Source organism: Apodemus sylvaticus, chromosome 7 (genome assembly GCF_947179515.1).
Source record: "Apodemus sylvaticus chromosome 7, mApoSyl1.1, whole genome shotgun sequence".
Lineage (NCBI taxonomy): Eukaryota > Metazoa > Chordata > Mammalia > Rodentia > Muridae > Apodemus > Apodemus sylvaticus.
In genome coordinates this window covers 50,451,915-50,592,701 of record NC_067478.1, presented here as the reverse complement: position 1 = coordinate 50,592,701, position 140,787 = coordinate 50,451,915, and the positions used below count along the sequence as shown (strand labels likewise).

The window sequence follows — 140,787 nt, the reverse complement described above, 5'->3', positions numbered from 1 at the left end:
TTACAGGAGTGGCAGAGGTGATACACGGCTGCCCAGTGCCTAGAATGCTCATGAATTCCAAAGCCTAGCCAGTCACTCAGCAGAGGCTGGTGAATCCTAACAGCTGAGGAATGAGCTACAAGGCTGGAGTGGGCGGCCTTCTTCTCTGGTGACCACCACTCTGCCTGCCTCCTTTCCAGGCGTCCCCACCTTTCCAGTACTGGCTCTGCCTCTCCCTCCCTAACCTGTGCACTCCAGTCCATTCTCCACTAATGCACCATGTGTTTACTGTTAGAGCAGACATCCTTTAGGTGCAGCTTTCTCTCTCTCTCTCTCTCTCTCTCTCTCTCTCTCTCTCAGAAATCAGCCACACACCCTTCAGCCATTCCTTCTGGATAGAGAGGTGATAAAGTTTGCTATTCTTTGGTGTGTCTGTTGTCTCCCCATCCCAGCAGCATGGAGCAAGCCCAGCCCCCTTGGTACCTAGGTCAAGATCAGCTTTGTGATGGCACAGTGAAGGTTGTCCACTTGTCTGTGTCTGGAATGAACTAAAACACAGGGGAGGGGTACCCCTGTGAGAGTTCTTTCCTTAATTAAATCATTTGAAGTGGGAAGGCCCACTTTAAATTCAGATCTCCTGAAGTGGTGACATCTACCTTGAATGTGGGCCATACCTTCTGCTGGCAGCCTACATAAAGGCCAGGACAGAAAGAACCTTGCTCTCTTTGCCTGCTTGTTCTCTTCCTGCTAGCAAGTCCATTCCTTCATCATACACTGAAGATCAGCTGAGACATCCATCCTCCTTCACTGAGGACTGGATTCTTGGACAATCTATTAGTAAACAGTCATTGTTGGACTAGCTGGTTCATAGCCTGGGAGCCATTTTCCTGATAGATAGATAGATAGATAGATAGAGAAATAGCTAAATAATTAGATAGATTTAATCTATAATTTCTGCTCCTCTAGAGAACTCTGACTAATACAACCATGAAATAGAACCTTAAAACCTTTTATCAGAGCCTTGACTCCTAGGCTGCATAGAAGGTCACATGGTTTGGAGCCTGACCACATGCTCTGGAAATCTAGAGAGTCAGAAACCACCTTTGTGCTACTTAACACATAGGGTCTGCATCCCTTCAGGGTCTCATCATGTCTGCATATGGCCATACTGGGTACCTGTAGGAACACAGTCTCAGAATGGAGTCTGTGAGAATTCTGAGTACTCGTGAGAAAAGTCCAAGAAAACCAGATAAGAATCTTGACATCTGCTCGGCAGTGGTGGCACACGCCTTTAATCCAAACACTTGGGAGGCTGAGGCAGGTGGATTTCTGAGTTTGAGGCCAGCCTGGTCTACAGAATGAGTTCCAGGACAGCCAAGGCTACATAGAGAAACCCTGTCTTGAAAAAAACAAAACAAAACAAAAAACAAACAAACAAAAGAAACTTGACATCTCAGTTTCTCCAAAGACACTAAATTGCTCTTGCAATGTGCTTTCGAGGCCCTCCAAGGGACAGGAGTCAGTTTACTTCAGCAGTTGTTATTCATGTACCAGCTTTCCAGAGTGCCACAGCCAGTCTGGGGGAAAGCCACATCTGCACAGCATTGGACATCCCAGTAGCTGCTCTGACATGGATGACCAGGGACATCTCCATGTTTTCTGGTGATAATAGGAGCCAGGCACACCAGACAGACCCCTGCAGCTGCTGCATAGCCAAGGACCCAAATGTGGCCCTCAGTGACAGCTCAGGCTGGGACCTCACTGTGACCCCAAGTGACAGGGCTAGCCACTCACAACAGACTAGACTCCACCTTGGAGTCTCTGTGTCCATCTCTCTTCATAATACTCAAGCTGCTCCACTGCTCTTTCTCTCCCATCTGATCACCACATCCCTGCACACTGCACAGTCTGGCCATGCAGCTGGTGGCCCCGACTGCAGGGCAGGTCTGTGACGGGCAGGGCAGTCCACAGGTCTCTGTCTATCTTCCTCCTCCTGTGCTCCACATGGTAGTAGTAGACAGCGTTCTGTGTGTCTGCTGTCCCGTGTCATGGGATGGAGAACTGTCTATGGGCGTCTTTTCCTTCCGAGTGCTCTGAGCAAAGCAGAATCCAGATCTCTGTCTGCTTCCATACTGCATTGCCTGGATTTGATTTGATTTGATTTTGATGTGTCCTTGGCACAATACAGCTTTGGCCACCAAGCCAGACACCAATCTAGGAGGGACAAAGGATTGCTATCTGCTCTGTCCCTCACTGATATCAGAGCAATAGCAACAATATGTCTCGTTGCCCATTGCCAGGGGAAAGCTGATCCACTCAACTGATCTGTGTGTTTTGATTGGGTTGTTTTTTGGGGGGGTGGGGAGCGGTGTTTCTGGTTCTTTTGGTTTTGGGGTTTTTTTTTGGTTGGTTGGTTGGTTTTGGTTTTTGCTGCTGCTGTTTGTGTCTTTGTCCTTTTTTAAAATTTCAATTCCTAACAGCTTTGTTTTTCCCCTGTGATCTTTTTGCTATGGTCTCTTTTCTCTTCTTTCTGGAATTGTTCCAGGATTCTCTGTAAGCCTGATTTGCTGGGCATGAACTTTAATTTTTTTAAAAAAATATTTTATTATTATTTGATAATTTCATACATGAGTAGTTTTGGTTTGGTTTGGTTGTTTTTGGGGGGGATGGGGTTTTTGGGGGTTTTTTGTTTGTTTATTGTTGTTGTTGTTGTTACTGTTTTTGTTTTCTTGGTTTTTGGAGACAGGGTTTTTCTGTGTTGACTTGACTGTCCTGGAACTCACCAGGCTGGCCTCGAACTCTGAAATCCGCCTGCCTCTGCCTCCCAAGTGCTGGGATTAAAGGTGTGCACCACCACTGCCCAGCTTATGAGTACTGTATTTACATCATTTTTCATTCACTCTTTCCCTGCCTCCAACTCCTTCCATGCCTCGCAACAACTCTCTTTCAAATTCATGACCCCTTCCTATTTAATTGGACATGAATCCCTTTAAGCCTGTTTATATTATGGACATTTTTTCTTCCTCCCTAAACTTTGGCAGACAGTTTATCTGGGTAACATATTAATCTGGGTTGGCATCTTCTGTCTCTTAGGACTTGGAGTATACTATGTCAAGCTAACACAGTTTTTTTTTTTTTAAAGATTTATTTATTATCATATGTAAGTACACTGTAGCTGTCCTCAGACACACCAGAAGAGGGTCTCAGATCTCATTACGGATGGTTGTGAGCCACCATGTGGGTGCTGGGATTTGAACTCAGGACCTTCAGAAGAGCAGTCGGTGCTTTTAACCGCTAAGCCACCTCACCAGCCCGCTAACACAGTTTTTAAGGTTCCCGCTGAGGAGCCGGTGTCACACTGCTGGGTTTGCCCTGAAATGTAAATTTGTGACTTTACTCTTGCAGCTTTCAGTACCCTTTGTTTTTATCTATTTGGTGTTTAACTGTAGTACAGAATAGGGAGTTTCCTTTCTGTTTCTATCTCTTTGGTGTTCTACATACCTCTTGTACCTGAATTGGCATGTTTTTCCTTTGTTTGGGGAAGTTTTCTTCTATGATCTTGTTGAAGATCTGGCCTATGCCATTGACCTTGGATTTTTCTTTTTCTACACCTATAATTTATAGATTTGGTCTTCTCATGGTACTACAAAGTTCCTGGGTATTCTGTGTGTGTGTGTGTGTGTGTGTGTGTTTGTCAATTTCTTTCTTTCACTGAATTGTCAAATTCCTCTACTCTGTCTTCATGTTCATATTTCTTCTTGGTCCACTCCACTGGTAACACTTTCTCCTGAGGTTTTGAATTTCTCTAGGTCTTTGAATTTTTTTCTTTCTTTTTTTTTTTTTTTTTTTTTTTTTTTTTTTTGTGGTTTTTCAAGATAGGGTTTCTCTGTATAGCCCTGGATGTCCTGGAACTCACTCTGTAGACCAGGCTGGCCTCAGACTCAGAAATCCGCCTGCCTCTGCCTCCCAGAGTGCTGGGATTACAGGCGTGTGCCACCACCGCTAGGCCAAATTTTTTAATTCCATTTCAGTTTTGATATCTTCTGTATTTCTATCTCCTTATTAATTTAAATTATCAAGTCCTGAATTACCTTCAGTTTTTGACCCAGTCATTTGTATTCTGTTGGAGTCTTCTTATGAGTTTATTTCTGTCTCTTTTAAGTTCATTAGGATGTTGACTTATGTCCTCTCTGAAAATTCTTTGAACCTATTTCTAATTTCTCTTTGAAATTCTGTGTCCTAAGATTCATCTGAATATTTACCACTGGCAAACATTTTTGTAGGACTGGTGGTCTTTAGAGAGGTGATGTGGCATAATTTTTTGTAGCTTTTTAAGGGGACCTGGGCATATGGATTTACTTTCTTAGTTGGTTGTCTTGACTATGAGATTTGACCCTGAATATATGGATTGAAAGTATGGTTCTGTTTTGCTGTTGCCCAGGCTTGCTTAATTTCAGGTGTGGTAGGAGTAAACAGGTCATTTCTTTAAATAATCTGTGTTGGTTACTAGGGAGACTACTAGATCTCAATTCAGTGGTAACCAGTGTGACATGGGAATCTTTGGGGTAATGTGAGACTGCATGAGTTAAGTCCAGGAAAGTCTCCTAGTGTGGTTTCCAATGGGAGTTGATATGAAAATGCCACACAGAAAAGGGGATTAAACAGACTTGTTGAAAAAGCAGCTAACTGTGCTCTCAGCAATGCCTGGGCTGGTATGGAGGAGCAGCATGGAAGGACGAGACTGAGTCTGACTCACCAAGAGAGCTCAGGGATTTATCTTACATCTAGGCATGAAGAAGATAAATGGAGGGGTGGTCAGGGTCATTGATACTGGTCAATATAGCAAGATGCTGCTGCTCTGCCCTGGGCCTGTCTGGGCAAAGTTAGGTGAGGGTCCCAGTCAGACCCAGCAAAGGAGTTAGCTGATGGTACTCATGCCAGGGCCTGGGCCACAAGGGCATTGTGGATTAAAGGAACTGAAACAGACACACCAAAAGAATCCATGAATCTGGCTTCAGCCTGGGTTGAAGGGGCAGCATGGAGAGGCAACTCAATGTTAGAGGGTCAAACTAGGCAAGGCAATTCAAGCATATAGCTCCCACAGAGGCCTGAGCATTGGGCTAGAGGAATAGAGCAGCTGGGGGCAAAGGGTGAGAATCTGGGTAGAATCAGGAGGAGAGAGTGAAGAACTAATTCCTGTCTGGTCGACCTGGAGGAAATATTGAAGGAGGGAGGGAACATAATGTGAGTTACCAAGACAGCTCTTAGATGCAGGACCTTCAAAGATAGACAGGCAGTACTGCTTAAAATCCGAAGTTGGATTGTAAGCATAATGCCAGATTGAGGCTCCCTCCTGGATCTGAGCCTAAAGGAGCATCCTTGTTGGATGCCTTGGGATGGGGTTGCTGCTCAGACTAGCTTTCTTTTCCTTGAAAGAATTTTAGTTTGCCCTCCTCTTAAGATGAAACACCAGGAATCCCATATCACACTTCAAATAACAATTACATTGAGTATTTCTTCATGTTTATATTTTCAAAATGCCCAGGATCAACAATTGCTCCTCCTTTTTACAAAGCATCAGAGACTGGAATACAAGCAATTGGTCACTGTGGCTTCACTAAAACTTGAAAATCTTCCTTGCTTCTTCGATTTGCTTTGTATCCATGGGAAGCTTTCTCTGGCTGCCAGGCTGTAGAAACTTCTTTACATTGGGGAGGCTGCTGATTCTGCTCTTGAAAGCCTGTAATCCAGAAACCACAGCTTGAGAGTCAGAACTGTTCCTGTGCACAGCCCAGACAGTCTAAGCCCCTCCCAGAACATCACCAACTACATCTGTGCGACAGCTCCAGTGTAGACATGAGAAGCATGAAAAACCTTGAGCCAGAAACCAGAGCTCAGCATTGGTTTCTTAAGACCTGCATTGACATCCAATTACCATCTCCTCTAGACACACCCTGTAGATCTCTCTCTCTCTGTGACACTGTCTCTCAGGTGTGAAAAGAAAGAAAACCAAAGAAAAAGGAAGACATGAAAAACTGATTTACAAATGGAGACAGGAAATGTCCAAGTCTGTCCAATAACAACTTGGCCAGTTTTCACACGGGGAGACAAAGATGGGGTCACTGAGGTGGGGATGGGAATAGCATGGTGCAGACTGTGGAGAAGAAAGCACAGAGAGCAGAAGACAGAGCTGAGGGCAGGGGATCACATGACAGAGGCCTGACCAGACTGAATGACCAAAGTCAAGACATAAAATCACACACGATTGTAGATAAAAGATAGGGCAGAAGCATCCTGCCAGGAACAGGGGTCTAAGGAGCCCTGCATCTTTCTCATTACAGAAGACAAAATGTCCTTCCTGGGATACCATCCTCAAACTTCCACACAGAGAAAGATTATTTTCTGGCCTCAACCTGAGAGTCTAGTACCTGGGATCTAGTACCTAGTACCTAGTACCTAGTACCTAGTACCTAGTACCTAGTACCTAGGCTGGGACTTCAGGCAATGTGCCCACCATTGCAATGTCAGAGGCATGTGTGTGACTGCCTCTCTCAAGTGGTCTCACCTTCAGCAGAGGGAAAGGGGTCAGAAGGCTGGCATCAAGCTCTTCAACATAGAGGAGAAGTTCCAGCAGGTGGATGTCCACTCTGGTCAGCCTCTTGCCTACAAGGTAGTCTTGTCCGTGACTCTTCAACACCTCCAAATATAAAGGAGACCGATTATGAACACAAAGTGTTGGGCTGTCGCACTCACTCTCCCCAGCCTCTCAAAGCTACACTGCCTCTACTCAGATTCAAATACAGATCCATTGAAAGGCTTTTACATTGTCCATGTCCACAGAGAAAATAATTGTAATGACCACATTCAAAAACAAAAGGAAGCATCAAGTGTTCTTCAGCACATGGCTCATTGTGCACATGGAGTTCATGAGTCTCACAGAGTTCATCCATGATGGCTGGACAGAGTGTCCTAGGAGACAGGCTCTTGACTGTCAGCACCACAGGCTTCAGGGGACTGTGTGAGGACCCGATGGCTCCTAAAGCCTTCCCCTTCTCCACAGAGCAGAGGCAGCAGTGAGTGAACTTTCAGTGATGAATGAAAAATAAGATGATTATTTATAAAATGGGTTTCCAAGTCAGGTTCTGTTGGAACTCAGTCCAAGGATGAAGTCATGTGAGGAGATTTCTGAGTGCTTATGGGAAAAACTGTAACAAACCAAGACAAGAGTCTTGTGACCTCAGTTCCTTCAAAAACATGGAATTGTTCTTGGATTATGCTTTTCTACCCCTCCCAGCTGTAGTGGATAAAAGTGAGTTTAAGTCAGAGTATTCATTACAACTGGCTATTATGATATACTTATATGCCTATATGAAAAAACATATTTTTGTCATTTGCAACTTGGCTAGTACATTAGGCTGGCTCTAATGATACTCTACTCATGTGACTCATCTTAACCATCAGAGTAAAAATTGTCTGATGCTCTGAATAAACTTATCTATTGCATGAGACTTTGGTTCCCCTCATTCATGGAATCCATACTCTCAGGTCCCACCTCATCTAGAGCAGAAAACAAGGTCTCTCAGGAATTTGTAAGATGCCCTTATCCCCTAGGTTTGTAGTTTTGACTCTTATCTTTTATTTGGCAGAAGTTTAAGTACTTCTGCACTGTTCTTGGTTTACCTCCAAGGAGAAGCCCAGGCTGTGAGACATATGTATCCACCTGTGCATTGACCTTCATTTACTGAGTGGGTGTGGGTTTTCACTTAAGGGGAGACTCCAAGTTCTGCAGGTCAGTTTCCCTTAACATGTCTTCATCAGCCTCCTCCTCTCCACCCTCCATCACTCTCCTTGTTCAGATATTTCCCCTCTGTCTTTGAAGCCCTGTCATATTCTCCTGACAGGCAGCTGCTCTCGGGCCTCCCTGTGTAACTTGACAGAATGGTTTCCCCATCTGTTGTTTTCTGCAGATTTCTCTGGAAGGGAAGCCCACTGTGTTCTGTAGGATCCAGATCCTTCTCTGGGGTGGCTCAGCCTTCCACAGGCCCAGTGATGGTTGTGGCCATGAGCCTGTTGAACACTGGATGCTAGATTGGCATGAGCATGCAGTGGTCCTTCCCAGGCCATTTTACACAGTGCCCTGTGGGGCAGGAGCTGCACAGCAGGCTCATGGAAGTGAAGGCCAGTAGAGCAGTAGCCTTTGTCTCCCATCCCCTGCCTTTCTCTTGTCCCTGAAACTCAAGGTCCCCAGACTTCAAGGGGCCTACTTACCTTTTCAAAGGCAGGCAAGTAACGGTTTTTGGTCCTGTCTTTTGCCAAAGAAGTCTTGGCTTCTCTTTGGTCAGGGGGACATATTACCAGTTGCAAGATCATTTCAGTCAGATCAAAAATACCTTCTGTATACATGTCAATCCTAAAAGACAAGATTATCCAAATTGTCAAGAGTTTCCTATTTTACATTTAATTTTAAAAGATGAGAAATATACACTGAAAGGTGGTTGCAAAGTTGTCTGCCTATAGTGGGCCATCATCTCTTATATTAAACAGATGTATTAACTTCCCCCTTGGACATGCTGTGGGTGTTGATTCACTTTTATTTGGGGTTGTTTGTTTGTTTGTTTGTTTGTTTGTTTGTTTTGTTTTGTTGGATTTGGTTTTTTCGAGACAGGGTTTCTCTGTATAGCCCTGGCTGTTCTGGAACTCACTCTGTAGACCAGGATGGCCTCGAACTCAGAAATCCGCCTGCCTTTGCCTCCCAGAGTGCTGGGATTACAGGCGTGTACCACCACTGCCTGGCCTCTGATTCACTTTTAGAATTTTAAAAAATTCTTCTCTTTTACATTATAGGCAGACCACTGTTTCCACTCCTCCCTCCACTCCTCCCAGTTAAAAAAAATTGTTACACACATACACACATATGGCCCAACTCAAGCACTAAGAATCACTGACCCCTCTGGATAGGCAGCTGTAAGAAGCTACTTGGTGGCATCTCAGAAGATAACCAGCAACTCTTCAATGAACATTCTCTATCTATCTATCTATCTATCTATCTATCTATCTATCTATCTATCTATCTCTCTGTTTGTTCTCAACAAGCATGCTGAGATTCTCAGAGCTAACAAGCTACTCCACTATAAACTCAAGCAGAGTGTCTGGTTCAGCCTCAAAAACATCTCTTCTTGTCTCTCAATGTGCTGCACAGCCTAGAGTCATTCTTCGTCAGTGTTAGAAGTTCTCCAGCTATTTCTCATGAAGCTCATCTGTATAACCTCACATGCTGCTGCCAGATTCTGGGCTTCTTAACATTTGTCAAGACTTGTCTGTTTTATTTTATCGGGGTTTCACTATGTAGCCCTGACTGTACTGGAACTCATTCTAGAGATCAGGCTACCCTTGAACTCATAGACCTCTGCTTGCCGCTGCCTCCTGAATGTGTGGCTTGGATTAAAGGTGGTCATCCCACCACCAAGTGGTTATTTCTTTATCCTATTAATCCATAACATAATACCGGACATATGTTTTCACTTGCTCTAAACTGTATTTTATACAATTCTTTTTTCTGGAAAAGAGTCATCATCACACTTCACACCATAGCATTTTTGGCCCCTTGAAAGATGGTATTCCGTGGTTCAGTACACCTGTAGCAGTCTAACAATGCTACCATAGTGCAATGTTAGAAGAGGTTGATCCCCATTCCCCTCCACTTCCTTCTTAGCCATGCTAAGAACAGGTACGTCTCCCATGAAATGAACCATGGGCCATGTGACCAGTGTCTGCTTCCTTTACATAATACAATGCTCAATCTTTATCTCTTCCTGCTTCCCTCACCACACCATCTATTTTCATGGCTAAAATTATAACCTTTGCTCCTCTTTCATCAATTACTAAATATCTTGAGTGATTCCACCAGTAGAAAATTATAAATAATGCTGCTAGAAATACTTCTGTACAAGCACTGTTAAAGCCAAGTCTCTATTTCCCATAGACATGTCTCCCCCCATTAGTGTTTCTGGCTAATACCACATTTAGCTCTTGATGCAACTGTGATACTCCCACACATGTTTTATGAATGAAGGATTCTGCCACAGCAGAGTGGGTTCCAGTGTGGGTGCTACCATCAGTCTGGGTGCTTTAGTCTTGAATTAAAAGCTTCAAGTGACCCTGAACCAGTCACTGAAACTTGAGCAGTTGATGTCATGATTCCACCATGCTCAGGAGCCATGCCCCCCCTCATTTTGCAGCTGGGTCCCTGTGCTGGGGGCAGCATCCTCTGCTGCATCACACTCTCCTGAACCCAGCCCATCTGCTCTTCCCTCCCTCCACAGGCTCTGCCATACTTGACCTAAGTGTTTATGCCCAGAACCAGCCTGCTGCTGGACACAAACCCTGCCACTCTCTTGCTCCCTGAAAGAGGATCCCTAATCCTTCCCTTGTTTCCCCCTGGGGTAATAACAGGAAATACATCATACAGGGTTCTCTCCTTTGTGTCCTTCCCATAGAGGTCATATTTGGTGGCAATGTAGTTGAGAATGGCTCTGGTCTGTACCAGCTTCATCCCATCAATCTCCACCATGGGCACTTGCTCAAACATCAAATTCCCATCTGTGAAAGGATAAAGGGAAATGGTCATTCAAGTGTCCAAGTCTCACTTCTCTGCAGCAGAGAAGTAGTGACATGTCTGAACATGTAGAGGAAAGGTGAGGAGTGGATGCCCATCTTTCAAGTGGAATCTTGTTTGTTTCAGCCCATTTCCTCTCTGTCTCCCCCATCTCATCCTCTTTTGAGCATCTCTCACTCATCTTTATTTCCTATCCAGATACATGTTAAATCTCTCATGCAGGTTTTTATGTTCATGTCCTTGGGTACATTCAGGAGGTGAGGAGGGACAGCCAAGGGCCGGCCACCGTGCAACAGAGCTAAGCAGAGAGTCTGACAGTCTCATTCTGTTATAGCATTTGGGTTGTAAGACAGTTTGCTATGTAGTGAGCCTCCTATGGTCCTCCAGTCTGTATCTGTATAGTAACTCATCAGCAGCTATAGTAAAAATACTCAAGAAAACCATCCCAAGTGTTTCTCCATCCATGATTTAATCCCTGGTCACTTGTCTATGTGGTTGATGAGCAGCGAGGATAAAACCCAGAGGAAGTGAGTGAGAGTGAGGGAACTAGCTTACTCTGATGCAGAAATAATGAGAAAACATTCACAAGTCACCAGACAAATCCTTGGGACATCTGACCCTGCCCGAGTTCCCATTTCAGGCCACTCAGGGAGCCTTACCACCGACATTGTGTCACTCTGCCATCCCAGTCATTCTCACCCACTGCCCCCCAACATCCCCTCAGACAGGCCTTTCCTGAGGCTCCTCACTGAGGTCATACAGATACCCAGTGTTACCTTTTTTTAGCTTTTCCAAATCGTCTGGACTCTGTATAAACTTCTCTTCAAACTGAAAGCAGAAAAATAAAAGCATGCTCATTAGCTCATTCTGTGTTATTGTAGACCTTTGAATTTCAGTGATCCCCGTCGGGGACTTCATCTGCAGAAGTTAAAACCTCCAGTAGATACAAGGGAGTGTATTCACAGCCTCTAGGAAATTCAGAATAGATCCATCAACAGAAGGGCATTGTGCAAAGCCAAACTGCTCCTTCTTGGTGGCCTCTCCACCCTGAACGCATGATAACCACACTTAGGTCCTAAGAAGAGAGCGAGTTCACTGACAGGCAAGCACTGGGACTTTGTTGAGTTTTTGAGCTCTCAGGAAAGTCTGATAACTCCAGTCAGAACAGGATAGAACTTTCCAAATCTCCATCCTGGTGTACGGCATAGACCTATAACCACTTGGGTTTTGTTTCTTCAGGATTTAGTTTTACTAATTTTCATTGTGCATGCATGCAAACATGTTTGTGTGTGTGTGTGTGTGTGTGTGTCTTGTACATGTGAATACATCTCTCTAGGTCAAGATCATGGAGGCCAGGCGTTAGAGATTCCCTTGGGGCTGGAATAACAGGCAGTTATTAAAGTGTCTTATCTGGGTGCTTCTAACCACAGTAGATTGTCTGCGTGCGCGGTAAGAACGCTAAACAGCTAAGCCATTACACCAGGCCCTTGTTAGAGTTGCTTACATGTAAAGGCCATTGTTGTATTTCTCAAATATTTATGTGTTCTATGTATAAGGATTAAATGTTTTCATATGCACATAACCCAATGCCATCCCACCATGGCCTTTTACATATGTTACTGGGATCTGAACCCATGTTTAATATTAAGGCCCACCCATCTCTCTAGCCCTCTAGAGTGATCAACCACTCTTTTTCCTTCATATTTTAAAGATATTTTTAGCCTTACAAGGTTGAAAATCTGCTTCCTGCTTGCTTGGCAAGACAGTTTGCGATAACCCCATAGATTAGATTGATAGGCAACGTAAGAATAAGTGTCAGCAACTTGCATAGCCTTCGGAGAGGTACAGGAAGAGCAGGCTGTGTGTCATCACAGACAGGGTGGGGGCTGAATTGTGATGGGTTGGTGGGGGTGATGAGACCGATGTCAATAGCTGGCCTGCAGGCACATCTCATCGGCAAGGTTTGAGTCAGGTCTTCAATCACCCTGCCCACTGCCTTTTTTCAGTCACTATGGGACTCAGTGAGGAAGGCTTCTGGGCAGACTACACTCCCCCGCCCCATAAACACACACACACACTTTCCTCTCGTGCTGAACTCAACAGCCCAGTGGCTTAGCACATATCCCTGAGCCACAAAGCTGGCATATAGACTCTCGACCCATTTACGTCTTTATTTAAAGCATTCTCCCCTCCCCACCCCCCGGACTGCACCCGAGCGTCTCAGTTCATATGCGCTCCTTCATTCTGAAAGGATCCAGCCCAAGCCCCCTGTTCCTTTAGGAATACGCGTTGCCATGACACTGAGGGAGGACACCAGCAGCCTTCACAGGATGCCACTCCATCCTTTATGCTTTCCATCTGCTCCCATCTGAGGGCAATTACTTCATCCCCAGGCATTCCCAACTGCTGAGCTCCCTGGGTGTGAAGGGAGGTGTTTTTCCTCAGTGCTGCCTGTAGAGGGCAGCACTAAAGCCTACCAAAGTATTCTGCACAGTTGCTTGAAAGGAAAACAGTTAACTGCTGAAGCTGCTGTCACTCCTCGCTTGGGCCACTCACACCGAAAGCTGAAGCTCATAGACATGGAGGCCTCCTGAGGATGCGAGTCTTTCTTATTCACCACTCCCCACAGCCCTGTGCCTGGTATTTGTCATGAGAAACTGATTACTGAGTATTACTCTGTTTCAACAGGCCGTTTGTTACAACCTTCGGTGTCAGGCCTCTCATTTGTGGTGGGGGTTTTAAATTTAACTCTACTTAGCTTTTCTGGTATAGTTTATCCATTTTAATGCTTTTTATTCTATATGTGGAAAGATCTCTCTCTCTCTCTCTCTCTCTCTCTCTCGTGTGTGTGTGTGTGTGTGTGTGTGTGTGTGTGTGCCCATGATTATGAAAGGCATGGGAACCCTCTGGGTTAGAGTGACAGGTGTTTGTGAGCAGCCTGTAGCAGTCCTCTACAAGAACAGTCTGGGATTTCAACCACTGAGCCATCACTTCAGCCCCTGTCCCTTTAAACCGTTTTTATCATGGAAACTTCAGGTTCTCTGTTGTAAAACTATAAGATACAAATATCTCCATCTGTCAATCCCCAGCTGCAGTCAGTCCACCCTGTTCATCTCTGAGACCAACTGTAAAGTCACATAGACCCATGGGCTGGAGAGATGGCTCAGTGGTTAAGAACACTGACTGCTCTTCCAGAGGTACTGAGTTCAAATCCCAGCAACCACATGGTGGCTCACAACCATCTGTAATGAGATCTGATGCCCCCTTCTGGAGTGTCTGAAGACAGCTACAGTGTACTCACATATAATAAATAAATAAATCTTTAAAAAATAAAAAGTCACATAGACCTGTGGTGTCACATGTCCCCATCACAAACACCTTGTATAACATATGTACTCCAAACATATGTACCCATTTTGAAAGAACAGTGGCATCCTAAAATCACAATATCATACCATAAATCTGTAACAATTAGCATTGCGTAATAACCAATATTCAAGTTCCTGTTTCCATGTTTCATTATGTAATTTGATTAATCTCAAATAAGCAATTAATCAAGTAAGTATTTGATTTTTTTCCCCTGAAAAGGTCTTTTAAATGTGAATGCATGCTTCATGGAAAGCACGGTAAAATTTCACTATGTCAAATCCATCCATCTCCTTTTTAGTCCAAGACAGTTACCACTGAAGGCAAACGTCCCACGCTTCTCCTGGCGCGGTGTCTCTCGGCTTAGGGAAGTCCTTTGAACTGGATCTGAGGTCCAGCTGCAGAACGCTGCACAACCTACCTCCACGCCGGCTGCAGCCAGCAGCCACCTGATGCACTCCATTCTGCCCCGGGCGTTGAAGTAGTGTAGCACTGGCTTCCCGGCCATAGCGGCAACTGTGCTTCACGGTCTGGGAGTGAAAAGCAGAGAGATCAGCCTGGGAGTCTCTGTGTGGGATGTGTTTAGGAAAGCACACTGGAGAAGGACAGCCTGCCTCCCCATGACTGGCATGCAGGAAGCTGAGGGAGAGCTTCGGAACTTAATTTCTCATGCACTGGTGACCACCAACCTGCAGTGGCACCAAACCAGTCTCAGCTGGCCATAGGCCTTCACCTGGAGGACATAAGATTAAAACCTGGAAGCCTGTCGAGCCTTGGGATGCAGAGCTGTCCCAGAAGGGGTGAGGCACAGTCCCTCCCTGGTTCTTTGGCTCCTGGACTACTCTGTTCAGAAGCTTCCGGTGGCTTTATGTCACCCTGGCTGCGCCAATGCCCAGTTCTCCCTGCCGGAGAAGGGTCATCTCTTGCTGCTGTTCTGCTTCCCACTGTGAGCCTGATCAGAGTTTCATGGTGCAGAAGGAGAGTAGCTGATATACCCGTTTCACGTCCAGTGTGCACCACATCAAGGGCAGGTGCTCACAAAGTGCCCTGGTGAGGAGCTGTCACTCTTGCAAGGAGCAGAGTTTGATGTCCTCCAGCCCCATGAGGAGCAAACCCTGGTGATTACACCTGAGTTCCTGCATGGTGGGCAGGCGTGCTTGGTTCCTGCTGCTCAGTGACATAAGTCAACATCATGGGCCGTGGCTACAGTCTTTAACTTGTCACACGATAGGAAATTTCAATCTGTCCTTTAAAAAGGATTCTATTTTTTTCATATTTGTTTGTTTGTTTATTATATATAAGTAGACTGTAGCTGTCTTCAGACATTCCAAAAGAGGGCATCAGTATCAGATCTCATTACAGATGGTTGTGAGCCACCATGTGGTTGCTGGGAATTGAACTCAGGACCTCTGGAAGAACAGTCAGTGCTCTTAACCACTGAGCCATCTCTCCAGCCCAAGGATTCTGTGTGTGTGTGTGTGTGTGTGTGTGTGTGTGTGTGTGTATGTGTGTGTGTGTGTGTGCAAGGAAGTACACATGGGCATGGGTGCTGTGGCTATAAAGGCTAGAAGACATCATATCCTCTAGAGCTGGACTTATCCTGTTGAAAGCCACTGATATGGGTGTTGGGAACTGAACTCTGTCCATTAGAAGAGCAATGTGTGCTCCTAACCGCTGAGTCAACTCTACAGCTCTCTGTGGGGGTTTCTTGTGTGGAAACTGTAAGTAATTCTGAGTATGACCTTAATATTAGTTACATTACACTCATTATTAGTGCATATGACTGTGCACTCTGGGCAGACATAAGATATAAGAAGTGGGTGTTACTGGGAGTCACTGTAAAAGTCCCATAATTCTCAGTTGCTGTTTCAAGGCTATTTGGCACTGCTGGTTTAGACCAGATGATGATTCTTTGGTTCTTTGGCACTATCCTGGGCAATGTAGTTCATTAACTAAGCAGCCACCAAGAGCCTGTTTGTCCCCCAGTCAAGCACCCTTACTTACCTTCAGCTTTCTTGCTGACCTTTTTCATTTTTAGGGCTTTTATTTTTTAAGAGTTGAGACTTAAAAAATACCTTTGGTCACAACATTAACATTTGTAGGCAATAAAGAATCTAAACTGTTTGAGATGCATAAGCAAGGAGTCAGAAGGAAAGTTCCACCAAGAAGGAAAGTTGTCACATCTGTCCCACCTTCAGCTCCTCACCTCTACGTAGGGAATGGTCCGTGCACGGTGCACCCGCTGCCCAGGATCCATGCACACTGTTCAGGTACTGTCTGTGGTGGTTTTAACCTGAGTGTATTTTTCCTCTTACTGTATTTATGTGTCAAAGCCAGTGTGGCTGGATTCTTTGTACATAAAACAGTTTATCTGTGCCAGCTCAATTTACAATGTCCTCTCCCCTTTTATGGTTTATACACAAATGTATTTCTATTTTGAAGGAATGCCGTAGAAGCTTTAAAATCACCGGCACTGAGCAGTTTCCAAGGCCAAAGAATGATAAAGGCTGGAAGAGAACAGGATAACGGCCTCATTTGGGCTTTGCTTTATGGGCTAGAACCCTATCCAAACCCCAGACTTACAAACTCCTAACCCAACAGCAGGCCCTGCTCTTAGAATTCCACCCAAGCACCACCATTTCCTCAGACAGTTTAAGCTCAGGCCTGAGGGAGAGGCCTTCCAGACCGAGAAGGCCTGACTGTTTCACTCGTTCGCCCTGTGCCTCCTGGGCCGGTGTCACCCAGCCTCAGCCCAGACATCAGCCTTCCTACCCTCAGGCTGCAGCTGCTCCTCATGGTCCGCTAACAGCTGCCTGCAGCACATTATAGAGCGCTGTTCTTTGTGTCTTTTTGCTTTTCTTTGTTTTTCCCCATCAGTGCTACTTTGCCCTGGACAGCTTCAGTCCAGGGGGGTGTCACATGGACTCTGAGATGCTGACGCTCTCAGGGGAGTCCTTCACTCCATCCTCCCCACGCTGCAGCCATTGCACAGCATTGATCAGGCTATTGCCTTGCAGCCTTCTTGGTGACATGTGCCTTATACATGACACCGTGCTGAGCTCTGTGGCTCTCTGTAACCTCCCAGATTTAGAGATGCATGCTACCTAAGAGTGTTCTAGCCTTCTCCATATTTGTGGGTTCGTTGAACCTCACAGCACAGGATTGGCCACGTAACTGCTAAGTGTCAGAGCTTGTATTCAACCTCGTTCTACAGACAGATTTTATTCCTGCTGTATTTATTCACATACTCTTTAGTTTCCAAAGGAAATAAGTAGACAGCCTTTTTCCTGGTATATGATGGTACATTCAGTCCAGGATCCTCAGATAGTTCAAGATTCACACCTTTTTTTTTCCCACTTGCTTTCTCAGGCTCACCATTTAAAAACACAAATGATGGGAGCTAAAGAGATGGCTCAGTGGTTAAGAACACTGACTGCTCTTCCAGAGGTCCTGAGTTCAAATCCCAGCAACCACAGGGTGACTCACAACCATCTGTAATGGGATTTGATGCCCTCTTCTGGTGTGTCTGAAGACAGTGACAGTGTATTCACATATATAAAATAAATTTTTAAAAATCCTTTTAAAAAATTGTGTTGGGTATTTAAATAATAAACTAGTAATAAAGTAAGAAATCATAAGTATTAAACCTGCTACTATGTTCTTTCAACAAAATTACCAAAGCAAAAGGAATCCACATGACAGAAACAAATAATCTAGAAAAGCAAACTGGGAACGTGTTTTGGGAGGGTGGCCTGGGAGAGAGTCTGGGGTGAATTTAAGTTCTTAAGTGAGAGGAATCTGCAAGTTCTCTGTGGAATGAGCATTATTGATCTTCATTTTGTCTGAGAGGACAGGACAGGCCCACTCGTCACCATCCTAAATCCCATGCACTTAGATCCCATTGCAAATATGTTAAACCCCACCCTTTCGCTCAGTGACACTGAAGGAGGAGCAGGAAGGAGGGGACAGACAGAGAAGCAGAAGGAGAAAAAAGAGGAGCAGGAGAGGAAGGGAAGAAGGGAAGAATAAAGGACAGGAGAGGAGGAAGGGAGAAAGATGGAAGGAGCGAGGGAGGGAGGGAGGGAAGGAGGGGGAGGGGAAAGAGGGGAAGGAGGGAGGAGGAGCCATAGGTTGCTACTGGATGTTCAGTCTCAAAGCAATTCACACAAGCCATAGCCAAATGCAGGTAAATCAGTGGTAATGGGCATTGAATATGATCAAAGCCTATTAAATACAGGAGTGAAAATTACATAATAAATGCAGTTACTTCATACAATGGTGCATGCTAACTGAATAAAACAATGGAAAACACTTCTGCAGCGATGCAGACCTGAGAACAGTTTACGCAGTGTAACAGAGAGTACTGACCTCGTGAGAGTCCTGGCTTCTCCACTCAGCTCCAACTCCAGCTCCTGAGTGCACGGTGCTTTAATAAGGTGACAGTTCTTACCCAGGGTGTGGGGACCAATAGGGAACAGCCCCTCCCACAGGCACACAAAGTCCAAGATTCCAGAGCTTCATGATAGACTAGAAAGGTGACAAATCAGGGGGAGGGACTCATGAGTCCCCACCCTTTCTTGAAAATCTAGAGTCCTCTAATATAGGTTCCTCCAATCCTGTAAATAACCCTCGTACATGCTTCTATAAACAGCTCTATAGAAACCCATTGTCATCATCATCATCTCTCTCTCTCTCTCTCTCTCTCTCTCTCTCACACACACACACACACACACACACACACACACACACACACACACACGGGTGAAGAGAAAGGAAGGAAAGGAAAGAAGGGGAAACAGCAAACAGCATGAGAGTCTTAGACAGTATGACCTTTCTTACCGGAGTCAACCCACAGGACCAACAGCTTTCATAACAAAGTGTGACTTTAAATTGCTGAATCTGGAGGATGTACTCTAAGGAGCCTTAAATTACAGAATTAATGCATTGTCTCAAATTCAAGGCTCAGGTGAAGTCATGGTCACACTGCCTCCTGCTTATTTTGTCTGATGAAAGGTGTTAAAATCCTTGTTTGTTTTTGTTTTTTTGTTTTTTGGATTTGGTTTTTTCGAGACAGGGTTTCTCTGTCTAGCCCTGGCTGTCCTGGAACTAACTCTGTAGACCAGGATGGCCTTGAACTCAGAAATTTGCCTGCCTCTGCCTCCCAGAGTGCTGGGATTACAGGCCTGCGCCACCACCACCCGGCAAGGTGTTAAATTGGTAAAATCCTTCAATAGCATGATATCTGTTTTAATCTTTGTCCTGTTTTAACCAAGCGCCCAATGGCAGAAAGGAATTCCACAACTCATACTTAACTTTGTCTGGATGACCATCCACACTCTGTCCAGCCTGCTCAAGGCAGCCTGTGAGTCCCTGCAGTTACTCCTGTAGGAAAATTGCTTTGTCACCATTAGCAATGCCATTTCCAAGCTAGTGAGAATTACTGGTCCTTCCTGCCAAGTTCAGACACATAGCTCTTATCCACAACAAGGTCAGCACTGCTGACTTCACTCACACACCCACAAGCTGATCTGTGCTTTGAGTTACAATGGTTGGTTCATGGGCCTTGGTTCATTAATCATTACCTGATGATCTGGCTGGCCTCAGGGATGCATGTCACAGGCCTGAGGTTGTATACCCTACCAGTGAGCAGGGCTGGCCTCTTTTTATCTTGATGTCCACTGCTAATTTCTCTTCAGCTATAGAACGTCACTCTTCAAGGGCTCTTGACTTTGCGAAAAACAGATGACAACCTAGCCACTCTACATGTCAGAGTGACACACATGTGCACCTCAGTCACAGGGATGACTTGTGCTGGAGCACTGCTCGTGAAAGAGTCCATGTCACAGCCTGATAGCCTCTGTCAGAGGAGGGAACTAAACCTGCAGTGACAGGAGACCCGTGGTGACAGGAGACCTGCAGTGACAGGAGGGTGTCCCAGGAGAGCACTGTCAGGACCCAGCAGAGAGAACTGGGAGATCTAAGGTGCACAGCACGGGCTGAGTCAGGAGTCCTGCTGAGGACTGCTGTTGCCTCAGAGCTGAGTGTATTGTCCCAGCCTGGAAAGGAAGGAAGCGCTCAGCTGCCTGCCTGGCCTGTGCCATTTGCCCGTGGTCATGTTGAGTCCCTGTTCTTCAAGGCTGGCTGCACTTTAGCCTTTCTCTGCAGTCCAGGCTCTGCACTCATGTTTCTTCAGCTGGACCTCCTTCTCTCCATCCTCTTCAGCCTATTCCTCTCCATCCTCTTCAGCCTATTCCTCTCCATCCTCTTCAGCCTTTTCCTCTCCATCCTCAGGGCACGCTGAACTGTCCCCAGCAGGTCCCTGTCCAGGTGGTGTGATGCCCTGAGGGAGGAGTTTCCCAGGGCTTGGTTCTAAGTTCCCATGGCTGGCCAGGTGTGCACACAGAGAGAGGCCATGATGGACATGTGACCAACTACCCTTTACTGTTGGAGATGTGTTCCTGTGCGAGGGTCTAGGAAGGACAGTCTGGTCATTTGTCATGTGCCCACCACCAAACTTACAAATGTCCAGGTTCTTTGGTGCATCTCCTGGACTTTATTTGCAATAAAAAACTTAATGTGCCCTTCAAATGTGTTCTTTTAAATGACTTAGGCTCTAGAAAAGTTTCACAGGGCTGAGAGTGCCCCTTGGTGGTTTAGCTTGTTCTGCCATGCTCCCAAGAGTCTGGTGTAGAGCCCATCATGGAAAAGACAAATTCAAAGTATAGAATCCCCAAATACTACCCCCTAGTCTGAAGGTTAATGTAGACCCTAAGACCCCCTTGTCACACCACTCTGAAGCTGTTTCTCTGTCTCTTAAGTGTTTGTGCAAAAAAGAAAAAAGAAAAAGAAAAGAAAAGAAAAAAAAAGTTTGCACTTTTGAAGAATGCTAGTCTCGTTTTAGAATATGTTTTGGGCCTTGTTGAGTGTAGACCAATCTTAGGCTTTCTCAGAGGCCCCAGTGAGAGGATGAAAAATAATCTAGTTCTGTGTCCTTGCTAAGGAGTGGACTTGTCAAGGCCAGTTTGGAGATGAAGACTTGGCCTTGAAGGAATTAAAGTTTTGGTTCCTGGGAATTTGGCTTTTCTCAGGAAGAGATGGGAGTTATCAGTCCCAAGGCCTCTGTGTGCTTCAGAGCTCCATCTGAACTGCTCTGAGACACCCCATCTGGTTCCTTTGTGACTTGTGAGATTAGTCCCCTGCTGACTTTGTCCCTTTGTAGGATAGCTTCTCCTGTCCTTGTCTGCTTTCTCCCCTAAACAGAATCAATAACACGGATGCACTTCTTTTCCTTAATTTTCTTTTATTATTTACATCCCTAATGTTGCCCCCAACTGCCCCCTCCCCTTCACCTCTGAGAGGGTGCCCCCTCCACAGTGGGTGCACTTCTTTAATAAGCTGTTTTAGAATAAGAAATAGCTGTGTAAGACTTCCCCAATTCAAATGTATGAGTCTCCTTGCCTTTTGATCCCCGTATCTGCTCTCTCAAAGGACCCTGTGACTGAACACTGAAGACTGACCAAATGGGCCAAGTCAGGCCCTCTTTGTTATTTTTGGATAACGTGATTGAAGGTGTGTGTGTGTGTGTGTGTGTGTTATATGTGTGTGTGTATGCAAAATAAGGTAAATTAATGCAGTTTCTCCTTCAACATATGCTTTCCCAGCATCGTATGCAATAAGAAGTATTTTGAGTTTTCCTAGAGACTTTCTATAGTAAAGCTATTCTGGGTTTATATTTACTTATTATTCTGGATCCAAGACTTCTTCCTGCCTTTCTTTCTTTTTTTTTTTTTTAAAGATTTGTTTATTGTTGTATGTAAGTATACTGTAGTTGTCTTCAGACACACCAGAAGAGGGCGTCAAATCTCATTATAGATAGTTGTGAGCCACCATGTGGTTGCTGGGACTTGAACTCAGAACCTCTAGAAGAGTACTCAATGCTCTTACCCACTGAGCCATCTCTTCAGTCTTCTCTCTCTCTCTCTCTCTCTCTCTCTCTCTCTCTCTCTCTCTCTCTCTCTCTTCTGTGTTTTAATTCATATAAAACTACTTCAAAACTAGTGGTTTGCCTGCATGTACACATGCACACCAATGTGTGCCTGGTGCACACAGAAGTCAGATACCTGGCACTGCAGTTACACCACGTGGATGCTGGGAAATGGACCTGAGTCCTCTGCTAGGCCAAGTGCCCTTCACTCGGTCCAGATGGAAGGAAACTGCTGCACAACCACCGCACAACCACCGCACATACCTGCAATCTTGGCACTGGGGAAGCAGAAGCAGGAGGGGCCAATTCAACGCCAACTGATCTACAGAAGGAGCTCCAGGACATCGACAAATGCACAGCAAAACCCTGTCCCCAGAGTGAAAATACATCAGCAAATAGTTTTAAAATGAGGGCCAGAGAGAGATTTCTGCTCTAGAGGAGGATGAGAGGTGGATTCCCAGGAGGCTCACAACTGTCTATAATTCCAGCTCCAGGAGATCTAATGCCCTCTTCTGCCTCTATGAGAACCCATGTATACAAGCAGCATAAATACACACACACACACACACACACACTAATTATAGTAATAATAATAATAAGCTAAGGTTGAAACAGAGAGCTAGTGACAGAGCTGTGTGAGACTGTAAGACGATAACTTCATCTGCCTGTACCACAAAATCAATTGAAAAGAAGAGGCAGTGTGGAGCAGGATTAGCTTTGCTGTGCACCAATTCAACTGCCTCGGTGTCTCGCGCTGCTACAGTCCGTAATTGCACATGAAGAACCTGGAACTCTGAGTTCGTTCACCGTCTCAAGCGCTCACTAACTTTTGCTCACTCCCTTATCTCTGAGCCCAGGGCTTCAGAGGTAAAGTAGAGCTCAGGACGCTGCTAGTGTGAGACGTAAATGCGTGTGACAGGGCACTCAAGTCCCCCGGGCCGCTATGGGTGGGATACTTTGTGTGTGTGATGTGCACGAGGAGAGAGGAGTTGGGCGAGTCCAGAGACGGCAGGAATCTCAGCCCCTGAGCCTCTAGAGTGGGAGTCAGCAGGTCATGGGGTCAAGGGAGTCCTTAAAGTTCTGGAAGAGTCTCTCTTCCAGACAGAGGCATGTCATCAAAAAGAAATAGTTGAGTCTAGATAAATATTTATTAGTCAATGCAATCCAAAGCAAACAGTGTGTCAAATTTAAAAAGTCATGAAAAGTCAAAGTCCAGGTGATTAGCATCTGGGGTCCTTCAATAACTAAACCAAGTGAAGAATGGACAGTACCATGAAGCAAGAGGTCAAAGTACCAAAGTTAATGTTGGGGCCTTAAAGGGCCAGGCTGAAGCCAGGCTTGGAAAACACCTGATGTTCGCTGGAATGTGGTCTTAGAAACTGGGCTGTTTTACAGCACGTCTAACAAATTAGAGAATCTTTGCACTTTTGTGACTTTTATTTTTGAGATGGGGTCTTACTATGTAGCCCTGTCTTTCATAGCTGTAACTTTCATTCTTTATCAAAGTCACTAAATGTCACCAAAAGACAGATGCAGTGTCTATGACTGTCCCAAGCAATCTGTGGACAGTGTATTTGTAAAAGAATGACAGACACACAGATCTCAGAGTTAAAAGAGTAAATTCTGGGCTTGCTGTAGGAGGGGACGGGGAAAGGCTAGCGGAAGTTCAGGGTTTCTCTCATTACAGCCTCTTCAGTGGTCTCCTGTGATCATAGCTATGTCTCTTCTTCTCCCAAAGGACTGTCACAGGTCCGACATGTGCGAACCAACAGGTCAAGGAACCATTCCTGAAGTTACAGGTCAATGATTTCAAGCCTGAAATAGTTCATGGACCATGGGCACTATGTGAAGATAGCACCGTCTTGACTCAGCCTGGTATGAGCCTCAGAAGGCATTTGGGATCCTAGAGCCACCAGACTGGTGGGTCTTGTCATTCTTTTTTTTTTTTTTTTTTTTTTTTTTTTTTTTGGTTTTTTTGGATTTGGTTTTTTCGAGACAGAGTTTCTCTGTATAGCCCTGGCTGTCCTGGAGCTCACTCTGTAGACCAGGCTGACCTCGAACTCAGAAATCTGCCTGCCTCTGCCTCCCAGAGTGCTGGGATTACAGGCATGTGCCACCACGGCCTGCTTGGGTCTTGCCATTCTTTCGCTCTGACTCCCATCTTTGTCCTTCAGAAGCTGGGTGAGTGGCTCCACCTCTAACCCATCTTCCAGCAGTTTTAAAGGCCAGTCTTTGTAGTTACCAAAAGAATTAGCATCTAAAAGTAAGAAAACTGATTTCAGAGGAGTGTCTCTGCCCACTACCCACCTCCTCTACCCACAGATACCAGCCCGTGGCTCTGGTCACACCTCATGTCTAGCCAGCTTCTGCAGATGCACAGGTTGACATGGCTCTGCTACAGTCTATGAATAGATCCACCTCTGCAAAAGGTGGAGGGTTCAGCACTGGGCACTTGGATCTCAACGGTAGCTGTGCCGCAGGCATGCACGCACTCACTCACTCAAGAGCATGCACACGTGTATACACAGTCCAGGAATGAGTATATCCTCGGATCTTATCTTATCAAAAATCCAGTTATAAAAACAAACAAACAAACAAAAAAAAAAAAAAGCTGGGCAGTGGTGGCACACGCCTTTAATCCCAGCACCTGGGAGGCAGAGGCAGGCAGATTTCTGAGTTCGAGGCCAAGCCTGGTTGACAGAGTGAGTTCCAGGACAGTCAGGGCTACACAGAGAAATCCTGTCTCAAAAGAAAAAACAACAAAATCCAGTTGTAGGCTCCCATCCAACCCAATTGAACTACTTTAACATGACACCTAGGTCTTTTTTGTTGGGATTAGAGTTTGAGACTGCTTCTTTACTATCCAATTTCCCAAATAACTACACAATGTTAGCACTCCGAGGTCAGGATCAACATCTCCAGATGTGCAAATGTTCTACCCTCTAATCCCCTGTTTCTGTCTTTACCCTAGGAACTTCTCCTATCTCTGCCCACTCAGGTCTGAAACCCTTACTTGGTCCCGTGGGTGGTGATGTCCATCATGTTCAAACGCCCAGGATCAATTATGTTTTAGTCCTTCCTTCCAATCTGATGATAGCTACATAGGAGACGACATTCTTCTCAGCAGTCCACAGACATTTCTCGTTGGCCACATGCTAAGACACCATCTCAACAAATGTCACAAATTGAGATAACCTCTGTATTCTATCTGATCAGGATAGAATAAAACTAGACATCAACAGTAATAGAAACTGACTGAAGTACACAAACCAAACTCACGGAGACTGAGAAACCTTGTCTCAGGAAAAAAAATGTGATATGGTTTGGTTTGGTTTGGTTTGGTTGAGAGAGTTTCTCTGTGTACCAGCTGTCCTGGAACTCACTTTATAGACCAGGCTGGCCTTAAACGCAGAGATCCACCTGCCTGTGCCTCCCTGGTGCTGGGATTAAAGACACAAACCATCACTGCCAGGTGAAATAAAGTATTTAAACCAATCCATCGCCAGTGTGGTAGCTTGAAAAGGCTTGGCCAGGCAGTGGGACTGTTAGGCTGTGTGGCCTTGTTAGAGGAAGTGTGTCAGTGTCGAGGTGGGCTTTGAGACCCTCCACCTAGCTGCCTGGAACAGTCTGCTCCCGGCTTCCTTTGGATGAAGATTTAGAACTCTCAGCACCTCTAGCGCCATGTCTGCCTGGATGCTGCCATGCTTCCTGCCATGATGACATTGGACTGAACATCAGAATCTGTAAACCAGACCCAATTAAATGTTGTCTTTTGTAAGAATCGCCTTGGTCGAGCCGGGCGGTGGTGGCGCACGCCTGTAATCCCAGCACTCTGGGAGGCAGAGGTAGGCGGATTTCTGAGTTCGAGGCCAGTCTGATCTACAGAGTGAGTTCCAGGACAGCCAGGGCTACACAGAGAAACCCTGTCTCGAAAAAAACAAATCCAAAAAAAAAAAAAAAAAAAAAAAAGAATCGCCTTGGTCATGGTGTCTCTTCTCAGCAATGGAAACCCTAAGACAACCAGCAACAACATTGAAGCAGTAATAATAACACTAGTCAGAGAGATGGTGCCTCGGGTAAAATAAATTGGCTGCTCTTCCAAAGGCCCCTGGTTCAATTCCTAGCACCCATATGACAGCTCACAACTGGGTGTAATTCTGGCTCCAGGGGACTCTGACACCCTCAAACACACATCGAAGCAGAACACTCATGTACATAAAATTAAAATAAATAAATTTAAGGAAATAAAAGTCTCTTAAGTGAGCTATGCCTAGAACCAAAGGTATTCACTGCATAATTCTACCAGAACTTCAAAGATTTGACACCTACACTATGCAAATTGTTTCAAGAAATAGGAAGGAAAGAAAGGTTCTCTAACTTATTTTATGATGCAGTATTTTGCTGACATAAAAACCCAGATAAAGAAGCTAGAGAGATATAGTTCAATGGGTAAGGGCATTCGTTTCTTGCTCTTCCAGAGGTCCTGAATTCAATTCCCACCAACCACATGTTGGCTCATAACCCTCTATAATGTGATCTGATACCCTCTTCTGGCATGCAGTGCAGGAATACATGAAGAGTACTCAAGGATATAAAAGTAAATAAATCTTTTTTAAAAAATTAAAAATAGCCAGGTGGTGGCGGCGGCGCCGCGGCGGCGCACGCCTTTAATCCCAGCACTTGGGAGGCAGAGGCAGGTGGATTTCTGAGTTCAAGGCCAGCCTGGTCTACAGAGTGAGTTCCAGGACAGCCAGGGCTATACAGAGAAACCCTGTCTCGGAAAGAAAAAAAACAAAAACAAAAAAACAAAAAACAAAACAAACAAACAAAAAGAAAAAATTTTAAATATATTTTAAAAAAACAAAAATAAAACTACTGGTGTCATAAAAACCACAGAAAAATTCAAGTTGATGGCATGGTCCTGAAATCTCAGAATCCCAGCACATGAGAGACTAAGGCCGGGATGCAGCACATTCAGCACCAGCTTGGGCTGCATAGTGAGTTCAAGGTGGTACGGGCTACAGAATGGGCGGCTGTCGAAAAAAAGTAGCATTTAACCTGGCTCTTCCTCTCCATCGCCATTCCCCTCACGTCCACAAGCCTTGGATCTCCTCCCTCCTACCCTTTTCTTTCTTTCCTTCTTTCTTTCTTTTTTTTTTGTTTGTTTGTTTTTCGAGGTTTCTCTATGTAGCCCTGGCTGTCCTAGAACTCACTCTGTAGACCAGGCTGGCCTCAAACTCAGAAATCCGCCTGCCTCTGCCTCCCAAGTGGCAGCCACCACTACCTGGCTTTCCTTTTTTTCCGTTTTGCACCCTTTTCTTCTTAAGTGATACTTTTTCTTTCTCTCTCTATCACAGTCTCATTCCTAGGTACAAGGTCATAAATCCCACACCAGTTTTGCATGAAATAAAATCTTGTGCTTTTAGAGCACAAAGTAAACCAGATGTGGTGGTGCACGGCTTTAATCCCAGCACTCAGGAGGCAAGAGATAGGAGACCAGGCGATCTCTAAGTTTAAGGCCAGCCAAGTCTACAGAGTGAGTTCCAGGATAGCCAGGGGTATACAGAGTCGAGCTCCCTCCCAGGCCAAAAAAAAAAAAAAAAAAAAAAGCTCAAGCTAAAAACCTTGACGTTGGACATTTTCTTCCTTCTTTGTACAGATGGACATTAATTTGGTGTTTTAATAAAAGGTCACTAATATACCCCAATAACTACAACACTAATCATGCTTTATTTAACTTTACTTATTTACTTATTTGTGTGTGTGTGCCTTTGTGCCTGTGTGCATGTCCTGGCAACACTTGTGCAGGTTAGAGGTCAACTTTGGGAAGTCACTTTTGTCATTCCACCACTTGGCTATTGAACTCACATCATTGGGCTTGGCAGCAAAGCACAGCAGTCACTATGCCGCTTCCCTGGTCACTATGCCGCTTCCCTGGTCACTATGCCGCTTCCCTGGTCACTATGCCGCTTTCCTGGTCACTATGCCGCTTTCCTGGTCACTATGCCGCTTCCCTGGTCACTATGCCGCTTCCCTGGTCACTATGCCGCTTCCCTGGTCACTATGCCGCTTCCCTGGTCACTATGCCGCTTCCCTGGTCACTATGCCGCTTCCCTGGTCACTATGCCGCTTCTCTGGTCACTATGCCGCTTCCCTGGTCACTATGCCGCTTCCCTGGTCACTATGCCGCTTCCCTGGTCACTATGCCACTTCTCTGGTCACTATGCCACTTCCCTGGTCACTATGCCGCTTCCCTGGTCACTATGCCGCTTCCCTGGTCACTATGCCACTTCCCTGGTCACTATGCCGCTTCCCTGGTCACTATGCCGCTTCCCTGGTCACTATGCCGCTTCCCTGGTCACTATGCCACTTCTCTGGTCACTATGCCGCTTCCCTGGTCACTATGCCACTTCCCTGGTCACTATGCCGCTTCCCTGGTCACTATGCCGCTTCCCTGGTCACTATGCCGCTTCTCTGGTCACTATGCCGCTTCCCTGGTCACTATGCCGCTTCCCTGGTCACTATGCCGCTTCCCTGGTCACTATGCCGCTTCCCTGGTCACTATGCCGCTTCCCTGGTCACTATGCCGCTTCCCTGGTCACTATGCCGCTTCCCTGGTCACTATGCTGCTTCCCTGGTCACTATGCCGCTTCCCTGGTCACTATGCCGCTTCCCTGGTCACTATGCCGCTTCCCTGGTCACTATGCCGCTTTCCTGGCCTTCATCATGCTTCTTACGAGAGCTAGAAAGAAGCTGGGCATGCTTCTGTAACCCCAGCACTTGGGAAGAAGAGGCAGGTAGATTTCTGAGTTTGAGGCCAGCCTGGCCTACAGACAGAATGAGTTCCAGGACAGCCAGGGCTATACAGAGAAACCCTGTCTCGAAAAGAAAACAGAAACTCCATAAAATCAAGTCGGTTTAGTGGCTAGACTTTGGCTTAACCCAGGGCTTACATTTCTACTACAGAAATCACAAAATAAGAATAGGACCCTGACAAGCTACCATCTCTGGAAACATTCTCACTCTCAAATCCTAATAATGCCTTATAGACACTTTTGGAAGGCAGCGGGTATTTACATTTATTTATTCAGCAAACAAGTTATTGTTTTACATTTCTCCATGTAAATAGCATCCTGTACTCTTGTCTGATAACATTCTTTGAATTTCCCAACGTTTTCAGTAACATCACTTTTGTTTTCTACCTACAATGCAGCTCCTGCAGAGATGCCAAAGCACACACTAGCTCACTGGTACAATGGGCGCTTAACATGTGGGACACACTGGACTCTGTGCTCAGTATGAACACAAAAAAATGGATTAGCAGAGAATCAATCCGTAAAAAAACGGTGGAGAGAGCTGGGCAGTGCTGGCGCAGGCCTGTAATCCCAGCACTTGGGAGGCAGAGGCAGAGGCAGGCGGATTTCTGAGTTCAAGGACAGCCTGATCTACAGAGTGAGTTCCAGGACAGCCAGGGCTACACAGAGAAACCATGTCTCGAAAAACGGGAGGGGGGGAGAACAGTGGAGAGAGAGGTAGGAAGGAGGGCCAAGAAGAAAGAATTTGGATCCAGATTGAGAGCCCAGGGGGAAGCCAGGGATAAAACAAAACTGCTTGGTTGATCGGGACAGCTAGCAAAATCACTTTGTGTCCCAAGCTTCTTCCACTGCTTTGGAAGGTCTGAGGACCTAGGTCTCCAGCAGGTGGTGCTCTGCTTCCTCTCTTAAGGTGCACACAGAAGTAACTTCCGGCGTGTCCCCCTTCCCGCCGCCCTTCCTCCGCCCCCCACCCCACCCCCACCCCCGGGTCCAATCCCATGCATTTCACTTTCTGAGTACCAACCGTCAGGCTCCTTGTTACTCTCAGCACTGATACTGATATAATTTCACAAATCCTGGATCCATGATTCCTATCAGGCTAGAACATACTAGAAGGCAGAGCCCTCCCTTCTGAAGTGGCAACCTTGGCTTAAGTCAACCTCCCTGCAGAGAGGGCCAGGGAGAACTGGACCGTGAAAAGAAGTAGCCCTACATTATCCGTCCATGCAAGGAGCAAAGCATTTCCTATGGCCCTCAAAACAAAAACAAAATATATATGAGAAATATATATATTTGAAGATTCAATCCCTATTTTTGTTTTGTTATTTTTTGTTTGCTTGTTGCTGTTGGATTAGTTTTTGTTATGTTTTTGTCCTACGTGAAGTGAGGCAAGGTCACTACAATTGCCAACCTCATTTCCTCAACTGTACAGAGGTCTAAAGCTCATAATTAGCCTTGGTTATTGTTACTGTTGTTAGCCCGTTTTTATTTAAAAAAAAAAAAGATTTATTTAATTATTATATGTAAGGATACTGTAGTTGTCTTCAGACACCCCAGAAGAGGGCATCAGATCTCACTAAAGATGGTTGTGAGGCACAAAGTGGTTATATGGATTTGAACTCAGGACCTCTGGAAGAGCAGCCACGCTGAACTATCTTACTAGCCCTTGTCTGGCTTTTCTTAAGGAGATAATATTGTGATTTCTGTTTGGGGTGTGTGTAGGGGGCAGTTTATGCTAGATCCTCTTGCAAAGACCTGATTAAATGTCAGGTTTTCCAGCCCTCTTCTGCCCAGGGTATTGATTTTAGGGGTGACACAGCCATGCCAACCCTATGGGTCAGTTTTCCATTGTACCACCACTGAAAATGGCTCTCTGCCACAGTAGGATTTCACCAATTCCGATTCCACAATAATGAAAGCTCAGGGGACTGGAGAAATGGCATAGCAGTTAAGAGCACTAACTGATCTTTCAGAGATCCTGAGTTCAATCCTAGCAACCACATGGTGGCTCGCAACCATCTGTAATGAGATCTCACGCCCTCTTCTGGTGTGTCAGAAGACAACTACAGTGAACTTACATATAATAAATAAATAAATCTTTTTTAAAAAATGAAAATGAAAAAGCTCAGGTTTTTGTTGTTTGTTTGTTTTTCTTCCTTAATCAGAAGACAACTACAGTGAACTTACATATAATGAATAAATAAATCTTTTTTAAAAAATGAAAATGAAAAAGCTCAGGTTTTTGTTGTTTGTTTGTTTTTCTTCCTTAATCAGTTCTTGAACATCTAGAATTGATTCAGAAAACAAATTACCCTTCACGCTACCACTTCCAAAACTCTGTCTTTGAACTCTCTTTTCTTTGGTTTTTTCTGTTGTTTTGTTTTTGTTTTCTCAAGATGGGGGGGGGGGGGCGGTGTTCTCTGTATAGCCCTGGCTATCCTGGAACTCACTCTGTAGACCAGGCAGGCCTTGAATTCAGAAATCAGCTTGCCTCTGCCTCCCGAGTGCTGGGATTAAAGGCGTGCACCACCGCCCGCCCGCAGTCTTTGAACTTTTGATAACACTCTTGGTTTAGATAAGAAGGCAGAAAAATCCCTTTATCTGCCACACATTTGGAATTCATAGTATTTTCCTGAATTTCCCTTTTTCTGCGTGCTATTCTCAGGGGCAAAGTCTTTGTTGTCCTGATGTGTCCTGCATGTGGGGGGCTGGGCTTTGAGCCTATGCAGAGCTCCCGCCCTCCCAGTCTGCAAGGTCAGATTTCGAATACAGGACTCTCAGTTCAGTACTGGACATCAAGCCTCAGTTAACATTACCATATACAACCTTTCACTGCTGACTGATTTCCTCCAGGATTCATGAGCAAACCCTGAATTCTGCACCTGGGGGGGTGGGGGGGGAGAGAGAAATATTTGCCAAGGTGGGCAGTTAAGAAATTGCAAATCCTTCTGCATTCCTCCTGGGAGAAAAACTGGTGCCACCTTGCCTGAGGGAAAGTGGAAATAGCTGGCTAGAGTAAGAGCAGGTCAGGTTTCTTTGTTTATTTGCTTTGGGTGTGAACAGAAGTTTTACTCCTAGGAATTTAGCCTACAGACATGTTAACAAAGCAACTGTATTCAGTGAATTTCACACACCAGTAAAGAAAAAGTTCAGGAATGTCCGTCGGTCCTTTGAAAGAGAGCAGATTACATGGGATATCTGATGAGAGAGAGAGAGAGAGAGAGAGAGAGAGAGAGAGAGAGAGAAGAGGAGAGGAGAGAGAGAGGAGAGGGAGGGAGAGAGGAGGAAAATAAGATACATTTATAAGCCAGGCAGTAGTGGCGCACGCCTGTAATCTCAGCACTTGGGAGGCAGAGGCAGGTGGATTTCTGAGTTCGAGGCCAGCCTGGTCTACAGAGTGAGTCCCAGGACAGCCAGGACTACACAGAGAAACCCTATCTGGGGGGTTGGGGGGCGACAAAAAGCAAAACAAACAAAAATACATTTGTAAGTGAAACTCGGTTATAACTGAAACTCAGGCTGCCTGGTGGTGGATCATGCCTATAATCCCAACAACCAGGAGACTAAGGCAGGAGGGTTGCCACAAGTTCAAGCCCAGACTGGGCTTCATCACAATGAGACCCTGTCTCAAAAAACAAACAGGGTCAGCAAGATTCCTCAGCTTGCTGCCTGCCAGGCCCGATGACCTGAATCTTAACCCTTAAACCTTCAGATGGAAAGAGTGGCCCAACTCAGAGGAAGATGTCCTCTGCTCCCTACATGGTGCTATACCCTGAAACACAGAGAGAAAGAGAGAGGGAGAAATTAAGACATAAGTACCACGCTTTTTAAACCCTTGGCAGCCTTGAAGTGGTAGTACATGACTTTAATCCCAGCACTCGGGAGGCAGAGGCAGATGGCTCTATGAGTTACAGGCCAACCTGGTCTACACACTGAATTCCAGGACAGCCAGAGCTACAAATAGAAAATCTGTCTTTAAAAACCAAAGATAAAATAAATAACCACAGAGGACAACAGGACAACTTGTGAAAGTCAGCTATTTCCTTCCACCAAAAGGGTTCCAGGAACTGATCAGGCTTGCCAGGAAGCAGCTGTAGGTGCTGCCACTGGGAGCTGATCTACTGGGATGCAGTATTTGCTAAGTTGCTGTTTTTCTCTCTTTGCTGTGCTGAGACTGAAGCAAGGCCTCACCATTCCAGGCAAGCACACTACCTCCTGATGGTCCCATGCCTCACTCCTGTAGTGTTTGTTTAAAATGCATGAAGTCCTGGAGAGGAGGTGGGGCAGAGATCAGTTTGATTCATTAAAGTACCTGTAATCTTTGTGCCCATGTGATTCAATTAATAAGTCAGTCTCCGAAAGACAAGCAGTGCCTGTTTTTTTCTCATGTGGCAATAGCTGATTTCTGTAGACACATAAATCAAAGATAGTGCACGGTGCATACCTTTATCCCAACACTGGGGAGGCAGAGGCAGGCTGATGTCTGTGAGTTCCTGGACAGCCAGGGCTAAATACTGAAAGCTTGCCTTAAAAACAAAACAAAACAAAACAAAAACAGATGTACACAACACTAGAAAGAAGTAGAAATTGTATCAGAGACAAAGATGAATGGGAGTGGGAGGAGAATTGGGGAGGGGCACAGTCCAAGAGCCAGGTACACTAGCCAGGAAATATCCTCATGTGACCAATGCACTGCTATGCTCAGGGAAAATGAAACCAAGCAGAATGGTTTGAAAAAATAAGTTGCTTTAATTGTGAAGAACTGAAATTTGAGTTTGCAGAATGAAAAGTTTGCTCTCTACAGTGTCAGGAGGGAAATGGCTCAGCGCTGTGTGCCAAGTCACCACAGTTGGCTAAAAAAATGCTGGCCATCTCAGGCAGGGGTGGCTCCCACCTTTAATCCCAGCACTTGGGAATAAAACATTCCTGTCTTGAACCACGCCCACTGTGCCCCCAAAAGTTGGCTGGCTCCTTCATGCCAGGCCTGTTATTACTTTAAAAATGTTTTTTATGAGCTGCAGAGATGGCTCAGTGGTTAAGAGCACCGACTGTTTTTCCAGTAGTCCTGCATTTGATTCCCAGCAACCACATGGTGGCTCAAGCCATCTGTAACAGATGCCATCTTCTGGTGTTTTTGAAGACAGATACAAGATAACTCACATACATAAAATGAATAAATATTCTTAAAAGATAGTTTTCATGGCAATGTAGTATGGACCCATAGAGTTTCCATTTCTGCTTTGTTCCAATATTTTTCTCATATTTTAACTGTTGAACAATCTCTAGAAATATCCTGTCCAATACTGTTTCATTCAAAATGTGTTTTCTGAAACTGAAGTGTCCCAACCCATAACCTACTCCACTCCACAGGACCTACTCTGTGCACAGAATTTGGTTCCTGCCATTCCACCCAGTGACCTACCTCATCATGAGGGGCCACAAGATCCTCCTGTAGTGATAGAGGTCTGCAAGGCAGACTGAGGTTTTGGGAGAATGGGGGTGGTGTGAGAGCCAAAGCTCTCTTATGTTCAGACTCCATTTTAGAGAACCTGACCTCAGTCTGAACTTAGGTCATCAGGCTGGTTCCTAGCATCAATTTCCAAGGGGCCCCCCAACAAAACCGGAGCCTTGCTCCAGACTCTAGGCTAATGCCCACTAAGACCACAGTTTCCAGCTTACACCCTCAACAAGACCAGTGTCTCCAGGTTATTACCCCAATAAACCTGCACCCCCAGGTTACAAGCCCACTCCTCCCTAACGACCACCAATGCAGAGGGGAGCAGAAATTACGTTTAGGATATGAGTCCCAGCACCAGTCAATTGTGTTAAATGTCACAGTTAGACACAGTGAAACACACCTAGACAGTGTTTTACAACAGGTTGGCTTCAGAAGCTAAAGATCCTACAAACTATAATCTGGTCAGGCATTTACAAGGATACAAAAAAGACACCTGGAAAAGGGTCCCGGCCCTTTTCACATTTTAATGATGAGGTGCATTTTAATCATTTAAATTTTATTATTCAGTTAGGGTGATAACCTTGGATAAGAGATATTCATGTCAGAATGCACAGCAGTGATCAGGAATATCTGGGTACACTCTAAAGGATATAACAAAGGTAAAAATCACACCAGAACCAAACAGTGGCCACAGCTTGTGTCCAGGTAGGAGTCAGAGTGACTGGAGACTGGCTTCAGTCCAATCACTGTCTAGTTCCAGGATCTGCAAGGCTTCCTGCAGCATGAGCATCCCTGCAGGAGAAATACCAACAGGGGGATTAAGTGATGTGGAACAGTAGGAGGACCGCATGACTCACCATCTCTTTAGCATCTTTTTGTGGACCCCTAGTTAGAACCAGGGCACCCCTGGGCCAGTTCCAGTGTTCCCATAGACCCGGAGATGGGGTGGGGTGGGATAGCATTACCTCAGATTACCCTGCCAGGAGTGGCAAGTTCAAACCCCTTCTCACATTTAGACTTAGCTCTGGGTCCCCGAACTCTCACAAGATTGTCAGACAGCCCAGAGACCAAGGCATAGTCCCAGGTGATGCCCAAGAAAGAGTAAGGCATCCTCAGAGGGATGCAAGCAGTGGAGAAGTGAACGGGAGGTAAGCAAGGTGGAGGGAGGAGGCTGCTCCACCATACCTTGGTTCTGGACACCTCTTAGCGACTCTCACCTCTTTCCTGGCGCTGGCGGCACCTCTCAGCCATGGACTGAAGGATCCATTTAGCCCGGACCTTGTTGTTCTCAGAGCCATAAATTAAGATCTGGGTAGTTTTGGAAGATTTCAGAGTCTCTACCTCAAACATGGCCTGGGTCACCTTCTCGAGGTGAGGCATTCGAGATCCCTGTGGACCTGTTGAGGAAAGGAAATGAGTGCTCCAAGAACCGGAGCCTGGCCCTTGGCAGCCGGGGCAAGACGAGCTACTCACCAAACAGATATCTTAGCACTAGGTCGTGGACCAGGAGTACTTCGGGATCTTCCAGGTCTTCAGGAACTTTCACCCACGGGGGGATATCTTTACGGGTCGCACGGGTTCCCATCTTAATTCCCGAGAAGGAACCAGTTTTCAGGAAAGGCTAGATCAGGCTTAGCATCGAAGGCCCACAACTCCAGGTTCTGGAAGTTTAGTGCCTGTGAGGGCAGTGTTTGACTAGACCACGCCCGCTAGGGGCCCGCCCAACTGAGAGTGGGGTCCAATCTCAGGCTGTGCCCTCAGGGCTGTGTGCTGGAGAGTCTGTGCCAGGCATCCAGGCCTCCGGTCCAGCAGATTGAAGCTAACTTAGTTTGTCTCCTGCACTGACTTGTTTTCCTGTTTGGTGGATGGTAGTGGCTATTTCTGGTTGTCAACTTGACTATATCTGGAATGAACTACAATTCAGAATTGGAAGGCTCACCTGTGATCCTAATCTAAATGCTGGGAGATACAAGTTTCTGACCTGGATCTTGGCTTGGAGATCTTGAGGTATATTTGCTATGAATCCCACAAGATTAAGACAGGGAGATCTCTTGAGTTCAAGGTCATCTGGGACAAAAGATATTCCAAATCCAGGTGTAGTGGTATACACCTTTAATCTGGGCCACACCTTCTTATGGAGCCCTATATAAGGACATTGAAAGAAAATTTGCTCTCTCATCTTCCCCTACTTGCCTTGTGCGACTGAGCAACTTCTAGATCCTTGGGCTTCCATTCATAGCTACTGGAGACAACTGTTGGGAAGTTGGACTAGAAACTGTAAGTCATCAACAAATATCATTATATAGAGGCTACCTTTTAAGTTCTGTCACTCTAGAGAAACCTGACTAATACAAGTTCCCTACCTTGTATTTTGTGGCATCCCACAAAGTGAGGTCCCAGGATCCAATTTTATCTGGATGGGAAGTCTTTGAACTTCGTGGCGCTGATTCTCCACTTTACAGGAGTTACTTCCCAGAGGGGGGTCATCAGCACTGACTTATATTCCCAAGGTTACCCACCTCTGGAATCAGGAACACAAGGCAGTATAGGGGACAAAACTACTTAGTTTGAATCAGCTGGAAAGGGGGACCTGGCTGCTTGCCTTAGTCTCCCGGGGCACAGCCTGAGATTGGGCCACATAGTAGGGCTGCCCCTTAGTGGGCATGGCCTAGTCAAGCACCGCCCTCACAGGTGCTAAATTTCCAAAACCTGGAGTTATGGGCCTTCGATGCTAAGCCTGATCTAGTCTTCTCTGAAAACTGGTTCCTTCTCAGGAGTTAAGATGGGAACCCTCGCGACCCGTAAAGATATCCCCCCGTGGGTGAAAGCTCCGGAACACCTGAAAAATCCCAAAGTAATCCAGGTCCACACGCTGGTGCTAAGATCTCTGTTTGGTGAGTAGCTCGCCTTGCCCCAGCTGCCTGCAAGGGCCAGGCTCCGGGTCTTGGAGCACTCATTTCCTTTCCTCAACAGGTCCACAGGGACCTGGAATGGCTCAGTTCGAGCGGGCGAGCAAGACCATGTTTGAACTGAGGATTCAAGAATCTTCCGACCTTACCGAGGTGTTAATTTATGGCCCTTCGATCAACCAGGATCGGGCTAAATGGATGCTTGAGACCATGGCTGAGAGGTGCCGCCGGCGTCAGGAAAGAGGTGAGAGTCGCTAAGAGGTGCCCAGAACCAAGGTATGGTGGAGCAGCCTCCTCCCTCCACCTTGCTTACCTCCCGTTCCCGTCTCCACTGCTTGCATCCCTCTGAGGATGCCTTACTCTTTCTTGGGCATCACCTGGGACTATGCCTTGGTCTCTGGGCTGACAATCTTGTGAGAGTTCGGGGACCCAGAGCTAAGTCTAAATGTGAGAAGGGGTTTGAACTTGCCACTCCTGGCAGGGTAATCTGAGGTAATACTGTCCCACCCCAGCCCCATCTCCGGGCTTCAATGGGAACACTGGAACTGGCCCAGAGTGCCCTGGTTCTAAAGAGATGGTGAGTCATGCGGTCCCCCTACTGTTCCACAACACTTAATGCCCCTATTGGTGTTTCTCCTGCAGGGATGCTCATGCTGCAGGAAGCCTTGCAGACCCTGGAACTAGACAGTGATTGGAGTGAAGCCAGTCTCCAGTCGTTGTGACTCCCACCTGGACGCAAACTGTGGCCACTGTTTGGTTCTGGTGTAATTTTTACCTTTGTTATATCTTTTAGAGTGCAACGAGATATTCCTTGATCACTGCTGTGCATTCTGACATGAATATCTCTTATCCAAGGTTATCATCCTAACTGAATAATAAAGTTTAAATGATGAAAATGCACCTCATCATTAAAATGTGAAAAGGGCCAGGACCCTTTTCCAGGTGTCTTGTTTGTATCCTTGTAAATGCCTGACCAGATTATAGCTTGTAGGATCTTTAGCTTCTTCAGCCAACCTGTTGTGAAACCCTGCCTAGCTTGTAATGTGGGGTGTGAATTGCTGCTGTAGGGGAAGCAGGACTTGTAATGGTTGGAGAGCCACGAGTAGGTATTTCAGTTTAGCCTGGTGGAGATCATTTGACCGTTAACCTGGAACAAGTTCCACATGGGGGGCTTCCTAGCCTTATGACCTTAGGCATGCTTAATCGCCTTTTTGCATCCATCTGTCTTTAACATAAATGTAGGGTCTTGGGAGGCAAGAGGGTCTGCAGCTCAGGGCCAGTCTCAGCTACAAAGCAACTTCCATGCCAGTTTGGCCTTAGTGGAACCCTATCTCAAAACAAATATACGTATTCCTATCCGTCTACACGTAGGTGATTAAGGAACAAGTACGTGTAACAAGTGCTATTGACAGCAATGGCGGAAAGTCCTCATCTGTGGAGACAAACCTCTTTCCACCACATACCCGCTCTCTGATTGATTTGTGGTCAGTAAGGAAACCATGATTCTGCTGTGTAGCTGAGGTTTACCCCCACCTCGCTATCTTGTCCCCTCGACTTCCCTAGTGCTGGGATTGTAGGCGTGTGCTACCACACCCAGTGCCAAGAATTCCTCATTGAAAGCCAGGCTGTGGTGGTGCACACCTTTAATCCCAGCACTGGGAGGCAGAGGCAGGCAGATTTCTGAATTTGTGGCCTGCCTGGTCTACAGTGAGTTCCAGGGCAGCCAGGGCTACACCGAGAAACCCTATTTTAGAAAAAAAAAAGTCGTCTTTGAATTTTCTCACACAATTAAAAGAACCCCAACTCCCTTTGTCCCTCATTAGGCTTGAGGTAATCTTCCTCTTGGGGAGGAAGCAGCTTCTGCTCCTGCTCATCCTTCCCTCAGATCTGCAGCTTGTTACTTCTTGAAGGTCTTTTGTTATTGTTTTGTTTTTAGGTGGGTCTTAACTCTGCCCCCTGCCTGGCATGGAACTCCTTTTATAGTAGGTCAGGCTGTCCTTGAACTCCCAGAGATTACCTGCCTTTATCTCCTGAGGGTTGGGCCCTGGGAGCCGCAGCTGGTTTGGCTAGTCTGTGGTACCTATTTAACTCTGTGGAGAGAGCCCCTCCCTGCTGCCTTTAGCTTTAGTCGTCCTTGGCGTTCACAAACCTGATGTGAATGTCAGGGTCTCACTTATACCTTTTCTCCACTAGAGCAGGAATCTCCCACTCAACAGTGGGTAGGTAAGTGGTGTGCCTGAGTATCTGTGTGAAGGTCAGGGTTGAAGGGAGGAATATAGAGTGACAGCCATGCTGAGCCTGAGTAAGTCAGGGTGATAACCCTACAACACTGATCAGATGACCAGATAAACACACAACACACTTACCCACACCAGGGAGTGGTAGACATTACCATACGCATACATATACACATATCTCTTCATATGTATATCACTATTGAGGTAAATTTGCACATATACACACATACATATCGCCATGCATATATACACACACCAACATTGGGATAAGTAAAGAGCAAGTGTTCTTACTGAGCTCGCCCTGTCTCTCTCCAGAACCCCATTTTTTGTTTGCTTTTTTTGCTTTGTTTTTTGAAACCACAGCCCTAGCTGTTCTGAAGCTCACTCTGTAGACCAGGCTGGCCTTGAAAACACCCCCCCCCCCAAAAAGAAAAAAGTTAGAGGCTGAAGGTTCAGGAGTTTGAGATCCTTTAAGCTACTTAGAGGTCAGCTTTAGCCTGGGGAGATCCTGACTTCACACAAACACAGAAATGGGCTGAGGGGACGGGACTGGAGGGGACTTGATAGAGCTTGCTCAGTATCCATGATGCTGTGTATTTGATCCCCAGCAATTGAAAACCAGGACAAGATGGCAGGCACAAAATACTCTTATCTCTTTGGGAGCTAGATCAGAATTGCCGGGTCACCCTTAGTTATGAGGCAAGCTCAGGGCCATCTTTAGCTACATATAATATAGTTTTATGTTTCCCTCAGGAAATGATAATTGTTAAAGCAAGTATGTCATTAAGTAACTAAACACAAATGAAAGACTATCTATTTGGAGTATAAGGGAAATATGGTTCCACTCTAGATTTTAAAAAGCTCTAAGTCGGGCCGTGGTGGTGCACACCTTAAATCCCAGCACTTGGGAAGCAGAGGCAGGGCAGGTAGATATCTGAGTTCAAGGCCAGCCTGCTCTATAGAGTGAGTTAGTTCCAGGATAGCCAGGCTATACAGAGAAACCTTATCTCTGGGGACAAAAAAGAAAAAAAAAAAACTCTATCTAATTCTTAGGCAGTGGCACTTTTACTGTAGCACTGAGGAGGCTGAGGCCGGTCCATCTGTGAGTTCAAGACCAGCCTGGTTTACATAGCAAGTTCCAGGTCAGGCAGGTCAGGCCTATACAGTAGTAGCCTTGCCTTGAAGCACTGCTGTGCCAGGGAAATGTTAGTGATTCCCTCAAAACACCAACAGGAGCCAATCTGATCCAACTCACAGCAGGGTCTTATTCTATTGAGCTAGCTCAGGGCCCCCTCTCGCCCCAGCACATGTTGGCCAGGCTGGATGATTTTGGGGGTGGGGCAACTCCGAATGTCTATCATGGCAAAGCCTTATAGTAAGCAACAACCAGGGAACACCCGTGCAAACCCCTGCTTGAGAATCTACTGTGACATTTAACGCAATTGATTGGTGCTGGGACTCATACACTTAATTTCTGCTCCCCTCTGCATTGGTGGTCGATAGGCAGGGGTGGGCTTGTAACCTGGGGGTTGGGGTTTATTGGAATAACCTGGAGACACTGGTCTTGTTGAGGGTGTAAGCTATAAACTGGTCTTAGTGGGGATTAGACCCCACTAAGACTGGAGCAAGGCTCGGGTTTTGTTGGGGGGCCCCTTGGAAACTGATACTAGGAACCACCCTGATGACCTGAGTTCAGACTGAGGTCAGGTTCTCTAAAATGGAGTCTGAGCTTTGGCTCTCACACCACCCCCGTTCTCCCAAAACCTCAGTCTGCCTTGCAGACCTCTATCACTACAGCAGGATCTTGTGGCCCCTCATGATGAGGTAGGTCACTGGGTGGAATGGCAGGAACCAAATTCTGTGCACAGAGTAGGTCCTGTGGAGTGGAGTAGGTTATGGGTAGGGACACTTCAGTTTCAGAAAACACATTTTGAATGAAACAGTATTGGACAGGATATTTCTAGAGATTGTTCAACAGTTAAAATATGAGAAAAATATTGGAACAAAGCAGAAATGGAAACTCTATGGGTCCATGCTACATTGCCATGAAAACTATCTTTTAAGAATATTTATTCATTTTATGTATGTGAGTATCTTGTATCTGTCTTCAAAAACACCAGAAGATGGCATCTGTTACAGATGGCTTGAGCCACCATGTGGTTGCTGGGAATCAAATGCAGGACTACTGGAAAAACAGTCGGTGCTCTTAACCACTGAGCCATCTCTGCAGCTCATAAAAAACATTTTTAAAGTAATAACAGGCCTGGCATGAAGGAGCCAGCCAACTTTTGGGGGCGCGGTGGGCGTGGTTCAAGACAGGAATGTTTTATGCGAAGATCCACCTGCCTCTACCTCCCAAGTGCTGGGATTAAAGGTGGGAGCCACCCCTGCCTGAGATGGCCAGCATTTTTTTAGCCAACTGTGGTGACTTGGCACACAGCGCTGAGCCATTTCCCTCCTGACACTGTAGAGAGCAAACTTTTCATTCTGCAAACTCAAATTTCAGTTCTTCACAATTAAAGCAACTTATTTTTTCAAACCATTCTGCTTGGTTTCATTTTCCCTGAGCATAGCAGTGGATTGGTCACGTGAGGATATTTCCTGGCTAGTGTACCTGGCTCTTGGACTGTGCCCCTCCCCAATTCTCCTCCCACTCCCATTCATCTTTGTCTCTGATACAATTTCTGCTTCTTTCTAGTGTTGTGTACATCTGGTTTGTTTTGTTTTTAAGGCAAGCTTTCAGTATGTAGCCCTGGCTGTCCAGGAACTCACAGACATCAGCCTGCCTCTGCCTCCCCAGTGTTGGGATAAAGGTATGCACCATGGTATTTATGTCTTAATTTCTCCCTCTCTCTTTCTCTCTGTGTTTCAGGGTATAGCACTGTGTAGGGAGCAGAGGACATCTTCCTCTGAGTTGGGCCTCTCCTTCCGTCTGAAGGTTTTAGGGTTAAGATTCAGGTCATCGGGCCTGGCAGGCAGCAAGCTGAGGAATCTTGCTGACCCTGTTTGTTTTTTGAGACAGGGTCTCATTGTGATGAAGCCCAGTCTGGGCTTGAACTTGTGGCAACCCTCCTGCCTTAGTCTCCTGGTTGTTGGGATTATAGGCATGATCCACCACCAGGCAGCCTGAGTTTCAGTTATAACTGAGTTTCACTTATAAATGTATTTTTGTTTGTTTTGCTTTTTGTCGCCCCCCCCAACCCCCCAGATAGGGTTTCTCTGTGTAGTCCTACCTGTCCTGGAACTCACTCTGTAGACCAGGCTGGCCTCGAACTCAGAAATCTGCCTGCCTCTGCCTCCCAAGTGCTGGGATTAAAGGCATGTACCACCACCGCCCAGCTAATAAATGTATCTTATTTTCCTCCTCCTCCTCCTCCTTCTCTCTCTCTCTCTCTCTCTCTCTCTCTCCCCCTCTCTCTCTCCCCTCCTCTCTCTCTCTCTCTCTCTCTCTCTCTCCCTCTCTCTCTCCCCTCCTCTCTCTCTCATCAGATACCCCATGTAATCAGCTCTCTTTCAAAGGACCGTTGGACATTCCGGACCTTTTTCTCCACAGGTGTGTGAAATTCACTGAATACAGTTGTTTTGTTAACATGTCTGTAGGCTAAATTCCTAGGAGTAAAACTTCTGTTCTAAAAGAGGGTCAGGAAGGGAGCCGCAGGGACATGAGGGACATGCCTGGGGTGGACCCTTTCTGGGATGCTCAGGGCCCTGGCTTAAGTCTCCAGCCCCCGCACCCAAAGCAAATAAACAAAGAAACCTGACCTGCTCTAACTCTAGCCTGCTATTTCCACTTTCCCTCAGGCAAGGTGGCACCAGTTTCTCTCCCAGGAGGAATGCAGAGGGATTTGCAATTTCTTAACTGCCCACCATGGCAAACATTTCTCCCCTGAGCTGGTAGGTGCAGAATTCAGGGTTTTCTCATGAGTCCTGGAGAAAATCAGTCATCAGTCAAAGGTTGTATATGGTAATGTTAACTGAGGCTTGATGTCCAATACTGAACTGAGAGTCCAGTATTCGAAATCTGACCTTGCAGACTGGGAGGGCGGGAGCTCTGCTTAGGCTCAAAGCCCAGCCCCCCACATGCAAAGCACCTCAGGACAACAGACTTACCTTGCCTCTGAGAATAGCACACAGAAAAAGAGAAATTCAGGAAGATACTATGAATTCCAAATGTGTGGCAGATAAAGGGACTTTCAGCCTCCATATTCCAAAACCAAGAGTGCTTTAAGAAAGTTTAAAGAAGGAGTTTTGGAAGTGATAGCATGAAGGTTGATTTATTATATAAAATGGCTTTTTAATAATTTCCAGATGTACAAGAACTGATTAGGGAAGACCAACCAACATAAACCACAAAAACCTGAGCTTTCATTATTCTGGAATCGGAAGCTGTGAAATCCTACTGTGGAAGAGAGCTCTCTTCAGTGGTGGTACAATGGAAAGATGACACATAGGGTGGGCATGGCTGTGTCACCCCTAAAATCAACACCCTGGGCAGAAGGAGGCTGGAAAACATGACATTTAACCAGGTCTTTACAAGAGAACCTAAAATAAATCACCCCCTACACTTATACCCCAAATACAAATCCCAATATTATCTCCTTAAGATAAAACCAAACAAAAGGGCTGACCACAGTAACAATAACCAATGCTAATCAGAGAGGCCTTGGACATCTGTACAGTTGTGGAAATCAAGTTGTTAATTGTAAGTGACCCTGCTTCACTTCACATAGAAACAAAACAAACAAAAAAACAACCCAACAACAAGTAGCATAGGCTTGAGCTTGAGTGAGTGTGTGTGTGTGTGTGTCTGTGTGTGTGTGTTAATCTGCAAAAATTAAAGAATTAGAACACGGTATTTTCTGTCAAAGGATAAAACAAAACAAAAAACAGAAAGGGAAAAAAAAATTCCCACAACCCATCAACCACAACTTTGTCTAACTACAGAGTTCTTGCACTGTATTTATCTTTTGAGACCAAATCTCGCTATGTGTAGCTCTGGTTAGCCTGTAACTTGCTATATCGATCAGGCTGGACTTGAACTCACAGAGATCTGTCTGCCTTAGCCTCAAGAGAGCTTGAGGGGTTGTGAGCACAGCACTCCTTCTAAACTAAGAATTTCACTTTTGGAAAGCAATGGCAGCAAGTAGGCATAGAGCTACATGCTGGCCATCAGTGTCACAGGAATAGGAAACAGCTTGTGCCACAAAGAACACCTATGCCCAAACGCTTGACATGGACCACGTAGAGCATCAATGTGTTATGTGAAAGACTTTTCCTCGGGTGGCATAGAACACAGTCTACTCACCCCAGAAAGAGAACCCACAAGAAACCAAAATTCTGATTGTGGTTAATTTACTTACAGGAGCATTGATGACTCCCTAACATCAGGAAGCTGAAACCTGGAGTTCATGCTTCAACTTCTAGGCATGGCCTAACAGGTCCTGGGATTTTCTCTCTGCAGCACAGTTACCTAGCTTCCTCCCCCCAGCAGGTGCTCACTGCTTCTGTAACCCTGAGGAAGGGCCTCTCAAGCATTCCGAGATTCCACCTTCCTAGTCACCAGAAGTTTGTGTCCCTCCCAAGTCTCACATTTTGAAGACTCAAGAGAATGTGGTGGGGCTGGAGAGATGGCTCAGTAGTTAAGAGTACTGACTGCTCTTCCAAAGGTCCTGAGTTCAAATCCCAGCAACCACATGGTGGTTCACAACCAACTGTAAGGAGATCTGATACCCTCTTCTGGTGTGTCTGAAGACAGCTATAGTGTACTTATATATAAGTAAATCTTAGAGAGGGTGAAGGAGGGAGGGAGGGAGGGAGAAAGAGAATGAGAGAATGAGAATGAGGCATTTTGGAAGAAAATGCTAGAAATAAGGGGAGCCAGGGACAGGGAACAGGGAATAAAGGGTGGGGTGTCAGCCAACTCTGAGGCCTGACTTCAGCCCACTAAAGGTATGTAACTTGAGGTTTTTTGTGATGTATGATGAGAAGTAATGGCTGTGGCGACAGCAACTGCTCCCCTTCTTTGTTCCAAGAATTTCCTAACATGAGAAAGAATTCAGAGTCTCTGTAAGTGCCTTAGAGATACCCTCTGTGATTGCCCCTGAGTTAAGATACCCACTTTATGCTTCCTGCTCCTGCCTGGAGTCAAAGATAAGCCAAATTCCGTTCTCCACTCACGAGGCATTCCTGAGTAGGAATGTATTAACTGATGACTACCTGATCTCCGGGAGACCCCAAGCAGATCTAAAGGTTCTACAGATGTTAGCTAATAAGTTTAAACTGCAACTTGACTGATGTACCTTGCACCTCTAAAAAGTATAAAAACTGCCTACAATGTGCCATCTAGGTCGCTTCTGTCCTGCTTGCAGGACAACCACAACATGTTGGATCAATAAACCTCATGCTTGTTGCAGAGATCTCAGTCTCTGTGTCTTTGTAAGGAAGTCAGGACACTAGGCCCTTCAGGTCAAATAATGACCTCGAAGACGGTATACCTCATGATTGGGAAACTTCCTGAGCCACACACACCTGAGGACCTAAAGGGCAGCTGCAAATGATTGCCCTCAAAGTAGTGTTTCAGCATCCCGAGCATGTTAGAGTTGTAAATTAATGTCTCCTCTCACAGGGAATCACTGGAGAAAGGGCCAGGACATTGTTTTGATGCACTTCCAAAGTGAATTCTCCTGTCCAACCCCCTTCCTCAGACAGGGATTCTGACTGGCCTTTAATTCAAGAGATCCACCTGCCTCTCATGCTGGGATTAAAGGCATTGCACCACCACTGCCCAGCTCCCAAGTGAATTCTTGCACACCTTAAATCAATGGTTCCCAACCTTTCTAATGCTTTGACCCTTTAGTACATTTCATTCTGTGTTGATTTCCAATCATAAATTTCTGTTACTTCATAACTTGGCCACTGTTCTGAATTGTAATATAAATATCTGATATACAGACTTATATTCTGACCCTGGGTTGGGACCACTGCCTTAAATCAGTAGGTTAAGAATTATGCAAAGGGATTTTTGAGGCAGCAGGCTCCCTACCTGGCTCTCAGGACATCAATGCAAGCCTGAAGAAATGTTAATTGCTTCCTTTTAAGCCATGGCATATTGGTTATACAGAAATACAACTTTGGGGAACAGTCTTCACAAGAGCCTTGATGAGCTCATACAGTCTCAACAGATACCCCCCAGCTTGCCCTTCAAGTACTACTTCAGTTTGATAAAGCTATAAATTCAGCATTGGCTCAGAGAATCAGGAACAGAGTCAATTTCAGAGGCTCTCTAAATACAAACTTTGCAATAATGTTTGGACTTTTGTATTGAATGATGAATTCAGAGAGGTGACAAAACTTATTAAAGGAGATAAAGTGAACATTGTAGCCTGTGATGGTAAAAATACTGACTCCAATACTATGGAATAAGTAGAGAAATGGGGCTTTTATACCACCTTCTGTTATTTTCATCGCTTTTTGAAGAGAAACATGGAGACTTTTTACTTATTCTCACATTGCAGAAATGACACTGTGCTAAATATTCACTACCCAAGAGTCCCACAGAAAGAAGTGACTGTTCTTTTAAATGACCTTTAATACACAGCATAACGAAATGAAACTTTTAATGACAAATCAAAAGTGGTTGCCTTCATAACATTCAATAAACTCATTTTAAAAATAAAAAAAAAAAAATGGTAGCCAGACATGGTGGAGCACATTATTACAGAACTTAGGAGGCAGAAACAGGTAGATCCGAGTTCAAGACCACCCTTGTCTACATAGGAAACTCTAGGACAGGACAGCCAGGGCTATGTAGATATCCTGTCTCAATAAGGAAGAACAAAAGGATCAGAAATTGACATTTTAATGATGCCCTTTTCCCAGTCTGAATAACTTAAAATATTTTGCTTGACACAGGAGTTAGGGCCCAGCCCAGAAATATATTACTACCATCTCAAACACTTAAACTTAAGTCAACTGTGCCATTCTTGAGTCCCGGACTGAAGTGTGTAAGAAACTGTAGGAATACAACTTACACACTCCCCCTACATCAACTGAATAGTCAAGGTTTATAAATTTGACTGTGACGAAACTAACCGCATACCAAAAAAAAATTATATTGGAATAGTTTTACAAATTGCTATGTGCAAAGAAAAACAAACAGAAGATGCTCATGAAGGCAGGTAAGAAAACATGTGTAGGGACTTGAGAATCCATCTGCGTTTTTCACTCCAGCGGGAGCAGGCCGGCAGCCAGCTTGAGTCGTTCGATCCTTGAGTTGAAGGCTGAGGACATCTGAGCTTTCAAGTACTTTTTAACTTGTGCAATCTTCCTAGCTGTAAAAGGATGAACACCAACAGTCAAACAGAGGGGTGGGCAGTTTTAAAGAGAAGGGTTTCTGGACCTGGAATCTGGGAAGACTGATATGGCTGAGCAGAGGGGTTAATGGGCCTTCAGTGTGTTTGTCTTTCCCTTTCTTTCTGCCATCTAAGGGCATTGGAAAGGGATACCTAGGGACAATAGAGTTTCCTGTTGTTTGGAAACTGAAGGAAACCATGAGAAGCTGAGACTGTCCCTTGGCTTTCTCCCAGGTGAGTCCTCAAGGTTCCCTACCAAGACGGGTTTCATCATCTTTGTGCCAGGCTGCCATGTTCAAAAGAATATTTTTCATTCGAGTCTGTGCTCTGGGTCGTCCAAAGATGGTGATTTCAGCTAATTTCCCAGAGTAGTCCACTCTCAGCAGGGTCTGGGTCATCCACTCTATTTCTGAGATTTCGGCTTGGTCTTGGCCTGAAGAGGTGAGGAAGAGACTCTAAGCAGTAGAATGGCTTCAGATGGGAAGGCTCAGGCTTTGAAGGGCAGATTGAATTGAGGGACGGGGTATGGACTTCCGCCCCCCCCCCCCCTTTGCTTCCCCTAAAAGAATACAAAGAGCTAACCCAGACTCCTGGGGTGAGAAACTCACCAATGATCATTTTTGCCATCCAGTCTTCCATGTAGAGCACCAAAGGATTACTGAGTTCCTGAACTGGTAACCACCAGGGCCGCACAAGAAGTCGCAGGGACACAGGTGGGACATTGAGTAGCTTCTGAGAGCAAGGGTCTGGCTTGTCATGAGCCTCAGCCGTGTGGGAGCCCATACTGGAACCCTCCGAGTGCAAGCACGAGATAGTGTGCTCGCTGGTTGGCAGCAGGTCTAGCTTTTCAAAGCTGCCCAGCCTGGCCACGCCCCTTCTTGCTGCCCCGCCCCCCCCCATCAGAGTGCACAGCGCAAGTGCATGGGCTGCCTCCGGCCCCCCCCCCCCCTTCCCCCTGCACTGCGTCCTCTGTCAGGTCTTCAGACTTGTCACATTCTAGGCCCTGCCCAGGGTACTGCTGACACAAAGAATTTGATTTGGTGGCTTAACTTGAATCACCTCCTTAATTCCATGTTACTTTCAAAGATGTGGCCCAGGGTAGGCTAGTAGAGTCTGTAGAATGTGTCTCTTCTGCTGACTGAATTGTTACCTGTAGAAATCCTTTACACAGCTGATTCTTGTTTTAATCTAAAAGTAGTTTTTGAAACACATAACAAGTTTGACAACTTTATTAATTTCAAAGTTCCTAATCGTGTGATTTCTTCAAGTGGAATTAATTCCTGATTAAGGCTTAAAAAAAAATCATTTTAAACCTAATACAATGATGTCTGTCACAGTTCGCATATCTGTTTCCTAGAGGACTTGTCCCTGTCTTGAGGGCTGCTCTGTCTCTGTCAGCAGCACTGACATGTCTGCCTGCCCACTGGAACGCGAACAGCTTCCCACAGGTCCATACATTTGTCTGAGTTATTTTCTGGAAATGCATCCAGATGAAGTTACATTTCTTCACAAGCACACACCAAGCCCACACCCCCTATTCTATTCTATATCTGTCTGTTTTCAGATTCCCCCAGGGAGCATTGTTTGTGGGCATCCATTTTTTTCAAAGACTTGTGAGGAAGACAACATCCCTAATCATTCTCATCTGGATGGCAGTTAATTTGTGATTTCCTTTTGTTTTGGAGGCAGAGGTTTTGTTTTGTTTTGTTTTTTGCTTTTGGAACCCTAGCTTCCCAGTTATATATCACTGCACCTTACTTGCTAAGCCCATGTCAGCCCCCAAAGAATTAAGATACTCTCTCTGTTTGACAGGTTCGTGGGGGCAGGGGTGGCACTGTTTTACCTCCAGCCATCTTGGTTTGAGTTTGATTAAGAGGAAGGTGGAGGTTATATGATTATTGCTCCCTCATTTTATCTGTGACCTAATGCAAACTCTTTGTACCTGCCTCAAACCAAGCAACTACAACCAAGACTTCCAGCACTTTCGTTTGTTTCCTCTGTTCTCTCTCGAGGGACCTGTCAAACCAGGTTTCAGTTCAGGCAGCAGAACACATGAGAGATTGATCATCCTGTTTTCTCTTAAGTCTTATTCTTCAGTGTCTTGCTTCTCAGTCTAGTCTTAACTCTTTGTGTTGGGGCAGGAGGCAGAGAGAATGGTTTGTGCAACACTGGGGATGTGTACGTCAAGGCCACAGTTCAACGTCAGCATCTTTCTCAAACTCTCTTTTCCTTTTCTGTTTCCAGACATGCTCTCACTGAACCTGACACATACTCCAGGCTGGACTCTCTGGCCAGGAAGATCCAAGGACACTCAAATATTGTTCCAAACCAGATGCACTTCAGCCTGACCCCAGACCTTATGTCACCCACATACCCAAATCCCTCTCGGTTTCTATCTCTGGAAGAGCTCCTGTTAGGTTGAGGAAGTTCATTGGAAATGTCTCCCACTGACCTTCCTGCTGCTTGGTTGCTAAGGCCTGGAAAATTGTGGCATCCCCTGCCAGAGAGCTCCATGACTCAGCTAGATCCCTGCCCCACTAGACTGCAGAAAACCAACTATTGTATAGCAATAATCTCAGGATACGCAGCTGAGTGAGGCCGGCAATCCTCTGGGAGCTAAAGAACTTCACAAGGCTCAGAAAGTAACAAGATTCACAAGGTATCTTCCATGTTATATACACCATAAACAACTGGCAGGTGCAGGTGTTTTCCATGATATATAACCATAAACAACTGGCAGGTGCAGGTGTCTTCCATGATATATAACCATAAACAACTGGCAGATGCAGGTGTCTTCCATGCTATATACACCATAAACAACCAGCAGGTGCAGGTGCAGGTGCAGGTGTCTTCCACATTACATACACCATAAACAACCAGCAGGTGCAAAGGAAACTGGTGAAACTGAGTGCAAGTGTGTGGGGAGCTATTTAGGTAGAGATGTTATCCCTTCCATTCCCATGTGTTGAGGGAGGACTACAGTTCTTTCATGGATGGGGCACATCTACTACTTCTTTTCTGGCTTCCTATTTCTTTCTTTTGTTTTGTTTTTGTTTTTGTTTTTGTTTTTTTTTGATTTTTGTTTTGGGTTTTTCGGATATGGTTTTTTGGAGACAGGGTTTCTCTGTATAGCCCTGGCTGTCCTGGAACTCACTCTGTAGACCAGGCTGGCCTCGAACTCAGAACTCCGCCTGCCTCTGCCTCCCAGAGTGCTGGGATTACAGGCATGCGTCACCACCGCCCGGCTCTGGCTTCCTATTTCATACAGTAGTTCTATCTATCTATCTGCTTATCTCTCAATTCTTCTTTCACTCATTCTTTTTCTTTTTTCTTTTTTTTGTTTTTTTGTTTTGTTTTGTTTTGTTTTGTTTTTCGAGACAGGGTTTCTCTGTATAGCCCTGGCTATCCTGGAACTAACTCTGAAGACCAGGCTGGTCTCCAACTCAGAAATCTGCCTGCCTCTGCCTCCCAAGTGCTGGGATTAAAGGCTTGCACCATCACTGCCTGGCTAATTCATGGTTTTTGTTGTTTTTAAGATTTATTTATTTATTATATATAAGTACACTGTAGCTGTCTTCAGACACTCCAGAAGATGGAGTCAGATCTTGTTACAGATGGTTGTGAGCCACCATGTGGTTGCTGAGATTTGAACTCAGGACCTTCAGAAAAGCAGTCAGTGCTCTTAACCACTGAGCCATCTCTCCAGCCCAAATTCATGTTTTTTTTAATTACAACAAAATGAGGTGTTTTGTTTTGACCTTTTAATATCTGTACAGTATGTGTTTTGCTCATTCACATAGTTTATAATGGTTGACATATGTCATGGTATGGATACTTCCAGGGATCAATCAGTTTTGTTCTCTTAAAAAAATAATATATATATATATATATATATATATATATATATATATATATATATATATATATATATGAGTACACCATTGCTCTCTTCAGACACACTAGAAGAGGGCATCAGATTCCATTACAGATGGTTGTGAGCCACCATGTGGTTGCTGGGAATTGAACTCAGGACCTCTAAAAGAGCAGTCAATGCTCTTAACCACCGAGCCATCTCTCTAGTCCAGTTTTGCTCTCTAGTAGGTAATGTTTGACTGGGTTCTCAGTGGATCTAGAGCAAAAGTGGGTAGCGAAGATGTTCCACAACCACCCGAAGCCCAGAATACTCATCAGCTTGAAAGCATAGCCACACACTAAGTAAAGCACATACACAGTCACATGGTTTGGAGCCTGACCACACCCCCGAAAACCAAGGATAGTCAGAAACTGAAGGGTCTGTGCCTTTCGGGGCCGCACCTTGGCTATTTACAGCCATGATACTTTCTTCCCAAAAGGAGGCCCATTTAAAGCCGGGGGCCTCCTAATAGTGTTCCTCTGAAGAGTAGTTTGTCTTGACTTTACTTTTCTCTGGATTCTGGAATTTTCTAACATTCTGTTCCTTCTCGCAGCCAGGCCTTGACTAGGTAATAGTTGGTCCTTAGAGGTTCATTTTAGAGGTGTCTCATAGACCCTTCTTCATCAATACCCCTATTGGTCTTCCCTGAGATCCCCCGGTGCTAAGAACACATTGTGAACCTGGGTTCAGCTCTGAATGCTCTTGGGGATACTCGTGAAGTGTGATGCTCAGGTACCAAGAAGTACGACCCCTTTTGTCCCTTGAGGAGAAATGACCATTCAGAGGTTCTTCTGAGTCAGGTCACAGCAGGCTTGATCCTCACAGGAGTTCTATAATCACTTCACTTTTATTTCAGTTATTTTTTATCTCACAGTGCTGTAGGGAGGTCAAGCCAGGTCCTATGGGTACTAAACAAAGTGCTACTGCAGAGCTGTATAACCTTGGGCTCCACCCTCTGGAAGATTAGTAAACTCAAAAGGACTCCTCCTGGTTTTCAATTTATAAACAAGCCCCCCAGCACCTTAGACACCACCCTCTTGGAAAGACTTTGAATCCAGGAGTCAGCTTCCTAAAGCAAGGTCTCCTCATATTGTTAGTTAGGGTTTTACTGCTATGAAGAAACACCATGACCAAGGCACCTTTTTTTATTGAATATTGTCTTCATTTACATTGCCAATGATAAAACCTTTCCCGATATCCTGCCTCCCCTAAGACACCCAAGCCCTCCCCCTCCCCCTTCCCCCTGCCTCCCCTGCCTCCGAGTATATGCCCCCACCCCTCTGTACCCCCACCCCCTACCCCCCCCCACCCCGTTTCCCTTTGTTGGGGCCTCTGTTGAGCCTTTATCTGACAAGGACCATTCCTCCCACTGATGCCCAACAAGGCCTTCCTCTGCCACATTTTTGGCTGGAACCATGTGTGCCCCTTGGTTGATGGTTCAGTCCCTGGGAGTCTTGGGGCGTCTGGGTGGCTGAAATCATTGTTCTTCCCATGGGGCTGTAAACCCCTTCAGCTCCTCTGGACCATCCTCCAGCTCCTCCATTGGGGACCCCACACCCAGTCCAATAGTTGGTTGCTAGCATCTGCCTCTGTATTTGTAAGGCTCTGGCAGGGCCCCTCCGGAGACAACCATGGCATGCTCCTTTTGGTATGCACTTCTTGTCATCCATAAAAGTGTTGGGGTTTGGTGACTGTTTATAGGATGAATACCCAGGTAGGGCAGTCTCTGGGTGGCCTTTACTTCAGTCTCTGCTCCATACATTGTCTCCCTTATTGCTCCTGTGAGTATTTTCTTCTCTTTCTTAGAGGAACCAAAGCACCCTCACTTAAGTCCTCCTTCTTCTTGAGCTTCCTATGCTGGGTGAATTGTAACATTTATTTTGAGCTTTTGAGCTAACATCCGCTTATTAGTGAGTGCATACCATGTGTGTTCTTCTGTGATTGGGTTGCCTCGCTCAGGATGACACTTTCTAGTTCCATCCATTTGCCTAAGAATTTCATGAATTCATTGTTTTTAATAGCTGAATAGTACTCCATTGTGTATATATACCATAGTTTCTGTATCCATTCCTCTGTTGAGGGACATCTGCGTTCTTTCCATCTTCTGGCTATTATAAATAAGGCAGCTATGAATATAGTGGAGCATATGTCCTTATTACATATAGGAGCATCTTCTGGGTATATGCCCAGGAGTGGTATAGCTGAGTCGGCAGGTAGTACTATGTCTAATTTTCTGAGGAATCACCAAACTGATTTCCAGAGTGGTTTTACCAGCTTGCAATCCCACCAACAATGGAGAAGTGTTCCTTTTCCCCCACATCCTCTCCAGCATCTGTGGTCCCCTGAGTTTTTCATCTTAGCCATTCTGACTGGTGTAAAGTGGAATCTCAGTGTTGTTTTGATTTGCATTTCCCTGATAACTAGGCAAACATTTAACTGGGGCTGGTTTACAGTTTTAGAGGTTCAGTTCATTATCATAAAGGCAGGAGCGTGGTAGCGTGCAGGCAGACTACATACACATAGGTAGTATGCATATACTACACTATGTTGTCTAAGGTGCCGGGGGACTTGTTTGTAGATTGAAAACCAGGAGGAGTCCCTTTGAGTGGTCCTCAATGAGGACAAGACAGTTGGATAAGTAACTCCATAGTAATATGAACAGATGAAACAAAACACACGTGGAGGGCTGGGGAATCCCTGCAGACATTGATTGTACCCACATAGCACAAAGACAACATACAAAATAAAAATAAATCAATATTCACCCACTCTCCATTTTAGTAGTTTAATATTTTCTCCATTTTAGTAGTTTAATATTCTTTTGGGGGGGGGGGACATGTTTCGAGACAGGGTTTTTCTGTATAATAGCCCTGGCTGTTCTGGATTCACTTTGCTGACTAGGCTGGCCTCAAACTCATAGAGGCCCACCTGCCTCTGCCTCCTGAGTGCTGGGAGGCACCACCACCCCTGGCTAGTTTAATTCTCTTAGGGGAGAATACCATATATGTAATATCTTATATATGATATCATATACGTAATACCAACAGAAGTCACCTCTTCTGTGTGATACTGAACTTGAATAAGCATACCTCCCGACATAGCAGAAATCAGATATTTCAGAATGGATTGTAAGTTCAGCATCCGTGCCACACTGCCGCCATGGTTCTGTGATTCTCTATATTCCTGCCACAGTGATGACTGCCAGCACACTTTGCAGACTGCTCAGACTGAGCATTGGTCATAGCAGTCAGACCTGTACGTTGGTTGAAATAGTGGGGTGTGGGGACTTGCCATACAAACAGAGGTATGACTATACTAGTCAACAAGTCTGGTCCCCTTCTATTGTTCCGATTAATAATTTTCAAAACACCTTGTTTAAATATTTGCTTTTAATATTATATGCAGCATAAAATTGGTTTATGCTATAACTTACATATTTGCTGCTTTTATAAAGCATTTTACTTTTGAAACAATATATATTTTTCATCAACCCTCTTTTTGTTTCTTTTTATTACCAATTTTTGCTTTTGTTTGATTTTTGAGAAAGTGTCTTACTATGTAAAATAGTAGAAATTGATGAAAAAAGGATCATAGATGATATATATATATACACATACATATATATGTATATATATGTACATATACGTATATGGACAATGGCCTGAGAATTTGGAATTCATGGCTTTAGTGAGTCTGATTTATGAAAAGCTGTGAGGTAGATGGCAAGACATTGTGACGATAGCTAGCCTTCCTGAGCACTTACCCTGCGTCCTCCACATTCATTAAATCAGTTACCAATGACGTAGGCATATGTTGTCCTCTGGGGCTACATGCATCCCTTGGATAGAATAAGAGATGCAGACATACCTAGCTCAGGTAGGAACACACACATATCCCACCGCTTCCTCAGAACACTCTGACGCCCTGGCAAATGGCCAGTTGCCTCTGCGCCTCTCTCCCCCTCCACTGTGTCATCTCCACTGATCCACACAGGCAGAAGGAGGGGGTGATGGCCTCAGAGTCAGCACACGAAGACGATGACGATGATGACATGATGATGACGACGACGACGACGACAGCGCCCTTTCTTTTTCTAAGGTAATTATCCCACGATCCCAATGTTTTAGTGGATAATACATTTGAATGCTAAAAACTCTTTTTGTGCCATGTATTACTTATGAAGACAAGGACATAGAAAGTTACCAACTCGTGCCTGATTCAGGAAGGTATAGATAGCACCAGGAGCACAATGGGGGGAGGGGGCTTTTCTTCTTTATTGCTTATCTACAGAGAGTTTGTCTTTTCATGTAATTGTCTCCTCAGCTATCTTCTGTAGGGGCCTTCTATCCTTTTAGCACGTTTCCCCAAAGTCAATGTAACAAATGAAGATATGTTCAATATGAAAGTATTGATGGGTTGAAGTCTTGAAATATGAGCCTTAGTGAAGATACTGGGGACATGGAGGCACCCCCTTAGAAGGTATTAATCTCCCAAGAGCTGGTTGATCTGAAAATTCTCTGCCATGTTAGGCATAGCTTAGGGAACCCTGATTTTAAGGCCTGACAGAAAGGGTTGCCTGACTTGGCCATTGACTCAGAGAACATGTAGAAAATAAATACTTAATTTCTTTACCAAGAACCCAGTTCCAGGTCTTTTGGGAAAGCAAGGCATAATACACTAATATGGAGTCTTTGACTTGACAAACTGCTTTTTTGATTTGTTTTGTTTTGTTTGAAGACAGGGCATCATTAGGTAGCCTGGGCTGGCATGAAACTTGGTATGTAGACCAGGCTGGCCTCAAACTTATAGAGATCTCCCTGACTGTGCCTCATAAGTGCTAGAATTAAAAGGTGCACACTGCTCACAACCATCTATAAATGGAATCTGATGCTCTCTGCTGGCATGCAGGTGTACATGCAGACGGAGTACTTACATACATTAAATAAGTATGTAAATCTTTAAAAAAAATTAAGCCTGGAATGGTAGTGCACACCTTAGAAAAGAAAAGAAAAGAAAAGAAAAGAAAAGAAAAGAAAGGAAGGAGGGAAGGAGGGATGGAGGGAATGAGGGAGGGAAGGAAGGAGGGAGGATGGGAAGGAGGGAGGGAAGGTGGGAAGGAGGGAGGGAAGGAGGGAGGGAAGAAAGGAGGGAGGGAGGGAAGGAAGGAAGGAGGGAGGGAGGGAAGGAAGGAAGGAGGGAGGGAGGGAAGGAGAAAGGAAGGAGAAAGGTGTTGGACCCAAAAGTTTAGCCACTCATCAAAACCTGCCTGGGTGGGCAAAGCGAAGACCTATGTAAAGGATCTCAATATGATCTTTTCTCTTCTTTTTCTTTTTTTAAAAAGATTTTTATTTATTTTTTTAAACGATTTATTTATTTATTGTTATATGTAAGTACACTGTAGCTGTCTTCAGACACACCAGAAGAGGGCATCTGATTTCATTACGGATGGTTGTGAGCCACCATGTGGTTGCTGGGATTTGAGCTCAGGACCTTCGGAAGAGCAGTTAGTGTTCTTACCCGCTGAGCTATCTCTCCAGCCCCAAGATTTTTATTTTTAATGATTTATTTATTTATTTTTATTTGCATTGATGGTTTTCCTGTGTGTATGTCTGTGCGATGGTGATGGATACCCTGGAACTGGAGTTACAGACAGTTGTGAGCTGTCATGTGTGTGCTGGGAATTGAACCTGGGTCTTCTGGAAGTATAGCCAGTGCTCTCAACTGGTGAGCCATCTCTCTAGCCCCCTAGAATGCCTTTCTAATGACACTCATTAGATAGAGTTGTATAAATACTGGTTGTCTTGTATCCTTTTACTATGGCTTGAGCCTCCTGCTAGAGATGAAGACTAGGAGTTTATTCTTTTCAAGGTAGATTTTCCAAGTAATTATTATGGCCACGATCCTACAGCCCATGCACAGAGCTGCAGTCTCTGAAGCTGGGTCAGGGTTTGTACATTCCAGTGTATTCCTGGAAGAATTCAAAGCACCAGAGATCACAAGCATTGTTGTGACTGCCACCAATGTCCAAAGTCCAAGAACCGGTGCTCACCTGCCTGTTCAAGAGCTGAGTCGTATCTAGAAGAAGACCAGTCATTTCGCCTTCCGCTACATTTTGCTACTTAGCATCAATTTTTGAATCTTGCTCTAAACAGAATCACATGAATTTTCTTCCATTCAGCTCAGTATGAACCGGTGTAGTGCTCATCCAACCACATCAGGAGAATACAGAATCACAGGATGTAGCTTACTAAGGGCTCCAATCACTATCTGGGTATTGATCTGTGCTCATCCTTATATTTGGAATATACTAGAAAGGTAAGCTAGACTCTGTGACAACTTGTTCTTCCTCTCACTGAGGGCTCAGTGTTGGCTGGTAAGTGTGCGTCTGGGGAATCAAAGCAATCAATTGATTTCTGCAGTCAGCAAGGTGGAGTATCGCTATTTCAGACAAGCCTTCTGCATCAGCTGGTGTCTGCATGTCTAGGCCTTAGCTATGGAGTTTTAGTTAAGAGAAGGTAGGGAGAGATAGGGATGTAGGTCAGTTATGTAGTGGTTCCCCGGCATGACCAAAGCTCTGCCTTTTGTCCCTCTGGATGACATTAAGCTGCCTGTGGAGGCACAGAGTTAAAATATCAGCCATTGGGAGGTTGCTATGTGAAGATCATAAGTTTAATGTCATCCTTGTCTATATTCTGAGTTTATGTGCAGCCTAATTTAATGGTCTCTTAAAAAAACTCTCTCCAAAAAGGGGAGGAGTTAGAGTCCTGGCTACCATGGATAGAAGAGTTCATGGAGGTGTCACAGAGGTGGACAAGAGGAAGGAAGATGCTCTTTCAGGACGAGTGCAGTCGCTTCCTCCCCTTAGTCAGGCTAGTGCTGCCTGCCTAGGCATTTACTGTCCCAACTGACACCCAGCATATAGAGGCACACTCCATTCATTAACCAAAGAACCCAGCCTCTTTTCCTGCCAGTTCCTGTTGAAGGCTTATCCAGGGTTGTTCATCTGATGAAAAGTTTCATTGTGTAACAGCTAGTTAAAATGACGTGGATACTATTCCATCACTTGGGGCATGCAGGGCCCAGTCTTCTCCCAGTATGGTGAGCATAAACACACTAGAGAAAGAGAGACAGCTTGCCATAGAAAGATACAGTGGAGGAAGTCTACCCCTTTATAGTAACCAGCATTCCTCAAATGACTTAACTTGGAAGCAGAATATATATATATATATTCTGCTTCCATCCCTGTTCAAAAATATTCATTTTTCCTCATATATATATATATCCTCTGATGAAAAGGAAGAGGGACAGACACCAAAGCAGTGAGTGGGTTACCATATGTTCTGCATGCAATGTACAGATAGTACTGTGTTCGGGCAGAGAACGGAAAGAAAGCAAGAGTTCTGGACTGACCTGGAGTCATCCAAACACCTACTCCAGACTCCTTTGTAAGACCCCCAAAAACTGAGGGTGCCCCAGCACCCCACACCTTGGAAGGCAACACCCAAATCACTCGCGAGAAACGGTCTCAATGCAATAACATGAGGATTTCTTTATTCCAGAATTCTGGGTTCCACAGCCGTACACCATGCAGGGCTAAAGGACTATGGACTCCGAGTGCCAAATTGCGACAGCTTTTATAAGTTTACAACAAAGTCCTCGAATCACAAACCAATCTTTTCTTAGCATGGAGAGCCTGTGAATCACCAACCAATCATTCCTTAGCATGGAGAGCCCGCGAAATGGGAGCCAATCGATTTGTACCATTCCATAGTTTTTAGGCCAATCAGTTTAAATTATCAGAGCCCGAGTTCAGTGGACCAATTAGTTTCCTATTTTCTTGGAGTCTATAGCTGCGTGAACTCCTGGATAGGAGTAATGGTGTAAGCAGTTTATAGAAGCAAGATAAGCTTAGCTCATTTCTAGTTACCTTACAGGGCCAGGATCACCTATTCAAGGCCTTTCTGCCCAGCTCTTAATGGGCGGGCTCTGGACTGTGACCTTTTACCTAGTTTCTAACAAAGAGCACAAAGAGTGGACTCTGGAATATGAAGTGTTTGGAGATCCTTAGAAGGCTGGAGTTAGGCTGTATTTTCTATTCTTTCACCCTCACTCAGTGCTATGCCTCAAAGCTGAGTATTTACAAGACATAGAACAGTTCTGAAGTGGCTAACCTTTCTCTTTATTTTTTTTAAGATTTATTTATTTTATCTATATGAATATGCTGTAACTATCTTCTGACACACCAGAAGAGGGCATCAGATCCCATTACAGATGGTTGTGAACCACCATGTGGTTGCTGGGAATTGAAGACCAGTCAGTGCTTTTAACTGCTGATCTATCTTTCCAGCCTGGCCGACCTTTTTCTAGAGACATTTTGTTTATTTGTTGATATATATACAGAACATTTACCGGCAGGCCTCAGGAAATGTTTGGTGTCCTAAAGCAAACAACTGAGAGCAGAGGGAGTCCAGGCACTGGGCTGTGTTCATGTATGTGTCTCTAAGGAGATCTGGATGCCGGCCCACCAGGGCCCGTGTTCTCACGCTCAGTTCCGTCACTCTTCTGTTGAACCCACATGCATTTAAACCTTACCACCACAGTCCATTTAATGTGTGTCAAGTGGAAACCGAGCTGCTTCCTTCTGACTTTCTTCCAGGTATTCCCCAAGTTGGTAACTGGGAAGTTATCAGCTAATGAAGTTCCAGGTGCGTCTATACCCCATTTTGGACACTGGCAGAGGATCCCAGGTACACTCAGGCCTCACCTTCTTCTTGGGTGGACGAAAGAATAAAAAAGGTCTCTGTGAGGACAAGGAGATGGGTGTGAAGGTTTGGGCTCACTTCTTTCTACAGCATAGTGATGTGAGCAGTGTTGCCTGACGTTGGAGCTGCTTTGCTTCTAGCTGTAATGTCAAGGGACCTTTGCCAGAATACCCACTTCTGCCTGCCTCTGCTACTGCCAAACCTCCTCGGGGCTGTGCCCATGGATCGTTGTGCTCATCTGGGGTTGTTGGCATCGAGGGCACAGTTCTCTCAGGAAACTGACAAACCTGGAGAAAAAGGTTCTTACACAAGGTCCTCCCCCACTTTCTCCTTACAGCAAGCACCTTCATGGTCCTCTCTTCCCCACTTAGGAGGGTAATCTCAGGGTGGAGGACGGACTGGCTACGTACTTGGGCTCATGCGGGAGATTCAGTGTGTATGAACCAGAGGAAAGATGAAGCTGATCTGTGTGGCTTGCTGCAGCATCACGCACTGTAGGGAGGGATGGGGAGCCACTGTCTCTCCTGGCTTTTTTGTAGAAGTGAGGCAAGTGGAGGAATGGGAAGTCCAAAGCACGTCCAGTGCTAACAATCCAGGTAAGTAATTGTATTCCAAGCCCGTTCTGTCAGGTTGTACCTTCCACTTTGGGCTATGCTCAGTGTGTAGGTAAGGACAAGGGCAGAAGGTAGACACTTGCCTGTGAGCTCACTTACATCCTGTGTTCTTCACCCTGGGCTGACTTTTGGGGTTCATGAGGGAAGGAAGGGAAGAAGCCAAAGTCCATCTTGTCGCCTATGGGATCTAGTGTAGGAGGAGGTATATAGACTCTTAGGCTCAGCTTTGGCCCTGTTTTAGGCACTCAGGTTGGTTTGGGAGTTATTTAAAACCACTTTCCATGTTCTTAAACCTTAAGACATGGGGTCTTAAGACATGGGTTTTTTTGTTCTTCTATCTGTCTCATGTTAGTCTAACAACCACGTCTGACCCCTACTTTCTTGACCCATCTTGTTGAATTACCACCTCCGGTCTGTCTGTGGTCTGTCTCTCCTCTAACCACTCTGAGACTTTTGTGTTACAGAATAGTTCAGACATCTCACCTTTTTTTGGGGGGCGGGGGGCATGAGTTTATAATCTAAGAAGTTTGTTTCTCCCGTATCTTTCCCCTGGAGCTTTTCAGGACAAGGGCCTGTGCTTACCACAGCATGTCTCCTCCCTTGCATACATCTCACTATGCAGCTGAATTTAGGCCTACTCTTCATAGGCCATATTTGTAGATTTAAGACACTGGGTCTGCTGTCTGTAAACTCAGGAGCTTTTGCTTTTGAGTAGGTGTCCCACAGATATCCAGGAGCCATCCACACCCTGAACTCTCCAGTCATATTTCTCCTGACTAACCTTTACCCAGCAGCCTCTTCACTCTGTTCTTCCTAGTCCTGGCCCTCTCTGTTGGCTCTGTGCAATCTATGGAGGGCTAGAGATCTCATTGGCCTGCTACCCTGTTTCTGGTACTGAATCCTGGGTCAGACTATCCAGAGGAGTTTACCCAATTCCCCAGCCTCAGTCCTGGTATTCTAGGTCTCTGTGTATGTACCTCCCAGTGAGTTATCACCTTCCCTATGAAAAATGGCCCTACTCTCTCTATCACAATGCTTACCACACAGACACAGCATCAAGGGTAATGTTTGTTGTGGATAGCCCAGGGCTTGTATTTTGAAGCTAATTCCACTCTTGGGAGGGGCTGCAGGCAAGGAGTTGCCTTGTGAACCTCCTCCCCCACCTTAACTTTTCAAATAAAGGCAATGATTGGGCAGGAAGAGGGAGGCGGAGCTGAGGGTTTGTGGGAGGAGAAAAGGATCAAGGTGGGGGAGGAGCTACGGGGGATCGCCAAAGAGGCTGGAGAGAAGCTCAAGGCCTGGAGAAACCGCAAGTTATATGGGATAATATAGATGGGAATAGAGTAGTGTAGTGGGAGATCTGCCCAATCTAGGCTTATAGCTTGTATTGTTACTGACTGGGTTGAACTTTCTTTTACCGGGTAATTGGGTTGGAAAGATATAGCAACAAATGTTAATTAATATAACTCTTAGAGACAACGTAACTAGTAAAATGGGCAGTTGAGTCTTCACTGGTCATATGATTCAGTCCTTTTTCTTGGGTAACAGTTTAAAGGCGGCTGAACAGATGAGAAACAAGAAGAGCTGAATGGAGAGGCGCTTAGTGACCAGAGTCAGTTAGATGTCCTCTCCCTGGGGTAAGACACACAGAGAAAGAACAAACAGTACAATCAAATACCACCAGAAGAGTTTCTCACACCCTGATGATAGCAAGGAGAAAGTGGGAAGGAGTCTCTTACCTGGATGGTCAACTTGGTCCTTTCAAGAAATAGCCAACATGGTGACATATTTGAACAAAAATAACTCTCTAATTTGACTCTTTCCCTGCTTTGCCCCAGCCCTGAATTCTGTGTATGTGGCCCCTAATGTAGAGCCATACTGCATATGTGAAGAGATCTGTAAGAAAAGGTGAGTGGAGGTAGTAGCTGCCCACACACGTTCACTTCACTGCCTCAGTTACTTTTCTACCACCGGGATGGAACACCATGACCAAGGCACATTATATAAGAGTTCACTGAGCGCTTACCCATGCAGAGGGTGCTTCCATGGCCATCACAGCAGAACGCATGGCAGGAGACAGGCAGACATGGCATTGGGACAGTAGCTGAAGACTCATATATTGACCAGAAAATAGGAAGCCCAGAGAGCTAATTGGGAATGAGCCTGGTCTTTTGGAACCTCAAAGCTTGGTGACACACCTCCTCGAATAAGGCCACACTTCCTAATCCTTTTCAAATAGTTTCACCCTCTGGAGACCAAGTATTCAAATACAATGGCCTCTAGTGGCTATTCTCATTCAAACCACCACATTTACCTGTGATGGTTTGCTTATGCTTGGCCTGGGGAGTGGCACTATTTGGAAGTGTGGCTTTGTTGGAGTAGGTGTGGCCTTGCTGGAGTAGGTGTAACACTGTGGGCATGGGCTTTAAGACCCTACTCTTAGCTACCTGGAAGTCAGTATTCTGCTAGCAGCCTTTAGATAAAGATGTAGAACTCTCAGCTCCTCCTGTACCATTACTGCCTGGATGCTGCCATGTTACTGCCTTGATGATACTGGACTGAACCTCTGAACCTGTAACCTAGCCCCAATTAAATGTTGTCCCTTATAAGACTTGCCTTGGTCTTTGTACTGGCTAGTTTGGTATGTCAACTTGACACAGGGTGGAGTTATCAAAGAGAAAGGAGCTTCAGTTGGGGAAGTGCCTCCATGAGATCCAGCTGTGGGGCATTTTCTCAAGTAGTGATCAAGGCCCTTGTGGGTGGTCCCTGGGCTGGTAGTATTGGGTTCTATAAGAGAGCAGGCTGAACAAGCCAAGAGAGCAAGCCAGTAAGAAACATCCCTCCATGGCCTCTGCATCAGCTCCTGCTTCCTGGCCTGCTTGAGTTCCTGTCCTGACTTCCTTTGGTGATGAACAGCAATGTGGAAATGTAAGCTGAATAAACCCTTTCCTCCCCAACTTGCTTCTTGGTCATGATGTTTGCTCAGGAATAGAAGTCCTGATTAAGACAGTCATGGTGTCTGTTCACAGCTATAAAACCCTAACTAAGACATCACCATTCTTGGCTTTGTCAAAAAGTCACCCTTCTTGAGTATTGAGTAACCCCAAATCTTTAGCCTTTCTCATTTGCACTTCCATTTCATTTTCATCTGGGAAGCTTCATCCACACTTATCTCCCACTAGGACCACCATTTAACCAAGAGGATCTAGCAGGTGCAGCAAGAAGAACTAAGAGGTTATGATGGCTGCCGAGCAGCCCACAGGGTAGTGAGAACTCTGTTTCTGGGAAGTTCCCATCTCACTTTCCCCTCTATGATGGTTGGGAGCCCTTGCCATCATCTGTGACCCTCCCCAGTGACCAAAGCTTGCTTGGGAGGCTCCAGCCCTACCCATTGCCCCAGTACAGACTAGGTACCTACAAACTCTCCTGCTTGGCCAATAACCCCAGTAAGGGCTCTACATAGTGAGATTAGAACATAAGTCCTACAATCTGTCACACCAATAAGATCAGCATGCCCATTAGACGTTCTTCCTGTCCATTGTACAGGCAAAGACTGCAAATATATGAAGCCATGGTCCTGGCCAAGATCTCTGCTAAGTCCATGACACAAGCAGGCTCCGGTTCCTCCTTCAACCTGGTGGAGACTTCACCCCCTATGTGGTGCCAGTGCAACCCACTGCAAGGATTAGGGCTGCCTACCCACAATGCTTCAGCTATGGCCACTGGCTTAGTAACCATGGGTATATTCTACCAGGGAGAGTCTAGCCTGAAATATTGCCTCAGCAAACTTGCCACAGCCCAGGAGGCTCCTGCCTGTGGTTTTGGTAAGGACTGCAGCAAAGGAAGTTACAATCCCCTCTCCTTGAGCCAATGTAGATTGTGTGCCAGAATATTTCAGCCCTGCCTATCACATTGGGAAGGCAGCAGACTTGCATTGCATCAGAGACACTGAGCAAAGACCAAATCTAAAAACAATGGGCATAAAAGATGGTGAAGAATTCCATGCTAAGAAGCACAGAAATATTTCCAATTAAATCATTACAGGAAAAAAAAATCCCTAAATGAGGGAAAGTGATACCAATCTTGAGAAAGAGCCACAGAACACCAACAGAAGAGATGAGAGCAGAAAAGACTGTTCCATCGGGCTATCTTTAGTAAAGTGTCATGGTTCATTGGACCAAAGCACTTCCCACCCAAGCCTGACAACCCTAATCCCCAGAACCTACAGGGAAGGACACTACTTATTCTTAAAAGTTGTTCTCTGATCCCTACTAGGACCAGGACATGCATATAGCCACACACACATATGCACAGAATTTTACACTCACACACACACCCCTCGAAAGTCTTTTAATAAATTTTATTGTCCCTTTTTGATAAATATTCATTTATGTCCATTACATTTATCTGCTTTCCAGCTGTGTGAATTAAATACACTGATGCTGTAACTGTCTTAACACTAAACCTGCCCACCTTCATTCAGGGAAAGCTGTAGGCTTTACTTGGACAGCTCCTACACCTCAAGGCTAGGCAATCCTCTTTCTACTAAATGTACACTGTAGTGACAGGTTACACAGTGCAGCAGAAGCTCCTTGTCAGGACCCACCTGGGCACCAAGCCCTGGCTTTCTCCCACCTCAGTTCCTGTGCCCTGATGGAAGAACTCACACCCACCTTACAGGAAGTTTTGTCCTTGCTTCTGTTGCTGTGCTTTCCTGTTGTTATTTGTGGGACTTTAGCACGGAACCACAACTCCAGGCACTGTCGCTTTGAGACTGGGTATACAAAAGTAACCTGGACTGGCGTTGAACATGCAATCCTCCTGCTTCTGCCCCCTGAATAGCTGGAACTTGTGGGGATTTTACAAGGATCAAATGAGAAGGAAGCCTTGCCAGCTACATGTACCCAACCTAAGAAGGCGGCAGCTCCCCTGTTCCAGGTGCTAAGCGTGTGTGTGTGTGTGTGTGTGTGTGTGTGTGTGTGTGTGTGTGTAACAGTGTCCCTCAATCAGGTTTTTGGCTGAATTCACATCAATTTTTTTCTATATTCTTTGTTTACATTCCAAATGATTTCCCCTTTCCCAGTTCCCCCCTCCCCATAAGTCCCATAAGTCCTCTTCCCTCTGCCCTTTCCCCAATCAACCCCCTCCTACTTCTCTGTCCTGGTACTCCCTTACAATGCTAGATCAAGCCTTCTCAGGACCAAAGACCTCTCCTTCCTTCTTCTTGGGACTCATTTGATATGTGAATTGTGTCTTGGGTATTCAGAGCTTCTGAGCTAATATCCACTTATCAGTGACTGCATTCCATGTGTGTTCTTTTGTGATTGGGTTACCTCACTTAGGATAATATTTTCCAGATCCAACCATTTTGCCTACGAATTTCATGAATTCATTGTTTTTAATTGCTGAGTGGTATTCCATTGTGTAAATATACCACATTTTCTGTATCTATTCCTCCATTGAGGGACATCTGGGTTCTTTCCAGCTTCTGGCTAATTTAAATAAGGCTGCTATGAACATAGTGGAGCATGTGTCCTTATTGCATGCTGGGGGAATCCTCTGGGTATATGCCCAGGCGCCAACCCTACATCCAACAGAGGGCTAATATCCAATATATACAAAGAACTCAAGAAGTTAGACTCCAGAGAGCCAAATAACCCTATTTAAAAAATGGGGTACAGAGATAAAAAATGAATTTTCACCTGAAGAACTTTGAATGGCTGAGAAGCAACTTAAGAAATGTTCAGCATCATTAATCATTAGGGAAATGCAAATCAAAACAACCCTGAGATTTCACCTCACACCAGTCAAAATGGCTGAGATTAAAAACTCAGGACAGCAGGTGTTGACGAGGATGTAGAGAAAGAGGAACACATCAACTCTTAACTAATTTAATTCCAGGAGATGCTCTAAACGATCGTGGAGTGCTCTGCTGCCCTCTATGGGTTAGGACCTTCTTGCAGATGCCAGGGCAGTAAGGTCCACCACAGAGTGATGTTGGACTTTCAGGTCCAACCCCTCTGTTCACCACAGCAACAGAGGAATAGGCAGCTACAGGCTCCCTGCTGTGGCTCAGGGGCAAATGGGATTTGAGTATGCAACTAAACTGCCTCTGGGTCTTGACATCCTGGGGAGCTGGTCCCTGAGCATCCTTGAAGAAAGGAAGCCAAAGGTGGGTGAGGCAAAAGAAGAAAAGAAGAAAAGGAGGCACTGATGACACACAGGCATGTGTGTGTGTGTGTGTGCACATGTCTGTGTACACTTCACTTCTACCTTCCATCCAGGGGTAATCCCTCTGAGAACACCCCCAGCAAAGTAGAAGTGGGTGTAAACTTTCCACCTGAGAAAAGAAAATGCCTTCGAAGTCTCTGTAGGTTGAAGTTGAGTGGTCCTACCCCTTTTTTTAGTCTTCATCCTTTGCACTGTTTGGAGGGAGAAAGCAGATGGTGGATGGACCCCAAAGCCCCTCAGTCTGAAGGATTCTGTACTTGCTTAGTGAAAGCCCACCACATCATAGGTTGAATTAGTGATTCTAATTTTTTTTTTCCAAAAAAAGTTTAGTGATACACATCTGAGAGAGAAAAATGCATTTTTGTTGTTTTGTGCAAAGTACAGAAAAGCAGAAAGCTTGCTATTACTCAGATATTCTCCCTCTCCTCTCCCTCCAAGAAATCTTCACGATTTCCAATTTACCCAACAGCTTTTCCCTCATGACGGAGGACAGCATCCCTATCGTTTCTCCAGAGCAGTACATCTGTTATAGTGTAATAGACTGAGAGGCCATTGCATAAAATCCAGTTCACAAAACAGCTCAGTATCTGTGGTGGGCAAGACTAGCTTTCTCAGAGGAGGTAGAATATAATTCTCTCTGCTTCTAGTTTCTGGAAAAGGTTCATTAGCCAGACAAAGGCATTGCAAGAAAGCTGCTAAACAAAATCGCTCGTGAGCAGCCATGCCCAACAAATACCCATCGATGTTAAGCAAAGGCTGTTAACCACCCATTTCAGATTAAGGATCAGAGCTTGCATGGACATTAAAGAGTTGCTCTGCTTCTCTCTTCTCCTGGCTCCCCTGAGTCCATCCTCCCCCACCCCCATTCTATGCTATTTGGATTACTTTAAATCCTCAAGCACAGCCAAGGCATATTTTGTGATTGGCATATTTTAGTTTGATTTTGCTCGATGTTTTTGTGTAAATCCAAAGTGCTTTGGTAGTTAGTGTTTTATTCACTTTTCTTACAGAGCTTACTGTATCTAGAGATACTGTTGCTAAATCTGTGTGTGATGAAATTCATCTGTAACTCCAGCACTTGAGTGCCCCCTACCCTTCCACCCCCCCGACCCCGAGGCAGGATAATTAAGGCTAGCTTCGTCACGCAGTCCTTCCTGTCCCAGACCTCAAGCCTGCACCATCAGCCCGTCATGAACCTGAATTTCGAGGCACGGTTGGGATCGTTTCCGTGGCACGGAGACGCGCTGTCCTCAGGCTGGGTGCTCACAGCCGGACACCGGCAGAGTGAGTGGGGGGGGGGGCGGGGTCCAGGTGGCCGCGTGGCTGCCAGCGCCGATTGGCCAGGCCATCCAGACCCCGCCCCCGAGACGCGCCGGCCAATGAGCGCGCAGAGGACTGGTGGGCGAGCCCGTGGGCGGCAGCGGAGTTTTTCCGACGCTGCGGCCTGTGCAGCTGAGTCTGGAACGACGTGCGACGCGCGGGTCTCCTCAGAGCCATGTCTAGGCGGGAACCCGCAGCCAACGCTTCCTCCTCGGGCGTTGCTCCCCGGCGAAGCTCAACCGGGTCCCGGGGCGCCGAACGGACGGCGACGGAGGAGGCGAACCGGAGAGGCCGGGTCGGTAGCAGGGGTGCGGGCGGCGGCTGGAGAGAGCCCGCCGGTGCCGCCCAGGCTACGGCCGCCGGCCGCCGCGAACCGCCGCTCTGCTTCGGGGTGAAGAACGATGTGGTGGGCGCGGTGATAGGTGAGCGCGGGCGGCGCCCAGGCTCGCTGCGTGACGGGGCAGCGGCGTCGGGGCTACAGCAGCGCGGGGCGCAGTTCTATGGCGGGCAGGGGCGTGTGCGGGAGAGAACCTCCTGGAAGACTCGCGCAGCATCCTCGGTAAAGGTCTTTCCGGTTTCCCGCGGAGGGGCAGCAGCTCGGTCGTTGTCACACCGAGTGTGCTTTAGTGTCAAGTCACTCGGCTTTTGTCACTGCCTGAGGTTTAACTGGGGGTAAATTTAACTGCGGAAAGAAAGCAGTATGCGGGAGGCTTAGATGTGCAGTTTCAACTTCTCTGAGATGCATTTTACAGTGATGGGCATGTTTCCCTCGGTTGGCATCAATTCATAGTTTCAGTTATAGTTTTTCTGGGTTGGGGGGGAATCTGTGAAGTTAATATATTTAGTTCTAAAAGCCTGCTTTGTAGCATATTTAGTCGTATGTATTAAGGCTGGTTATTAGAATAGACAGATTCCGTTTCCAAGGTTCATGCCCGTCCCCCGCCCCCAAATCTGAATGAAATGCCCAGTATTTGAACGGAAACCTCACCAGGGAGCCAATAGGTGTGTGACAGAAATTAGACCCGCTGCAAGAAGCAATGAAGACTAGGCGTTAGAGTACACACAACTCGTTGGATATGCATGCTACTGTTTTTGCTTTTTTGTTTTTTGTTTTGTTGTTGTTGTTTTTCTTATTCTGGGTATTGAACCCAGGGCATCCCAAATAATTAGGTACACCCTGAGCTACATCCCTAGCCTTGCAACCCAGATGGTTTATTTTAATGTGTGTTAAAAATATGACAATCTTTATTTTCTCCCCTCCTTTTCTTCTTTCACCCCCTTCCTTCCTTCTTCCCTCTCTCTTTTCCTTTCTGTTAGTAGAACTCCATTTGCTGCCCATCCCCACCTTATTTCTATACTTAAAAAAGTAAGCATATAGAGCACTATTAGTGTCCCAGCTCTTCCATGGGTAGAACTATACCATTTCTCAGCTCCTCATCTCTCCTTGGTCTTGTGCCTCCACATGACCACTCTGTGCTGCTGGAGTTATTTACTTCAGTTGCTCAAGTAGAATCAAGACAGTATAGTGTTTTGTGATTGGCTTGCTATTGGTTAGCATAATGTCCTCAAATTTTCATCTAGTTCTTAGTGTCTGACAGAATTTCCTTTTAAAGACTGAACATTAGTTCTTTTTCTTTACTGGTTATTTTATCTACTTATATTTCAAATGTTATCCCTCTTCCTGGTTTCCCCTCTGCGAACCCCCTATCTTATCCCCCCTCCCTGAACGGTAGTTCTTGACTATGTAAAGAACTCTGTTATCCATTATGCTCTTGATGCTGATTGAGTTACTTCCAGCTTTGTACTTTGGCGCACAGTGCTTCTGTGTGCATCGCAGTGCAGCTCCTCATCTTCACACTTCTAGCTCCTTTTACGTGTGTACTCTCAGTCGTGTCAATGCTGAATTGGTTTGTAGGGTTTTTAATTGTTATTTTTTCCCAGTCACGCCAGTAGTTCACAGGCTGCCAATTAGATAACATTCTTACTAAAGTGCATGCATAAAACTCTTGATTCACTAATATTTTTAAAGATATATTTATTTTTATTTATAGGAGTCCACTGTAGCTGTCTTCAGACACACACCAGAAGAGTGCATGGGATCCCTTTACAGATGGTTGTGAGCCTATTACATGTGGTTGCTGGGAATTGAACTCAGGACCTTCGGAAGAGCAGTCAGTGCTCTTAACCACTTACCCATCTCTCCAGCCCCATTGATTCATTTCCAAGTACTGCAAATTATCTTTTTAAAAGAGAACAGTAAAGTTGGATGCGGTGATGTAGGCCTTTAATAACACTGCCCCAGCCCCAGAGGTAGAAGCAGGCTAAGTATATATAGAACATTCTGGGCAGGTTAGAACTATATACTGAGACCCTGTTTTAAAAATAAACAACAACAAAAAAATTTTTTAAAGAAAAAAGTAAGGGGCTGGAGAGATGGCTCAGCGGTAAAGAGCACTGACTGCTCTTCCGAAAGTCCTGAGTTCAATTCCCAGCAACCACGTGGTGGGTCACAACCATCTGTAATGGGATCTGACACCCTCTTCTGGTGTGTCTGAAGACAGCTACAGTGTACTCATACAGAAGATAAATAAATCTTTTTAAAAAATTTTTTAAAAAGCTGGGCAGTAGTGGTGTACGCCTGTAATCCCAGCACCTGGGAGGCAGAGGCAGGCGGATTTCTGCCTGGTCTACAGAGTGAGTTCTAGGACAGCCAGGGCTATACAGAAAAACCCTGTCTGGAAAAACCAAAATAAACAAGTAAATAAAAATAAAAAAATAAGAGGCAATTTTTTTGTAGTTACAGTCTGGGTTAGACTGTTTAGAGATGTTGAGCAGTTTATAGATGTAATGTTTCTGAAGAAATGCTTGCACAAATCCCTCACCTATTGAAATTTTTATCAGAGTTTTTATCAGTCAGGGAGCACACTAGGGGGTCTTAGGCATGCTACTGAGACAAGGCTGTACCACTTAACTGTACTTCATCTTCCCTTCCCTACTTTAAAAAAAAAGAATTATTTAGGTAGATGTGGTGGCCTGGTGATTGAACTGCCAGCACTTAGGAGGCAGAGGAAGCGGAAATGCCTTGAGTGGAAGGCCAGCATGGGATGCATTCTGAGTTCAAGCCCAGGCTATCACTGTCTGACACACACACACACACACACACACATATACACACACACACACACCTGGATTTTGTTTTTGTTAAAGTGGCTTTAATTTCTTTATATTGTCTTTAGTACAATTTGGTATGTGCTGGAATAGAATCTTTTAGTTTCCATCTTAGTTTAAAAAAAAATCCTCCTACTACTCAAAAAAGTATGAGATGACATCCCCCATCCAAGACAGAAAGTGTTTACTACACCCTATAAATCTTCCCTTGAGTGATTTAGGGAAGAACCACACAAAGTCCTTTGAGGGGACTGCGTTGATCCCCTTTATTGATTTCAGTTCATAATTGTATTTTTTTATTTTTAAAACCAGGTCGTGGTGGGTCGAAAATTAGAGAAATCCAAAATACCACAAACACTAGAATACAGGTGAGTCCTGTGTGCTCCTCCTCAGGGAGGAGCTTGGTGCTCAGTGCGCGCTGTCTGGAGGCCCAGGTTTCTTCCCAGGGACGTTCACCGGCATTTGCCTCAGTTGTTCTTTTCCTGGTGTAGTGTTTGCAACTCTTAGAAGTAAAACCTAAATCTTGAAATACACTTTCCACTTAAGGATGCTAACTCGGGCTGGACGGCTCGGTGGTTCAGAGCGTCTGCCCCTTCCGAGGACCCAGGTTCCCTTCTCAGCACCCACATGGCAGCTCACAGCCAACCTCTAACTTCAGAGTCAGAGGCTCTGGGACTCCTGTGGCCTCCGTGGGTACCAGGCACAAACCTTTTAAAGTCAAATCTAAAGTACAAACAAAACAACAACGACGAAAGGCTTTGTACAGAGGGGAATTGGAGGGAGGTGATGGTATTTGGATGTGATCTAAGTACATTATAAAAGCACACTGTAAACATGGTCAGAGAGGGACAGAAAGACTGTAAGAGCCAGAGGACCAGGATGTCTGCTGAGAGATTGTGTCTCCTAGAAGTGACAGGTAAGTTACACCCATCAAATCCCAACAGTATAGCTATCTAACAAAACCTGAACAACCAGTAGACATGCTAACATGGGAAGAGGAAACTTCAAGGGGTACTCCACCCCTAAATACAGAGCTACAGGCAATTAATGACTCCCAAGAGGGAAAATTAGTCTTATCCCAAATTGGTTATCCAATATCAAATAGTCAGACTTGAAAACATACACATACAGGCAACACTAAAGGGCCTTAGTAGGTCTCTTTCTCTGTGTGTCTGTCTCTGTTCCTCTCCTACTCCGTCTCCCTCTCCCTCTCCCTCTCTCTATATGATGATGATAATTAAGAAGTGGCCATGAATTTGAGAAGGAGTAAAGAGAGTTCAACGAAAGAGTTAGAGAAATAAGTGGGAAAGGAGAAACTATATGATTATCTAACGAAAGTTCAGTAAATTATAGCGCATAGGTTACTCTACTCCAGCTATATCACTATTTAAGATATGTCCCCCCAAAGTATTATTTTTACAGGCTAGCGAACACCAACTCATAGTAATATCACATGTCAGATTAATATTTTACTTTTATAGCTCGACGGTAGTGGCGCACACCTTTAATCCCAGCACTTGGGAGGCAGAGGCAGGTGGATTTCTGAGTTCGAGGCCAGCCTGGTCTACAGAGTGAGTTTCAGGACAGCCAGAGCTACACAGAGAAACCCTGTCTCAAAAAAACCAAAAAAAAAAAAAAATTTGCATTTATTATTTGGGTGTGTGAGAACAACTTAGGGAGCTGGTTCTCTCCTATCTTCACTAGGATCCAAAGATTCAACTCAAGTTCCCAGGCTTTGGGGACAAGAACTTGACAACTAATGGGCCATCTGGGCAACCCCTGTATTAATGACTTATTTTTCCCTCATCCACCGTGTCCTGAATTTAAATTTACAAATTTGTGTGTGTGTGTGTGTGTATGTGTGTTTTCTCAAACTGGACATGGAATAGTATAGCAAGGCCATGTTTGCATTCTTTCTTAGTTGAAGTTGAATAATTATTGGAGCTTGGTGAGGAAACTTCCGATCTTATCTGTGTTTCTCCCTTTGTATCTAGGTAATAAAAGGAAATCCTGAGGCAGAAATCAAAATTTTTGGTAATAAAGCCATGCAAACAAAAGCAAAAACAGTGATAGATAATGTTGTTAAAAAACAACAAAATTACATTCCCGGACATAGAGTTGGTAAGTAATTTTTGCACACTTAAGTGTTTTAGTTTATTGTTGCTGTTAATTTTTGCACATTAAAGTGATCTTGTTACTGTTGTTGTTGTTTTTATTATTATTGTTATTATTATTATTGAGACAGATTCTCACAGTGTAGTCTCGGCTGGTCTGAGACTCACTCTGTAGACCAAGCTGGCATGAATTCTTAAGTATCTGCCGGCCTCTGCCTCCCAAGTGCTGGGATTAAAGCCGTGCGCTACCACCGCCCGGCTGTAAAGATACTTTTTGTCAGTGCTCTATAAATATCATATTTGATTCCTTCCCTCAGACAAAGCTTTAGCTTTCCTAGATCTATACTTTTTTTTTTCAGTAAGATTACTTTAATTTTTCAGAATTACATGTCAGTAAGGTGGTTGCCATGAAGCATAGCAACTGGCATGGCTTCTGTTTCCAGAGTGCGCACAGTGGAAAGAGAACTGCATGCTACATGTTGTGCTCTGACATATGTGCTCCATGGCACATTCAGAGACATGTATGTAAGTGCACATATTCCACACATACTGTGTAAATAAGCAAAGGAAAACATTCATAATATCTGTGGCTATTTAAGTATTATGATTAAATCTAGTTTCAGTTTTAGCCACTGGTAAATTAAAATGAAAGAACTCTTTAACACACACTTTAGAGTGTATTTAGCATTAATGGTAAAGATTGGCCTCTGTGTTTATGCCTGTGTATGTGCTTTAGTTTGTGTTCAGAGGTTAGCAGTAGATCTGAGTGCTCCCCACATCTCTCTTTTTTTTGTTTGTTTGTTTGTTTTTTGTTCGAGACAGGGTTTCTCTGTGTAGCCCTGGCTGTCCTGGAACTTACTTTGTAGACCAGGCTGGCCTCGAACTCAGAAACCTGCCTTTCTCTGCCTCCCAAGTGCTGGGATTAAAGCTGTGCGCCACTGCCCCACACCTCTGTCTTTTTTTTCCCCCCCACACCTCTGTCTTAAGTAGCATCTTGAATCCAGGCTTCACTGGTTGGGCTACCGTAGCTACCCAGCATACTCTGGAGATATCCTGTGTCCCCTCCTAGTTTTGTGATTATGGGCAGATCACCCACCCTGTCCACTTGGAATTGACTTGTGGCTGGGGATCCAGATCTGGTCCTTATGTTTGCTTTGTATTTCACACAGAGAACCATCTCCCTAGACCTTGAAAATATAGATTTTTATATTTTAAGTATTAATATCCTGTTATGAATAAACATACACAAAAATTGCATTTGTGATTTTGTGTTCTCAGGACTTACTTCAAAGCTAATTTTGTCAAAATCTTTTAACAGATATTATTGCATTCCAACCTACTACTGTTGGAACAGATACCAGCACAAATGAGAGTGTAACAGACGATCAGCCGTTGATAGATTGGGATCAAATTCGAGAAGATGCTTTGAAATGGGAAAAGAAAAAGTGGGCAGGTCAGTCCTGTGTCCTAACACTTATTGTGGTGATGCTGTTTCTTGACGACAGTTTATATCCTCTGTAACCCAGCTTCTTAATCAGTGGGTCAGGACCCACATAGGGTCACATAACTAAATCCAAGGATCATGAAAATGTGACAAGAGTGCAAGGTTTCTGAACACTAAGTGACTAGACATTAATTCAGAATCAAAAGCATACTAGATCTGAGGTGTTCCAGGTAGTGCTCACTGTGTGGCCACACAGGCCTTCACCATAGCCTGGGTCCTGACACAGTGAGCTCTGCATTATTCTGTCACACCACACCACACACACCTCACCAGACCTGAGACCGTTACATGCTATGAATTGCAGTGTTTTTTTTTAACCTTACATGCAAAGTTTTTTTGACCTTTTCAGAAACATAAGGCTTTAACTATAGAAAAAAGAGTTGTTTTTTTTTTCATGTTCCTTACCATGTGAACTATTAAGTTAGTGTATCTTTGAATTGTATTGTACTAGAATGTTTGATTCTAAAAATCACTGGCCAGACATGATAGCACATACCTTTGATCCCAGAACTCTGAAAGCAGAAGCAAGGAGATCTTTGTAAGTTTAAGGTCAGCCTGGTCTATATAACAAGTTCCAGGCCAGCCAGGGTGACATAGTGAGACCTTGTCTGAAAAAAAATAAATAAAAATTGCTATTTGTGTTGCAGGGAAATTTCAGAAAAGAAAATCATTTAAAGAATTTATCTTGGGATTGGGACAGAATTTCCAACAATTTATGAAATGATCATTTTATAGTATACATTTGTGTGAAGTGGTATTCTTCAGTATAGATGAATAGAATATAAAAATATAATTCTGAAAACAGTGCTCTATACCCTTGTGGTGTTATTGAACTAAATTTAATTCTCTATATAAAAATAATCTGGGTAGTCGCTCCCAGCACTCGGGAGGCAGGGGCAGTTGGATCTCTGAGTTCAAGGTCAGCCTGGTCTATAGACCAAGTTCCAAGAGAGCCAGGACTACATAGACAAACTTTGTCTCAAAAAAACAAATTAAAGAAACAAAGCATATCTATCTCATTACAATACAATTTTACTTTAATTTTTAATAAATTGTAAAATTCTGTATATACCAAAATTTTTTGAAGTAAATCTTTGATTTACTATCAGTGAATATTTTATATATATTCGGTTTTATATATTTTATATATATAGTGGTTTTATATAATATCCTTGGTCAGGTAAAAATTTCACCAGTGAAAAGTGGTTCTGAGAAAAAAAAGTTTAAGAAGCAGAGGCTCTATAAAGTGTCTACTTTTAGACTCTTAAATGAGGCAGCAATATAGCATCATTATTCAGTGTTTGTATAGGGTAGAGAGATGGCTCACTGCTTAAGAGTACTTACTGTGTGGCTATGAGGACCTGGATTTAGCTCTTAGTACCCCACCCACATAAACAGCTAGATGTGGTCCTGTGCATGTGCATCTTTGCACCTCTAGCATGTGGGTAGGGAGACTGCCAGGAGGGCTGGCTGCCAGCTTCAGCAAGACATCCTACCTTGAAAAATTATAGCAGAAAGTAGTAAAGGGAGATACCTGATTGCTCTCTGGCCTCCACTGGCTGGAGCATACTCTGATACACAGATGTGTGTATACATACTCATATATACTTCACATATGCACAAAAGATAATACACTAATAATAAAGTAATCAAAATGTTGGTAACTATATCATTACATGAGTCAGAACCTCTGCATGTTATGTGTTTAGACAGTGGATGTGTTATGGGGGCACTGTGGAAGGAATTAAGCTTAGAAGAGGTATAATGAACTTTTACAACCTCAGGGGTACAAAAAGTCAAAACTCTTTGCTTCCCACAATAAGCATGAGGACCAAGTTCACATCTTCAGCACCCACTTATAAAGCAAGGTGGGTGCTGATGGTTTGTAATCCCATAGCTTGGGGAACAGAGACAAGTAGATCCTAAGAGCTCATTGACCAGCCTAGCCTAGCCAGTTGGTGAGCTTCAAATTCAAGGACAGGCAACAAGGACCAGCATTCTCTGGCTTGCATACATATATATGCATACACACATAAACCACACTCACATGCACACACAAGACCAAGACAACCTCATAAAGTTGAATGATGATCTTTATATTTAATGCCTAAAAGTAGTAATATAGGGGCTGGGAGTTTATGGCTCAGTGGTAGAGCACTTTTCCTGAAGATGACGTCCGGGTTTGATTATCAACATTACAAAAACAAACACTAATGGTATGGGACTGAAGAGATGGCTTTTGGCTAAGAGTACTGCTCTTGCAGAAACAGGAGTTTGATTCCTAAGATACATGTTGGTTGTCTCACAACCACTTGTTATTCTAGCTCCGGGGATTCAATGCCTCTGGCCCCTGCAGGGCCTGCATCACACACCCACATACAGACATACACTCACACATAATAAAAATAGCCTGGAAGCCGGGTGGTGGTGGCGCACGCCTGTAATCCCAGCACTCTGGGAGGCAGAGGTAGGTGGATTTCTGAGTTCGAGGCCAGCCTGGTCTACTGAGTTCCAGGACAGCCAGGGCTACACAGAGAAACCCTGTCTCGAAAAAAACAAAAAACAAAAAAACAAAACAAAACAAAAAAAGCCTGGTATAGTGACAGGTACTATAATCCCAGCACACAGGAGGCAGAGGCAGGCAGCTCTCTGAAAGTTTAAAGCCAGACAGAGATACATAATGAAATTTTATCTAAAAAACTAACTAAATAAAAATAAAAACTAATGGTATTGACTTTTGAAAAAATTAAAATCAATCTTAAGTGTTTTAGAATAAATTCATTTGTTGCAATTACTTGGGCTTCTTTAAAAATCATGCCTTCCAGCGAGGCATAGTGGCACACACCTTTAATCCCAGCACTCAGGAGGCAGAAGCAGGTGGATCTCTGTTAGTTTAAGGCCAGTCTGTTCTACATGGTAAGTTCCAGGACAACCAGAGTTGCACAGTGAGTCCCTGCATAGGAAAAAAATCATTCTCTCCTGTCCTCTTGTGTTAAAGACTCCTTCCTGGGGGCTGATGGGTTAAGAATACCTGTGACTCTGGCAGAGAACCTGAGAGTTTAGTTCCCAACACCTTAGTTGGCTGACTCACAACTGCCAGAGACTCCAGCTCCAGAGGATCTGACTGCCTTTTCTGGCCACCACAGACACCTACACATGTGGCATATACTCACACAGATGTGCACACACATATATAGTAAGTAACAAAATATACATATTTTAAAAATATTCTTTCCTGGGTGAAAAATATAGTTGCAAGAAAAACCAAAAAGAAATCTTGTAGAGTGGCATAAGCCTGAGTAGCAACATGTAGAACCATCTAAAACTATACGCATAGAGAACTGAATATTATTCTAGTTTGATATCTGTAGTTTTGAATAAGTGTTAGTAAATGTGCACTATTATTATTTATCAAAGTTTGGATTGTCATCTTTGTCCCAGATTTACCTCCAATTAAGAAAAACTTTTACATAGAGTCAGCAACGACAAGCTCAATGTCACAAGTGCAGATAGACAACTGGAGGTGGGTAGCTGTTTCGTTACCTCAGTGTGTTCTTAGGCTCTGACTGTTGACTCAGTAGGCAAGGCTTTTGAATGATTGTGTTGGAACACTACACCCAACTTCATGCTTGCTCAGCTGAAAATGTGGCTGCATCTTACATGATGCACATTAGAGCGTTTTTGTTGAATACTACAGTGGAGCATGGTGGCACATGCCTGTAATCCCAGCACTCAGGAGCAGAGGCAGGAGCATCTTGAGTTCAGGGTCAGCAAGACTGTCACAAACAACAACAGATGTCCAGTTGTGGTGATGGAAGCTGGTCTGTTTGGGTCTCAATATTATACATAGCAACTGAACACTAACTGTGGCTCTTATAGCTGGAGAACAATACATTCTGGGGATGTAAAGTCAACCTCAACCTCCATGATAGTGACCCCATAAGATTATATAATCTTATATAAGATTCTGAAGAAGTACTATTTTGAAACGATTGTAGCTGTCATAACACAGTGCAATGCATTATTCACATGTGTGTGGTAACGTACTGGTTAGAGTATAATGTGTAATGTACAGCTTGTAAAACATTAAATTGAGAATAAATGACTGCTCCTAAGTATTATTTTAAAGCATATTTATTTTAACAAAAGTAAACTGGGGCTGGGGGGGTGCATCTCAGTAGTAGAGTGCTTACCTGGCATGTATAAGACTCTGGTTTTGGTCTTCCCAAAATTAAAAAAACCACTGTGGGACTGAGAACATAGGTCAGTTGGTAGAGTGCTTGCCTAGCATGCACAGAACCCTGAGTTTGGTCCCTAGCACCACATAGCCAGGCACAATAGGGCACGTGCCTGTAATCCCAGCCCTCTGGATGAAGGCAAGGGTCAGAAGCTCAAGGGCATCCTTGTCTACATAGTGAGCTCCAGACCAGTCTTGAGTACAAGTTCCTGTCTCAAAATAGAAAGAAAAAAGAAAAGGAAAAAAAAGGAATTGTTCTATGTCAAATACTACCAGCAAACTCATCTTTTTCTGTAGAAAAATATTTATTTTTATTTTATATATATGTATGTGTGTATATATATATATGCACAAGTGCCTGCATATATGTATGTGTACTACATGAGTGCCTGTGGGGTTATGTACTGCCCTTTGGGTACTGGGTTCCAAACCCAGGTCTTCACAAGTATAAGTGCTCTTAACCCCTGAGCTGTCTGACCATTCCCAAACTCATATATCTTGCCTTTATCACAGACTGTTGGAAGCATTAAGAAGCGGGTTGTTAGGACAGGACTTTGCAGAAAAACAAGATGAATAAGAACAAAGTAAAATTATATGTATGAAAATGTCATGGTGACACCCACTACTTTGTAGGCTAGCTTAAATCTTTGTTTTTATTGTATTTGTGTTTGTTGGTGGAGGGGAGTGATGTGTGGAGGTCAGAAAACTTACCAGGTCAGCTCTCTTTCTTCTATGTAGATCCAGGAATCAAATTCAGGTCATCAGGCTTGCCACCAAATGTCCTTACACACTTGAGCCATCTCTCTACTTCAGTTAGTAAAGTGCTTGCCACAGAAATAACACATAGCAAGATGGTTTAGTGAGCATTAGGGGAAGGGAAGGCAGGCAGATCATTAGGGCTCGATGGCAAGCAAGCCTGCCTGCCCCTCATGAAGCTCCAGGACAATGAGACCCTGTCTCAGAACAAGGTAGACATCTGTATCTGCAGTTGATCTTTGTCCTTTACACTCACACATACACATGTTCTCTCTCTCTCTCTCTCTCTCTCTCTCTCTCTCTCTCTCTCTTTCTCTCTCTCTCTCACACACACACTCACACATACACTTTCCAAAGTCCAGGTCGAGGGACTGGAGAGAGAGGGCTCAGTTAAAAGCATTGGCTGTTCTTACAGAGGACCCAGGTTCAATCCCAGTACAACACTGCAGCTCACAACTATTTATAACTCCAGTTCTAGAGGATCTAACACTCTTTTTGCCTCCTTAGAGATTTCATGCACAAGGTACACTTATAAACATGCAAGTGAAATAATCAGAAATATAAAAATAAATAAATCTTTTTTTAAAGGCCAAATTGGGCTGGGGAGTTTAGTTTTTAAAAGTTTTAAAGGACTCAGGTTTGATTCCCAATGCCTGAATGTTAGATGCTCACAACCATCTGTAATTCAATCCCAGGGATCCAACTCCTACTTCTGACTTCTGTGGGTATCAGGCATGCATGTGGTGCACTTAACACTTGAAGACAAAATACTCATGTACATAAAATAATAAAATAAAAAACTAAAACTTAAAGTACATAAAATTAGAAAGGCCAGGTTGTATTTAACAATTATATGTAGTTTTGTGTCAGTACACTGTCATGTTTATGAAACAGAGAAATTACCAACTACAAATCTCTCAGAATGCATCCCCTCTCATTAATTTTCATGACTGTATTTTAATTTTAAATTTAAATTGTCACATGTTAGGGGTGCCTATTGTATTAGATAGTAGTTTAGAGAATGATGTCTCCAACACTAGAAAATTAAGGGTTTTTTAAGGCTGACATGATGGCTCAGCAGTTTAAATCCTGCCATCAAACCTGAAAGCTGAGTTTGACACCGCGTGATCCACAAGGTGTGAGTTGATTCTGACCTCCACATGGGCTCTGTGGCCTGTGTGTCCCCCCCCCACCAACATGCATATGCACACATATTAAGTAAATCAATATAATTTGTAAATTGTTTTTTTTCCTGAGACTGCCTTCCCAGGCTGGCCTCAAGTACTGTGCAGCCAAAAGTGACCTTGAATTTCTTATCCTCCTGCCTCTACCTTCCTTATGCTGAGATTATAGGTGTACATCATCACGCCCAGCGTATGTGTGCTTAGGAGTGAACTCAGGGCTCCATGCATTCTAGCCAGTACTCCACAGCCTAGCTAACCAGCTAACAGTGAAAAGTTGAAAAGGTAAAAACTTGATTTTTAAATACAATAATTTCTCTTTTTTCCAGTGAAACCCATTACTTTTTAATTCCATTTATGTATGTGTATGTGCACTCATACATGCGTGACATGGCACACACATGGAGGCCAAAAGATTACTTACAGTAATTGTCTCTCTCCAACTCTGTGGCCTCAGGGATAGAAATTAGACTTGCTGTCACACACCTTTACTAAGTGAGCATCTGGCTAGCACTGGAATTGTTTTTCCTTTTTTTTTTAATTTCACATATATATATATACTATATTTACATCATTTTCACCTTTCCTTTCCTCCCTCCAACTTTTGATGTGTCCCTTCTACTTCCTTTCAAATTCATGGACTTTTCTCTTTATTACTGTTATTCTATCATTGTTACATGAATTATGTAACCTGTTTAACTCCATTTGTTGTTTCATAATGTATGTTTTTAGGGCTGACTACTTGGTATTAGATAACCAGTTTTGTCTTGGGGAAGACTGATTCTCCTTCCCTCAACAGACACTAATTGCCTGTAGCTCTTCATTTGGGTGTGAGGCCTTGTAAGATTTTTTTCCCCCATCAACTGTAGCATGTCAATTGTTGTAACTATTCAAGTTTAGGCAGCCTTATATCTGAGATTTCATGGGTGCAACTCCTTTCTCATATTTAGAAAACACAATTTCAATCAGTTGTTCTCTGAATTCTGACCAGGCCTTTCTTTATTCTGTCTGCTACAAAGCAAAGAATAATCTCTTAACCTCTTCATTTCTTTTTCTTTTTTTCTTTTTAATTTTACTTATTTAATGTACGAGTTCTCTGCTGCATATATTTTTGCCTGCCTAAAGAGGGCATCAGATCCCCATTACACATCCCCATGTGGTCGCTGGAAATTGAATTCATGACCTCTAGCAGAGCAGCAAGTGCTCTTAACTGCTGAGCCATGTCACCAGCCCCCAACCTCTTCATTTCTTATCTGATGCCATAAGAATATTTTTATGAGTTTGTGAGTGTTTAGCCTGTATGTATATGTATACACTACATGTATTCAGTGCCCAAGGAAGCCAGAAGAGGGCACTGAATCCTCTGGAATAAGAGTTACAAACTGTTATGAGCCACCATGTGGGTACTGGGAACTGAACCCCAGTGCATAAGGAATTAGTATGCCTAACTGCTGAGCCATCTCTTTAGTTTCTTAATAACCTTAAAAACTGACACAAATCTTAGAAATAATAAGTGTCTTGTAAAAATAATGTCTGGGCATAGTAGTACATGTCTGTAATCTTAGCACTCTGGAAGTTGAGGCAGGATGGCTAGGAAATTCAAGGTCATTTTAAGCTACATGTAGTGTTTGAGGCTAGTCAAGGCCACATGAGACTTGCAGAAAGATGGATGGATGGACAGATGGACGGACAGATGGAGTAGAAAGATGACTGAGAATGCTAACCTTGGTCACATAACTAGTCTCTGGACCATGGTAGTCGAGCTTTGTGTTCTGTTGCACACATGTGGGCTCCACTTCCCATTCCCATTCTCATGCAGTCACCCACCATATAACTGAAGGAGATTTGCTTTTCCCTCTGCATCCTCAACACAAGAGGGAAACAGGCTCCTATCTCTCTCTGTTTGTTCTTTTGTCTGCTTGTTTTGAAATCGTCTGTATGTCCCAGGCTGGCCTCACATCCTTTGTCTTCACCTCCCAAGTGCTGCATTCCAAGTGCGTGCCACCATGCCCAGCCTCCATTCTAGTCGATTCCACCTTAAAATCCTACAAGTCAGGTGCAGATAAATTTCTAGCTATTACTGAACTGACGTAAGAAATATTTTTTCTTTCTTGTATAAATTGAATAAGTCCACTAATGCTTGTATTTTCTATAAAGGAAAGAAAATTTTAATATAACATGTGATGACTTGAAAGATGGTGAGAAACGTCCTATCCCCAATCCTATATGTAAATTTGAAGATGCCTTTCAAAGTTACCCAGAAGTTATGGAAAACATTAAAAAAGCAGGGTTTCAAAAACCTACACCAATTCAGGTATGCCTTTGTTAACTCCATTTTTTAATGAACACTTTTCCCCCAATTAATGTATTTTAGACTTTAAACCACCTGGGAATAGCTGTGTCTTAAAAGGATATGCCCAGTATCTCCTGCCAGCACTACCAGGAGTGTATTTAAAAATAAGGACAAGAACAGAGAGAAGAGTTACACTTCTTGTTTCAGTATTTATCACTCTTTTTCAGTCCCAGGCGTGGCCAATAGTTCTGCAAGGAATAGATCTTATTGGAGTAGCACAAACTGGAACAGGGAAGACATTGTCCTATTTAATGCCTGGATTTATTCATCTAGACTCTCAACCACTGTAAGATTCATTTAGCTTCATTCTCTTACCAGGGATTTAATAAATATAGAACCAAAGCTATAATTAAGTTCTTGTCATTTCTTGCATTGTTCAAACCGATGCCTCTTCTTGGCCAGGATGCACTGTGGCTATGCTGATAAAGTATTCATTCATAAAACCACATCAGGAAGCAATAGGCAGTAGTCACTACCAGTCATAATAGAAAGACACTGAAGTCAAATTGTTTAAATTGTCCTAAGTCGTGCTGTTTAATTAAAATTGTTTGAATGAATTTTCCAGTATAGTTCTATTCAATGAGAAAATATCATTTTAAATGAAATGTTAGTTAAAAAGTCATGTTAAATAAACAAATAAGAATTTGAGAGTAGATTTGTGGTGTATGTGGCCTATTTTCTTGCTTTTGTCATTTTTATGGTAACTGTCCCTTTGTAGTAAAAATTTGTAGATATGTATACCAGCAGCTTATATATTTAGATATGTTAATTGTGATTAATAAACCAAAGTCTACAGGAGAATTTTTTTTTAATTTTCTATATTCTTTGCTTACATTCCAAATAATTTCCCCTTTCCCAGTTCCCCCCTCCCTGTAAGTCCCATTAGCCCTACAGGAGAACTTTTAATTATATACACTTCATCAAAAAGTACAAATATGCCTTGTCTGTCTTTGACACTCATCATTAAAAATCTTGTACTTAATGAACTTTCCATGCATAAGGCAAACACATTGATATTACTGTTTCCCTTTTAAAGAGCCAGAGAACAAAGAAACGGACCTGGCATGTTAGTCCTTACACCCACCCGGGAATTAGCTCTTCAGGTAGAAGCTGAATGTTCTAAATATTCATATGGTGATCTTAAAAGGTAAGTCATTTCTGTGCAAGTGTTACAATCACCTTCACGTTTATAGTGATTTTATTTAAATTTAAAATATGTGTGTGTGTATGGTTCTTGGGTCCAAATTCATAGTCTTGTGCATATTAGCCAAGTATTCAACCACTGAGCTATCATCCCAACTCTACATATTAATTTTCTTTTTTTTTAAAGATTTATTTATTTATTATAAGTACACTGTAGCTGTCTTCAGACACTCCAGAAGAGGGAGTCAGATCTCGTTACAGATGGTTGTGAACCACTATGTGGTTGCTAGGATTTGAACTCTTGACCTTTGGAAGAGCAGTCGGTGCTCTTAACTGCTGAGCTATCTCTTCAGCCCTACATATTAATTTTCAATTGGTGTACAACAACAAGAGTCATCATACTAATGAATTCCACGTGATGCACCTAGAAGGCAGATGTAGATGATCTCTGAGTTCAAGACCATCCTGTGTACAGAGTTCCAGGAGAGTTAGGACTACACAGAGAAACCTGTCTCGAAAAACAAAATACATGTGTAAAATCACTGCTCTGCTCTACTAACACAGCAGGATCTTGTTGAGTTTTCCTTTGGTTGTCATAGCTTCTCTCGTCTTCATTAGTTTCACCCCTTCAGAATATGATCTGAGTACAGTAGTCATGTCATAGAGACAAACAATGTAGAAGCAGTTCTTTAGGAAATACTGTGGCCTGGCGGTTTGGATAGTTTCCACAAAGGGACAGGTACTCCTAAAAACATCACTTTTACTTCATCTTATCCTGTAACCAAAATGCTTAGTCTAGTTGCAATTTTGAATTGTGATGGCATATTATTTGCTTAAATGTGAACTTCTTGATTTTTTTAAGTGTTTGTGTATATGGTGGTGGTGATAGAGATGGACAAATCCAAGATGTTTCAAAAGGTGTAGACATCATTATTGCAACTCCTGGAAGATTGAATGACCTACAAATGAATAACTTTGTCAACCTGAAAAGTGTAACCTATTTGGTAATCATGGAAGAAGGGTTTGGAATACTGGGAGGCAAAAGAACTGAATTTGTAGAAAAATTTGTGTAGTGGGGTGGCTGTTTCATAGTGCTTTGTGTTCTGGGAATATTCCCCATTTCCCTTAGCATAGTAAAGAGTAGGAAAGTTAGGCATTCATTTTTTTCTCACTTGGTGGCCAAAGAAGCAATTGGGAATCAAGTGAAACAAATCAGTCTGTATTTTCTGCCCACAGAAAGTTAATTCTGGGTCTCTCAGAAGTTGAGGTGGTTATAGGTTTAATGGGAGAAATAAGTGTTCAATATGAGATTGACTACATTCTTAACTTTGAGTACAGGTTTTAGATGAAGCAGACAAGATGCTGGACATGGGATTTGAACCCCAGATAATGAAGATTTTGTTAGATGTACGCCCAGACCGGCAGACTATTATGACAAGGTAGTACTAATTATGTATTCAGAATAGAAGTAAGTTAAAAAACCCATTCTTTTTTCTTTCTTTTTTTTTTTTTTTTTTTTGTTGTTGTTGTTGTTGTTGTTTTTTCGAGACAGAGTTTCTCTGTATAGCCCTGGCTGTCTGTATAGCCCTGGCTGTCCTGGAACTCACTCTGTAGACCAAGCTGGCTTCAAACTCAGAAATCTGCCTGCTTCTGACTCCCAAGTGCTGGGATTACAGACGTGTGCTACCACTGCCCGGCTAAAAACCCATTCTATTAGGCTGATTTCTCAACAATATTTTAGACCATTACTTAAAAGTATTTTGAGATTCTTAAATGCAGCTATAATAATGGCTACTTTATCATTGACTGTTACAGCTTTCCTTCATTATAGATGTGTTTGTTATTTTTGTTATTTTACTTTTTTTTTTGAGACACTTTGAAGTTCTGCCTAGCCTAGAACTTTCTATGTAGACCAAGCTGGCCTCAAACTAGCAGAGAACTGCCTCTCAGGTGCTGGAATTAAAGGCATGTACTATTAGGCCCAGCTGTATTTATTTTTGTTTGTTGTACAAGCACTGTGGCAAATGTGGAGAGGTCAAAGAACAACTTGCAAGAGTAGATTCCCTCCACCATAGTGGTTCTGGAGGTGGAATCAGGTTCTTGGCCTTGGCAGTGAGTACTTTTACCTGCTTGAGCCACTTGTGGTGTGTTTTACATAAGGTTTACATTTCATGGAAAAATCTATGTTGAATAAATGATCACTTACCTTTAGAGATAAACATTTGATATCTGATTATTTTCCCTGATTAAAAAAAACCTGTGAAAGCAATGATTGATTGTGTGATCTATAAGGAATAATGCTTCCTAGGTCTCTGTTGTCTTTATTAGTATTAAGAATAGGGCATGGAAGCTGGAAAGATGGCTCAGGGATTGACAGTGCCTGTGGCTCATGCAGAGGACTCAGATTCGGTTCTCAGCATCTGCGTCAGATGACTCACACCTGTAACTCCATTTCCAGGAAATCAGATGCCTCTGGCCTGTAGGGGCACCTTCTGACTCCCAAGTGCTGGGATTACAGACGTGTGCTACCACTGCCCGGCTAAAAACCCATTCTATTAGGCTGATTTCTCAACAATATTTTAGACCATTACTTAAAAGTATATACCCATGCACACATATACATGTAATTAAAGTAATAAACTAAATCTTTTCTTTAAAGAGTAGTATATGATTCCTGCCCCAGGCCTATGAAATGTCACAGAGAGGGGGCCAAAAGAATGAAAGAGCCAGAAGTGAGGGAGGACAGTAAAACGGTGTCTTCTAGAGTCTTCTAGATAGGACGAGCAGCCGGGCGTGGTGGCGGTGGTGGCGCAGGCCTGTAATCCCAGCACTTGGGAGGCAGAGGCAGGTGGATTTCTAAGTTTGAGGCCAGCCTGGTCTACACAGAGAAACCCTGTCTCAGAAAAACAAAAAACAAACAATAGACGGGACAAGCAGTTGCTACACACAAGACCTACATACAATCGATTCAGAATTCTAGCTTGGATTGAACAGTTGCCAGTGGGAAGTAAGTTTTGTTCAAGAATGGGGCCATGGTAGATTGCTTATGCTTTGGTGTGTAGCCCTACACCAGCATGCATGTGGTGGTACATTGAACTCAGGAGTGTGCGTGTCCTTGTAAGCCAGAGCTGGGGGGGGGGGCGGGGCATAGGCGTGAGGTCGGGAGGTGGGAGAGAGGATCCTACTAGGAGTTAGGAGGTCAGTGAAGGGTGGATTTGATAAAATAAAGTATATTTGGGTGTGAATGGAAATTTTTTAATTTACAAAAAGGATATTTGGATGACAGAGGAAAAGTACTAAATTACTTTATTTTCTGTTTTCTGACATTTCAAAAAAGGAAGTTATATTTCATTGTATATGAAGATACAAAAGGTGGCCAATTTCATTGCTTTGCATATGTTGAAGAAATATATAAATCTATATAGCTTTTGACCAGTATTTTTTTTTTGTCAAGCCACTACCGCCTGGCTTGACCAGTATTCTTAAAGTGATTTGTGCCTAAGTACTTGTTTTTCCTTGCTGACACTATGTGATAACCAAATTATTTGGTTTTGGTGGTTTGTTCATTTTATCTTTTATAAAAATGAGATATAACAAAACTTTAATTACCTTTTTATATATGAAACTTTATTTGAAGTTGTATAGGTATCTTTAACATTTAAATAATATAAATAAAAAAATAAGTGAATGAAAAACAATATTTTAGCCAGGCGGTGGTGGCGCATGCCTGTAATCCCAGCACTTGAGAGGCAGAGGCAGGTGGATCTCTGAGTTCAAGGCCAGCCTGGTCTACAGAGTTCCAGGACAGCCAGGGCTATAGAGAGAAACCCTGTCTTGAAAAACAAACAACAACAACAACAACAACAACAACAAAAACCCAATATTTTATTAAACCTACCTAAAGGTTGTATCCAGTAGATTAACTATAGCCAGACAACTCTAAGTAGATCTTAACTGTAAACTTGTTTCACTCATTTAACAGATTTGAAATATAAAGATCTCTTTCATGAGTAACATGATTCACAGCATTCTTAAAGAAATTTGGTAACATGTTATAATAAAGTTTTGATTATGGTGTATCTTGTTTTGTTTCCAGCGCTACTTGGCCATATGCCGTCCGCCGTCTTGCACAATCGTATTTGAAAGAACCAATGATTGTCTATGTTGGTACTTTGGATCTAGTTGTAAGCTTGTTTTTATTGCTATTAAAACTTTTTAGGACAGGCGGTGGTGGTGCATGCCTTTAATCCCAGCACTTGGGAGGCAGGGGCAGGTGGATTTCTGAGTTTGAGGCCAGCCTGGTCTACAGAGAGAGCTCCAGGACAACCAGGGCTACACAGAGAAACCCTGTCTCAGGGGAAGCGGGGGAGACTTTTTATGCTTAAAGAACATAGTAGGGTGTACTTTAGTGAGAGAGTACATATTTAGCATTCACGAAGCCATCCCCAACACAAGGGGGAAAATAGCTGATTTTGATATGCGTGTTCTGTTGATTCATTAGTTTACTAATAGTATATAATAGAAAATAGAGGGCTTGAAGAGGCAGTTTAGTGGATAAAGTACTTGTCACTGAAACATGTGGGAATTTAGATCCTCAAAACCCAGGTGGAAACCAGGCAGATGTGGCAGTCATAAAGTCAGGATCCCAGAGAAGCCAGCTCCTGAGAGTAGGCAGTCATAGAACTAAGTTCAGTAAGAGACCCTTCCTTATTTAATAAAGTAGGGAGGGATTGAGGAAGATCCTTGGGCCTCCACTCTTATGTTTCTGCATACATATACATAAAAATAAGAGTAATATGAAATAATACTTGGTAAAGTGATAAACGTCCAGGAGAAAAATGCGAGTACTTCATCTAAAGTACTTCAATCTAAAGTACAAAACAGGAGTACTTCAATCTAAAGAGATCTTTTTTTAATTATAGTTAAAAATCACACCAGTGATTTTGTATTAATTTGCCAAAGTACTCACTGAATTGAGACTCATATTTCATCATCTCATTCATTAATGAAAGTCTGATAGCCAAGATAATTCTTGCAAACATGGTATTAGATGATAGTTGTTCTTACAACAGTAGCCGACAGCTTACAGTATGCCTAACAGTTACTCAGGTGTTCCCAGACTCAGTGTAGGTAAACACATGATTAAAACCAAAGACAGCTTACATGATGAGTAGAAAAGGTAATTTGCTATGCTCACTACTTTTCTATTTCCAAAGTATGAATTGATTATAAATGCACTGTTTGAGCCACATGGGCTTCTCTCTGGTGCTAATATACTATGATCTCTGAATTATTTAGGCTGTAAGTACAGTGAAACAAAATATAATCATTACTACAGAAGAAGAGAAACGAACTCATATCCAGACCTTCCTCGAGAACATGTCACCTAAAGACAAAGTCATTGTCTTTGTCAGCAGAAAAGCCGTGTAAGTATTTCCCTCTGCTGTCATCATTCTTATCAATCTACCTGATTTACTCATGACTGTTTATGTTTGTAGCTAATTTCAGATGGGGACAACTTGACAATTTGTTTGCTACTTGATAATGGTATTAGAATATGCCCTTAAGATCATTAGCTTTATTCTTTGCTTCAGTGCTGACCACTTATCAAGTGATCTGATTCTCCGACACATATCAGTGGAGTCTCTCCATGGCAACAGAGAACAGAGTGACCGAGAGAAAGCCTTGGAGAACTTTAAGACAGGTGAGTTATAATTGCTCTCTGTTGTAGTTTAGAGTAAGTCTAGAACCTGGGCTTAACTCGGTGATGGTATCTCTTCATATTTCCCATTTCTCAGTCTGCCCTTGCCTTGTCAACCCCTAAATAGACTTGTTAGAGCTCTCTTTGTCTGCTTCTGAGAGATAGCTAGCCAACTCTACAAAGACTAACACATGAACAAGTGTTAGTTCCGCATATTATAGCAGAGACTGTATCTTAGTTTACCTGAATGACATTTATCTTAGTAACTTCTCTGTTGCTGTGATAAAGCACCATGACCAAGGCACCTTATAAAGGAAGGCTTTCTTTGGGGCCCATCTCCATCATGGGGAGCCTGACAGCAGGCAGGCCTGGCCTGGAACCACAGCCGAGAGCTCATGACGCAGAGCTGCCCTGGGAGTGGTGGGGGCTTTTGACACTTCAAGTGTCCTCCAGTGACACACCTTCTCCAACAAGGCCACACCTCCTAATCCTTCCCTAACAGTTCTACCAACAAGGGACCAAGCATTAAACATATGGGGCCATTCTCATTGAGACCACACCAAAACATTCTCTTTCCCATATTGTTCAGATAGGTCAGGAGAGAACCACTGATGAGCTGTGGTATATTGTGTTGTGATTTGCCTGTAGGTTATAAATCTTCCTTTTCCATTTTCATGAAAGCAATAATCATCTGATTAAATAATAAGAATAATTAATTTTCACATGTCTTATACTCTCTATTACCAGACAGGTTTAGTATTTGTCTTTTCTCTTTAGGTAAAGTGAGAATACTTATTGCTACTGACTTGGCATCTCGAGGTCTTGATGTCCATGATATCACTCACGTCTACAATTATGATTTTCCACGGAACATTGAAGAATATGTACACAGAGTAGGGCGCACTGGGAGAGCAGGGTAAGAAGCTGGGTCTACCCTGGAGCGAAGCCAGTTCCAGTTCTGGATTCCTGTCACCCCTCAGAGACTGTTCTGCCCATGTTCTGTTTCTCTCTTGACGCTCATTCTTTTATCCCTTTTCATCTGATGAACTAGATCCTGCTGTGATTGGCTTCTTGTCACTCAAGTTCTTCAAAGTTGTTTGTTGTTGTCTGTGGGTTTTCTTTCTTTTTTCTTTTAACATTTTGTTCTTTTTTTTCTAAGATTTATTTGTGTATTTTATGTATATGGTCACTTTGTCTACATGTATATTTGAACACCCGAAGAGGGCATAAGATCCCATTATAGATGGTTGTAAATTGCCATGTGGTTGCTGAGAATTGAACTCATAATGTCTAGAAGAGCAGCCATCTCTCCAGTTCCCGATGTGTGTTTTGTTTGTTTGTTTGTTTGTTTTGTTTTTTGTAATACTGGGGATTGAACTTAAGACCTAACACATACTAGGAAGTGTCCTACCACTAAGCCACATCCCTGGGCCTCTTTGTATCCCCACCCCAATCCCACAGGCAAGCCTTGAACCTTGTGATCTTTCTGCCTTAGTTTCCCAAGTTGGTAATTGTTTATGCTAATATTTTTAGCCTGCAGTATTCCAACAGTGAACTGTGCTCATTTGATTATTTTTATTATGATTGACAAAGAAATCAGATTTTCATTAGCATAAGAAGAGAACCTTTACTCCTATGGGTAAACTCTTGGGCTGTTTTTAAAGTAACTGAACATTATACCAGCCTTCTAAACCCAGAATTTCTGTGTCTTCAAACTTGACCAGCCATAAATCAACAATGTTTTTTAAAAACTGCCTGTGCTAAACACACAGATTTTTTTCTTGTCTTTGTTCCCAAAATGGAAGACTATAACATCTATTTTTATAAAGTGTGCATGTATGTGCATGTATGTGCCCAAGTATGTTAAGTAATCTAGGCAATGATTACATTATACAGGATAATACATAAATGTGATGCCACTTTACGTAAGAGACTTGAACATTCTATGATTTACTGTTCTCAGGAAGTCCTGGAGCCAATGACATTGAATGCTAAGGGATGACTATTTAGATTCTAAATTGTTGTGTATGTGATACTAGCTCTATAACACATATGTGCAAAGGTTGAAATCTATTGGTTTTGTTCTGTTTTCTGTATTAACTGAATTGTGAGAACATGGTATAAAATAGATGACTTGAACTTTTTCCCTCTTAAAGGCGCACTGGAATGTCAATTACCCTTATCACAAGAAATGATTGGAGGGTTGCCACTGAACTGATTAATATTCTGGAAAGAGCAAATCAGGTTAGAACATGCAACTTACTAGAAATATATATGTTCATGTTTCAGTCATATGTTATGCCAGGTACTGAGGGCCCTGCTTGGTACTGATGTATAACAGTAAACTAATATGAGGGTTATCATATGGCACAGATCATAAGCTATGGAAGTATGAGATTGGAAAGCCTAACATGATAGGAGTGAGCAACAGACATCAGTGGAAACACTCTAGGTCCGAGGGTGAGACAGAATCTGTGAGAAATGGTACCATTAAAGAGGGGCATTGGCAGTCTGAGGGGGAGGAGGACTCGCCAAAATGGAGGATACATGAAAAAAATAGAGTGGAAACCTACTGTTTTATAATTTTTTATATATATACATACATACATACATACATACATACATACATATATGTATATGTGTGTGTGTGTGTATATATATATATATATGTATATGTATATGTATATGTATATGTATATGTATATGCACCACTGCAATAGCTAAACAGGTGAGACAAGTACACATAGGGCCTGGCAACCTGACTTTGATCCCCAAATTTCTCAGTGTGGCAGGAGAGCACTGACTCCCAAGAGTTTTCCTCTAACCAGGAAACACATACACAACATAAAATATATGAAATTTTTAAGATGTGTTGGGGCTGAAGAGATGGCTCAGCGATTAAGAGCACGTTTCCTGAGTACCCAGAACCAGTTTCCCTTGAGCAAGCGTGTGGCTCACAGTCGTCTCTAGTTCTAGGAAACCTGATGCCCTCTAAGGGCCTCTGCAAACACCAAGTGCAGTGGAGGTACCTAGGCAAAATAGTCAAACACGGAAAATAAAACAAACAAAAAATCAAAAATAAAAACATTCGGCAGCTAGGAAACAACAGAATGGAGCCGCAGAGTGATTAGGTATGATTAAGGTTGTTCTTAGCTTGTAGCTTAGAGACACAGTTAGGCCGGGAGGTGGCAGCGCACACCTTTAATCCCAGCACTGAGTTCGAGGCCAGTCTGGTCTACAGAGTGAGTTCCAGGACAGCTGGAGCTTCACAGAGAAACCCTGTCTCGAAAAACCAAAAAAAAGAAATACAGTTAGGAGTTAAATGGCAGAGAAAGTCCTCCCCCCTCCCTTTTTTTTGTCTTTGTCTTATAATTGTGAGATTCTGAAATAATTCGAAGGTCATTGAACATGTCATAGAAAGAAAGGAACACAGAATCTTAATAATACATTTAATAATTTCAGAATATCCCAGAGGAACTTGTCTTAATGGCTGAGAGATACAAAGCAAATAAACTAAAAAGAGAGATGGAAAAAAAAATGGGAAGACCTCAAGGAAAGCCCCAGAAGTTTTACTAATGTCACGTGTAGCACTAGGTGCCTGCCACAGGTAAAGTTCTATGGTGATTCAAATCTCTGTATTTTTTGTATATTTTGTTTTTTGAGACAGAATATCTTTAGGTATGAATGTCCTGGGACTCGCTATGCTTCATCTGCCATCTGACAATCTGCCTGCTTCTGCCTCCCGAATTCTGAGATTAAAGACATTTATCACCACACCCAGGAAGTCTGTCTTTCAAATCTAGGCTCAGATGGTATATGTATTACAATTAGCATAATCCTAAAAACCACTAACATACTGAAAGAGGAAGTCTTACTCTTTCACCTATTACTAAAGTCTAGTTAATGTATCTTTTTTTAGACATATGCCACCCAGGCTGGTCTCAAACATTGCCGTTCTTCTGCCTTCACCTTCTGAGTGCTAGGGTTACAGGTGCTAGGTATAAATGTTGCTACAGCAACATTACAGGTGATGATGGCCTTTTTCTTAAATTGTCTTTTATTCAAAAAATATTTTTATTTATACAATGCTAGGTATAACAATATACAATCCAGAAGTAGTTTATATATTTGATCAAATGGCTACCAAAAATAGTTGGCAAGCATTTTTGTGAAAAAATTGGACCCCTTGTTCATTGTTGGTAGAGGTATAAATTGATTTATCTATTTTGAAAACACCATAGTGTTTTCACTCTTAGGAACCATATGATGTCACAGATCTACTTCTGGGTATACATACCAAAGAATAGGAAGCACGACCTCAAAAATGTGTACCCTCATATTCATAGCATCGTAATCAAAAACAGCAGTGCTCTCTTGGAAGCAAACTAAACTTCAAGAATAAGGTAATACAGTGCATCACATAACAGAGGGATTGCCAATTTTAAAAAAGGATGTAACCCGTTGCAACCAGAGTGAAGTTGAGGACATTGTCCTTCAAATAAAAAAGTTACAAAAGAGCCTGGCAGTGGTGGCACACACATTTAATCCCAGCATTTGGGAAGCAGAGGCAGGCAGATTTTCTGAGTTCAAGGCCAGCCTGGTCTACAGCATGAGTTCTAGGACAGCTAGGACTTGAAAAACCAAAAAAATAAAATAAAATAAAAAATTTGAAAAAAGAAAAAGTTACAAAAGAACAAGTACTGTATATGGGGCATCTAAAATATCAAATTCCTGTGGAGGTAGCAGGATCAGGGATCCTAGGACTTCCTGGGCTTGCATGAGACCCAGTTTCAAAGAAAAATAGGCACAAGAACATCATAGTGCTTTCAAGGATGGTGGGGGAAGCAAAGAAGGCATCATTGTTTAACTTTTGAATTTAAAGTTTGAATTTTGCAAGTTGAAAGCTATCAAATTGAAAAACAGTGGATATAGTCTTCAGCACTAAAGTTCACAGTTAAAATGTTTGAGATAGTGTATTTTATATTATGTAATTGCACCAACCTTTAAAAACAAGAATTTTGAGCTGGGCAATGGTAGCACATGCCTTTAAGCACTTGGGAGGCAGAGGCAAGTGAATCTCTTAGATTTGAGGCCAGCCTGGTCTGCAGAGCAAATCCAGGATAGCCAGGGACACACAGAGAAACCCTGTCTTGAAAAACCAAAAATACAAGAATTTTGTAAATAGTAACTTTTTCTTCCCATTTATTTTTCAGGATTCAAGATTTTATTCAAAGTGGAATTGTTGAAACATACATCAATATGAAGAGACTTGGCTGATTCTTAAAATAATAGTGTTTTAAAATGTAGAATTTAATGTTTTATACTTTCTTTAATAAAACAGTAGTTTTTAACCTTGTTGAAATTTTTTAATGTATATAAATTAAGACTGTAGTACTAAAAGGGTTTATCTACAATACTTTTTTTTTATTATAACATGATTTTTTTCTTTTTTATTTTTTTTAAGATTTATTTATTATATGTAAGTACACTGTAGCTATCTTCAGACACTGGAAGAGGGCGTCAGGTCTCATTATGGATGGTTGTGAGCCACCATATGGTTGCTGGGATGTGAACTCAGGACCTTTGGAAGAGCAGTCAGTTCTCTTAACCACTGAGCCATCTCCCCAGCCCCCTACAATACTTATTATTTTAAAAGAGAAGTTTTGGGGCTGAGCATGCGACTCAGTGGTAGGGCACTGCCTAGCATGTGTGAGACCCAGGGTCCAGTCCCAGGCACTGCAGAAGGAAAAAAAAGCAATTGTCACCTGTCGTGTTGCCGTGCCAACATCTGTGAAGCCTTTGATGTTTGCTCAGATGTTGTCATGGCAGTGAAAAGATACTGAGAACAAAATGTTGATTTGGCAGTAAAAAGAAAAGGTTTTTTTGTCTTTCTGAGTGGTATTTAGTTTTATTATACACATAGTTTATTATCTGGATATACTTTGTTCAAATTACACCTTTTTAAAGGTGTGAAGCAAGTAAACAGAGAAGACAGGAACCTCTTTACACCTCAGCTCCTAGTGCCTGTGAGGATCAGACTGCATTTACATGAAGGTTTCTCCAGTCTCGTCGTCTGACTGCTGCTCTACGGTTTTGTTACCTGTTCCTCTGCAGTGACAGTTCCTTACATATTTATGAACTCTTTGTGTAGCTTTACTCTTTGTGTAAGTAATTATATCTGTGTGTGTATATGCTATGTGTGATGGTGGTGTGCCTTCCTCATGTCTAATTATTCATGCAGAGTGTTTGCTGGCATTAGTGGCAAGATTACTAAGAGAGCCTAATGGAAGAAAGGATACGGTCAGAAATCAGCAGCTGAGTCCGTTAGAACAAAACAAGTATCAGGTACATTTGAAGTCTTCAAGGCAGGACATCACATATCCTGCCTTCCCTCCCCAAGTGTTGAGATTACAGCCATGTGTGCACCGCCACTCATGTTCCTGTCATTTCAAATGTCTTTCCCTTTCCATACCCTTTGAACTGTGGCAGTTACACTTCCTTATGTAAGGGGGGTGTATTCAAAGATCCCCAGTAGATGCTTAAGACTGGATAGTACTGAACCAAATGTGTGCTGTTTTATATACACATCTGTATACACATGAACTCTACAGGCATGTATACATACAAAGATTAAGGCAAAACAGTAGTACACAAGGAATCTAAAAATGTTAAGGGAGCCATTCTGTAAGTTTAAGCATGGATATGGTGCTCGCCCTAGTAAGGTGTGAGCAGGATGCTGTGTAGAACAGGACGGTGCGAGATTCTAGCAGCCGCTCAGAATAGCATGCAGCTTGCAATGTACTTTCTTTAAATTTTGAGTTTTCCACATGATGTTTTTGGACCACAGTTAACTGTATAAGAAGTCATAGAAAGCAAAATTGCAGTTAAGTGATCTTCTTGTATATAATCATTAAAAGCTGAGTGTAGCGACAGTGACCTGCTTCTCTGAGAGTGACAGCTGTACATTCCAGGCACTGGGTAGCTTCTATCATTTTGTCTTACAGAACATGCACCCAAGTACTGAGATGGTATGAGAACATTCGGAGCTCCAAAAACCTTGCTTTTTTCTAAAGGCAAAATGCCTTTTAAAGTGGTAACGTACTTGGCTAGCATCTGTGGGGTTCCAGGTTTGTGGCAGAAAAAAGGAAAAACAACAACAAAAAATACCCCAAACCCTGCAACCATCACAGTGAAGATAATTGACAATACTTTGGAGCTAGGGAGTTGGCTTCCTGGTCAGGAGTACACTTGCTGGGAACGGATTGCTCAGTGACTAAGAACACTGGTTGGCGGTAAGTTGGGAGTAGGTGGGAGGGAGGAGGAGAATCCTCATAGAATAAAGGGGAGGGTATGGGAGGGGGGTTCCGGAGGGGAAACCAGGAACGAGGATAACATTTGAAATGTAAATACATAAAATAAAACAACAGCACTACAAAACTGGCTGGGACAGAGTCTCGCCATCCAAAGCTACTGCTGGTCTCTTGGCTCCTGCCACCGGGTCGTGTCGCCCTCCCCACCCAATGGAGGCCCAATATGATTACTTGACATACTTCCTGGCGGTGCCTAGCGACCTGGGTCATCACCTGGTGCTGCCATCTATCTGACCATCTATCTGTACCTAGGGGAGACAGTTCACTTCCTGCAGTCCCACCCCCACTCCCCCACCCCCTCCAGGGAGCAGTGTTTCCAGAATTCAGCCCCCTTCTCACCCACCGTCTGGGCTCTGCTACCTCTTGGGGAACAACCATGCTTCCTTTTTTTTTTCTTATTAGATATTTGCTTTATTTACATTTTGAATGTTAATCCCTTTCCACATTACCCCCTTGAAAACTCCCTATCCCTATCCCATTCCCCCCCCCCTGCTCACCTCCACCCCAATTTCCTGACTTGCATTCCCCTATTCTAGGGAATCGAGCCTTTACAGGACCAATGGCCTCTCCTGTCACTGATGTCTGCAATGGTCATCTTCTGCTACACATGTAGCTGGAGCCATGGGTCCTTCCATGTGTACTCTTTGGTTGGTGGTTTAGTCCCTGGGAGCTCTGGAGGTACTGGCTGGTCCATATATTGTTTCTTCTGCAGAGCTGCAAACCTCTTCGGCTCCTTGGGTCCTCTCTCTAGCTGCTCCATTGGGGACCCTATTCTCATTCTATTGGCAACCACACTTCCTGTGGATGAAACGATTGTGTCCACAGATGAGATATCTTCCCATTCACCATTTCACTGAATAGACTGCCCCTAGAGTCCCAAGGCCAAGACTGGAAGCAAGAGGCACCGGAACTCAGAGATCTAGGCTACCTGTGCTTGCTACAGACTCATCTCCTGGGGAGACTTTCCATGGAGAACATTAGCCTTCAAGGCTCAAGTGAGCACCCTACCGACTCAGCTGCCCTCCAGTGCTGAAGTGCCCACAGTTCACTAGAAAACACTTGACCATGTTCAAGGTGCTGAAGAGCTCTTCCCAGAAAGAGCTCTCCATCTGGGATATCTGAATCCTCCCTAACTTTGGCCTGTCATGCCTGGTGGCTCTGTGCTGCTGGTGAACTGTGTCCACAATCTGGGGGCGTCACCATGGGCTCCTTCGGTCGGCTTCCTAGTATCTCTGGCTACTTCTCTTGTCCATTTAGTGCCCTGGAGGAACACAGCTTCCTGTTTCAGCTGAGAGCGGGTGAGCAGCCCCCTCCTGAGGTCTCGAAGTCCCCCTGATTGCCATGGTTCAGTGATCCGCCCCAAAGCTGTTCTTCACCCGAAGCATCTACACTCACTTCCTGCTGCCCAGTGTCTGCCTAGAGCGCCCCTGCTTTGTGATGATTGCTTCTTGGGAGTCCCCTACCAAGTCACCTACAAGCTGCTCAACAACCTCCAAGACTTCCTTGCTATGAGGCTTGTGTGGGGCCCAGAACACACACAGGCTGGGAAAGGCTCTGTGTGAAGAGGAGCACCAGGCTAAGCAGACAGCCCTAGTCTCCACACTCAATAACCTTGGCTTCTCCCTGAAAGGGCAGCGCACTTACCTTCAGTGTGGCCTTCCAGGCCAAGACTAGTCGGGGCTCTTAGCTTCTAGAGTGGAAATGTCTTAGGAAGCGCAGAGGCTGGGTACAGGGAAGGTGGAAATCTAGTCCAACCCTGGTCTGAGAAGGTCTGCATCTTCTTACCCAGCCAGCACATGAAACTGAAGCTCCAGTTCACTGCCAGTGTGCCCACCCTCTGCCTGAGGCCCAGCCCCTGCCCATGAGCCGCCCCAGCTTCCTGCTATCCGGGACCTGGTGGAGAGGCACCAGGCCAGCCTGGTTCATTCTCAGTCTTTCTCCTACCAACAGCCTTCCTGGAGCTGCCTCATGAGGTAAGGGACCAGGACTGATGTCAGTTTGACCAAGAAAGGAGCTGGGGTCAGGAGCAGGCTACGGAGTGGGATGTTGTACCCTCACAGAGCAGCCCACAGCCTCTGTCTCCTTTCAGGTCAGGGAGTGTGATGGAATGCAGGCCATCACAGCCCCTGTGGCTTCCCCTGTTGGCGGCCCCCTCTACCTGCCCCAGGTCAAGGCTGCACTTTCTCTAGACTAAACTGCCAAGCGAAAGTGTAAAGTCCTGGTGGTGGAGCCCCGTCAAGGTGCACCAGTCTGCTGATTCAGCTCCTGACACTCCAGAATCCCTAAGGCCCCCCACCCCCACCCCCAGGGCTCCCTGGAGAAGCCCTGTCCTGATGAAGGATGAGGGAAGAGGGTGTGAAATGGGCAGTGTGGCTGCAGCTCAGCCAACAGCATTCCCTAAGTTCCTGAGGGGTGGGAGGAGAGGGAGGGCTGGCCCCACCCCAGCAGGGCAAGGGCTGCAGGAGCTCCCTAGCTCCAGACCTTCACTTTGCCCCAAGTTTATAGAGTATTCTCATTCCCTCTCGCCTCTCTGCCTCTGAAATTCCTTTGCACCCACCAGCAGGGCTGAGATTAGTGGGTAGCAGTAGTAAAGGGACCCACAACAGTGACAATGACCCTCCTCTCTCAGGGGTTGGGGACATGGCTAGGTGGCCTCTTTCTGCCTGCCATGTGTATGTTGGCAGCCTAAAGCACTTTAAGTTCTGTTTTCTTGTTTTGTGTTTGTCTGTTCCTGTAACTTATTCTCTGACTACATCTTCCAGTTAAAGTAAAACTATTAAAAACTGTCTGAGAGAAGAATAAAAAGAACAACAACACTGGCTGTTCTTGCAGAGGACCTGAGTTCACCACTGAACATTTCAAATGGATGACTGTGGTGGGAGCCTTGTATCTCAATAAAGTTGTTCCTTAAAGTCTGCTTTTAAAAGCCACCAGAACAGTAAAGAAATAGTTGTCCAAAATCTAAGCATGAGTTGAACTCAGAAGAGCAAAGCACGCCTAGTATGGCAGCATGTGGGTAGAATCCCAAATACTGATGAGGCTGGGGCAAGAGGATCTCAAATTCAAGGCCTGTGATTTCCTTTTGACCTTATTTAGGTGCTGGGAACCAATCCAGGGCTTTCTGTACCATTTGGGAGAGGAAGACACATTTGAAAATGTTAAATAGAGCTTAGATTTGGGAGGCGGGTATCTGGCATTCTACTTGCTAATTGACCTCAGAACTCTCCTCATGTTGACACTTTGTCTCTGATGTTTAAACCCAGTAGATGTTAAGAACAAGGCACACACTCTTAAGACTGACACATTCAACTACATTAAAACATTTAAATCTTATTTATTGCAAGATACAGAAAAAGTGAAGACAACACACGTGGCAGGCATGATTTGTTGCACCGGGAACAACTCCAGAACACTGGAAAGGGCTCCTGCAACAACACAGGCAACAAAGTACTCAAAGAGTTAATGAGCATCAGCTGTCCGGGGGAATGCTGCCTGGATGCAGAGGAGAGTCGTCCTCTGTCCCACACCATCTCTCTGAGTAAGGTACCACTGCTTTTGTAAAAACACATACAGAATGAAAATAAATTACATTCTTAAGCAAACATAATAAAAGTCCCCGAGGTAGAGCTCATGGTCAGAGAAGCAGGCAGTGTATTTCTTTTGTTTGGACAAAGTCTGAATCACCATTCCTAATACGATCTCTCACAACCTTCTGCAGTTCTACTAGGTGAGAAGTGATACTCATTAAGTTCTTAATGCATCTCATTGGGGAAAGATTATATTTGTCGTCTCTTTCTAATATGTCAAGGTCTTCATTTTTATCTTTAGTATTTCATTTTTGTTATACTCTATATGTGAGTGAATTAGGAGAAACTGAGTACTAAATAATTCATTTTAGTCAGTGTTGTGAACATCTGAATTATTATAATCACATTTGGGGGGTTCGTATATTGTATTCAAGGAGACCATCACCCATTTGATAGACAAACAGCCATCTGGTGTGTGTGTCAGGGAGATGGGGGAAAACTCATGAGAAAGAGTAAGGAGGTGCAGCGTACCAAAAAATCCTCCTTAGGTTCTGACCATCCAAAGAGGAAAAAAAGAAAAAGAAAATGTACCTGTTTGTACAGGTCAGGCGAGCAGACCCAGGCCAAACTCATAAGGACTCATAGGGGCTGCTGTTGGCTTTTGGGTTTGTTTGTTTGTTTGTTTAAGACAAGATCGTATTCTGTAGCCAGGCTGAACTTCCTGGCAATCCTAATACCTCAGCTTCTAAATGGCAGGATTATAAGTGCCAGCGCACATATCATATTATGGGATCAGATCACAGTGTCATTTTCTTTTTGTGCTCTTAAAAAATTAGTGTGAGTGTATAATGTGTGTGTGAGTGAGAGTGTGTGTGTGTAGTGGTTAAACTAGATTCCCTGGAACTGGAGTTACAGTTGTGCCTACCATTGGATACTGGGAACCAACCCAGGCCCTCTGAAAGAGCAGTAAGTGCTGTTAACCATTGAACCACTTCTCTAGCCACTTTGTACTTTGTTTTAAGCAAGTTTTGTGTACCCCAGGCTATCCTTGAATTAAAAATATAGCCAAGGATCGCACTGGACTATTTTTCTGCCTCCACTTCTGTGGTAGTTTTAATATGCTTGGCCCACAGTATGGCACTATTAGGTGTGGCCTTGTTGGAGTAGGTGTGTCACTATAGATGTGGACTTTTGAGGCCCTCCTCCTAGCCATGTGGGTGACAACAGAAGCCAGTCTGTTCCTGGCTTCCTTTGGATGAAGATGTAGAACTCTCAGCTACTTCTCCAGTGCCATGCCTTCCTGCTTCCTGCTATGATGATAACAGACTGAACCTCTGAGCCTGTAAACCAGCCCCAATTAAATGCTGTCCCTTATAGGAGTTGCCTTGGTCATGGTGACTGCTCACAGCAGTAAAACCCTAAGAAAACTTCTCAATTGCTGAAACTACAGGCATACACCACCACAATGGCCTTAAGGCACTTTAACCCAATTTCATTTCAAAAGGCAATTTCAAGCTGGGAAGATGGCTCAGCCACTAGAGTACTTGCTTTGCCAGCTTGAGGACTAGAGTTCAGACCTCTAGCAGCAATGTAAAAGCTGTATAGGTGATGTCCATCTATCATCCCAGGGTTGGGGAAGCAGAGGCAGCTGGATCCTAGGAGCTCACTGGCTAATCAGCCTGGACACCTCCATGAGCTCCCCGTTCAGAGACAGAACCTCTCTCAAAAAAGTGAAGTGTGCCACCTCGTGGGGGCACAGGCCTTTAATCCCAGCATTCCAGTGGCAGAGGCAGGCAGACCTCTTTGTTCAAGACCAACCTGGTCTACAGAGGGAGTTACAAGACAGAACAACACAGAGAAACCATGTCTTGAAACCACTACTCTCCCCATAACACCCAAACGTGGAATATGATTGAAGAAGACATCTGACATCAACCTCTGATAGAAACACCCATAGAAACACATTATAACATATAACACAAATACATAGTTTCAAAGCTTGTCAAAAATTGGAAATCCATTGTTTCTTTCATACTCAATTTTCCTTGACAGAAACTCTTTACTTTTTTGGTCAATTAGTTCTTGAGAGAATAGATTGAACTTTGGAATAAAATAATGGTTCAGTTTCTCTGTCCTGAGGCACTCAAGAAAGAATGTCAAAAACTTATCAAAGCAGGAGTTTAGGTTCCTGGGGTCCCACTGACTGTCCTGTGGGTCCTGGGTCCACATGTGAAAGATGGCAGTTTTTACATGGTAAGAACAGAATGCATCCAGCTCTTTAAACTCTTTTTTCAACTGTTCCAAAAGGTATTTCATTAATTTTAAACATTCTTTCCTGTTAAATAAAAAAAAATACTAATTTTTACTTACAACAGTCTCTTTTGAAACAAGGTCTCTCTATGTAACCCTGGCTTTCCTGAGACACAAGAGATCCACACGTCCCTGTTTTCCAAGAACAAGTGCTGGAATTAAAGACGTACACCACCATGTATTATTTTTTTTTTCTTTTTTTTTTAAGACAGGGTCTCATTAGCTCAGGTTGGCCATAAACTCATCATGTAGCAGGGGCTAGCCTTTGGCTCCTAACTCTGTTATACCTCTCAAGTGCTGGGAATAAAGTGTGTTCTACCATACTTGGGTCAGTCTCACTTGGTGGTGGTGTATATTCTAACAAGAAAAATGACCCACTTAGTGTATTTCAAGTGTGGCCAGTAAGTTCCTAACAGCAACACTGCTGTTCATTCCATAGCAGTCACTACTATCAAATAAGAGTCATTCTTTGGTCTCTTCACCTTTTATGACAAGAATATACTCCATCAGCCAGGTGTAGTGTGCATGCCTATAATCCCAGCACTTGGGAGGCAGAGGCTGGAAAAATCACAAGGAGTTAAAGACCAGTCTGGGCTATACAGGGAGATCCCAGGAATATGTCTTCCTCCTCTGCCTTGTACCCTTCTTCCCTCTCTCCTTCCCTCTTGCTCTCTACCTAAAATCATCCCAACACCACCCTTCTCCCAACCCAGCCCAGGAATAATCATCTTCACACCCAAGCTAGAGTGCCAAGGAAGCATTCAATGGGCTAAAGGGAGTTTGCCAGCAAAATAAGAATAATAAATAAGGACATTACCTGCAACATTTTGCTCCAGAAGATTCACAACATGTTTTTTCTATCCCATGATTATTCAAAATGTATTTCTCAGTGTGAGAGAAAGAAAGGCGCCATGTCTGTCCTTAATTTCAAAAAGAAAAACAGAAACCTATCTTACTAAAAGCAGCCGCGTGTAAACAACATGATATCTAAGTCTAGATCCTATACTAAAATGTCATCCTGAAGAAGTTTAAGAAAAAGATCAAAAGAAGTGAACAGATAGACAAAGTAATTACTCAAGTAAATATCAGACAGCAGAAGTAGGCTTAAATGGGGAATACAGAGATCGGAGCTTAATGTTCTTAGTGAAGATCAAATATTAGTTAGTATATATAGTATCAGGCCTATTATATCGTGCCACATTAATTTTGTTACACTTTGCTTCTCCGATGGTTTAACTTCTCCACAGTCTTTCAAGGAGCTTTGATGTGCACAGATGAGCGACTACACACGAGGCTTCAAAACTAGCACAAGATCACACCGCTGGTGGAGGGGAAGCCCCGAGACTCAGAACCACAATGGACTGGCTCCGAGGCAGCACTGTCTTCACTTACAAAGAAATAAATGTTAGAGGCAGTCACTTGTAGACATTTGAAAGTGAAGTCAATATTGTTGCTGTGGCTTGGGAGTTATTTTGAGACAGGGTCCCATGTCACCCAGTTTGGCCTGAAACTCATTATGGAGCCGAGGTGAGCTGAAACCTGCCCCTCCCTCCTCTGCCTGCGCCCTCTCAAGTGAGACAGCCACACATTTCTCAGTCTGAGCTGGCCACACTCATGTTGTGGTCTGTTTAGCCTGATGGCTCTCAAAATGCCAGCACACTCTGTGTTCATCTTTTACTGTCTCTGCATATGACACTACTGAGCCTTTTACACCCTTCCCATTAATCTTTGCATTTAACAAACCTTGAAAACCATTTCCATCTTTTGCATTCTTGGGTACAAGATAAAACGGCTCTCGTCTTAGATTGGTCCTCACTTTTGTGCCAAGCCAGCCTTGAATAGGTAGTCCTTCTTTGGTACTAATAGGCCAGCTGCCTTTTGATTCCAAAGCCAGAATTATATCCACAGATATTTCTTCAGGGTTCCTGATGAGAAGGGTTACAGCGGGGCTTCCTGGTTTTTTCTTCTCCACACTGACATCAATATCTGTTTACACATAGTGAAGTAAAGAAAGATTTGATCCATTTTCTCTGGAAATATGAGAAAGTAACAGAACCATAATTTAAAATCTATACACTAAGCCCTAATTAACATTAGCTGCAATACAGAACCCAGGAAGCAGTGCTTTACCATGTAACCAAGTTACTATCTGGAGGTGCTGTCAAGAGTCTATCTAGAACCTGTGAAAGCACTCCTAAAGACTTTGGGTTTGGGAGTATGTAGCTGCTCTTTATGGGTTCTCCTCCCTCCCTTTATCCCATTTCACCCCCTTTCATTAGATAGGAAATAAAGAAGGAGAGGAGAGATCCCTGAATCTAATTTCCTTTTGTTACAAAAGGCTAGCACAGCCAACCGCCTTGACCAACAACTCCTATGGAACTCTAGCACTTATGTACCCTCTAAAAAGCTTCCAGAATTCCAAACATCACACAATCGCAGAAACTATCTAACTGGCAAAGCCATGCCTCTGCTAGAGCACAAGGCAAATCAAAGTCAGCTGCTTTGGACAGTCCCAAGTAGCCCCATATCCTCATACCTGGGACTAGAACAAAAACATAGTCTTATTTCTGTGTTTTTTAAAGAACCCAAAATTCAAAAAATCGTCACTACAGGAGTGCTGTAATTAAATTTTCATTTAGAATTTTAAATGGTACTTTGGAGAAAAGCCAGCAAATATGCCACATAGCAGCAGAGACAGAGTAGCTACAGTTCAGTATAGAGCCAGTAAGTATCGAGAAACTGGGGAAGAGTAATTACAGAGGCTCAAATAGTGGTAGTGCTTGCCCAATATTGCACAAGATTGTGAGTTCAACCCCTAGTGTCACCCCCAAAACGTTTTCAGGGCCAGCATGGGCAATGTAATAATACTCCATCTCTAAGTAAACAGCCACACTAATAGTCTCAAATCAACAGAACTGGGAAGGGCACTAAGCCTGTGAGCTAAGGAGGGAAAGTAGATGCTTTAGATCTGATTCCACCAGGTTCGTCCTATAATGATGTTGATGTTGAGGAAACACTGGACCAAAATGAAATTTAGCATGAGCTTGCTCAGGGTGCTGGTGTGTCATTTAATGTCAGCATTCAGGAGGCAGAGACAGGCAGATTTCTGTAAAGTTCAAGGCCAGCTTGGTCTACATAGTAACGAGAACATAGGTCAGCCAGGGTTACATAGTAAGATCCTGTTTAAAAGATAGATGGGGGCTGGGGAGATGGCCCAGTGGTTAAGAGCACCATCTGCTATTCTGAAGGTCCTGAGTTCAAATCCCAGCAACCACCAGGTGGCTCACAACCATCCATAATGAGATCTGATGCCCTCTTCTGGGGTGTCTGAAGACAACTACAGTGTATAATAAATAAATCTTTAAAAACAGGCAGGGAGGTGGTGGCGCATGCCTTTAATCCCAGCACTTAGGAGGCAGAGGCAGGCGGATTTCTGAGTTCAAGGCCAGCCTGGTCTACAGAGTAAGTTCCAGGACAGCCAGGGCTATACAGAAAAACCCTGTCTCGAAAAAACCAAATCCAACCCCCCCCCCAAAAAAAACAAAAAAAAAAAATCTTAAAAAAAAGGAAAGAAAGAAAAGATGGATGGATGGATAGACAGACATATAGCAGGAGCTGTAGCAGGAGCTGGAGACAGCTCCAGGATAAGTAGTGTGGTAAGTTCAGGAAGCTTTGGGAGGTGGTAATAGACTTGGAGGAAAGACTTCAGGGAGCGCCCACAGAGGGGGAGGGAGAAGCTGGGGAGAGATATGGGGGGTATGGAGAGCGGTGGAGAGATATGGGGGGTATGGAGAGCGGTGGAGAGATATGGGGGGCATCAGAGGACATCAGCATAGGAGTGTATCTGAACAGTGAGGAAGCATCAAACCTGCAAGATTCAAACCCCCAAACCTCACCTTTGATTTCTTTAACTTCTTCTTTAATGATTTCCCTAAACTTTGACAGCATCTTGGTGGCTGATAATACTTCCCCATCTAAAAAATGACTCAGCGGATTTCCTCGTGGAATTCTTTTGAACTTCACAAGATAGAAAGCACCAGTTTCGTAATATTCTTGTAGCTCAATTCTGGGGACTTCCAGTTTAAACATAACATCAAATTCATTAGGAGCAGAAATCTAAGGAATAGTAAAAATAACATTGAAATAGTTCCAAACAATTGCTTCCCCCCGCCCCTTGAAATTTTCACCCGATACTCTACATTGAAAAGCAAGATCCCCGATAGGTATTCCCTTTCCGAACCAGGACCACACCTGAGAACAGGAAGTTCCTGTTACTATGTACCACATTGTTGGTTTTAGCTTGTAGAACCCCTCAATTTTTCTTTTTCTAAGCCAAGCAATCACGTGTGTTTTGTTTGTTTTAAAACAGGGTCTTACTCTGTAGCCAAGGCTGGCCTGGAATGCACAACATAGCCCAGGCTAGGCTTAAACTCAAATTTGGTTTCCAGCACCCTATCAGGCAGCTCACAGCCACCTGTAACTAAAGTGCCAGGTAACATGACATCCTCTTCTGGCCTGCACACAGGTTCCTGCACATAGGGTGCCTATAAACCCACATATACATAAATAACAGATAAGTAAATAGTTTTTAAAATAAACTAAAATTTTTCCACAAAAATAACTCTAGTCTTAGACTGCTTCTTTGGTATACTGTTCCAACACAGGGGAAAAAAAGAAATAATTTATACATAATTTACATATCAAAATCCCAGGAATGGGTTAATTCCAGCATTCTGGAGATAGAAACAGGTAGAACTCTCTGAGTTGGGGGCAGCCTGGCCTGCTTAGTGAATTTCGGTCACCTGTGGCTTCATAGTGAGACTCTATCCCATAAAAACAAAGACCAAAAGCATTCTTTTAATAAAATTAAAAACCTTGAGACGTTACCTTTTAGATCACAAAGTACACATTCCTGCCACAGTGGTCACGGAAATGGGTTTTGAGGCCGGCATGGTAACACTCACCTGTAATCCCAGCCCTTGGAAAACTGAGGTAAGAGAATCACGAGTTTGAGGAGCCAGCCTAGGCTACACAGTAAAATCTTGTCTAAAAAACAAAACAACAATAAAAATCCCTTTTCACATTTTCAACAATAATCATAGCAATCAGAATAAGTACTTTTCCTATGTTAAATAACACAGAGAGCTCAGTTTGTAGACTATTTTGCTTGGCATGAATGAGGCCCTGGGTTCAATGCCCAGAACTGTATAAACTGGTTAGGATGATGGCATAATACCAGCTCTAGAGAGGTAAAGTCAGGAGGATCATCCTTGGCTATGCAGTGAGTTAGAGGCCAGCCTGGGACACTTGAGACACTTCATAAAATAAAATAAAATAAAATAAAATAAAATAAAATAAAATAAAATAAAATAGGGCTGGAGCGATGGCTCAGCGGTTAAGAGCACTGACTGCCCTTCCAGAGGTCCTGAGTTCAAATCCCAGCAACCACATGGTGGCTCACAGCCATCTGTAATGAGATCTGATGTCCTCTTCTGGGGTGTCTGAAGACAACTACAGTGTACTTACATATAATAAATAAATCTTTAAATAAATAAATTAATTAATTGATTTAATTTAATAGCAAAGTAGAATAAAGTAAATAAAAATACCACACAGCATTCATTAGTTTGAGCTGTGCTTTTAAACGTTAGTTATTTATCTTATTCCTATTGAGTGTTTTGCCTACATGTATGTCTTTGCACCATGTATGTGCCTAGTGCCTGAGTAGACCAGAAGGAAGCGTCGGATCCCCAGAACAGGAGTCACAGGTGGTTTTGAACTCCCATGTGGTAGCTGGGAACCGAACCCTGGTCCTCTGGAAGAGCAGCTGGTGCCCTTCGCCTGGGCCACCCCTCCTCCCTCTGCTTGGTATGCACTCCATCTGTACCTCATTCGAATTGTCTCCATAGCACATTTAAATAGTTGGGTTTTGTTTATTGGTTTTGTGTCTAGTAGTCTTGCTAGCTCGCTGGTCATTTTAATAGCTTATACATAATTATGTCACCTCTGCAGAACAGTTTTTTGCCCCTTTGCTGATCTTACTCATTCTGTGTCTTCTGCTTGATGTGATTGATGCAGTGGCTATGTGCACTGGCCTGTTTTTATAATCCATTGATGTTGCAAGTCACTGTGATTCATTATTTTGTTTATTTGTTTTAGTTTGAGACAGTGTCTCTATAGAGCCCTAGCGGTCCTGGGACTCCTCTCTCTATGTAGACCAAGCTAGCCTCAAACTCACAAAGATTCACCTACCTCTGCCTCCCTGCTGGGATGTTACCACATCATTTGAATGAAACCACTACATTTTCATTTACTTCTTACAATTTTCACTACTGATGTACAGGATTAGCCTGAGACACACTGCCACCTATTGAGATTTTGACCCAGGACAATCAGCTGAGGTGCGTATTTAACATACCAAAGTGGCCCTGGCCACCAGGTTCTCCCAGCATCCCCCAGTCTCTACCTGACAGCCAAACCCGGTAACATAATAGTAATCTACTTGGTATTAATTTTGAAGACTTTACATTGTTTACACTTGTTAGAACGTAGTTTTTGTCTTCTGGAAATAATGGTTATGCTCTATGTCTTTGCTCTTAAAACAGTATTTTATTTTGAGATTACCAATACAGTTTTGAGCAGATAACTAAAAACAGACGAAGATTGTTTAACTCAGATATGCTTGGTTGGTACTTGTCCTCAAACCTTATTTACCCACCTGAACGTGTTTTTAAGATTAAACGTAGGACGGGTAACTAGAAACAAGCAAAGTCTGTGTGTTCAAATATGCTTTTGATAGACAGATGGTCCTCAGACTCTCCAGAGACATGCTGGGTATGGCGCTTAAGATGCTTAAACTCACCATGACAACAGACTCCTAAATCCTGCAGGGACCAACCCCCCCCCCAAGGTCTCCAAGAAGATACTGGCCTAAAGGTAAAGGACCCCACCTGGTTGTAGTACACTCACTGAAAAGGACTGCCATACTGCCTTGCTCAGGCTAGGGCCCAGCCTGAACTGTACTCAAACAGGACACCAGAGGGTGGTTTGTCTCGTGTTGCCTAAGACAAGGTGAGGTGGGTTTCTTCCATGTTCCTCCTCCACAGAAAAAGCCTCTCATATTCTGGACCAAATGACCAAAGACACAAGGGGCCATGAGACCACGGAGCCTGGGACAATTGTTTTGGGAGTGGACTTTAGTCTCTGTTGTTTTAATTGATATATAGGCCATTCGGACTATACTTGCTGCTTAAAATTTATCCTTCTCAGGTCTCTTGAGGGCTTTGAACTAGACTAGTGAAAAAAATAACTTTTTACTATTTCTTTATCTAAAGGACCTCACTTTACAGTGACTGTTCCCACCAGGGTCTCATGGCGACTTTGAACAGGAAAACAGTTTCCAGTTTATGGAAGGTCTGGGGATAGGAGAGCTTCTAAGAGAGTGTGTGAGGATCTAGGAAGGTGTCTTGAGGTTGGTAAATATAAGTTATGAAGGTTGGAAGTCATGAAAACCTTGAATGTTAACGAAAGTGAGTTAAGGGACATGGGAGGAAGGAAAGTGCTTCAGATCTCTTCCCCTCCCTGTGCATCGGTTGTGGTGAGACTGCAAAGTTCAGAGCTTTGTCAAGAAACAGTAGTAATACTAACACATCCAAAATGTATCTCATTTTGTAAACTTAAAAAGATACTTATAAGCTTCAGGGCATTCACCTGAACCCACTTCTCACAGGTCAAATTGACTCTATCCTGTTTGACTCCCCACCTGTCTGCTCCTGAGGTGGTGGTGGGGGGGGGGGATATATTCCACTTTCCCTAGTCCTGGGAGCCCCACCCCCAACTACCAAAATCATGGGCCTAAAAGTTTCAAATGTACACCCAAGAAAAAAAATTTTCTCCCTAAACTCCTTAACTTTAGCTTCTGCCCCTAACATATATATCCTGACTTCAGGGCAGCTGCAAGAGTGCCTAGCTCCAGATGGTCCCACAACCCGGACAGCAGGTAAAGCAGCCTGCTCTTCCCAGACTGGGCCGACATTCCAGTTTTGGACCCCTTCCCCAAAATGGCAACACAATGTCAGCAGGAAGGCTGAGGATGTCGGGATTCGGATCCAGGTCATATTTAACCAAAGCGGACCTGGCCTCCAGGTTCTCCCAGCATCCCTCGGTCCCTACCTGTTACAGGGCATGGCTGGCACACCCACCCTCTGCCCTGAGCTTTCCAGCACAGGGGCTGGGCTTCCCCTCCTCCAGAAGCTCTTCCCGACATAACAAGGTGAACATGTGGTGTTCCCTCCTTCCCTTCTCTGCCTCTCTGCAAGTTTTCTCTCCCTGCATTAGCATGCTTTCTCTCTTTCTCGTCCCTCTCCCCTCTGTCTCCCTCCCCGTGGTGACTTCCCTGACCTCTGTTTCTTAGCACCACCGGTGAACCTGCTCACAAGCAGTTTTCCAATAAACCTGCCTTAATATACTTTAATTTGGCTTGAACTGTCTCATTTCACCAGCGGAGAATAGCTATCACCACCATCTTCAGGAATTCAGCCGGCCAAAGAGCTCTCCAAAGAGCATTAGAGCTAGGCCTAATTGATGTTGAATGATGTTCTCTGATGGAATGTGCGACAGTGTCATGGGTCCCTTACTTGAGTACCCAGCCACCTCTCCCAACTAGTTGTATGCAATTCTACCCCAGAGTCTCTGGGATGGGCTAGACTCAATCTAGAGAATATAGTTGGGGAAGGATTAAGAAAGGTGACTCCATCCATTCAGCCATAACAGTCTTCGTCCACGCTGGGTGCCGACCACTGTGACTGCTTTAAGGTCACCTATCCACTCTCGGGAGGAAGTCCAGAATTCCTCCAAAGCAGAGTGTTAAGAGAAACTAGTTACCAATAATCGGTTGCTGTGGGCTAACTGGATGAATTTAAAAAAAAAAAAAAAAAAAAAAAAAAAAAAAAGGCTCTCTGTCACAGACCACAAGGGAGGGAGGTGGGGAGCCTAAGAGTGTGGGAACCCCAAACAGCTGAGGAGGCAGGTGAGGAATGAGGCCGGAGCCCCTTCAGCAAGCAGGTCTTGGCCGCTCACCTTCACGTGTTCATAGTAGCTGCCAGTGTTCAGCTGATCCACGCCTTTGAACTCCGACTCCCTTTTCTTCATTCCGCGCAGCAGGTGCTCCACCACCTTATTCACCGTCTCGGCCGCCACTGAGATTTCTTTGCGTTTCAATCTTAATTTGTCCAGCACCTTCTTAAGCTTATCCGGCTCCTTCCTGGACTCTCGCGGCGCTCTGAGCTGCCCGGTTGAGCGCGCGCCCCTTCTGTGGCTGGGTCCCCTTACGACGTTCGGCGCCTCGGGGTCCCCGGGCGGCTCGGGATGGAGGATGGCTTGCTGCTCCGAGGCTCCTGCCCCGTCCGTGGCCGAGGGCTGTGCATCATCCTTGGTGCGCACAGTGGCCCTTCCCGTCCGCGCTCGTGGCGCTGGGGCGCGTGGCTTCTCCGTGGCGTCGCCGTCAGGTTCCGCCCGCCGCGATCGCGCTCCCCTTTGCGGGCCGCAGCTTCCCGCCTGGGACTGGGTGGCCCCGGTCCCTCTGGGCTGCGTCGGGGCGCGCTTCGCGGACGGCTTCTTAGCGCGCGGCGCCGTCGTCCTTCTACGCCGATCTTCCATATCTGCCGCTCTTCGCTCCGGGAAAGAATAAATCGACTTCGTAGAAAGGCCGCGGGAAGGGGAACTCTCAGTGACCGCTGGAAACGAAACTTAAAAATCTGGCGGGAACGAAGCCTATGTCTCCACCGCGAGCAGGCGCAGGAGCACTCGTGAGGTCAGCGCCCAGGAAGAGGCGGTCCCAAGAGACGCGCGAACTTTTTCACCGGTGGGGACCAGCTGAGCCACTGGCTGGGAAACCACCCACTGAGCCACTGTCTGGGAAACTTCTTCTTTACTGCACAGAAAACACTGACAGTAGCTTACATGGCCAGATTTGCCGACCTACCAGCAAGATGTATTTCAGGACACTACTGTCTCGCGTACATTTTTAATTGATAAAGACTTTTTAAGGTAAATTTTAAATAAAAAGTTACTGTTCTTGTTAATTAGAAATAGAAATTCACTAAACCTGTACAAATTAGACTAACTGCTTGGAATTAGTATTTCAACTTAGTATTTCTAAAAAGCACACAGAATCTTAAAGAACATATTCAAAGCGCCTGTGTGAGTTTCATGAGCAGCGCGGTGTAAGCCAATCTACTGATTTGGCTGCTGATATTCCCTAGCCCTTCGATGCAGACTTTCAGAAAGAGATTTCTAAAGTCGATCTTGTCAACAGTGGCTGCTTCTTTGAAAGTTGTTCTTGGCGGAACTCACTTTGCCTTCCACTGCATTTGGCTAACAAAACCATAAACCTGCCTTCTGAAGATTTTCAGGCTCAGAACACCACTTAGTCTTTAGCTAAAATCAGAATGTGTGATTCCACTCCTTATTACGTAATCCTGTGTCTCTTAAAATAAAGCTCACAAATTGCTGCTATGAGTAACTTTTGGGAAAATGTGTGTGTGTGTGTGTGCCATACACTATGGGATACATGTAGCCTGGATTAAAAGATACTGTCCCTACAACTCTCTTCCATTCTTCCCATCAATGCCTGTACATGAGTTCCCAAAATGGGAACTTGTCTTCTGAGCATACGCTTTTGAATGGCAAGTAGGCATGCTTGGGGATGGAAACGCTTCCTCCTTTGCAGAAATGTACATTAAACAGGAGACCTCTCTGTTTGCCAGGTCTTGCCAGTATGGTGCCATTCACCATTAGTCTCAGCACTGGGGAGGCAGAGGCAGGCTGTAAGTCAGAGGGCTACAGAGCTAGTTTTAGGACAGCCAGGGCTACACAGAGAAACCCTATCTTGAGATAAGAAAGAGGAGGAAGAGGAGCAGGAGGAGGAGGAATTAGAAAGAAGAAAGAAGAAAACAGAGGGTAAGGAATAGGCATGAGCATCAGAGAGAACGGAATATGAACAATGATATTGAGAGGAGCAAAGTTAGCTGTAACAACCATACTGTACGTGTAACTCTTTTAACTGTGACTCTTTCTAGTTACTCTGTGGTCTCACAGGCCCATGGCTCCAGCTGCTCTGGAGGCTTAGGCAGAGCATCTTCGAGCCCAGAAGTACAAGCTTGGGTAAAAGAGTGAGATCTTGTCTCAAACAAACAATAAATCTCAGGCCCATCCTGGGGACACTGATACAAGAGTAGCAGACTACCTTCAGCATAAGGGTTTTGTAGACCTCCACAATAGAAACTCAGTTTCTATTGTCTTTATGATCTGTCCTTAAGCTACAACTGAACATTCTGGTTCTGGGTCTGTGAGTAATGTCTTCCTTGAAAAGGGAAGATTCTGCACTGAATACATATCATGTGAACAGATTAATACCTAGTCTTCAAATGTAAGTGAAAAGGATTCTCACAGGTGCATTTCAATTGGGTTTATGATTCTTTGGGGGGGGGGGGGCAGGTTGTGATACAAAGTTTGTTTGTGTGGCCGTGATTGTCCTGGAACTCACTCTGTAGATCAGGCTGTGAACTCAGAGATGCACCTGCCCCTGCCTCCTGCCCCTCTGCCCCTCTGCCTCCTGCCCCTCTGCCCCTTTGCCTCTCTGCCTCTGCCCCTCTGCCCGTGTTCCTCTGCCCCTGCCCCCGTCCCTCTGCCCCTCTGCCTTCTGCCCCTCTGCCCCTCTGCCCCCTACCCCTCTGCCCCCTGCCCCTCTGCCTCTCTGCCTTTGCCCCTCTGCCCCCTGTTCCTCTGCCCCTGCCTCTGCTTCTGCCCCCTGCCCCTCTGCTCCTCTGCCCCTGCCTCTGCCTCCTGAGAACTGGGATTACGGGCATGAGACACCACCGCCTGGCTGAATCTAAGATTCTTTAATCAATGGTTTAAGCTATTGGCTCGAGATATTAAGAAGTAGAGCCCAGCATGGTGGCGCATGTCTATAATCCCAGCACTTGGGAGGCAGAGGCAGGCAGATTTCTGAGTTCGAGGCCAGCCTGGTCTACAGAGTGAGTTCCAGGACAGCCAGGGCTACACAGAGAAACCCTGTCTCCAAAAACCAAAAACAAAAAAAAATTAAGAAGTAGTATATGTTAGCTATGGTAGCCATAACTCTAATATAAACACTTTGAAAAACTGTTAGAGGAAGAAAATAAAAGGCAAACTACTTTGGTCCCTCCACTTTGGAGGCAGATCTTTGTGAGTTCAAGACCAGCCTGGTCTACACATCAATTCCAGGCTGAGAGGGCAAGAGGAGAGCACGGAGGAGGAAGACGGGAGAGAACTGCTAGGAAATAGTTGATGACACTTATGTGAAGCATCACATCTCATGTAAACCAATTTCATTATTCATGGTTAAGACCTAAGTATTCACTTCTGTGCTAGACATAGTCTGCACACGTGCAATCCCCACACTTAGGTAAGTGAGGCAGGAGGATGGAGAATTCAAGCCTAGTTTGGCATACGTAGAAAGACCACATCTCAAAGGGAAAAAAAAATCCAGTCAAATGTGGTGGCATAAATCTGAAATGTGAGCACTCGGCAGGCTGAGGAGGAGGATTGCTGTGAGATCCAGTTCACTCTGGGTTACAAAGGAAGCTATCTCAAAAACACAGCAGAAACTGGGAAGCTGGTTCACTGAGATGGCTATGCACTCCTGAAGCCTGCTTCTGATCCTTAGAACCCACATGAAACATGGTACATGCCTCTACAGTCTTAGCCCTCTTACTGCAAGACGGGAGGCAGAGGCTGGAGGATTGGTCCTAATTGGTCTAGCCAGCTGTCCTGGAGTACACAGAACATCTAGAGAAATAGTAAGAGAGGCTCTGCCCCCTGCCCCTCTGCCTCTCTGCCCCTCTGCCCCTCGCCCCTCTGCCCCTGCCTCTGCCTCCTGAGTACTGGGATTACAGGCATGAAACACCACCGCCTGGCTGAATCTAAGATTCCAAAACATGGGAGAAAAAGATCACTGGCTCCTCGAAACTTGTCATTTGCCTCCCAAATATTCACCAAGACATACACACTCGTGTTCACCTCTCTCTCTCTCTCTCTCTCTCTCTGTTTCTCTGTCTCTATCTCTCTCACACACACACACAAACACACACACACACATGCACAATCAAAACACCTACAACAACAACCAAACCAATACTGGATACAATGTGGAGGACATTTTTTTTAAATTTTTTTTTCTTTTTCGCTTATTTTTACTTTTTCTCTGAGACAAGATCACTCTACATAACCCTGCTATCCAGGAACTCACTATGTAGTTCATGCTGCCCTCAGACTCAGAGCTCTGCCTGAGTACCCTGCCCAGCTAAGCAAATGTGTTGTTAAGGGGCTGGCCGGATGGGTGGCCCGTAAACATATATGCTGCCATATCTGGTGATATGTAAACATATATGCTGCCATATCTGGTGATATGTAAACATATATGCTGCCATATCTGGTGATATGAGTTCAACTGCAGAACTCACGGGATGAAGAGGACTGACCCCCTCAACCTATCCTGCGATCTCCATGTGTGCGATGTAGAATGAGTAAGCCCATACACATATGCACATGCAAATGAATGCAAGCAGTTAAAAATATTAAATAAATAGTTAAGTGTAGAGGAATAAAGTGAAAGATAGTATGATCACATATTCTTTTGTATTGTTTTTTTGGTTTTTGTTTGTTTGTTTTGTGTTTTTTTTTTTTTTTTTTTTGAGACAGGGTTTCTCTGTGTAGCCCTGGCTATCCTGGAACTCACTCTAAACCAGGCTGGCCTCAAACTCAGAAATCCGCCTGCCTCTGCCTCCCAAGTGCTGGGATTACAGGCATGCGCCACTACTACTTGGCTTCCACACAATCTATATACAAAATAATAGCAGTCCTGTGCTGTGTGATTTTTTTTTCTCCTCCTGTGAAAATGTGAACAAAGGTATATTTACCTGAGGGCACCAAGAACAAGCCAAGGAAATAATTTCACTCAAGTCTAATTTAGTGAAACTGAGTTTATTGGAGGTATTTACAGGAGTGTGGATGACTCAGAGACTGCATTACAGAAAACCCCAGGCCAGTATGGATGACAACTCACAAAAGTTGTATCACTGTGCCCTTGAACGACTTGCACATCTGATGGTCCTGGAGTCTTCCCCTTAGCAATGGCTCCTGCTTGTATAGCCTGGGGTAGGGGGTGGGCCTGGCAATTTATAAATCTTCCTTGAACTGAACTTGTAAATTTTGTTCACTTCTGAACTTTTATGAGACTCCCTCCTCTACGAAAGAATATTTCAATTTAGAGGAAACTGTGCGTGCATATAAAAATAGTTACTAGCAACAAAAGGCTGGCACCCTTTTAATGAGATAAAGTACTTGGTAGGAGTTATTCTCTTAATTCTTCATGTCTTGCCTGTATATAACGTTTAAATTGTGTATAAATAGGAACCGGGGAGATGGCTCAGTGACCAAGAGCTCTTGCTCTTTGAAGAGAACCTGCTTGTGTTTGATTCTCAGCACCCACATAGCAGCTCACAATCCTTTATTGTTCCAGAAAATCTGATGCCCTCTACAGAGTTTTGCGAGAACAGGCTAGGTCGTGGCGCGTGCACACACACGCAAACTCACCACACACACGCATAGGCAAAACAAACATACACATGAAATAATTGTCTAAAAGGTTTGATTTGGAGGTTTGATTTGGAGACATGATATTCCCATAGACCCAGATGGACTTCAACATGAGATTAGAACCCGGATTGCCTTAGTTGATGAACCTCTCAGAAGATTTTAAGGCGAACTGATTATGTTTATTTTTCATAGTTGGAAACATGGCGATAAAGACTAGTTCACCTGAAAAACCTAACCTCAAAAATAGAATTCCCTGCTACGCCTGAGGTACCCGAGAAAGAACACGCACACTGCAGCAGCGCATAGCTCCAAAGAGCCAATCAGAGGCGTCCCTGGACGCAGGCGCACTACGCTCTGACGCGGGCAAGATGGCGGCGCCCGGCCGGCTTCTACTCGCCTGACAGTTCCGGGCGTCTCTAACTTCCCTCGGCATGTTCCTTCTCCGAGACTGTGGCCGCTGGGCCGCAGCGTCCCTCGGTAGACGGCTGCCTTTGCGTCGCCTCTGCAGCGACAGTGCGGCTCCCTGCAGCCCGCACTTCGACGTGGTAGTTATCGGAGGAGGGCACGCGGGGACCGAGGCCGCCGCCGCCGCGGCTCGCTGTGGCTCGCGGACTCTGCTGCTCACACACCGGGTGGACACGATCGGTGAGGAGCCGCGCGGCCGCGGCCGGCCTGGGGCGCAGGGGTGGCGCGCGGCGCGGACTCTGCGGGCAGGGCTGCGGGGACGAGAGGGGTGGGTGTCCGCGGTGAGAGCAGAGGACTGATCGCGCGCCGCCGGCTTCCTCCCCTCATTTTCTTTATCCACTGATCACTTGAAGAACATTGATTAGGTTTATCAGGCTTCTTGGATCTGGCGAGCAGTGTTTCATTAAACATAGTGCCCTTGTCACTTCACACAGACTTAAATTCTTTTAAACAATATACACAGTAGTGCAAAACCTACGTTCTGCCAACATCTAAAAACATTACAGAGGCCTACTAATGACTCTCACAAATGAGCTTAATGAAAGCAATCCTGATTTGAAATGAAATGATTCGGGCGGTTATAATTGTTTGTTTTTTGATATTGGGGGTTGGAAGGTGTGTGTCCTCAGTTCTTGACTGGTCTGGAACTGACTGTGTAGACCAAGCTGGCTCGGAAATCACAGTGATCCATCTGTCTCAGCCTCCTGAGTGCTGGGATTAAAGGTGTACCCCATCATGCCTGACCAAAGTGATTAAGGAATTTGGTACAGTATCAAGTATTCCTTGGCTTCAGGGAAGAAAGGTAACTTTGACTTAGAAGGTTGAGTCCACAGGAATGCAGAGAACAGGAATGAGTCACTTGTTTTCTGCTAATTCCTCCTGTCTTTCAAGTTAGAGGAGAGTGTGTTGTTTTGTTTTTGTAAATGGGTCTGATTATCTGATTACCTCTTTTTATTTTAATTTTTTTTTTTTTTGCTTTTTTGAGATCTGATTACCTTTACGCTTTACGAGCACTCTTTATTAAATAACATGTACAAAGAACTCATTTATTACGATCGTGTCCATTTTCTTTAGGTCAGATGTCCTGTAATCCTTCCTTTGGTGGCATCGGAAAGGGGCATTTGATGAGAGAAGTAGATGCCTTGGATGGCTTGTGTTCTCGGGTCTGTGACCAGTCTGGTATACATTACAAAGTACTAAACCGGCGTAAGGGCCCTGCTGTGTGGGGACTGAGAGCACAAATTGACCGGAAACTTTACAAACAGAACATGCAGGTGAGAGAGCAGGTGAGGCCAGGAGGACTGTGGGCTTCTCCAACTGCTCTTTCAACTGGCATTCTCTCTTGACAGAAAGAAATCCTGAGTATGCCCCTGCTCACTGTCCAGGAGGGAGCTGTGGAAGATCTAGTTCTTGCAGACCCAGAGCCTGGATATCCTGGGAAGTCCAGGGTCAGAGGTGTTGTCCTGGGTATGTACTGGCTACTAGTGCTAAGACCCGCACATCAAACTCTGTGAGAAACTAACTTTAGAGAAGAGATGGAGATGTTTTTGCTCTTCCAGGAAATTCTGGTTTTCGGTGCCTGAATAAGAGTATTATGTAAATGATCCTGTGTCTCTTCATTTTGATCGTCATGAATCTCAGATTCTAGGCTCATTAATACTGTTTTAGTGTAAGACTCCTGGGCAATTTGTGTCTTTTATCCAGCCTTTTCTGTCATAAGTATATATCCACTCTAAGTATATATCCACACCCCCGCCCCCCATGTATCCTGGGCTGTCCTCAAACTCACAGTTCAGCCAAGAGTGACTTCCAGCTTCAGATTCATCTGCCTCCTCGCCTCAGTGCTGGGATTATAGGCCCCTGCCATCATGTCTAACTTGTGTAGTACTAGGGATTGAGCCCACAGCTTACATGTTAGGCAAACTAAACTACATCACCCACCCCTCCTTTCCTGTCTTATTTAAGGTTAGTGTTGCTGTGATAAAACACCGTGATGAAAGGCAGGTTGGGGAGGAAAGGGCTGTTTCCTGAATCACAGTCCACCGAGGAAAGCCAAGGCGGGAATTCAAAGTGGGCCGGAACCTGGAGGCAGGAGCTGATGCAGAGACCACAGAGGGGTGCTGCTTCCTGGCTTGCTCATCCTGCTTTCTCATAGAACCCAGGACCGCAAGCTCAGGCATGGCCCCACCCACAATAGGCTGGGCCCTCCCACATTAATAACTAATTAAGAAAGTGTTCTGCAGGCTTGGCTACAGCCCAGTCTTATGGAGACAGTTTCCCGATTGTGGTGCCTGCCTCTCAGAATACTCTCACCAGTGTTAGTTTGACCTAAAATCAGCACAGTTCCTCAGCCTCAGTATTTCCCGTTCTCCAAATTCTGACCCTTTGCAAGGAAGAACTACTTCAGTCTTACTAGTTTCTTCTCTTCCCTCTCTCAGTTAGTTACGATTCTCCCAGCTACTATCTAGCATTCAGAACTAGATTAAACTTTTTTTTTGGGGGGGGGGGGGCTTCCTGTGTAATCAAGGCTGGCCTCGAATTCACACAAATCCATCTGCTTAAGTTTCTGACAATTTCAAAAGAGAGAAGAAATTATGTCATGTTTAGACGAAATTCTAAAATCACTTCATTTTGAATGAACCCTCACCAAGTATAGCATGCCTGTGTGATTTTTAGGAGCATCATGTTCTCCTGCCACACTTCTTAGATTCTGGAGATTCATAACGTAGAGCCATCCTAGGGTGTGTGTGCGCATGTGTGCAGTGGGTCAGCATCAGGTGTCTTCCACACTTATCTTTCCAGTGCTGAGGTCACAGACCCCGAGCACTGTGGCCTACTTATAGGTTTCTTGTTCGTTTGAAATTCTTTGTCTTGAGTGCTAAATAAAGTTCCAAGTTGGATGCTTTTAGAAATGTAATGTGTAGAAAAGTATCAACTATAGTTGATAATACAGTGTCATACTTTAATAACGTTTTTAAAAATAGCTACAGGGTTGGAGAAATGGCTCAGACGTTAAAGGCTGGGCTCACAACCATAAAATAGCTACAAAAATTTTCAAATTTCTGGAGATTTTTCTAAGTAGGATTATGGGACTCATACAAGGTGGACCTATAACACCATGATATACATCATAAATATGTACTGGTTTTTGTTTATTAATACTTTAATAAACAATTTATATTGAAAATTGTATTTTATTGCTAGGCAGTGGTAGTGGAAAACGTTAATCCCAGCGCTCAGGAGGCAGAGGCAAGTGGATCTTTGTGAATTCCAGACTAGCCAGAGCTACATAGAGAGATCCTATGTCAAAAATTAAATAAATAAATAAATAATAAAATACACATACATACTTATTGATGAAAAATAAATTTGTTCATACTTTAATAAAGTTTTTAAAAGTAACTACAAACCCAGGCGGTGGTGGCGCATGCCTATAATCCCAGCAACTCTGGAAGGCAGAAACAGGTGGATTTCTGAGTTCGAGGCCAGCCTGGTCTACAGAGTGAGCTCCAGGAGAGCCAGGACTATACAGAGAAACCCTGTCTCAAAAAAAAAAAAAAAAAAAAAGAAGAAGAAGGAAGAAGAAAGAAGAAGAAAAGAAGAAGAAGAAAAAGAAACTACAAAATATTTCAAATTTCTAGAGACAGGAAGTTTTTCTGTAATTTTTTGCAGGGGGTGGAGGGTGTTGAGGGTTTTTTTGTTTTTTGTTTTTTGTTTGTTTTGTTTAGATATAGTCTCTCTGTATAGCCCTGGCTGTTGTAGAACTCACTCTGTAGACCATGTTGGCCTCAAACTCACAGATATTCATCTGTCTCTACTTCTTGAGCCGTGGGACTAAAGGTGTGCACCAGCACTGGCTGGCTCTGGAATGCTGATATAAAGTACTTACATTCTATTTTCTTCTGTGGTAATAATGAGAAAAATATTTTACTGTTTTGTTTTGTTTCGTTTTAATCATTTAGCAGATGGAAGTACAATTTATGCAGAGAGTGTAATTCTGACTACTGGGACGTTTCTGAGAGGCATGATCATAATTGGACTGGAGATGCATCCTGCAGGGCGTTTGGGGGATCAGCCCTCCGTAGGGTTGGCTCAGACTCTGGAGAGGTTGGGGTTTATGGTAGGAAGACTGAAGACTGGAACTCCACCCCGACTTGCTAAAGAGTCCATTAATTTCGACATTCTCAACAAGCACACACCAGATAATCCGTCCATACCATTCAGCTTTCTCAGTGACAGTGTGTGGCTCAAGGTAAGACAGTTACACAAACCTCGTCTGATGGCCCATGCTGGCTTTTCACAGCAGGACATATCCTAACTGTCGTCTGCCTTTCTCCTCTCCTTGTGCTGTCATTTTAAACCTTTTCTTTGTTTTTACTTCTGTATCTGTTAGTTAATTTAGCAATTGGGTCTTTTCCTATACATTCTTAAGTTCCATTGCTTCTATATAACTTTGTCTACTACCTTAGTTACTTTTCTATTGCTAAGATAAGACACTGTTGGGGGCTGGAGAAATGGCTCAGTGGGTAAGAGCAATAACTGCTCTTCCAAAGATCCTGAGATCAAATCCCAGCAACCATATGGTGACTCACAACCATCTGTAATGAGATCTGACGACTCCTCTGGTGTCTGAAGACAGGTACAGTCTCCTTCCACTATGGAAACTCAAATTGCCCCACATCATCATCCCTTGGGTGTGTTTCTTGCAGTAGTTTTATTTTAAACTATTTTAAAAATGACTAAGAGAGAGGTTTACACATGCTACTACAGGCTGTTTTATGTGTTGCCCCTGTCTCCTGTATTTTTGTATTAAAGAAGTTAAGTCATTTTCCATCCTAGAGCTTCCCATATCCTAATTTGTCTGATTATTGCCCATACCATTTTTTTCCCAGAAAGTGATAATTAGATTTAGAAACTTCTTATGTTTAGGTTCCCCTGTTGGGATGTGTGTTTATTTTTAGCAGGAACATTTAATTGTGTATAAACTTGATATGAGTTAAAGGAAGTCAGTATTGTGTAGGGTTCATTTGAATAAGACGCAGCTCAGTAAGTAAAGGAGCAATGGCCCACATTCAGTCACAGCAGCCAGGGGCTCGGGCAAGAGAACCAGAGCTTCTCTCCAGAGAGCCCAAGGCCAGTTAGGCTACGTGGGGCCCTGTCTCAAACAGACAAGCAGGTGCGTCTGCAGTGTCCCTGCTGCTGTCTTCTAGCCGGAGGACCAGCTGCCCTGCTACTTGACTCACACCAACCCCAGAGTGGATGAGATTGTCCTGGAGAACCTTCACCTGAACAGCCATGTTAAGGAGACTACAAGAGGACCCCGGTAAGGACAGAACGGGGTGCTTAGTCGCTTTGAGGAAGGCGGGAAACGATTTCTGTCATCGAATTTACTTTAAATTCCAATGTCTCATTCTAGATACTGTCCCTCTATTGAATCAAAGGTTTTACGTTTTCCAAACCGTCTACATCAGGTCTGGTTGGAGCCTGAAGGAATGGATTCTGATCTCATCTACCCACAAGGGTTATCTGTTACTCTACCAGCTGAGTTACAGGAGAAAATGATAACATGCATCAGAGGCTTGGAAAGAGCGAAACTGGTTCATCCAGGTAAAAAGGGCCCTGGATGCTCTTCAGTGTAAGCAGTGGGCGGTCTTGTTGCTTAACACTCCATAGACGTAGCCCAGGCTGGACATGGGGGGACATACATCTGTAATCCTAGTACTCGGGAAGCTAAAACACCTTGGAGGCAGTGTGTGGCTACATAGAAAGACCCTGTGTCAAAATATATATAATAGATGGGGCGTCTATACATCTGATGTGGTCTGATCTGCTTTGAATTCCCTCCTTGAGCCACATGCAGCTGTTGTGACCTTGTGCTCTTGTTCTTTGGTCAGGCTATGGTGTTCAGTATGATTATTTAGATCCTCGTCAGATCAGTCCTTCCCTTGAGACACATCTGGTTCAGCGGCTGTTCTTTGCTGGACAGATAAATGGGACCACTGGCTATGAGGAAGCTGCAGCTCAGGTGAGATTTTTTGTTTTGTTTTGTTTTGCTTAGGACTGGGTCTCTCTGTGTAGTCTTGGCGATGAAGCTCACTGTGTAAACCAGGCCTGTTTGAAACCCAGAGATCTCCCTCCCTGCCTCTGCCTCCCAAGTGCTCAGTTTAGTGGTGTAAGCCACCATGCCCACCCAATTCCAGCTAAGAGTTTACTCAGATGGTTCTATAAACAGAAGGCCATTTTATTAGTGTTCATTTCTTATTGTCTGTTGTGTTAATTATACAGATCTTGCATACAACAGTATTTCAGGCTAAGTGAAGATAGTTGTATATACTTGTTTTGCTTTGAAACAAGGTCTTGCTGTGTAACCCAGACTCATCTTTTGTTTTGTTTTTCAGATAGGGACTCATGTAGCCCAGACTGGCCTCAAACTTGCCATATAGCCAAGGCTGACCTTGAAAATTCAGTCCCACCTTCATACTGCTCAGATCAAAGGCATGCACCACCACTCCTGGCTCAAACTGCTGATCTCCTGCTTCACCTCCCTAGCGCTAGGATTGTGGGCACGTGTGCCATGTTGTCCAGCTTGTGGGAGATGATTCTGAAAGAACTTAGAGCTAGTTTGAGTCCCTAGATATGCTAGCATGTTGTGAAAATATGGAATTGTTTCTAAAGTATAAAAAAGACCATTCAATTCTTTAAAGATACCTGAAAATGATCATATTGATATTACTATTCTGGCTTTCCGTGTTGTGTGTGTGCATTTGTGCATGTTGAGGTCAGAGATTAGCATTAGATGCTTTTCTCTAGTGTTCCTCACCTTATTTTATATTATTTTATGTGTGTGGGTGTTATGTCCCCATGTTTGTCTGTATACCGTGTGTGTGCCTGGTGCCTGTGGAGGCCAGAACATGGTCTTAGATTCCCTGGAACTAGAGATACAGATGATTATGAGCCACCATGTGGATGCCAGGGATCAAATCCAAGGCCTCTAGAAAAGCAGTGATACCCTTTCCTGCTTTAGAGTCAGTTCTCTAGCTGCCTTCTTTTTTTTATTTTAGTCATGTATGGCATGGTGGTATGGGCATCATACTGTAGATGTCAGAAGAGGGGTGCCCTCGAGCTGGGGTTACAGGGCACTGAGCTGCCCGGCATGGGTACAGCAAACCAAACTTGGGGCCTTGGCAAGAGCAGTACACATGCTGAAGCTCTTCAACTACCTCTCCAACCCCTCTACCTTACATTTTAAGACAGAATCTCTCATTGGAGCTCACCAGTTAAGCTAAAGTGACTAACCAGTGAGTTTCAGTGACCTGCCTCTGCCTCGTCAGTGCTGAGGTTACAGCCTTGTACCACTGTGCTCAGCTTCTCATGACGGTATTTAGGATCGAATTTAAGGTCCTTGTGCTTTTGAGGCAGCATCTTATGAGATCATTCTAACTTCCCATAATCTTTACCACTGTCTTAGCTGGCCACTGTTCCACTGCTATGAAGAGACACTGTGTGTGTGTGTGCATGTATGTATGTGTGTATGTGAATACATACACACACACATACATACATACATATATATACATATACACACACACATACACACATATATATATATGAAAGCATTTAATTGGAGCTTGCTTACAGTTTCAGAGGCTTAGTTGATTGTCAAACGGGCAGACATGGTGGTGCTGGAGGAGGGTCTGAGACTTCTACATCTGGACTCCTACATCTACATCTAGGCAGCAGAAAGAAAGAGAGACTGGGCTGCCTTGGGCTTTTGAAACTTCAAAGCCCCCAGTGATACAACTATTCCAACAAGGCCACACCTCCTAATCCTTCTCAAGTAGTTCATCTATAATAACTAAGCACAATGATAAATTATATGTTTGCACATGTAAAAAAGCCAGAGACCAATTCACACCCCTCTACCGCAATCCATGGAGGACTGAATCATAGCACACGAACACGTTCTGTTTCTGAGTGTGGATCACATTTCCCTTTCTTAAAATCCTTACAAACCTGCTTTCTTCTACCCTATGTGTTTGTTTTTCTTTTTTAAGACAGGATTTTTCTGTGTAGCCCTGACTGTCCTGGAACTTACTTTGTGGACCTAGCTGGCTTAGAATTCAGGATCCACCTGCCTCAGCCTCCTGAGCGCTGGGACTAAAGGCGTGTGCCACCACGTCCAGCTCTTACACCTCTGTGGGTTTTTCCGGGATAGCGTGCTGAGTAGAATAGCTATTCGTTCAGTTCATAATGGCCTCTTAAACATTTCAGTCCTCTTCTAGGGGGTGATAGCTGGAATCAATGCCAGTCTAAGAGTCAGTCGAAAACCACCGTTTGTTGTGAGTCGAACAGAAGGCTATATAGGAGTCTTGATTGATGACCTCACCACCCTGGGCACCAGCGAACCGTACCGAATGTTCACTAGCAGAGTGGAGTTCCGTTTGTCACTGCGCCCAGATAATGCAGATGCCCGGCTCACATTCCGAGGTAACTTTTAATGTATTTCACTACTTTGGGGTTTTATTGGTTTGTATAGTTGTTTTGAGACAGGATTTCTTACAGTGTGGCCTAAAATGACTTGGAATTCCTGTTCTTCTTGACCACACCTATCAAGTAGTAGGTGACCACTGCATACAGCCTTGGAAATTGGGTGTTGATGGGAGCTGTGGAGACAAGGTCTCTGTGTGTAGCCTGTAGCCTTGAATTTGCCCCGTGCAGTCTTCCCCTTCCTCTTAGCACTTACAGGTGTGTGTGCTGCCACGCACTGTGCTCTAATGTTCTTTAAAACTTCTTTCTCCCTCTTCATTTCCAAGCCCATAAGGAAGCTGGCTGTGTGTCCTCACAGCGATATGAAAGAGCTTTGTGGATGAAGTCATCTTTAGAAGAAGGTATTTCTGTGTTGAAATCCATTAAGTTCTCAAGCTCCAAGTGGAAAAAGTTAATTCCACAAACTCCTATAAGTATTAATAGAAGCCTTCCTGTCAGGTATGATTTTCATTGTAGACTTTTCTTAGTCTTTACAGAAAAATGAGATGTTGTAGCGATATAATATGTAGGCCCCACCTACACATTTTAAATGAACACAGCTTGCTCTTAGCTTTTCATCAGCTTCTAGTGTAATTCATCTACACTATATGTATAAGTATGTGACCATGTATGACATTAATTTTGGCAGTGGGGAGGTGGGGATAGGCATCAGAAGTTTCAGGTCTGTCCTGCTGTAGCTGTATAACAAAGCGGGGTCTAACCTGAGCTCGTAAGACCCTGTCTTGAAAAATAAATTTAAAAAGAAAATAAAATGTGTATGGCTAGGCATGTAGCTTGATGGTAGAATGCAGGCTTAGCATGAGTGAGACCTTGAATTCTCTATTCTCTGCCTCCCAAGCGCTGGGTAGTAGCATGTACTACCATACCTAGCCAAAAAAAAAAAAAAATCTTAATAAATATATTTATGTTTGATTATAAAGTGTGTGTGTGTGTGTGTGTAGGTGTTCCCTATATGTATATACATGTACTGTATGCATGCTTGGTGCCTAGGGAACCAGAAGAAGGTGTCAGATCCCGTGGAACTAGAGTTACAGATGGCTATGCGCTATCCTGTGGGTGCTGGGAAGCAAACCAGATCCTCCTCGGGAATAGAAGCCAGTGTCCTGAACCATCTCTCCAGCTCAATTCTTAATTTTTTGTACATGTACAATTTATTTGTGGCTCCCATTGAATTCTTTTGATTTTCCTCAGATTTAGAGGCTTCGAACCAAAAGAAATACAGGGACCCATTTTCTTAGCTTGCCTTGAAAATGGTCCCACCTAATACATGCTCTACAGCAAGGAAAGTTGTTTAATTTAAAAAACATAGTATTTTAAATCTTTTTTGTATTTTCAGTGTTATATATTCTATATTTTTTTTGAAGGATCATGTCACATTTGAGATTTTGTTTCCTTAGGTTTAGTTATGTGGCCTCTGAATCTAAAGGACACTTTAGAAAACACTTTTGTTCCAGAAACAAGGGAGGTGTGTGTGTGTGTGTGTGTGTGTGTGTGTGTACACTCACATGCATCTGCACCTTATATAATATAAACCAGCCCTATGTTTCCTCAATAGCTTAGGATGAGCAGGTACCCCTGATCCCCCTGCCCTAGCTCCAGGTACTGGGACATAAAGTTCTGAGGACCTTGAGTAATATAAATGTGTGTGTTTCACCATTGATTTTTTTTTTTATTTTTAATCCCTGTTTGGAAAACAAACAGACAAACAATGTGATTTAGATAGAAGGGAGCCAGCAGGGTACAAATCAGTAATCCTTTGGACTTTAGAGGGACACTGTGCATATCATGATGGTGCTGATAGTCTCCCTCTTGTAAGCCCTGTTTTCTGGGGTGGCTCTTATAGGTGTTGTGTTGCTTTCAGTTTTTGCTATGTCCTAACTAATTCATTTTGGGCGTGGGGTGGCCCAGACTTGCTCCATGGCTGACAGTCACTTTATGCTCTTGGGCCTCTGGCTGCATCCTTTCACGGCAGAAGGGGCAGACAGGGCTGCTTTCAGAGCACTAATCCTATGGCTGCCCTTGCCTCTTAATAATAGTACTTGGGTTATTAGGACCCAGCATATTAATGGGGACACTAACACTTTCACTATTGCAGTCAATATTTTTGTTTACTGGTTCTATTAATCAGTTTTATTTTATAATAAAACACCCAAGGCTACATATCTTATTTTTTTTAAAAAAAATGTTTATCTGGATACCAACTTAGATACTGAAACTTCCAAAGTTAGGCAGCTTCCTCTCTCTGACCTCTGCTGAGGGTGTTATGGCCAGTTTCTTCACAGCAGCAGGAGTCCATTTATTTAAAATAATCCATAAAGGACTAGAGAGCTGTCTCTTCAGTACGAGCATGTGCTGCTCTTTAGAAACCATTTAGAAATGTAGGAAGCCAGAAATGTAGGTGTCAAGCTTGTTCTGACAAGAACTCACTAGCATGAGCACTAACTTCATAACGGTAGCATAGCCTCTTCTGAAGAACAGAGACCTAGTCCTTTATCTTAAAGTGTGAGCCTCACCAGTGTGACAATGGAGACCGTACTTCCTTCCAGAGCATACCCTTTGAGGGATACGAAGGATATCTGAACCCTAGCACACAAAAGGATGCCTCCTTCCTAAGACTCCAAGGAGGAGGGCAGCAGTCTCATAACACCATAACTATGATATAATTACCACCACAGTTGTGGTGATGAGAAGTCACAGGCAGCATGCTGCTGTTAGGAAGCCAAGTGCTCACACAGCTGAGTTCTTGCGGGTGGGGGGTGTTGAGCTGAGTTTCATGTGACCCACTCCTGGTGCTCCTGCCTCTTCTCTCAGCTGCTAGGGCCATAGGCATGCATTAGCAGGCACAGAGAAAATGACTTGTTTATTCTTGGATGACCTTCTCTGTGGATATTTCACTTTTTACTCATTATTATTTGTTATTTTATTTTAAAGACCAAGCTGGCCTTGAATTTACAGAGATCCTTCTGCCTCTACCTCTTAAGTGCTAGGCTCAAGTTGTGTGCTACCACACCTGGCCAGATGCTACTACATTTGCTCACTATACTTAGAAAAAAATTGAGAGTCCCTTTTAATCTAATGTTTAGTATATTCCAAGGGATTTTGGTCTGAATTTGGTTTACAGGCATGGATCCTTAGGTTGATAAAACTTTTTACACCGGCAGTGCGCTGGACATTCTTAAGTATGAAGAGGTGGACATGGAGTCACTAGCCAATGTGGTTCCTGGGCCCTTGAAGAAGTACACTGCATGTAGAGAGCTCGCCAGGAGACTGAAAATAGAAGGTGAGGAGAGTCGTCTTCCTTGGGTGGCGTTACCCCTTCCCAGTGTGCAGACTGAGCGAGCAGTAGACCCACCCTGAGCCGGTGTCTGCTGAGCAGGGTGATGATGCTGAGGATGGTATAGGCTCTGCACGCTCGTGGGTTTGTCCTCCAGCTGGCAGCTACACAATGAGGAGTGCAGAGCTGGGTGGTTATGGGAATGGTGAGGGAAGCTGCGTGCTGTTTATACAGAAAAGGGTTCCTCCTTGGGAGCAGCAGGGTGGTGGGAGTGGTGCGTTCCTCCAGCGCTGGTGTTCTCTTTCAGTTCCAGTTCCGCAGAGAGAGCAGAGAGAGCAGCTAACTGGGCTTTGGCTGTGGACAGAGTGATGCCATGTTGCCGGCCATTGCCTGTGTCATTGATAAAGCCGTAGCAACTAAGAGAAACCTACCAGAAGTTCTAGAAACATTTTCCCAAATGACCCAATACTAAAAAGTTAAATTTAACTTAAAAAATAACCCAGATGGAACTGGAAAGAAGGCTCAGTAGCCATGCTAAAAGCGTGTGCTGAGCTTCCAGAGGATCAGGGTTCAGTTCCCACCAGCCACAGCAGGTGCTTCACAACCACCTGTAACTGCAGCTCTAGGGATCCGAGTCTTCTGGCCTCCACAGGCTCCTACAGTGTATGCACACACACAAACACACACACGCGCGCACACACGATTCAAAATAACTTGTGAAATCTTAAAACTCAAGTCACCCAGTACAACGAATGACAACATATAAGAAGGATTCAGACTTATTTCACCATTATGGCCTCTCTCTTGAACACTTTAGATATTAGGGTGTAGCACTGGAAACAGCCGCTCAGATGACAGATTTTAAAGTCAGTCGGTGTGCAACTTTCCTTAGTTCAGTTAGCGTAATCCAAAAGTGTTTATCCTGGTCATAGGCAACCATTCAGCTATGGAGTAGTTGTCCCTGGCTCTTTAAAGGCTACTGCTGGCGGGTAAGGATGGGGGGCTGTGATTAGGATGTAAGGTAAATAAGTTAATGGGAAAAAAAGCTAGCGCTTATAAAAATTCTAGCAACCACTTGAGATTTAAAAGAAACCACATGGGATTAAAGTACAATATATATGGGTAATTTCAAGTTGCTACTTGAATCTCCCCAACCTGACAAATTTCTTTTCTTTTTTTTTTTTTAAAGATTTATTATTATATGTAAGTACACTGTTGCTATGTTCAGACCCTCCAGAAGAGGGCATCAGATTTCATTACAGATGGTTGTAAGCTATCATGTGGCTGCTGTGTTTTGAACTCATGACCTTTGGAAGAGCAGTCAGTGCTCATCTAATGCTGAGCCATCTCTCCAGCCCCGACAAATTTCTTTTAATTTTTTTATTTTATTTTTATGTACATTTATGTGTTTGTGTCTGCCTGTGCATGCACATGTATGCAGGTGCTCATGGAGGGCTGAAGAGGATATCCAGTCCTCTAGAGTTAGAGATTCAGACTTCTGTGGTGAGCGCCTGACCTGTGTGAAACACAAGAGCAAGTGCTCGCTGTTTCCCTTTGGGTTTCCGAGACAGGGTTTCTCTGTGTAGCCCTGGCCGTCCTGGAACTCACTCTGTAGACCAGGCTGGCCTCCAACTGCAGCAAGTGTTCACATCCACTCTCCAGTGGTTTTTATGTTTGTTTTTTGTTGTTGTTGGAGGTGGTATTTTTTGTTTGTTTTTTAAAGACATGATCTGATACAGCCCAGGCCAGCCCCACGCTCCTGAGCAGCTGAGGATGACCTTTAACTTTTAAGCCCTTTTGCCTTTTCCCTTCTAAGTGCTGGGATTGCAGGTGTATGCCACCATACCTGGTTTTGTGGAATGCTGGAATGTAATGATTAAAATTGATTATCAACTTGGCAGGATTTAGGGCTGAAACCGTGCCAGACAGGCCCTCTGCCAACCGAGCTGCATGCCGCCAGCCCCGAGACAGGTGTCCTGAAGGCAGAGCGCAGGGTTACGATTTATTATCTTTCCTATTTTGCAATTTATACTTGAGAGGTGAAATAAATATGCCCTTGGCCATATGCAAGGTCTCAGCTACCCTGTTAGGAACATAGTTACTCTGTCGTTGCTGTGACAAAGTGCCTGAGAAAGAAGGATGGGTTTATAAATGCAGAGGCCATAGAACCACTGGAGCACTGGTCATTGGGGTGAGTGGGTTTGGCTCTTGCCTTGAGGAGACAAAGTCCATCCTGGTAGGAAAGCGTGGTGGTGAGAGCAAGCATCTTACTGTGGCTTGCTGAAAATGAGGCAGTTGGTCACAGTTCATCCCCGGCAGGAGGCGGAGGTGCCAGCACTCAGGGAGGGAGAAAAAAGAGCTTATCCTTTGTTGAACAAGATGCAAGGACTGCCTCTTAAGTTTTTTGTTTTGTTTTTTACTTTTTGATAATGTTGGAGTCAATAGTGCAGGGTGTGTGCCTGAGGAACTGAGAAGGACCTGGATCCCATGGGACTGGAAAGACTGGTGGTTGTGAGCTGTCTGACATGGGTGCTAGGAACCAGACTCAGTTCCTCTGGAGGAGTAGTGTGGACTCTTAAACCCTGAGTCTTCTCTTCAGCCTCTCAACTCATATTTTAAGGTAGATTTTGCTGGGCCTGTTCTCATAGGCCTGTTGTCCCAGCTTGGGAAGCAGAGGCAGGAGTGTAAAAGGTGCAACTCAGTAAGACAAAGCCTAAAAACTCTAACAGGGGCTAGGCCATAGCTCAGTAGTCGTGGTAGAGTGTGTCTCCTCACTTGGCACTCATGATTCCCTGAATGGCCTGGGCTTAATTACTAGTACCTACAAACAAGTTGTTTGTTTGTTTTTGTTTTTGTTTTTTGTTTTTGTTTAGATTTATTTATTTATTATATGTAAGTACACTGTAGCTGTCTTCAGCCACCAGAAGAGGGTGTCAGATCTCTTTACAAATGGTTGTGAGCCACCATGTGGGTGCTGGGATTTGAACTCATGACCTTCGGAAGAGCAGTCGGTGCTCTTACCCACTGAGCCATCTCTCCAGCCCTGTTTGTTTGTTTTTTAATTTGGCTTTAATTTTCTAAGAATAGAATGCTTGACAAAGAATTGCCAAGCTCTCTTCATAACATTACATAATATTACACATTACTTCTATTTTTTTTAAAGATTTATTTATTATAAGTACACTGTAGCTGTCTTCATACACACCAGAAGAGGGCGTCAGATCTCATTACAGATAGTTGTGAGACACCATGTGGTTGTTGGGATTTGAACTCAGGACCTCTGGAAGAGCAGACAGTGCTCTTAACCACCGCATCATCTCTCCAGCCCATAACATTACTTCTTAATAAAACCTTATCTAAATTGCATAAATTATGTTTACGAACTAAGAAAACCCCTTCCTAAAAATTACTGCTACGGGAGGGGTGGGGGCCATGGCGGCATAGGCTGGGGGAGGGGCATGGCTGAGCCGTAGGGCTACTTGTCTGGCATGTAAGGCGGTGGGATTAATCCTGGGACCACCCTAAAATATAAACATGCACATACAGCCTCACGTAAAAATAACTTAGAGAACATTTTCTTGGAGAAACAGCCCTTCTTTAGGACTTAACATTTAATGTTACAAATAAGATTTGTACAGACAGCAGAGCGGTTGTGGCACAAGCCTTTAATCCCAGCACTTGAGAGGCAAAGGCAGGTGAATTTCTAAGTTCGAGGCCAGCCTGGTCTACAGAGTGAGTTCCAGGACAGCCAGGGCTACACGGAGAAAACCAAATCCAAAAAACCCAAAAAAACCCCAAAACAACAAAAAACAAAAAAAACAAAAGCCGGGCGTGGTGGCGCATGCCTGTAATCCTAGCACTTGGGAGGCAGAGGCAGGTGGATTTCTGTGTTCAAGGCCAGCCTGGTCTACAGAGTGAGTTCCAGGACAGCCAGGGCTACACAGAGAAACCCTGTCTCAAAAAACCAAAAAAAAAAAAAAAAAAAAAAAAAAAGAACACCTAAGTTTGTCATTTAAAAAAAAAAGATTTGTACAGACAAAGTCAGAGTGAGCTGTGCTGGGCATGGTGGCAGACTTCGGTGGTGCTGCCCCTGCAGTGCAGGCTGGATGACAATCCGTTTTAAGGTCATCCTTGGCTGTATAATAATTCATCTGCATGATGACCTTCAATTTCCTTTTCCTCAAAGGTCATCCTCAGGATGTTCAGGCTAACCTGGGCTACATAAGATTCTGTTTCAAAACGAAACAAGAGGGCTGGAGAGGTGGCTCAGCGGTTAAGAGCACTAACAGCTCTTCCAGAGGTCCTGAGTTCAATTCCCAGCAACCACATGGTGGCTCACAACCATCTGTAATGGAATCCAATGCCCTCTTCTTGTTTGTCTGAAGACAGTGACAGTTTTCTTTTGTCCGTATCAAACGAAACAAGAAAACAGACTATCTACTTCACCTGTCTCCAAGTGTCATATTGAATGAGATGATGTATACAGAAGCTGTTTGTAAATAGTAAAAGGTTATACAAATACAAGTTATTAGTATGTGTATCATAATATAATTCTCATTTTACTCTCCAGCCACTTATGAGTCAGCATTGTTGTATCAACTACAAGAAATAAAGGAGGTCCAGCAAGATGAAGCCTTGCAACTTCCACAAGATCTAGACTATCTAACAATCAAGGATGTGTCCTTGTCCCAGGAAGTTCGAGAGAAGCTACACTTGAGTCGCCCACAGACGGTAAGCAAGCGAGCAGTGGGAAAAAGCTAGTGCTGAGCAAGGCCAGAAAGGGCTGACACCGCCTGACCTGACCTCCTGACCTGACCTCCTGACCTGACCGACCTGACCCACATGGTGGCTCACAACCATCCATGACTCCAGTTGAGGGGATCCAAATCCCTCATCTACTCTTGGTGGGCATCAGGCACACACATGGTACACAGACTTACATGAGGGCAAAACACCTCATAAATAATACAGTAATGATGATGATGGTGATAACTACAAAATGGGTTTCCTCTCGTTATCTTTGTTTTTTTGGTTGTTTGTTTTAAATATTTATTACTATCTGTAAGTACACTGTAGCTGTCTTCAGACACACTAGAAAAAGGCGTCAGGTCTCATTACAGATGGTTGTGAGCCACCATGTAGTTGCTGGGATTTGAACTCAGGACCTCTGGAAGAGCAGTCAGTGCTCTTAACCACTGAGCCATCTCTCCACCCCCAAGTTATCTTTTCACATACACACTGTGGCATGCATGACATACAGGCAAGCAATAAATTAATTAATTAATTAAAATAAAATTTAAAGAAGATTTAGTTTGATTGCAATTATTCTGTAATTCCCAACCATGTCCTAAAGCATTAGTGCACACTAGTGTGTGTGTATTTTTTTATTTATATGTATGTGTATGTGTGTGTGACATAATCATTTTAGGTTAAACTAGAATACATTTTAGTGGTTTCAGATCATTCCCTGGATCCCTCTTAGGATTCTGTAGTTATTTTGCAAGCTTCTAGGAGAGGAGGAGAGCTAGAATTCTCCAGCCCGTGATTTATTCTTCACTGTGTATGTGTTTCAAAATGTTCTTTTCCTTATTACGCAGCCCCTCCTAATTGTGCAGCCACTGAGGCAAAGCAGTTTAGTGTAAGCATTCAATTGTATTTCTTATATTTAAAGAAAAAAAGATATTCTTCCCCCCTTCTCTCTCTTGTAATTATTAAATTATAAGCTAGAGGTGGGGCTTTGTGTTCCCCCGCCCACTCTGGATGGGGTTTTGTCTGGCTTGACCTGGAGCTGTCTTGTATGTTGTGTTTGAAACACTGTTTGCTGTAAGTCACCTTCTCCTAGTGTCTTCCATCCTCACTTCCTCAAAAGTCCCTGTGCTCTGAAGGGAGGAGTGTTGATACGGATGTCTCATTTACAGCTGGACGTGCCAGAGCCACATAGTGCTCATATGTCGGCAGTTGTGAATCCTTGTTAATTGCCATCTATACCGTGGATTTTCTTTTTCTTTTTTTTTTTTTTTTGTTTTTTTTTTTTTTGTTTTTTTTTTTTTTTTTTTTGTTTTTTGAGACAGGGTTTCTCTGTATATTCCTGGCTGTCCTGGAACTCACTCTGTAGACCAGGCTGGCTTTGAACTCAGAAATCTGCCTGCCTCTGCCTCCCAAGTGCTGGGATTACAGGCGTGCGACACCACTGCCCGGCAGCAACAAGTACTCTTAATCACTGGGCCATCTCTCCAGCTCTCCCACAGATTTTTTTAATGGAAAGAAAAGGCTCTTGTAACATTATGGGAAGAGGGAGGAGGGGGATATGAGGTTTTGTGTAGCCCAGGCTGGCCTTGAGTCCTTTCTGCCTCAGTCTTCCTAGTCCTAGGATTGCAGGTGTGTGCCAAGACCTGGAAGTAGCTTTGTTTGTTGACATGGTTTCCCTCTGCGACCAAGCTTCAGACTTGTGGTCCTTCTGGCGTTGACGCCTCTAAGTGCTATGCTTGCTTACATGCATGTTCAGTTTCCTTATGACCTAGCCAAGCAGTGGGAGCACATGCCTTTAATCCCAGTACTTACATACAGTTGAGACAGGTAGATAGACCTCTGAGTTCAAGGCCCGCCTGGTCTATAGAATGAGTTCCAGGGCTACACAGAGAAATCAACATACCAAAACAAAAATATGTTTTTGCACATATCATTTTAAAATTTGTGAGCTAAAGACATAAGTCATGTCTCATTTCCCTTATCCTCTTTGCAAACTTATTTTTAATCACATTCAGATTTTTTTATGGTTATGAGTGTTTTACTCTCATGTATGTATAGGCAACATGTGCATGCCTAATGTTTATGGAAATCAAAGAGGGCATTGAGTTCCCTGGAACTGGAGTTCCAGATGCTTGTGGCTACCATGTGGGTGCCAGGAACTGAACCTGCATCCTCCGCAAGAGAAGCAAGTACTCTTTAAGTACTAAACCATCTCTCCAGCCCTCAGATAATTTTTAGTAGCTGGCTGTGATGGCATCTGCCTGTAGTCCTAACTGCTTATGTGGGAGACTGAAATCAAGGAGGATCTCTTTAGCCCAAGAGTTCAAAAGTAACCCAGTCAGTGTTGTCTGACCCCAGCTCAGAATCTAGCTACTTTACAGCCAGCCTGTCCTATAAAGAGGTTGTGGGGAGAGGACATCTGATTTGACATCACTCATTTTGGTTATTTTGTCTTCTTAATTCCTAGATTGGGGCTGCTAGTCGTATTCCTGGAGTGACGCCAGCTGCTGTCATCAATCTGCTCAGATTCGTGAGGAACTCTCAGCAGAGACAGACAACAGTGATGGAACACCAGGCCAATCAGTACTTGAGATGCAAACAAACTGAAACAAAAGTCTAACTTTCATTTCATAGAGGACTTGGAATGAGGGCGTAGGGCATCAGTTCTCAACCCTTTAATACAGTTCCTCATGTTGTGGTGAGCCCCAAACACAAATTATTTCATTGCTACTTCATACTCTGGTACCATTATGAATCATAATGTAAATATTGGTATTCCATCCCTGCGAGGGTCTCAACCCATGGCTTTAGAACTGCTGACTTAGACAGTATGAGTAGGGAATAAAAATGACACTGTGAAAATACTGTTGTTAGGTGATTTTATGTTTGTCCTTGGAGGACAAAGGTTACAGTTTTGCTTTTTATGTATCTGGGCAAAATAGTGAAAAACCATGTGTAGTTCTCTCGGGGGTTCATTTCTATAGATCACATAGCATTCATCATAGTTAAGCAAAACTAAACCTGGAACAGTGCGGCGGAACAGACTTCTAATCCCCTGTCACTTAAGAGGCTGAGCAGAAGAGCCAGGACTGAGCCGGCTACATGGTGAGCCTGGTCTGAGGGAAGCCGCGCTCACAGAGCCTGCGCTCACAGTGCCTGCTTTTGCCAGTGACTCAGAAGAGCTCTCCCTCCTGTCTGTGGGTACTGGTGAAAACTTGGGCATGCTTTCCCTGGCACTCTGGGCCTTCCCCCTCATTCTCTGAAGCCCCTCCTTTCCTGCCCACGTACTTCTTAACTAAATGGTATTCTTTCTCTTTTCTTCTCCAGCTCCCTCTTCCTGGCAGCTGCAGAGATGTACGGTGTGCCTGCCCTGTTGTTTTTCTCTCAAACTCTAGTAAAATTGTACTTGAGCTTTAGAAACAGAAAGTACTGAGAGATGGCTTGCTACATTTGCTGAGGACCTGAATTCTACTCTCAGTGCCCACACCATGCTGCTGCCTGTAACTCCAGCTCGAAGGGTCTGATGCCCTCTCTGCCCTCCACTAGTCACAAGACACTTTGTGCCTGGCCTCAAGGGAAATCCTTGAGAACTTGCTCTTTTCCAGCGCCAGGGTCTCAGGTGCTACTAGTTTCTGTGTAGATGTTGCCAAGTTAAGAACACCACATTCAGACCGGAGAGATGGCTCAGCGGTTAAGAGCACTGACTGCGCCGGGTGTTGGTGGTGCATGCCTGTAAATCCAGCACTCTGGAAGGCAAAGGCAGGAGGATTTCTGAGTTCGAGGCCAGCCTGGTCTACAGAGTGAGTTCCAGGACAGCCAGGGCTACACAGAGAAACCCTGTCTCCAAAAAACCAAAAAAAAAAAAAAAAAAAAAAAAAAAAAAAAAAAAAAAGCACTGACTGCTCTTCCAGAGGTCCAGAGTTCAAATCCCAGCAACCACATGGTGTCTGTAATGAGATCGGATGTCCTCTTCTGGTGTATCTGACGACAGCTACAGTGTACTTACATATAATAAATGAATCTCAAAAAACAAAAAAAAAACCTACCACATACAACCAGTCCAGAAATGGCATCAAGAAGCCCAGTTATAACCCAGGCAGTGGTATGGTATACACCTTTAATTCTGGTACTCAGGAGGCTGGCAGGTGGCCCTACAAGGAGGAGACAAAAGAAAAGAAGGAAGAGAGAGAGAGAGAGAGAAGAGAGAAGAGAGAGAAAGAAAGAAACAAAGAAAAGAAAGATCCCAGGGAAGATACTCCGAATGCCTGATGAGCATGTCATTTTGTCAAGTACAGGGTTATTCTCCTTTTAGAATCTGTCTTGTTATTGTAGGCTAGGAAGCAGTGAGACAGCCATACATAAATTTAGGTGAAAAGTAAAGACTGGGCCTCAGAGGTTGAGAGAACTGTGTGCTCTTCCAAAGGTCCTGAGTTCAATTCCCAGCAACCACATGGTGGCTCACAACCTTCCCTAATGTGATCTGGTGCCTTCTGGCCTGCAGGTGTACATGCGGGAAGAATGCTGTATACATAATAAATCTTTTTTGTAAAAACGAAAAGTGAAGACTGTACAAAACCACCCAGATTCACTCAGCTAAATGTTTTTCTCTCTTGAGAACAGCCTTCCGCTGGTGTTCTCTTTTACATGTATATCATGTAACATGTACATGTTACAGCGTGTACATGTAAGCAGGGGAGGAGCTGAACGATGGCTCAGCAATGAAGAGCAATGGCTGCTTTTTCAGAGGATGGGATGAGTTTCAGCACCCACCTGATGGCTCACAACAGTCTAACTCCAGTTCCAGGGGACATCCAACATCCTCTTGGCCTACATAGGCATGTGGTGTACAGACAAACATGCAGGCAAAAATACCTGTACACCTTTTTTTTTTTAATTCTAGTACTTGAAAGCAGAGGAAGGAAGATCAGAAGTTCAGTCATCTTAAGTTTTAGGCTAGCCAGGGCTACATGAGCCTGCCACAGGTAGGTGGATGGGCTATCTGTAGCCCAAGCGGTTTCTAGTTTTGGATTTAATTTGTAGGTTAAAAACTGACTTAGGACATTTCAGTAGTCATTAGTTTTAAATATTAATGAGAGTACTATAAAACAGACATAAACTTATTTCATAAGCTGGTTCAGAGAGGTTAAAGGTGGCCAGATTATTTTATACAGTAAAAATGTTTGCTGATGAGCCAGGC

General features: G+C 44.0%; 7 protein-coding genes and 2 pseudogenes across 10 annotated transcripts; 5 read left to right on the top strand and 4 right to left on the bottom strand.

The window, feature by feature from the left end:
- Positions 1 to 5,569: 5,569 nt before the first annotated feature.
- On the bottom strand, positions 5,570 to 18,370 carry LOC127688786 (glutathione S-transferase A2). The gene is made up of 7 exons (XM_052187766.1): positions 18,329 to 18,370; positions 14,382 to 14,490; positions 11,371 to 11,422; positions 10,446 to 10,578; positions 8,248 to 8,389; positions 6,545 to 6,676; positions 5,570 to 5,719 (listed from the first exon to the last, which is right to left on the bottom strand). The coding sequence occupies exons 2-7, from the start codon at positions 14,466 to 14,468 to the stop codon at positions 5,597 to 5,599; spliced, it is 669 nt and encodes a 222-aa protein (XP_052043726.1). The 5' UTR covers positions 14,469 to 14,490; positions 18,329 to 18,370; the 3' UTR covers positions 5,570 to 5,596.
- A 16,438-nt stretch (positions 18,371 to 34,808) lies between these two features.
- Positions 34,809 to 35,859, bottom strand: Dppa5 (developmental pluripotency associated 5). Its single transcript, XM_052189315.1, has 3 exons — positions 35,691 to 35,859; positions 35,435 to 35,614; positions 34,809 to 35,009 (listed from the first exon to the last, which is right to left on the bottom strand). The coding sequence occupies exons 1-3, from the start codon at positions 35,800 to 35,802 to the stop codon at positions 34,930 to 34,932; spliced, it is 372 nt and encodes a 123-aa protein (XP_052045275.1). The 5' UTR covers positions 35,803 to 35,859; the 3' UTR covers positions 34,809 to 34,929.
- A 1,140-nt stretch (positions 35,860 to 36,999) lies between these two features.
- LOC127690233 (developmental pluripotency-associated protein 5A-like) lies at positions 37,000 to 37,897 on the top strand. Its single transcript, XM_052189772.1, has 3 exons — positions 37,000 to 37,111; positions 37,191 to 37,370; positions 37,769 to 37,897. Exons 1-3 carry the CDS (start codon positions 37,000 to 37,002, stop codon positions 37,846 to 37,848), a joined length of 372 nt encoding a protein of 123 aa, XP_052045732.1. The 3' UTR covers positions 37,849 to 37,897.
- An 8,566-nt stretch (positions 37,898 to 46,463) lies between these two features.
- LOC127689639 (transcription initiation factor IIA subunit 2-like) lies at positions 46,464 to 46,785 on the top strand (annotated as a pseudogene).
- Positions 46,786 to 46,962: 177 nt separating this feature from the next.
- Positions 46,963 to 48,539, bottom strand: Ooep (oocyte expressed protein). Its single transcript, XM_052189314.1, has 3 exons — positions 48,323 to 48,539; positions 47,971 to 48,147; positions 46,963 to 47,693 (listed from the first exon to the last, which is right to left on the bottom strand). The coding sequence occupies exons 1-3, from the start codon at positions 48,495 to 48,497 to the stop codon at positions 47,584 to 47,586; spliced, it is 462 nt and encodes a 153-aa protein (XP_052045274.1). The 5' UTR covers positions 48,498 to 48,539; the 3' UTR covers positions 46,963 to 47,583.
- Positions 48,540 to 68,688: 20,149 nt separating this feature from the next.
- Ddx43 (DEAD-box helicase 43) lies at positions 68,689 to 95,994 on the top strand. The gene is made up of 17 exons (XM_052189313.1): positions 68,689 to 68,976; positions 72,035 to 72,090; positions 73,717 to 73,843; positions 75,155 to 75,289; positions 78,782 to 78,863; positions 83,672 to 83,828; positions 84,035 to 84,153; positions 84,904 to 85,014; positions 85,873 to 86,014; positions 86,349 to 86,449; positions 89,107 to 89,194; positions 90,309 to 90,436; positions 90,605 to 90,714; positions 91,489 to 91,627; positions 92,868 to 92,955; positions 94,174 to 94,318; positions 95,925 to 95,994. The coding sequence occupies exons 1-16, from the start codon at positions 68,730 to 68,732 to the stop codon at positions 94,285 to 94,287; spliced, it is 1,944 nt and encodes a 647-aa protein (XP_052045273.1). The 5' UTR covers positions 68,689 to 68,729; the 3' UTR covers positions 94,288 to 94,318; positions 95,925 to 95,994.
- A 1,413-nt stretch (positions 95,995 to 97,407) lies between these two features.
- Positions 97,408 to 99,768, top strand: LOC127689700 (trafficking protein particle complex subunit 14-like; annotated as a pseudogene).
- Positions 99,769 to 101,391: 1,623 nt separating this feature from the next.
- On the bottom strand, positions 101,392 to 113,757 carry Cgas (cyclic GMP-AMP synthase). Of its 3 annotated transcripts, none has more exons than XM_052187764.1 (6): positions 112,997 to 113,757; positions 107,815 to 108,034; positions 105,662 to 105,904; positions 104,736 to 104,838; positions 103,979 to 104,050; positions 101,392 to 101,506 (listed from the first exon to the last, which is right to left on the bottom strand). In XM_052187764.1, the coding sequence occupies exons 1-6, from the start codon at positions 113,573 to 113,575 to the stop codon at positions 101,416 to 101,418; spliced, it is 1,308 nt and encodes a 435-aa protein (XP_052043724.1). In that variant the 5' UTR covers positions 113,576 to 113,757; the 3' UTR covers positions 101,392 to 101,415. The 3 variants fall into 3 exon arrangements, with proteins under 3 accessions (XP_052043724.1, XP_052043725.1, XP_052043723.1); XM_052187765.1 differs by having other exon boundaries at positions 103,979 to 104,070; positions 112,997 to 113,755; XM_052187763.1 differs by lacking the exon at positions 103,979 to 104,050 and having other exon boundaries at positions 101,392 to 103,943; positions 112,997 to 113,753.
- A 5,149-nt stretch (positions 113,758 to 118,906) lies between these two features.
- Mto1 (mitochondrial tRNA translation optimization 1) lies at positions 118,907 to 139,631 on the top strand. Of its 2 annotated transcripts, XR_007978756.1 has the most exons (13): positions 118,907 to 119,200; positions 120,095 to 120,294; positions 120,370 to 120,487; positions 122,983 to 123,272; positions 124,231 to 124,343; positions 124,437 to 124,627; positions 124,915 to 125,045; positions 127,303 to 127,507; positions 127,834 to 128,005; positions 130,729 to 130,847; positions 135,412 to 135,572; positions 138,058 to 138,288; positions 138,918 to 139,631. XR_007978756.1 is itself a non-coding variant. In XM_052187761.1 (12 exons), the coding sequence occupies exons 1-12, from the start codon at positions 118,987 to 118,989 to the stop codon at positions 138,208 to 138,210; spliced, it is 2,067 nt and encodes a 688-aa protein (XP_052043721.1). In that variant the 5' UTR covers positions 118,907 to 118,986; the 3' UTR covers positions 138,211 to 138,889. The 2 variants fall into 2 exon arrangements, 1 of the variants encoding a protein (XP_052043721.1); XM_052187761.1 differs by lacking the exon at positions 138,918 to 139,631 and having other exon boundaries at positions 138,058 to 138,889.
- The last annotated feature ends 1,156 nt before the right edge of the window (positions 139,632 to 140,787 follow it).

What these genes read in the sequence shown, in the direction of transcription:
- LOC127688786 (XM_052187766.1), bottom strand. Translation starts at nt 14,468, where the DNA reads ATGGCCGGGAAGCCAGTGCTACACTACTTCAACGCCCGGGGCAGAATG. An exon ending in TGGCTGCAGCCGGCGTGGAG is followed by an intron (nt 11,423 to 14,381) that starts GTAGGTTGTGCA and finishes TTCTGCTTTCAG; the next exon opens with TTTGAAGAGAAGTTTATACA. An exon ending in GACACAAAGGAGAGAACCCT is followed by an intron (nt 8,390 to 10,445) that starts GTATGATGTATT and finishes CTTGTCTTTTAG; the next exon opens with GATTGACATGTATACAGAAG.
- Dppa5 (XM_052189315.1), bottom strand. Translation starts at nt 35,802, where the DNA reads ATGGGAACCCGTGCGACCCGTAAAGATATCCCCCCGTGGGTGAAAGTT. An exon ending in AGTGCTAAGATATCTGTTTG is followed by an intron (nt 35,615 to 35,690) that starts GTGAGTAGCTCG and finishes TTTCCTCAACAG; the next exon opens with GTCCACAGGGATCTCGAATG. An exon ending in CCGCCAGCGCCAGGAAAGAG is followed by an intron (nt 35,010 to 35,434) that starts GTGAGAGTCGCT and finishes TTTCTCCTGCAG; the next exon opens with GGATGCTCATGCTGCAGGAA.
- LOC127690233 (XM_052189772.1), top strand. Translation starts at nt 37,000, where the DNA reads ATGGGAACCCTCGCGACCCGTAAAGATATCCCCCCGTGGGTGAAAGCT. An exon ending in GGTGCTAAGATCTCTGTTTG is followed by an intron (nt 37,112 to 37,190) that starts GTGAGTAGCTCG and finishes TTTCCTCAACAG; the next exon opens with GTCCACAGGGACCTGGAATG. An exon ending in CCGCCGGCGTCAGGAAAGAG is followed by an intron (nt 37,371 to 37,768) that starts GTGAGAGTCGCT and finishes TTTCTCCTGCAG; the next exon opens with GGATGCTCATGCTGCAGGAA.
- Ooep (XM_052189314.1), bottom strand. Translation starts at nt 48,497, where the DNA reads ATGGGCTCCCACACGGCTGAGGCTCATGACAAGCCAGACCCTTGCTCT. An exon ending in GATGGCAAAAATGATCATTG is followed by an intron (nt 48,148 to 48,322) that starts GTGAGTTTCTCA and finishes TCACCTCTTCAG; the next exon opens with GCCAAGACCAAGCCGAAATC. An exon ending in AGATGATGAAACCCGTCTTG is followed by an intron (nt 47,694 to 47,970) that starts GTAGGGAACCTT and finishes ATCCTTTTACAG; the next exon opens with CTAGGAAGATTGCACAAGTT.
- Ddx43 (XM_052189313.1), top strand. Translation starts at nt 68,730, where the DNA reads ATGTCTAGGCGGGAACCCGCAGCCAACGCTTCCTCCTCGGGCGTTGCT. An exon ending in TGTGGTGGGCGCGGTGATAG is followed by an intron (nt 68,977 to 72,034) that starts GTGAGCGCGGGC and finishes TTTTAAAACCAG; the next exon opens with GTCGTGGTGGGTCGAAAATT. An exon ending in GGGCGCACTGGGAGAGCAGG is followed by an intron (nt 91,628 to 92,867) that starts GTAAGAAGCTGG and finishes TCCCTCTTAAAG; the next exon opens with GCGCACTGGAATGTCAATTA.
- Cgas (XM_052187763.1), bottom strand. Translation starts at nt 113,575, where the DNA reads ATGGAAGATCGGCGTAGAAGGACGACGGCGCCGCGCGCTAAGAAGCCG. An exon ending in GCTACTATGAACACGTGAAG is followed by an intron (nt 108,035 to 112,996) that starts GTGAGCGGCCAA and finishes ACTATTCCTTAG; the next exon opens with ATTTCTGCTCCTAATGAATT. An exon ending in AGAAGTTAAAGAAATCAAAG is followed by an intron (nt 105,905 to 107,814) that starts GTGAGGTTTGGG and finishes ATGTGTAAACAG; the next exon opens with ATATTGATGTCAGTGTGGAG.
- Mto1 (XM_052187761.1), top strand. Translation starts at nt 118,987, where the DNA reads ATGTTCCTTCTCCGAGACTGTGGCCGCTGGGCCGCAGCGTCCCTCGGT. An exon ending in GAGACTACAAGAGGACCCCG is followed by an intron (nt 124,344 to 124,436) that starts GTAAGGACAGAA and finishes GTCTCATTCTAG; the next exon opens with ATACTGTCCCTCTATTGAAT. An exon ending in ACTTGAGTCGCCCACAGACG is followed by an intron (nt 135,573 to 138,057) that starts GTAAGCAAGCGA and finishes CTTAATTCCTAG; the next exon opens with ATTGGGGCTGCTAGTCGTAT.